At 46.4% G+C, this 141,275-nt stretch overlaps 4 protein-coding genes across 17 annotated transcripts; 3 read left to right on the top strand and 1 right to left on the bottom strand.

Moving 5' to 3' along the window:
• Positions 1–8,963: 8,963 nt before the first annotated feature.
• Positions 8,964–25,209, top strand: COIL (coilin). 2 transcript variants are annotated; one of them, XM_028093013.2, is made up of 7 exons: positions 8,964–9,214; positions 15,353–16,466; positions 16,590–16,676; positions 17,131–17,178; positions 19,720–19,789; positions 22,630–22,718; positions 24,239–25,209. In XM_028093013.2, exons 1-7 carry the CDS (start codon positions 8,970–8,972, stop codon positions 24,320–24,322), a joined length of 1,737 nt encoding a protein of 578 aa, XP_027948814.1. In that variant the 5' UTR covers positions 8,964–8,969; the 3' UTR covers positions 24,323–25,209. The 2 variants fall into 2 exon arrangements, with proteins under 2 accessions (XP_027948814.1, XP_027948815.1); XM_028093014.2 differs by lacking the exons at positions 19,720–19,789; positions 24,239–25,209 and having other exon boundaries at positions 22,630–22,709.
• A 19,520-nt stretch (positions 25,210–44,729) lies between these two features.
• TRIM25 (tripartite motif containing 25) lies at positions 44,730–99,576 on the top strand. 12 transcript variants are annotated; one of them, XR_003607505.2, is made up of 13 exons: positions 44,730–45,409; positions 49,270–49,365; positions 52,038–52,271; positions 55,192–55,363; positions 56,947–57,012; positions 59,273–59,299; positions 59,643–59,726; positions 59,808–59,906; positions 62,354–62,879; positions 77,025–77,102; positions 90,425–90,512; positions 93,403–93,452; positions 99,160–99,576. XR_003607505.2 is itself a non-coding variant. In XM_028092982.2 (12 exons), the coding sequence occupies exons 1-11, from the start codon at positions 44,807–44,809 to the stop codon at positions 80,058–80,060; spliced, it is 2,013 nt and encodes a 670-aa protein (XP_027948783.1). In that variant the 5' UTR covers positions 44,730–44,806; the 3' UTR covers positions 80,061–80,096; positions 83,605–83,675. The 12 variants fall into 12 exon arrangements, 8 of the variants coding, with proteins under 8 accessions (XP_027948783.1, XP_027948782.1, XP_087884459.1 ...); XR_003607506.2 differs by lacking the exon at positions 77,025–77,102 and having other exon boundaries at positions 99,160–99,572; XM_028092982.2 differs by lacking the exons at positions 90,425–90,512; positions 93,403–93,452; positions 99,160–99,576 and adding exons at positions 80,033–80,096; positions 83,605–83,675.
• DGKE (diacylglycerol kinase epsilon) lies at positions 78,509–103,758 on the bottom strand. Of its 2 annotated transcripts, XR_003607509.2 has the most exons (13): positions 103,642–103,725; positions 102,703–103,179; positions 95,155–95,314; positions 93,059–93,178; positions 91,129–91,272; positions 90,692–90,849; positions 90,300–90,351; positions 89,060–89,173; positions 87,528–87,599; positions 85,059–85,186; positions 84,716–84,827; positions 83,908–84,340; positions 78,509–80,274 (listed from the first exon to the last, which is right to left on the bottom strand). XR_003607509.2 is itself a non-coding variant. In XM_028092986.2 (12 exons), the coding sequence occupies exons 2-12, from the start codon at positions 103,155–103,157 to the stop codon at positions 84,137–84,139; spliced, it is 1,719 nt and encodes a 572-aa protein (XP_027948787.1). In that variant the 5' UTR covers positions 103,158–103,179; positions 103,642–103,758; the 3' UTR covers positions 78,509–84,136. The 2 variants fall into 2 exon arrangements, 1 of the variants encoding a protein (XP_027948787.1); XM_028092986.2 differs by having other exon boundaries at positions 78,509–84,340; positions 103,642–103,758.
• Positions 103,759–113,188: 9,430 nt separating this feature from the next.
• Positions 113,189–132,340, top strand: CUNH17orf67 (chromosome unknown C17orf67 homolog). The gene is made up of 3 exons (XM_028092989.1): positions 113,189–113,243; positions 114,412–114,512; positions 132,224–132,340. The coding sequence occupies exons 1-3, from the start codon at positions 113,189–113,191 to the stop codon at positions 132,338–132,340; spliced, it is 273 nt and encodes a 90-aa protein (XP_027948790.1).
• Positions 132,341–141,275: the final 8,935 nt, after the last annotated feature.

Genomic DNA, 141,275 nt, shown 5'->3' with positions numbered 1-141,275 from the left:
GGAGCCCTCTGTAGGGCTCTATCCCAGGACCCCAGGATCATGACCTGAGCTGAAGGCAGACGTTTAACAGACTATACCACCCAGGCGCCCCCACAACAAGTCATTTTAAAGAGGGAATTGTAGGTTTGGGTAGGAGAAGGGAGGAAATGAATGGTAGAGGGGTGTGTGTGTGTGTGTGTGTCTAACGGTCTTATTTTTTTCCTTGGGATATCCTGCACAACTCACCTCGTAGAACTAGGACACAAGATAATACAAGGACAGTGTGAGGGTCAGATTATTGCTGAATACTCTACTCAAAAAGTGCACGTGATAGAAAACGAAACAAAAACAAAGTCCATGCGACAATGACTCCTTTCCTGTTCCCCTCTGTATCCCTCTCCTCCGGACCCTTGTAAATGGACAGATGTTTTTATCGGCAACCTTATGAAATGACAGAGTCCTGCCGGTGAAGGGCAAGGGCACTGAGATTTGGGCCAGAGAAAAGAATTAGGCCAACAGGTTCTCTTAAGCTTGAGCTTGGGTTGGTCCTGGAATGTGTTAAATGCCAAAATGAGGGTACTGGGGATAAGCCTCTTCTAAAGGAATATTTGAGAAATATACATACAGGTTACCCCCTTAGTTAAACATTAATAACTATGTCACAAACATTGTCTAAAGTTTTTCCTATCTAAGTAAAGCAGCCAAGTTGGTCTGTGTCACCAGAGCTTCAAATACTCTTAACCATTCCACTATAGCTAGACTTTCAGGGTTTTGTGTTTTCATGGCAAAAATAACACTATAGTAAATATATTTTCCATAAGGTATTTTTGGGATTATTTCTCTAAGATAAAATAGAAGTGATCCTCTTGTATGAAAGTCTACAAATGTTATATAGCTTTATTTTATTTTTTAAAAGATTTATTTATTTTAGAGAGAGGGGGGAGAGAGAGAGAGAGAGAGCAAGCAGGGGGAGGGACAGCGGGAGAGGGGGAGGGAGAGAGAATCTCAAGTAGAATCCCCACTGAGCAGGGAACCCCACTCAGGGCTGGATCTCACGACCCTGAGATCATGACCTGAGCAGAAATCAAGAGCCAGACTCTCAACTGACTGAGCCACCCAGGCTTTATTTTATTTTTTTAAGATTTTATTTATTTATTCATGAGAGACAGAGAGAGAGAGAGAGAAGCAGAGGGAGAAGCAGGCTCCCAAGGAGCAGGGAGCCCGACGCGGGACTCGATCCCAGGACCCTGGGATCCTGACCTGAGCCGAAGGCAGACGCTTAACCATCTGAGCCACCCAGGCGCCCTGGGCGCTCCAACTTTAAATCATTGGATGGGCTTATTCAGTACGGGTGATGGAGATACAGGCAAGGGCCAGGGTACTGCCCGATAAAACAATGGTATGGGGCGCCTGGGTGGCTCATTTGGTTGGGTGTCTAACTTGACCTCTGTTCAGGTCTTGATAGCAAGAGTTTGAGTTCAAGCCCCACATTGGACTCCACGCTGGGGATAGAGCCTACTTAAAAACAAACAAACAAGAACAATGGTGTAAACATCAACTACAAACTATGGTTGCCCCTCAGGGATAAAGGGCAGACACTGACAGGGGAAGGGGAGAAGGTAATTTCCTGAAATAAGAGTAATGTTGTATATTTTGGTAGGTGTGTTATAAAAAAATAAAACACAACTGAGTAAATTTTATTTTTTTAAGTTTTATTTATTTAAGTAATTTCTACACCCCACAAGGAGCTTGAACTCATGACGCCGAGATCAAGAGTTGTACATTCCTCCAACTGAACCAGCTAGGTGCCCCTCAACTGAGTAAATTTTAAAGATCTTATTGGCCGTATTCAATGATTCATGAATCTGGCGGGATACCATCTAGCAGACAGAAAGGGGATCTAAGGAGCTGTACAAAATTTAAGGCTTTTTATAGGCAGAAACCTCTGATCAAGGAAGTTATTAACAAAAGAAGAAAATATATTGTTTGTTTCAGGCAAGATCCCCTTTCTTGGGGGCAGAGTGGGGAGGTGGCATTTATCATGCAGATTACTTAACTAGTGCTGATCAGGAGATTTCAGATTGACTACTAAAGGGCACATACCTGGGGTACCTGGCTGGCTCAGTAGAGCATGTGACTCTAGATCTCAGTGTCGTGGGTTTGAGACCCAAGTAGGGTGTTACTTAAAAATAAGATCTTAGGGGCACCTGAGTGGCTCAGTCAGTTAAGTGTCTGCCTTCGGCTCAGAGTTGTAAGTTCAAGCCCCACATCAGATGTAGAGGTTACTTAAAAATAAAATCTTTAAAAATAATAATTTAGTGGGCGCCTGGGTGGCTCAGATGGTTAAGCGTCTGCCTTCGGCTCAGGTCATGATCCCAGGGTCCTGGGATCGGGTCCCGCATCGGGCTCCCTGCTCCTTGGGAGCCTGCTTCTCCCTCTGTTTCTCTCTCTCTCTCTCTCTCTCTCTCTCTCTCCCCCCCACCTCTGTCGCTCATGAATAAATAAATAAAATCTTTAAAAAAATAATAATAATAATAATTTAGTTCAGTAAGGTCATGGGACACAAGATAAACATATATAAATAAATCATATTTCCATATATTAGAGAGCACATGGACATCAAAATTAAAAACACAATACCATTTACAATTGCTAGAAAGAAAGACAGGTGTAAATCTAACAAATGTATAGGGTTTCTATGCAGAAAACCACACAATGCTAATGATAGAAATCAAAGATCTATATAAATGGAGAGACATACTGTGATCATGGATGGGAAGATTCAACATAGTAAGCATGACAATTATTCTTGAATTGATATATAGGTTTAACACCATTCCTATAAAAAATCTCAACAAGACTTTTGTAGATATAGACAGAGACTATTCTAAAATTTATAAGGAAAGGCAAAGGCACTAGAATCACCAAAACAATTAGAATAAAGCATAAATAAAGTGGGTAGATTTGTCAACCCAATTTTAAGATTTATTGTGTATCTACCACTGTAGATCAAGACTGTGTGGTATTGGTAGAGCGCCTGGCTGGCTCAGTCAGAAGAGCATGAAACTCTTGATCTTAGGGTAATGAGTTTGAGCCCCACATTGGGCATAGAGATTATTAAAAAAAAATAAACTTTAAAAAAAAATTAAAAAGACTGTGTGGTAGGGGCACCTGCGTGGCTCAGCTGCCTAAGTGTCTGACTCTTGATTTCACCTCAGGTCATGATCTCAGGGTTGTGACATCTAGCCCCATGTAGAGGGCTCTGTGCTGGGCATGGAGCTTGCTTGGGATTCTCTCTTCCTCTCCCTCTGCCCCTCCCCGCTCTCTAGAAAGAAAGAAAGAAAGAAAGACGAAAAGAAAAGAAAGGAAGAAAGAGACTGTGCAATATCGGTAGAGGAATAGACACATAGATCAACAGAACTAAACAGAGAACACAGAAATAGGCCTGTCAACAGATTTTGGACAATGGTTCTTTTGGGGAGCAAGGATTCCTGCCCTCTCAAGTGGCTTTCTAGCTGGACTAAGAATCAAATTGATATAATACAGGAGAAAACCAAATGTAATAGCATACATATGGGGAATCCACATAGACATGGAAATTCAAAGACAAGCAAAATGAGGTCCATATGTCATCCTGAACTAAGGAGAAAGGGGTAAGGGTCAGGGACCTCAGAGAAAAGGATAAGAGCCATAAGAAGAGTAGATGTTTGGTAATCAGGTGTTTGCCCCGCCATACAGATGGGTCCCTCAGATAAAATTGATCTCTGCTACTAACCCTTATGAAGACATTGGATCACTTCATACATTGCAAGGGGGAATGCAAAATGGTACAGCTACTCTGGCAAACAGTTTGGCAATTTCTTAAAAAACTAAACATGCAAGGGGCGCCCAGGTGGCTCAGTCAGTTAGGTGTCTGCTTTGGGCTCACGTCGTGATCCTGGGGTCCTGGGATTGAGCCACACGTTGGTCTCCCTGCTCAGCAGGGAGTCTGCTTCTCCCTCTCCCTCTGCGCCCCCACCTTGTGCTCTCTCTCAAATAAATAAAATCTTAAAAAAACACTAAATTAAACTAAGCATGCAATTATCATATGACCCAGCAATTGCACTCCTGGGCATTTATCCCAGAGAAATAAAGTCTTATGTTTACATAAAAACCTGTCAATGAATGTTTATAGCAGCTTTATTTGTAATAGCTCCAAACTGGAAACAACCCAAATGGCGTTGAACACGACCAACGGGTCTTCGATGCAAATGGTTAAACAGTGGTTCACCCATGCCACGGGATACTGTTCAGCAATAATAAAGAACAAACTATGGATACACAAAACAACCTGAATGAATTTCCAGAGAGTTATGCTGAGGAGAAAAAAAGCCAATACCGAAAGGTTACATACTTTATGATTTCACTCATATAACATTCTTGAAATGACAAAATCACAGAAATGGAAAGCATCATGGTGGCTGTAACAGCAATAGTGAAGATCATTATGATAATGGAACTGTTCTGTGTTTTGACTGTATCAATGTCAATATCCTGGTTATCACTGGGGGAAATTGGGTGAAGGGTACATGGGATCTCTCTGTATTATTTTCTAAAACTGCATGTGCATCTATAATTATCTCATATTTAAAAACCTAATTTAGGGGTGCCTAGGTGGCTCTGGTCATAATCCCAGGGTCCTGGGACTGAGCCCTGCATAGGGCTCCCTGCTCAGCGGGGAATCTGCTTCGCCCTCTCCCTCTGCTGCTCCCCCTGCTTGTGCTCTAGCGCTGTCTCTGTCAAATAAATAAATAAAAGCTTTTTTTTTAAAGAAACCTTAATTTAAACATGCTTAATCTAATATTCATTCATTCGCTTATTTAAAGTAGGCTCCTCCTCAATGTGGGGCTCGAACTCATGACCCTCAGATCAAAACCTAAGCTGAGATCAAGAATCAGACGTTTAACTGACTGAGCACCCAGGTGCCCCTAAAAAAAAAACCAAAAAGCAAAAACAAAAAAACCCTTAATTTTAAAAAGGAAAGCAAATAGAAGCATAAAACATACACTGCTCTGCTCCTTCTCTTTTCATTATATCCTAGGCACATTTCCATGGCAGTATATTTGGAACTACCTCAATAGGGATTTAATCGCATAAATTTTGATACAGTGGAATTCTATACAACTGTTGGATGTACACTAATTGTATTCAATTAAATCTCTGTTGATGGGTATTTGCTTTGTTTCTTGTTAGTTACTTGCTTTTTCAACGTTTTAGGAAACATTGTACAGGAGTCTTTGCTCATAGTATTTATCTCTAGGATAAATGAATGCCTTAATATGCAATTGGTAGGTCAAAGGGTACATAAAAAAAGGGGTACATGAATTTATGGTTTAGACAAATGTTGTCAAACCGCCCTTTAGAAGGTTTTAACGGGTCATTTGACAAAAGAATAGGTCCTGTCTATAAATTTTTGCAGTCATGAACATTGCAAAATACATATAAACACACAGAATTGGGTACCTACCACCCAGTCTTTTTTTTTCTTTGAGAGAGAGAGAGAGAGAGAGAACGAGAGAGAGAGAGCATGAGAAGGGGGAGGGTCAGAGGGAGCAGCAGACTCCCATCCAGATTTACAATTTAGAATCAATCCTTTGTCATCACTCTAGGTCCCCATAGTAAAGGGAATGTAGCATTTCATGAATCTCCAGGAAGGAAACAAGAATAGGCAGGCAAGTACTTAAAAGCCACCTGCTGCTTAGGTAACTTTCTACTTTTTTTTTTTTTTTTAACTTTCTACTTTTGGAGTAGCAGTCTTCACACTGGGGATAAGTCAGTCCTGAAGAGTACCCAAACACTTTTAAGGAGAAAAGGGCATGCACAGTTTTAAGAAAATCAAGTTATACATCCTCTTTCACTTGAACTTCTTCCTAAAGCTGATTGCCTGAGAATGTGATTGCACTTTCTGTTCTCCCAAAAGAAACGTGTCTCTCTCTCTCTCCTGTCCCATCCATATAGCCTCACTGGCACCTACTATACTTGGTTATTTGTTTCTACCCAGTATTATTAAATTTATATTAACTTTAGGGGAAAATGTAGTGCATTCTACGGTAAATAATGCACATGACAGCAATCACTGATACATAAAATCTATTAATGCCCTGAACTTGAGAACAGCTTCATTCTATTGGGATTAACTCCTTTCTCTTAGATATTGGTATGCTCTTTCTTTCTTTCTTTCTTTTTAAAGATTTTATTTATTTATTCGACAGAGAGAGTGAGAGAGTACAAGCAGGGGGAACAGTAGAGGGAGAGGGAGAAGCAGGCTCCCCACTGAGCAAGGAGCCCAATGCGGGGCTTGATCCCAGGACCCTGAGATCATGACCTGAGCCGAAGGCAGACGCTTAACCATCTGAGCCACCCAGATGCCCCGGTATGCTCTTTCAATTCAAATGCGTGCTTATAAACATAATTGATTTCACCTATCAGATTAAATTGCTGATACATCTACAACAGTTCACAAATGTCCATCTCCCTCTCCGTGAACATGCAAGTCTTTGATTACGACTCCCATTTTTAGGGAATTGTTATTTTTACCCCAGTTTCATCTAATGTTAGCTCCAGAAACCAGGCACCTCTAAGTATAAGAGTAAGTATAATCATCATTTAAGTCTTAGTGGAGCCTTCCCAGATATTGAGAATGTAAATGACTCTAGTGACTTGGTAAACACTCCTTTGGGAAGTCAGGTGTTTGCTTTTAACTTTTCTTTGTTACATTTTCTTTTCTTTTTTTTTTAAGATTTTATTTATTTATTTGAGAGAGAGAGAATGAGAGATAGAGAGCACGAGAGGGAAGAGGGTCAGAGGGAGAAGCAGACTCCCTGTTGAGCAGGGAGCCTGATGTGGGACTCGATTCCGGGACTCCAGGATCATGACAGGAGCCGAAGGCAGTCGCTTAACCAACTGAGCCACCCAGGCACCCCCTTTGTTACATTTTAACAATATTTTGTTTTTAACATTATTGAACATAACTGAATTGTTGGCTGATGGAGTACTGAAAATAATTTTTAAAGGAAGATCTCTAGGTAACTTTAGCATGTAACTTGGCAGGAATTGGCTGACATTGCCAGCGACGTTAGTCCTTCTAGGCTTTTTTTTTAAGATTTTATTTATTTATTTGACAGAGAGAGACACAGCGAGAGAGGGCACACAACAAGCAGGCGGAGTGGGAGAGGGAGAAGCAGGTTTCCCGCAGAGCAGGGAGCCCAATGCGGGGATCGATCCCAGGACCCCGGGACCATGACCTGAGCCGAAGGCAGACGCTTAATGACTAAGCCACCCAGGCGCCCCAAGTCCTTCTAGTCTTATCTACTTACATAATGAACACGTTTTCTTAGGACTTTACATCTATAAAAACAAAAAATAGACCCAGAATCCATGTGGAGCCCTGCCTCATTTAGGAATATTCATCCAGAAAGACTTGGACTAATTAAAAAAAAAAAAAGCACACACCTCCATTTATTTCATTAATAGAATATGTTTCCATGTCCATTTTATTTTCCCTGTTTAATAATTACCAAAATGTGTGCTATTTTGATCTTAATAGTAATGATAATTCAATCAGAAGACCTACAGCATAAGGTTACAAGAAAATAAAATTTACAAAAACATTTTTTTCTCAATGTTTCCACTGACTACAAAGTATTAGCACTTACTAGTCCAGTGACCTTGGGTTAGTAGCTTCATCTCTCTGAACCTTTTTTTTTTTAAAGATTTTATTTATTTATTTGAGAGAGAGACACAGTGAGAGAGGGAACACAAGCAGGGGGAGTGGGAGAGGGAGAAGCAGACTCCTGTTGAGCAGGGAGCCCGCTGTGGGACTCGATCCCAGGACCCTGGGACCATGACCCGAGCCAAAGGCAGACGCTTAACGACTGAGCCACCCAGGCGCCCATCTCTGATCTTTTAAAAAATTCTTCAACATGGGAATACTAATAGTTTATAATTCATATCTTTCTCATGAAAACTAAAGGAATTAATATACTATGGTAGAGAATGGAAATTTAAACGATGTACAATTTATCATTTACTTAGCTAGGGGCTAATGAGAGGGCTTATTTTTATATTTTAAAATATGGATGGTGGTAGGTATTGTATTGCTCAGGTCTCTAAATTCCACGAGGCACATGTAAAGCTCTGATTAATGGTTTTATTTTTAGATTTTATTTATTTGACAGACAGAAACACAGAGAGAGAGGGAACACAAGCAGGGGGAGTGGAAGAGGGAGAAGCAGGCTTCCCGCGGATGCGGGGCTGGATCCCAGGGCCCTGGGATCATGACCTGCGCCGAAGGTAGATGCTAAACAACTGAGCCACCCAGCCGTCCCTAACGGTTTTATTTTATTTTTTTTTATTTGTTTGAGAGAAAGTGAGAGGGAGAGCATGAGGGGTGGTAGGGTCAGGGGGAGAAGCAGGCTCCCCGCTGAGCAGGGAGCCCCATGCGGGACTCGATTCCGGGACTCCAGGATCATGACCTGAGCCGAAAGCAGTCGCTTAACCGAGCCACCCAGGCGCCCCCTAACGGTTTTATTTTAAAACGTGGATATTTACAACACACTAGGAATTGTATCTTTTCCAACTCTTTACAATGAAAAATTTTGTCAATTAAATGTATCGAGAGTTACTGTTTTTTTAAAATTCTCTTCCGTCTAAAAGCAAATATCTTAGAAGACAACTACTGAGAAGTGCATGTTTATCCAGAGAGCTGCCTAAATTCGGACCCTGCGCAGAGCTCAGCGGGAAAGTAATTCACTTAGACTCTTCCCTAGCCCAGTGATGAACAGAATTGAATCCAATCAACCCCGCTCGGCGTTCTTGCGGGTCACGGAGCCTGTAGTAGCCACTTGGAGCCAATAGGGGGCATACGTTAAAAGGCCCCAGGGGGCGGGCCGCCGAGCACGCCTCTCGGTAGCCCAGTGGTGTCTCTCGGCTTCCGTTGAGCATCGGGCAAGATGGCGGCCTCCGAGACGGTTAGGCTACGGCTTCAATTTGATTACCCGCCGCCGGCTACCCCGCACTGCACGGCCTTCTGGCTTCTTGTCGACTTGAACAGATGCCGAGTGGTCACGGATCTCATTAGTCTCATCCGCCAGCGCTTCGGCTTCAGTTCTGGGGCCCTCCTGGGCCTCTACTTGGAGGGGGGGCTCTTGCCCCCAGCCGAGAGCGCGCGCTTGGTACGAGACAACGACTGCCTCAGGTGCGCGCTGCGGCGGGGTTGGCGGTGGCTGGGAGGGCGGCGGGCCGGGGACGCGCCTGCGCACGCCCGGGGCGCCGCGGCCCCTCGGGGGCCGCGCGTGGGGTGGGGGGTGTGGGGTGGGGAGTGGGGGCGGGCGTGGGGTGGGGCTGTCAGGCTGCGCGCTCGTGAACCCAGGAGATGCTGATTGGGCTAGGCAGGTTTCGGGCTCAGGGAGCCGCAGGGTGAGGAGCATCCTTCCCCGGAATGCTTCTGAGCCGGGTGATTGGTGGACCAAACTTGGAAAGACCCTGATCCTGTGCGTGGGCTGGGCGTGTGTTTCTTTCAGCCCTGATTAGGCGGGCGCTCAGCGGGACACTGTGAAGTGCGCTTGGTGCAGATGTGCCTGAGACCCGGCCTTCCCCTGGCGGCTCTCGGGGTCAGGTGCAGGGGACCCAGGCAAACAGGAACAGTCGCGTTTTCTTCAAAGCGTGTGGTTCGTCCTACCGTAGTGCTCCTGCGAGATCTTCTGAGACTTACGGTGTCATTCTTGTCATAACGTGGGTGTTTTGTGGTTCTTTTAAATAGGTATTTGGGACCCTTTGGGTTGTGAATTGGGAAATAAAATAGTTTTTTTTTTAAGATTTTTTTTTATTTATTTATTTGAGAGAGAGAGACTGAGAGAGAGCATGAGAGGGGAGAGGGTCAGAGGGAGAAGCAGACTCCCCACTGAGCGGGGAGCCCGATGTGGGACTCAATCCTGGGACTCTAGGATCATGACCTGAGCTGAAGGCAGTTGCTTAACCAACTGAGCCACCCAGGCGCCCTAAAATAGTTTTGAATATGCTTCTGGAAATTAAAAAAAGTGATACTGAGATGAGTATTAGGGAGCCGTTGTGGTATGACTTGCCCATGTGTGGTTGATTTGTCTCAATAAAATGGTAAGACATGATCATGTCGGTTTGGATTTTTTGACTAATTTATTTAGGGCTTTTATTTTATTTTATTTATTTTTAATATTTTATTTATTTGAGAGAGAGAATGAGATAGAGAGAGTACATGAGAGGGGGGAGGGTCAGAGGGAGAAGCAGACTCCCCGCTCAGCAGGGAGCCCGATGCGGGACTCGATCCCGGGACTCCAGGATCCTGACCTGAGCCGAAGGCCGTCGCTTAACCGACTGAGCCACCCAGGCGCCCTCAGGGCTTCTTTTAAAGCTCAGCTACAATGAAAAAATTCTGGAGTTATGAACCAGGCTACTTCTCTGCTTGCTCTTTGTTGAAAATTCTGTTCCTTAGAACATGTCAGATTTTGTAAGATTTCTTCAGAATATCCAGGAATTCAGTTTGGAACAATAACTACATCTTTGTGTGTGTGTCTCTCTCTTAAAATCAGGAATGCTGTGATTTGTTAAGAGTGTTTTAGCTGTTTCTAAAGACAATTTGAAATAGTCCAAATTTCAAAAAGAGTTCTTTTTCCTTTTTCTTCACTGTAATGGCTCTCCATTATTTCTGCAATTCAGGGACTACTTATTACAATTCAGTTGCAAGGACTGCCTACCCTCCTATTAAGTTTACTTTCTGAACTATTCCCTGCCTAATGAATTAATAACTTGCTGCTCACTAACTGCAGTTATACCTCAATTAATGAATTATCTGGGAATTATACTCTTTATAATGAAGTTAATGTCAAAAGCAACCCATGACAGCTGTCATAGGAAATAAATACAGCACAATGGCAGGCAGAATTTCTCCTAAACACTTCAAATGCACAATTGTGTGTGGTAAGAAATACCTTTGCAGCTGGCTTCGGTGGTAAATGGGGCAGACCTTAGGAAAAAACTGAATTTGGAAAAATTCTTGTATTTTTTTTTAAGATTTTATTTATTTATTTGACAGAGAGAGACACAGTGAGAGAGGGAACACGAGCAGGGGGAGCGGGAGAGGGAGAAGCAGGCTCCCCGCCGAGCAGGGAGCCCGATGCGGGGCTCGATCCCAGGACCCCGGGACCACGACCTGAGCCGAAGGCAGTCGCCTAACCAGCTGAGCCACCCAGGCGCCCCGCCATGTAGTATTCTTTTACATGACCGTGTCAGTTTCTTTAACCAGCCTCTTACTGATGGACCTTTTAGGTTGTTATCTTCGTGCATTTGGGCTGCTATGATAAAAATACCATAAACTGGTAGCTTATAAACAACAGGAATTTATTTCTCACAGTTCTAGGGGCAGGAAGTCCAAGATCAGGGTGCCAGCAGATTCAGTGTCTGGTGAGGCTTGCTTTCTGGTTCTTAGATGGCACCTTCTCACTGTGGAAGGGACTAGCTAGGGAGGGCTATAGGGTCTCTTTTATAGGAGCACTAATCTGGGTCGTGAGGGTTCCACCCTCATGACCTAAGCACCTTGCAAAGCCCCCACCTCCTAATTCCATCACCTTGGCGGTTAGGGTTTCAACATATGATTTTTACAGGGACACAAACATTTAGACCATGGCATCTTTGTTTTTGTTTTGTTTTAAGATTTTGTTTTTAAGTAATCTCTACATCCAGCGTGGGGCCCAAACACAACCCTGAGATCAAAAGTCACACACTCCACCGACTGAGCCAGCCAGCCTGCCCCCCCCCGCCCCCCATGATGGCTGTTTTGTTTTTCAGTGGTACATACTGCTGTAGTGAACATACTTGTATGGCCTTGTGTACTTGGGCAGTGGTTTAGCAGGATACATTCCTAGAAGAGGTACTTTTTGGTCAGATTTTAAAATTTGGTAAGTACTGTCAAATTGGCCTCCAGAAAAGTTGTACGGGTCTGTATTTATGCCAACAATATATGAGTTACTTTTGTTCAGTATCGTGTGAAAGGTAAGAGAGCAAAGTGATTAAGAGTTCAAGGTCTGGAGTCAGAACCCTAGGTTTGAATCATGACTCATTAGCCGTGTTCCCTTGGTCAAGTACCTTAACCTCTCTGAAGGTGATAATGCAGCAGCCAGGCAGGAGGGAGGCTGCAGGGAACTGAGGGGACCCAGAGAGGGTGCAGCTCTACCTTTTCACTCTCCGTCTTGAATTTCACCTGCATTTGGTGGGACAAATTCATTAAAAACCCGCCAGCTCCTGTCCTCACTGGACTAACGATTATTGTGTTGATAAAAGTTAGAGTTCACATTTGGGGAGTACTTGCTCTGAGTCTGGCACTGCTGTAAACATAGATGATAGCTCATCTGAGTGTTGTAATTATTATCACTGTCCCCAGTTTTACAAATGAGAAAGGTTGAGGTAATATCTAAAAATTCTACTTAAAGTGGGAGAAGAAGGATTTGAATCCAGTCTTTTTGGCCTTGGCAGGCAGTGGGTTTGGGGTCTCAGGCTGTGCAGCTGGGCATGGCTGTATTTCCGTATGACAGAATCCTAGAAGTGAAATTGCACATTTAAAGGGAGTGCCTTGCCTTTTGGGGTGCCTGGGTAGCTCAATCGGTTGAATGTCAGTCAGACTCTTGGTTTCTGCTTAGGTCGTGATTTTGTGGGTTGTGAGATTGAGCCCAGCACTGGGCTCCGCGCTCAGTGGGGAGTCTGCTTAAAGATTCTCTCCCTCTGCCTCTCCCCCCACTTGCTTGGGTGCGTGCTCTCTCTCTCTCAAATAAATCTTAAAAAAATAAAGGGAGTGCCTCGCATTTTGATAATACCACCCAGCTTGCCCTGCAGAGTTTGCCTGAACATTGAAGAGTCTGTTTTAAAAATTTCTTGGAATTAAATCTCTTTTATTGCTAATTACATAGGTAATTCTTTTTTTATTTTTTAAGATTTTATTTTTCTACTTGACACAGAGAGAGAGAGAGAGAGAGAGCAGGAACACAAGGAGGGGGAGTAGGGGAGGGAGAAGCAGGCTCCCCGCGGAGCAGGGAGCCCGACGCGGGGCTCGATCCCAGGACCCTGGGATCATGACCTGAGCCGAAGGCAGTCACTGAACGACTGAGCCGCCCAGGCGCCCCTTACATAGTTAATTCACTTCTCTTCATCCAAGGACAGCTACATTTGTTATCTGTGATACAAGTAGAGAAATGAAGGACGTTCCCAGGGAAAGTGTACACCCTGAAAGGAATGGTAACTCAGCAGACCCTAATGAACCATTTCTTATCCTCTGGATGGCAGTTTGTCTCTCATTCTTACTGTGTTCCAAACGGAAATGATTCTCCTCAGGAATAGCATATAGTGAGTGAGGCTGTAACAATCACAGGACCTTTAAGCCAATATCCACAGATCCGATGTCTTCAGAATAGGTGAGGTGATGCCAAGGGCTGCGTTTTGAAAGCGTGAAGGTATTGGGGGCTCGTGAATGGCAGCAGGTGCTGTGTTCCAGTGATTTAGTAAACCACAATGACTGAACTGAGAGTCTTGCAACCATTTTCAAAGTTTGATGGGAAATTTGGTCCTAACTGGTTGCCTCAGAATTGAAGCTTGAATCATAACATTGCTAGAAGTAAAACCAATTTATCAAAAATGTCAGGGGACAGTCCAATATACTACAAGTTCCTCAGTAGTTCTTAGATTCATAGGATGCCAGCCTACTTTTTGCCCATTTGAGAATTACTTCCTTGCTGCTAGATGCTGAGGTCCATCTTGGGAATAGAGAGTCATGTGTTTTTATAAATTAAATCCTTGATCTTGCAGACTTTTATTTCTCTCTTTATCCTGATGTCAGTAGCTTTGATTTTACTTTGATTTGTATGAGTCTGTGTGTTTGTGTATTCTGAAGAATAATTGTGGATGTTTTTTTCAGCTACCACATTGTGATAAATCACAGGATTACTATCCCATAAAAAATTGTTTTTAAATGCCTGTATCTTCTTATTCCCCAATTATACCCTTTTTTTTTTCAAATATGATTATCTAATCTTTCTATGGTCACTAAAAAAACTTGATGAAATATATAGCTGGATATAAATGTATTAAAAGTATAATGTCTGTTTTTAGCAGGCAGTTTTAAGCACCCTCTATGTATTTGACACTGGGGACAGTCCATCATTGGACTGCACATAACAGAATTAGCTGTTGCCAGTTCATGGAACAACAGAGTTTCTTTGCTATGATAATAATTTTGGATGGAGTGTGTTAGGGTTCTCCAGAGAAACAGAAACAATAGGCGATAATAGATATATAGAGAGATAGATATGAACTTGTTATAAGGAATTGGCTCATGAGATTATGGAGGCTGAGGGGTCCCAAGATCCACCGTTAGCAAGCTGGAGACCCAGGAGAACCGATGATATGGTTGCAGTCCAAGTCCAAAGGCTTGAGATCCAGGGGAGTTGATGGTGTTAAGTTCCAGTCTTAGTTTGAGTCTGAAGGCAGGGGAAGGCTGAGGTCCCAGCTCAGACAGTTGGGCAGAGAGAGGGAATTCCATACAGGCCTTCCGTGGATTGGGTGAGGCCCACTCACATTGGGGTGGGCATTCTGTTTGACTTAGTCTACCAATTCAAATGTTAATCTCATCTAGAAACACCTTCATAGACAAACCCAGAACAGTGTTTAACCAAATCTCTGGGCACTCATGGCCCAGTCAAGTTGACACATAAAATAAATGATCACAGAATTGAATTTTACAATGGCTTGTCACTGTCCCAGAGAACATAACTTGTTAGAGCATTTTTTCCTAAATTTCAACAGAATAAAAGTAAAATCTGATTTTAAGAAAAAGCAGCCCACATTTAAAAACAAAAATGGATACTCTGCATTATCACCATTTGGGATAGGCAGTCTAATAGAGTGGAAAGATCGTGAACTTTGAAGTTAGACAAACTGCAGTTTGAATCCCATTTCTGCTGCTTATCCACTGTGGATCTTGGGCGAGTTACATGTCTGAACTGTAATTCTGTGATCTGTTTTAACGTGAAGGATACCTACTTCATGGTGGCATTTAGATTAGAGAAAAGGTCTAGAAAATATTTGGGATGCAGTAGATACACAATACATAAAACTAGTCATTTGAAAGCTGACCATAAGTGATACCATATAGGCCATTTTGTCAAAAAGAGTCTTTTGTCCTTAAGTGATTTGACATTTTTTCATTGCCTGGCGGCAACGATAACACACAACCATCCCACTATATAACTGTGTCCTGGAGACGTGCTTATGAATTACTTACTCACTGCGGCTTTTTCTCTTGTTGTTTTGGTAGAGTTAAATTAGAAGAGAGAGCAGCTGCTGAGAACACCGTGACCATCAAGAATGGTGATGATAGTCATTTATTACCTAAAAAAGCAAAGAAGAGGGCATTTAAGTTGGAGGAGGGTGAAGAAACTGAACTAGATTACAAGAATTCAAAGAAGCATTGGAAGAAGCAAGAGAATAGTAATGATGAGAAGACCTTGGATCTAGAACCAAAAGCTGTCATAGATCTGAGTGTGAGGAAAAAAAGCAAGAGGAAAAACAAAGCCATGTGTAGTGTGGTGGATGGTGATGACGAAGAAACCAAGAGAAAATCACCAAAGAGAAAGGAGAAATGTGAATATAAAAAGCAGACAAAGAACTCCAGGTCTTCCAAAGCACAGACAGTGAAGGACTGGGCCGCCCCGAACTGTGGTCCTCCGAAAGGCTCACCTGCTAGAAACAGCCTGGTCAAAGCCAAAAGGAAAGGTGGCACGGCCATTAGCACAAAAGATAGTCCCATTTCCTCCTCAGAGTCCGAGTCCTACCATGAATCAACCAGCGATGGTCTCAGGCATGTCATCTTGGAGGTCAGAAATTCCTCAGAGAGAATATCAACTGAGTCATCAAAGGAGGGACCCTCTACCAAAAACACAGCTGCAAACAAAGTGGCCGCCAAAACTGGCTTTAACTCTACCGCCGTCAAGGGCAAGACAACCAGAACGTCGTCTTCTAGTTCAGACTCTAGCTCAGAGTCAGATGACCAGTGCACGGTGTCCAAGAGCACCCCGGAGCGCGCTGCCGGGTTCCTGAAGCCAGTAGGCCTCTTTGCAGGACGAGGCTGCCCAGGCCCGGGGCCCTGCTCACAGACTCCCAGTGCTGCCGCGTGGAAGCATTCTGAAGCCAACGGTGCCAGACCCACCCCTCCTGCCCCTCCTCCCAACGTGACTCTCCCCGCCAGTTTGGGAAGAGGTTGGGGGAGAGGAGAGGACCTTCTTTCTTGGAAGGGGGCTAGGGGCCGGGGGATGCGGGGTAGAGGCCGAGGCCGAGGGCAGGCCATTTCCTTTGTGTTAAATAGAAACGCCGAACATCAGAAGCACCAGCAATTAAATGAAATGGTCACAAACTCATCTACTATTATCCAGGCAAGTATGATTTCTCCTAAGCGTACCTCTTCCCCTTCTCCCACGGGGTGCGTCTGGAGTGGGTGTCACGGGTTCGCTTTTTTTCACCAGTAACAGAGTCCCATGACTGATGCTGTTTTTCAGAATCCAGTAGAGACACACAAGAAGGACTACAGTTTATTACCACTGTTAGCAGCTCCTCCTCAAGTTGGAGAAAAGATTGCTTTTAAGGTATATTTTAAAACCACAACAATTACAACAAAAAAGATTATCCTCCCTCCAAATAAACTTACTCGTGAGCAGCTCAGGATTATATATGTAGATGTATATAGACCCTTTCCAGATCATATCTCTCCTCTTCTTGTGCCTGGTACATAGTAGGTGCCTACTTGTGCCTAGCATCCAGTAGGTGCCTACTTATTATTTCATGAATGAATAAAAATGGCTTAGCCCAATGTCCAGAATATAGCAAGTACTCAAAAAAGGCTCTACATATCACCAAGCCCCCCCAACATCCTCCCCCAAACCAAAGAAACCTTTCCCACTGGAACCCCTGTTTTGCCATAGGTTCATGGTAGGGCCCCCAGAGTGGCGGGGTGGGCACCCCAACCCGGCACATTTTCTCAGGGGCGGAGGAGAGGAACCACAAAGTTTGTATATTTGTGGGCTCTTTATTCTTTTGTAGCTTTTGGAACTAACGTCTGATTATTCTCCTGATGTCTCTGACTATAAGGTAAGGCTTTTTATTTAAAACTAACTGTTAGTATTTTGAAGAAGCTAAAGTTGTATTTAGTACTGCTAATATGGATAATTTTGCTTTTTTGGAGTAAATGTTGTAAAGTGGAAAATGGGAACATTATCAAAATGTAAACTTTTTAATAATATCACTGTGGAGCCCCCCCAGTGTTGTTTTCCTTGCACTTGGGGATGAATGTAGGACAATGACGAGGTTTAATTTTTTTAAGTCATTTTTTTCTAACCAGCTTAGACATTTGCAAGCTTATTTGAATGCCACTCCCCCAGGATCGTAAACTTTGAAAGGAAATAATAAATAGCTCTCAGCCAGAAAATTTGATTATTTTCATCATAGGAATCTATTTTATATAATTGTGAATTACTGCAGATTCTTATGGTCTAACATGGCCCCTTTTGCATTATCCATTAACCACAGGTAATTCACAAATATCATCCTTGGAATTTATTCACTAAACATCTGTGTAGGACTTTACGTTGGTATGAGCTTTATCATAGTTCAGTAAAAGCTTAACTCCAGTGGGATTACAGAATCACATGTTTCTTTCCCTTTTTCACCCATTCAAAATTCTGTTAAAATGCATAATTTCTTATTTCGATGTAATGTATGGAATATAAGTCCATTTAGAAAGTAATAATTGATAATGTTAACAAATAATACAGAGAAAGTACAAGGAGATTTGATTTAATCTGAGTTGATACCTTGGAAGACTTTTTTTTTTTTTAAACCTTGGAAGACTTTTAAAATCCTGGTAAGAACCTTTCCTCAAAAGCAGACTAGAAGAAGAATCGGTTCATGAAGGGGTTTGGTAGGTCAGTTGGAGGTAATTGTTTTTTTATCACATTTTTCATCTTAGCCTCTTATTATAGGTGACATATAAGTTATCATCTAAAGCAGGATACTTGTGAATGAAGAAAAGGATTAATATTATATTAATAACTGTCCTGGAAGGAAATATAAATGGACCTGTCTTGGGCAAACTGGGATGTTTTGTCACCTTACGGTAGAAAAGGACTTTAATTCTGTGATATATGGGGAGATAGATAAATATAGAATTCATATGTCCTACAGCCTCTACAAATTATAAGTCTAGGTGATACTTATTTTTTAAAAAAATGCATATTAAGTCAAAGTTGGTCATCACAGTTATTAGCCTGGAACGCTATTTGCTTACTTTCCCGGTATTTTTAGAACTTTCTGGAAATTATTTTCAAAACCATTTGCAGAGTAAAAATCAGTCCCAATTTTTGCTTTGACCTCAAGTGCTGCTATCTAGCTTGATCACTGGCTTGATTCCTGAAGCTTGTCTTCAGAAGTCAAATCTGTCTTCAAAGAATGTAGTCTCCTCTGCTCGGACCCTGTCTCACGTGTACGCACCTACCTGCGGGATTTTAATCAATGGAGGAGACTGAGCGACTCCGCAGAAGTCAGTGCAATGAAGAAAGAATTTCTTTCTTTCTTTTTTTTTTTTTAGATTTTATTTATTTATTTGAGAGAGAGAGAATGAGAGATAGCACGAGAGGGAAGAGGGTCAGAGGGAGAAGCAGACTCCCTGCTGAGCAGGGAGCGCGATGTGGGACTCAATCCCGGGACTCCAGGATCATGACCTGAGCCGAAGGCAGTTGCTTAACCAACTGAGCCACCCAGGCGCCCTGAAGAAAGAATGTCTTACTTACATTTCCCGAGGGAGCAGGGAATGCATGTCATGCGGGCCCCTGGGGGAAAGCGTCCCTGGGGGACGTCATTTGGAGGCAGAAGCAGGAGTGAGGAGAAAGCCTGTGCCAGGGCCTTTATTGGGGTTTCCTTGGGATAAGGCAAGGCAGGATGGGGGAAATAGTTTAGGATTGGCTAGTTTGAAGAATTAGCAGGCTTTGGGCTACAGGGACTGTCCCTAGTTGCGTGGTACTTGCCTCTGGGATGATTTAGACCAGGGAAAATACTGGCTTGAGGTGTGGGAGTTTTATTTCTCCTACAGGTTGATTTATTTAAAAAAAAAAATTTTTTTTTTTTAAATTTTATTTATTTGACAGAGAGAGGCATCAAGAGAGGGGACACAAGCAGGGGGAACGGGAGAGGGAGAAGCAGGCTTCCTGCTGAGCAAGGAGCCCGATGTGGGGCTCGATCCTGGGGTCCTGGGATCATGACCCGAGCCAAAGGCAGATGCTCAACGACTAAGACACCTAGGTGCCCCTAAAAAAATTTTTTTAAGACTTTATTTATTTGAGAGAGAGAGAGCATAAGTGGGGGGTGAGGGGGGCAGAGAGAGAGAGAAGGAGAAGCAGACTCCCTGCTGAGCAGGGAGCCTGATGCAGGACCCTGGGATCATGACCTGAGCCGAAGGCAGACACTTAACCAACTGAGCCACCCAGGTGCCCCTAAAAAAAGTTTTAGTATTGAGATAAAATATATATAATGTAAAATTCACCATTTTAACTGTTTTAAAGTGTATAATTCGGTGGTTTTAGTATATTCTCAATGTTTCACATGTTGGTTTTTGACTTGGACTTTTATTTTTGAAAGGAAGGAAAAATACTAAGCCACAATCCAGAGACCCAGCAAGTAGATATAGAAATTCTTTCATCCTTACCTGGTGAGTCTTCTAGAAAAGAATTTGAAAATTTAGGCTCTTCATATCTACGTTGGTTTCTAAATAGCTTTTATACCCAGGAGCTGCTCTCTGCCTTGGCCTGTGTGACTAACTCTCTCCACTACCCCTGTCGGCACAGAGCAGCCCTGGGGACCCACGCTCCCTCTAGTGGAGGTGTGTGTCCACTAAGGGTTGTTGGAGTTGTTTCCAAAGCTGTTAGGCAAGTTGTTCTTTTTCCTGTAATTATGTAATTTCATAAAAATTACATAAACTGATGAGCACTGATTGCAAAAAGAATTATTTCTATGAAACCCAAACTGAATGCTGACCCAAGAGTGTAACTAAGAAATTTATTGAATTATGGATCTGCCAAAAGAGATTGGGAGGAATCTGGTAAAAATCTAGGAAGATTCTGAACTTAGACTGCCTTGCTAGTGTTTGCATTCTTTCATCCTTTAAAAAAAAAAACAACTCAGAACATGTAATTGTAGAAATTGCAGACATATATTAAGTATATGGTTTATAAAAGAAAGCTAACTCTAATCAGCAGGCTCCTAAGACCTACTCAGCTCTATTTTAAAAGAATTGGTTTCTTTTAAAAAACATACTTTTGTGTGTTAAGTCAAAATAAAATGTCTGAAGTATATGTACATGCATACTCTCACATATTATTTCAAATGTTTCCCTGCTTTATCCCTGATTCATCTCACCTGTTATTGGTTCTAAAATCTGGGAATAAGAGAGCTTTTACTGTATATGGCTTCACTTGGGTTGTGTTGTGGGGATCCCTGGCCAGAGAGCAGGGGAGATCCCTTTTATTAGCAGGCCCTAAGGCAATTAAAATGTTAAGTAAATGATTAGATATAACTTAAATTGGTTTTCCAGCTTTCTTCTGATTAGGTTTTATTTGAAGAAATCTCCCTTCCTAGGAATGGTAGACAGAGAAGTTTGTCCATGGTCAGATTCCATGGACACAGCCTGATCACTGCTTGTCAGGTGATTGGCAGTGAGAGCATCCAGTTAGAACTTTTCTTCTTTGGAGCATCTAGAAGTGGCTTTATCTGTTCACTAATAGAAATACAGGTAGTCCTCGCTTTGCATGGTTCTGATATATATATCTATAGAATCTTTAGTTACCATGGTTTGGTTAAATAACACCAGTTCCCAATGACATTAGGTATGCTGTTAGCTGTGAATAACTGCTAGCTCTTCAGTCCACAGACGACTATGTCAATAACAGGTGTGCATCGTGATCAGCGACCAGTCACGTCGTTTCCAAGTCTCCTGGTGACTGGTCGCCATGTGTCTGTTACTTCATCCCCAGACACACTGCAGCGTGTGTGGTTGTGCTGCCTCCTTGTCTCTCAAGGATAAACCCACATGGCATTTTACAAAAGTGGATGTTGAGGTAGGGAATTGGTCAACAAGGCTGAAAGTACAACAAAGAAACAGAAAGTGATGATTCCGGAGTTGACATCCAAGTGGAATTCAGGTGAAGTGGGGTCAGAAGAAACAGCTGACCGTGCGGGTGTTGGCACTGCAGTTCATGTGAACTTCTTGACATAAATGAGGAAGGATGGTGGTGACAGAGGGATGAAGAGGTCCCCAAAGTGACATCAGCAGAAACGTCACACAGTTGCAAAAAAGAAGCAGAGAAGCTCTAAGAGCTATTTCATGATGATGATAAGAGCTCAAAGGGTAAAATACTGAAAGCTGATGCACACTTAGAAAGGAGTCTGCTGCTTCTGCAAGGTGTGGAAAAGATTCTCACTCGGTGTTGTCGTTACGTGACAGGAAGGCAGGCAAGCGCTGTTCAGACCACCTTGATAATAGCATGTTCTTTTCTTTTTTTTAAGATTTTTATTTTTAGGGGTACCTGGGTGGCTCAGTTGTTAAGTGTCTGCCTTCGGCTCAGGTCATGATCCCAGGGTCCTGGGATCAAGCCCTGCATTGGGCTCCTGCTCAGCGGGAAGCCTGCTTCTTCCTCTCCCGCTCCCCCTGCTTGTGTTCCCTCTCTCGATGTCTTTCTCTCTCTGTCAAATAAAAAAAATAAAATCTTTAAAAAAAAACAAAATGATTTTTTTTATTTTTGTGTCATCTCTACACCTAAGGCGGAGCTCGAACTCATGATCCCAAGATCTAGAGTTGCATGCTCTACCGACTGAGCCAGCCAGGTACCTGGATAAGTTTCTTAACAAAGAAATAGAACACTAATTCTGTGTTTTTGGTGGTTTAGATTACAGTGTACTACGTAAGCATTAGTTTTGCTGCTTTTTATCTCTCAGTACAGTAGAGGTTTTAATGTTTCAACAATTTTTAAAATGTCATGAGACCATCATAATTTTCCCCGTTGATTATTCAGATCGTTCTGCATAATTTCAGCCTGCATGGTCATTTTTATGACCCCACACTACCATACAAAGCGAGGACTGCTGTATTACCAAGTAGTAAGTATGTTTCATTTCTGAGGACAGGGCAAGATAGACAAATTTTGCAGATTCAGATTACCTTTCCCAGCTGGAACATATCAATTATCTTTTGGATTATCTAATGGTTACACATAATCTTTTTTGAGAGTACTAATAACAGTGTATCAAGCTCATTTCTTTCTTCGATGAAAGAGAGATTGTCTCTGATAAATGGCCAAGAAGCTCTTGTCTGCTGTTACAGGGTTTCCTGAGGGTCTCCTGTCACTGAGCACTCCATGCTTTCATGTGTGTACCCGGCCTCCACATCAGTGGACAATTTGTGGTTGTTTTTCTATTGATATAATTCTCTGTAGAGAAACATTTTCACTACTGGGAAATTATTTATTGTCTCTCTTTCCTACCGTCTGGTTTCAGCCATGAAAGAACCTGGGAAGTTTGATTTGGTTTATCACAATGAAAATGGAACTGAGGTAGTGGAGTACGCTGTGACGCAGGAGAAGCGGGTAGGTGCGCTTCTCTTCTTGGGGTCGTTTGTCTGTTCGCTCGACTGGCTGCTGGTGGTCTGGAAGGGGACATGGAGGCTTCCTGAACTGCCTGTATTAAAGTCATAAAAGACCTCGGCCCTGGGATCTCTGGTCTGCCTACAGGGTGGCAGTTTCAGTGCCCAGTACCAGGTTAGGGTGCCGTCTTGGATCTCAAAGAGCCTACATGACGAGGTGCACAAATAACGAAGTTTTATTGAAGACTGTAGAGTTGCATAAAAACATAGTTATGTAAGGGCTTCAGTAGAGAAGCGTAGCGTATTTAAAAACCTTATTGATATATACATTGAGAAAAGTATGTATAGTATATAGCTTGAAGGAGTGTCATAAATGAACATACGCATGTCATCGGCACCTGGGTCAAGAAGCAGAACATTAACAGCCCCCCTGGAAATCTCCATCACGTCTCCTTGCAGTCATTACTATCTTCCAAATGTTACCGTGATTCTGACTTACAACGGCATAGATGGTTTTGAAGAATGACATAAAATGATGATTCTGTCTTTTGACTTCTGTTTAAATCCTTAAGTTGCCATTTTGGGAAATAACCTGGTTTAGGGCTTTTAGGCAGCCGGACTTCCAGAGTTGCTGGCACGGCTATGCTAGCATTAAACGAAATAGAATTTATATTCAAGAAAATGCTTCCTCTTAAGGTGTTTATCTTTGAAATGTTATGGATATTATTCTGTAACTTTCAGTATTGCAAACTAACATTTTAGAAATGTAAACTTGTAGAAACCCTAACCAGACTATGTTTTCCTTTGTCCTTAGGATAGATGACACTCTTAGGGATTTATTCCAAAAACACATTTTTAGGGTCTGTGCTAGGATCAACAGATTTGGCCAAGTCTCCTGAACTTCTTTATTTGCAGCGTATGCCTCTTCACTTTTTTGTTGAAATGTATTCTTGGAAACTACATTGGAAAATTAACCTTGGAATCCTTTCTCTGCCTTATTAAACGGGCTTGAAGCAGAGCTACCGTTCTCTCACACTAGATGGCCCTCATGATTCGTCCACATGGCCGAGTGTTAGCATTTGTTCGCTCTTGGTAAAACATGAACCGCCTCCGAGTTTTAGGCAGCACGGGATAGAGCTGTGCAACTGAGCATAAGGAGTCCACTGATAACCCTTAAAGGCCACCTCTGCCTGTGAAGAGTCTGTGGGCCGCTGAGCCACAGGGTCCTGTTGAGCAAATCCTATTGACCCTGGGTAACCAGCTGCCCCACAACCCAGCCCGGCCCATCCCTACCCTGCTGGAAATGAAGGAAAGGTGCAATGTGTTTAATGTAAAGTGTAGTTGCATTCTAGGTAAACAATTCTTTTACCTTAATTGAATTCAACTTACTGGGACTCAGATCATTCCAGGTCTTCAACCATTCTGCACAAATGGAAATTTACTTAACTGACGTTTTTAACTGACTGAAACCTGTATGATCTCCAAATGAAGCCTCTAAACCAAATATTTTGTGTTTTTCCTCAGATCACTGTTTTTTGGAGAGAGTTGATTGACCCAAGATTGATTGTTGAATCTCCGAGTACCATACCAAGTACAGAGCCTGCTTGAGGATGACCTCTCCACCTCATAGTTTATGAATGTCTTGTTCGTGAAAGTGACTATAACCTGAACTTAAAAAAAAAAAAAAGATTTGAAAGTTGTATGCATTTTTTGTTCACTTTACTGCATAGGAAAAAAATCTACCTCATCATTTAAAATAACGTGGGTGTTGCTTTTTGTAGATCTTTTTTTTTTTTTTTCTCTTCTTCCAGGCTTAATTTCAGGAACAAAATTTAAAACATGACATTCCCTGCAGGCATTGTTACATATCAGTATATTTGGTTTCTTCTTTTTTTTATTTTTTGACCGTCAAGTAGCCATCGTCAGTAGGAGTTTATAACACCAAGTACAAGAAAATGCTGCATATCTTGTCTTAGTAAGTTTTATTAAGTAATGTTTTAAAACATGAAAGCATGTTACTTGACCTAATTTTTTAACATTCGGGTTGTTCCATTAAATATGGAATATCTTATAAATTGCAAGTATTTTATAATTGTAACTGTCAAGGATTAAAAAGTAGCTGGGTTTGTTGGCAGGCAATGAGTTAAGGTATCCTTTCACATTTTTCTCAACTTTAAAATTGAGGATTTTCAGAGCCCTGTGTAGAGCAGTGAAAATAAGACCTTGTGTGTTTGCCTGGGATGAACTGGTGTACCACCTGGGTGAGGGGATCTCCTATGAGTTCAGACCAGGGAACGTGTTATCTTGCTACAAGATCCCAAGCACCTGGCTGAGTGTGCTGGAGTGAGGACTGAACAGAAACTTCGGTTTCTGTTATTATTCAACACAAAGCTAAAATGGCTAAATCTATACTGTGAAAATTGCTTCTTTTTAACAAAAGATCAGGTTCCTCCTTCAGCTTCGCAGATTTTTAAATAAAACCATATTGAACTAAACTTCCATGCTGAGTCATCATGTTTAGTTGAGTATTGCAAATTGCTGTCTTGTTTCACAATAACGCAAGAGATTGAAATGTTCTGGAGAGGAAAAATTTTGCTTTGACTGAAGAGTTTGGTGTTGCACAGTTTAGTCCAATGAGATTCATTAGATCTAGGAGCTGTTGGGCCGGTGATGCTACTTTTAACCTGCATGACATTGATGTGTATCAGATGTGGATTTATTGATTTTTTTCTTTTAAAGATTTTATTTATTTGACAGACAGACAGTGAGAGAAGGAACACAAGCAGGGGGAGTGGGGGAGGGAGAAGCAGACTCCCTGCTGAGCAGGGAGCCCAGTGCTGATGTGGGGCTTGATCCCAGAACCCTGGGATCATGACCTGAGCCGAAGGCGGACACTTAATGACTGAGCCACCCAGGTGCCTGGATTTATTGATTTGTAATGAGAAGTATTACTCCAGAAAGTGTGAGATCAATGTGAATGTTGGGATCTTGGCACTGGGGTTCTTGCATAGCACACTTTCTTTCCAGGGTCTGAAAAACAAATTAAGGTAACTAGTAAGCGCCAACAGGCATATGAATAAATGCTCAACATCATCATCAGGGAAATGCAAATCAAAACCACAATGAGATATCACCTCACACCTGTTAGAATGAATATTATCAAAAAGACAAGAAATAATGAGTGTTGGTGAGGATGTGGAGAAAAGGGAATCCACTGTGCAGCCACTTAGGAAAACAGTATGCCCTATGTTCATTGCAGCATTATTTACAGTAGGCAAGATATGGAAACAAGTGTCCATCGATGGATGAACAGATAAAGAAAATGTGGTATATATATATATGTATGTACTTGTTATTCAACCATAAAAAGGAATGAAATCTTGCCGTTTGTGGCAACATGGATGGACCTTGAGGGTACTGTGTTAAGTGAAATAAGTCAGAGAAAGACAGATATTGTATGATCTCATATATGCAGTCTAAACAATCCCCCCCCAAAAAAAGGAACTCAAATACAGAGGACAGATTGGTGGTTGCCAGTGGTAGGGGGTGGGGGTGGGCAAAACGAGCAATGGGGGTAAAAGGTACAAGCTTCCAGTTATAAAATAAGTCATGGGCATGTAACGTATAGCATGGTGACCGTATTTGAAAGTTGCTAGGAGAGTAGATCTTAAATTCTCATCACAAAAAGTTTTCCGTAACTATGTATGGTGGTAGATGTTACCTGGATTTATTGTGGTTATCGTTTTGCATGAGTGTGTACAAATGAGTGTATACAAATACCGAGTCATATTGTGCACCTGGAACTAACGTTATATGTCAGTTTTACTTCAGTTAAAAAACAATTAGTAAACATTGACTAGATCAAAGGGAAGTGTTGACCTCAGGGTGTGTTTTCTTCAGGTTGTAATCAATTCATGAGTCCCCTTTTTCCTCTGTAGTGGTGTTTTTCAGACTACAGATAGCCTACTAGAAGGGTCATGATGTCAAATTGGGGGTCATGACCTCTTTGAAAGATGCACTAGGATAGAAAAATACTACATTCAGTAAATTTCAGTTTTCTTTATAAAACAGATTGAACCACTGGGTGGCTCAGTTTCGTAGCTAGCTGCCTGCAGCTCAGGTCATGACCCCAGGGTCCTGGGATCAAGGCCCCTGGGGTTCCCTGCTCAGTGGGGAATCTGCTTCTCCCTCTCCCTCTGCCTCTCCCCCGGTTCATGTGCACACGTGCGCTCTCTCTCAAATAAATAAAATCTTAAACCCCAGAATTTACATATAGCTGTGTGTGTACTGGACCACCACGTAAAATGTAGCTGTATTTATTCCTTTTTTTTTTTAAAGATTATTTGAGAGAGAGTGAATGAGAGAGAGCACAAGTAGGGGGAGCACCAGAGGGAGAGGGAGAAGCAGACTCCCCGTTGAGCACGGAGCCCAATGTGGGACTCGATCCCAGGACCCTGGGATCATGACCTGAGCCGAAGGCAGACACTTAACCAACTGAGCCATCCAGGCGCCCCTTGCTTGGAATCAGATCATTGTCCGATGTGGAAACTCTAAACCATACAGTTTATTCCAGGAGTGAGAGAGAAGAAGAGATGAGGAAAGATGCTGGGCAAAAAGCACCTGGCAGAGACTAAGTCTTTCTTTCTTTCTTTTTTTTTTTTTAAAGATTTTATTTATTTGAGAGAGAGAGAGAATGAGAGATAGAGAGCACGAGAGGGAAGAGGGTCAGAGGGAGAAGCAGACTCCCTGCTGAGCAGGGAGCCCGATGCGGGACTCGATCCCGGGACTCCAGGATCATGACCTGAGCCGAAGGCAGTCGCTTAACCAGCTGAGCCACCCAGGCGCCCCGAGACTAAGTCTTTCCCTCACTTGTCCCGGGCTGGTGGTCCTGTGCTAGATGAGGAAATAGCAAGTACTCAGTGGCCAGCCCTGAATATTACAGGATTAGTCTGTGGATTTCAAGTAGTGACGCATCTAACTCCTGTCAACGTAAGATTGAGTAACTTGCCAAAGACCACACAGTTAGAGAAGAAAGCGTCTAGTGTAATTTCAGAGCAGTACTTTTCCCTGAGGTTTTTCAGTGGCTGTCCCTAAAACTCTTGTGTCCTGGACTGACCGTAAGCAGTAGGGTGCTCTCCACACCCTTCCCCCAGGGCCTGTGTCATTGGGAACAGGAAACTTCTGGCTCATGACCTTTCTGCCCCACAACTCAGTTTGGTCTATCTTCAGGTTGTCTGCTCACCATTAAGTTCTTTTTTGTTTTTTGTTTTGTTTTGTTTTTAGAGATTATTTATTTATTTGAGAGAGAGAGACACAGCAAGAGCAGGAACACAAGCAGGGGGAGTGGGAGAGGGAGAAGCAGTCCTCCCGCGGAGCAGGGAGCCCGATGCGGGGCCCGATCCCAGGACCCTGGGATCATGACCTGAGCCGAAGGCAGATGCTTAACGACGGAGCCACCCAGGCACCCCAGTTTTTTTGTTTTTTAATTGTCTGTTTTTTATTATTTTTGTTTCGATTTAAAAAATTATTTTAAAAGAGCTTGATTGAGTTATAAACTGATAACCTAAAAACTGCACATATTAAATGTGTTCCATTTGATGAATCGGAACATATGCATACATTCATGAAACCATCACCACAATTAAGCTAATAAACAGCACCTTCAAAAGTTTCCTTGCGCCTTGTTTTGGTTTTTTGTATGTATGTTAACAACTCTTAACATGAGACCTACCGTCCTAAATTTTTATATAAGTGGAATCATGTAGTATTTGTCCCTTATGCCTGGCTTATTTCACTTAGTATAGCACCCTTCGGTTCATCCGTGTTGTTGCACATGGCAGGATTGCCATTTTTTAGGCTGATAACACTCGCGCTTGTAGGTACCACACTTTTTATCCATTCATGCGTGGATGGATGTTTAGGTTTCTACATCTTAGCTGTTGTAAATAATGTTGCCATGACCATGGTCACGGTTAAATTCTAAACTGCTTTAGCTCTTAGACATTCAACTCTGTATAAAAAGCTGTGACCCTTACTCAACCAGTCCAATATCCCACCGGATCTTTTTTCCCTTCTTGTGACAGCTGCAGGTTCTCCAACTCTGTCCACGTCCCTGATATGACTGATGTCCTCTTTGTTGTCTTCCCTGGGGGCACTGTGTTGTTAACTTATTACCTGCTGACTTTATTTTAGCTACTTCCAAACCTGGATTCGTTGGAGCATTCATTCCCAAACTTTTTAACTGTTCTGAAGGGATGACATCACAAAAACTCGTCCCAGGTGAGAGAACTATGTACTCTCCAAATGTGGGTACTATTTGGTTCTAACTTTTAACTTCCTTATTTACACCTAAAAGAGCTGTTCCAAACTTTCTCCTTCAACCCAAACCCCCCTTCCCCCATGTCAAGTAGACAGCTCTTGCCACTCACCAAGATGAGGGGGCCCGGCAGGAATCCCCTCCCTTCACAGTAATGACTGTACTGGTTGGTTTTTCTTCCTGGGGCTCTGTTGCCAGCACTGGCTCGCAAGGCCTACTGTATCAGTCTAGATCCGATTAGGAGAAAGAAGCCACACAGGAATTCAGACAGGAAAAGTTTAGTTATCAAGAATTACTAACTCTAGAAGATAGCAGGAGGGGAAGAATGAAGGGGAGTAAATCGGAGGGGGAGACGAACCAGGAGAGACGATGGACTCTGAAAAACAAACTGAGGGTTCTAGAGGGGAGGGGGGGTGGGGGGATGGGTTAGCCTGGTGATGGGTATTGAAGAGGGCACGTTCTGCATGGAGCACTGGGTGTTATGCACAAACAATGAATCATGGAACACTACATCAAAAACTAATGATGGAATGTATGGTGATTAACATAAAAATTAAAAAAAAAATTACTAACTAACAGGGACTGGAGTAACCAGGGACCGGCTATAGTAGGAAATGAAGAGGGCGCTAACGGAATAGCAAACGTGAGAAGCAGCTACTCCTGGAGCTGAGACAGAGCCCCCCAGGGAAAAATCCCCAAAACCCCCGCCCCTGGGGCTCTCGTGCTGAGGCCCCCTTGGGAGGTCACGGCCATCCCTCACTGAAGGGCAGAGAAGTCTCTGTGCTGCTGTACTGGCAGAACTTGCTGGAAATCTGCCCTCTCCCACACATTTAATTATGTAGCATTTTAAAGTTACATTTATTAATATTGCCAAATATCTGATCTCGTCAAACCAGTCTCTGAGTATTGGGAAACTGTCAGCTCACTATAGCAGATACGTTTCCAAAATGTATCTGAAAATCCAAATTTTTCTAATTTTTGCCTGAAAGCTCACATTTTTTCACTGGCAACTAACATAGTCAGTTGCTCTTGAAGTGAGAGACTGACTTCGTTCGTTGTCAAGAAGGTGTCTGCCAGACCCATGTCCGAGCGACCACAGGTTGTCTGTCCGTCGGTATTTCAAGTAATGATGGTGTGCCACAGAAGGTGTGGGCCGTCGGGCTCACCACGCAGCACGCCTCTCCGTGGGAAAACCACCGTTCTCTGGTTCGCAGCAGCAAATGTGCCTTCACAGGTCACGATTTCCTAACAGTAATCGTCCCTTCTCTATCAGGGACGTTGCTTCTCTTCCCTATGGCCCGTGTGAGGCCCCGCGGTACGACAGGCTCCCTGCGCGCCGACGCGCTGCAGTTCCCTGCTTTTGCACCATCACCACAGACCTAACGCGCCGACAAGACAACCCCTTCGTGGTTTGGGCCTCACCGGCCCCTGAAAGACGACGCTGAGAGACCTGCTGGCCTCGTGGAAGGAGACGGGTTTTGAAGTCAGGGTTGGGGGCCCCATGTGAGCCCCGAGTCAGAGCGCGTGTCTTCATGACCACAGTGGGCCTGCCCTACCCTTGGCTTACAATGAAAAGTCAAAATAATGTTGGCAAAATGTGACACTATTCAGGAAGGGTTCGTCTACTCTTAAGCCTCTAATCAGACTCAAGAGAGGCTAATTAATAACATTCATTACCACCATTAACATTCAGAAAGAAAAGTCACAACTGAGTATTAGCATGTGATCACCTTGACGGTGGACTCATTTCACTGCAAAAGTGATGTCGATTCAGTCAAAAGGATCTGCTAAACGTGCCTAAAAATCCCGCATGCCGCTGGAAAAATGTTCTTGCATCAACAAGAATGTAGTTACTGTTAGCACCCGGCTGCTCGAACAATCCAGGTGTACCCATGGGAGCCTGACAGCTCTGACAAAGGACTCAAGAGCAACCAAAGCTCTGGCCAAAGTTGTGAGGCCAAACCTTGGGTGCCTACTTGGGGCACTGGAGGTCATATGATGTTGAAGCCAGAAGCCACCTTCAGAATAATGAAGCCCAATCCCCACCCCCACCGCCCTCCTTTTTTTTTTTTTTTTTTTAAGAGATTTATTTATTTATTTTAGGGGAGGAGGGGCAAAGGGAGAGGGAGAATCTTAGGCAAGTTCCACGCTGGGCTGGGCATGGAGCCTGACGCGGGGCTCGATCTCACGACCCTGAGATCATGACCTGAGGCGCAGTCAAGAGTCAGTTGGGTCGCTTAACGGACTGAACCCCCCAGGCGTCCTCTGAATCCCCTTTTAAGCTGACACCAGAGCCAGAGGAAGTGACCCAGCAGAGGCAGTACGGGGTTAGAACATGGGCTCTAACGCGTGCTGGGCCAGTTACAAATTCTGTCTCTCACTCTGCCTCCGAGCAGCCCGGTATCCTCCGTCGGCCTCAGCTTCCTCAGCACCGTGCCCACCGTGCGAGTGTGGCCGGGCCCGCAGGAGAGAACAGCGCCCTGGAGGCATTTAGTGCAGGGCTAGGCGCACAGTAGGTGCTTGTTGAGACATTAGTTGTCATTTGTGTTCATGTTCCCGTTACCGCGCTTGGCCAAGGTCCGGCTCTGAATTTTGGGCAGAATCTCAAAATTTTTTTGAATTTATCTTAATTTTTAAATTTTATTTTCATCTGTTAGAAACAACTCGCGCCATAGTTCATACTCCAGCTGCCATGTTTAGATGTTCCTTAATTACATCTTTATTTTATGTTATGTTTTAAGGATTTTATTTATTTCAGAGAGAGAGCGAGCGCGCGTGCCGGCCCGTCTGCTGCTGTGCTGAGTCTGCCAAAGCCTGGTTGAGCCGTAAGGGAAGGTATGGGTGGGTTGGGGACCTTGCTGCTCCCGTGGGTCTGCAGATTAGCAGCCTCTGCCTCCCGGGAGCTGATTAGGAAAACAGGGTCCCAGCCCCACCAGACCTGCTGGGTCGGAGGCTGGATTGGCAGAATCCCACGTGACGCATGCACAGGAAGTTCTGGGACGTGCCGAGTTAGGGGAGGACACAGTTGGGACGTTGGCTCTGTTCCCTGCTCATCAGACTCATGCAAGTTACCCTTGCTTGACTAAACCTGGTCTCCGTGAGGTTTTTCTTGGGGGGCTGACCTGGCAAACCTGAGATTCTCTTTCATTGTAGAGGGGAAAAGGGAGTGACACAGCTGCTCCAACAAAGAGCTGGCTCAGGGCTCTCAGAAGGATAAGGGTTTTATTTTTTTATTATTTAAAATTTTTTTAGAAAGTATTTATTTGAGAGAGAGAGCAGGGGGAGGAGCAGAAGGAGAGAGAAAAGCGGACCCCCGCTGAGCACAGAGCTTGATGCGGGGCTCGATCTCACCACCCTGAGAGCATTTGACCCTGAGTCAAAGCCAGGAGTCAGATGCTTAACCAACTGAGCCACCAGGTGCCTCTAAAGGTTTTATTTTAATCAGGACGGACTTTCATTTGATTGCTGTAAGTAGTGCTTCCAGACACTTTTCGTATCAGAGCACACGTAGAAAACATTTGCAGGCACCTTGGGATAAGCAAATAATGCTCTTAGTGGCCAGAGGCAACCGACCACCCAGCTTCTTGCTGCACCAGAGCCGTAGGGATCAAAGTCTTGGAACACAGGTAAAGGGAGCCATTTGAGCACACCAGTGTTGCAGGACACAGCAGCTAGTTCAGGGTAGGAGCAGGGAATGGATCCTACATGCCCTGAGCAGTCCTGAGCAGCCCCAGCACCATGTTGGACTGGTCACCATCCTAGCCCCGGAGGAGCACCGCCCCCGACTGAGACCCACAGATGGGGATGAGATGCTCAGCACAAGGAAGCTTGGGAGAATGGAAATGGTAACAACAGCTACATGTCAGCTATCTTTCTAAGCAGTATACATGTATTAACTCCTTTACCTAACAAGCTGATGAGTTCGGTACTCGTTCCATTTCCCTTTTACAGATGAGGAAACTGAGGCACAGAGGTGCAGTCCTTGCCCATGGTCTCATGGCTAGCAAACAAAGGAGGTCTAAATCCAGGTTGTCTGCTCCAGAGTCTGTCCTCTTGCTGTACCACCTGCCCACCAGTAGAAGATCCCAGGGAAGAAAGAGATGGAGTGGGGTGCCGGGGGGGCTCAGTCGTTAAGCATCTGCCTTCAGCTCAGGTCATGGTCCCAGAGTCCTGGGATCGAGCCCCACATCCGGCTCCCTGCTCAGCGGGAAGCCTGTTTCTCACTCTCCCACTCCCCCTGCTTGTGTTCCCTCTCTCGCTGTGTCTCTCTCTGTCAAATAAATAAATAAAATCTTAAAAAAAAAAAAAAAGAAAGAGAGAGACAGATTACGAAGTGAAAAGGACACCCAGATCTGGCAGCATCCCATCAGCGGCTGAGGCTTCATCCGGAACCCGGGCTGCTGGGTCCCCATCATCCGGTTAGGAACAAACAAGAGGAAACAGATATCAAATTCCACATTAGGAATTGAGCAAAAGGTTTGGAGCTGAATCCCTGAAGAATATGTTCTTGCAAACACTGTTAAAGGGAAAAAGTGAAGCACAAATGAGTTCAAGAATGTGCTTTCGGCCCCCTGACAGATAATTAGAATCAGCTGCTCTGTCTGTGCATCATGAATAAGGGGCTTGGTTTTTTTTTTTTAACTTCTTTATAATAATGACCAATGCAATACTTTAAAAGTTTTGTTTTCCTTCAATATAAATTCAAATGTATGTTGTTTCATGTCTGATCACATTAAGATTTTTTTTTTAAGATTTATTTATTTATTTGACAGCGAGAGCAGGAACACAAGCCGGGGGAGAGGGAGAGGGAAAGGCAGGCTTCCCGCGGAGCAGGGAGCCCAATGCGGGGCTGGATCCCAGGACCCTGGGATCATGACCTGAGCCGAAGACAGACACTTAACGACTGAGCCACCCAGGCGCCCCCACATTAAGATTTTTAACAACAGTATATAGAATATCCTCCCCACCCCACCCCCACCCCTGTCCCATTTTTATAAAACAAGTGCTGTCTTGGCATGCCTGGGTGGCTCAGTCCATTAAGCATCTGCCTTTGGTTCAGGTCATGAACCCAGGGTCCTGGAATTGAACCCCACATTGGGCTCCCTGCTCAGTGGGGAGTCTGCTTCTCTCTCCCCCTCTGCTTGCTGCTCCCCCTGCTTGTGCTCTCTCTCTGTCAAATAAATAAATAAAATCTAAAACAACAACAACAACAAGTGCTGTCTTACAAAAACCCTTGGAATTTCAAACGCTTATTCCATTAATGCTGCCAGTTTGCCAACCTTCTTTGGACCTCCTTTTGGGACAATCTTGAGAACACTTGTCAAATAATCACAGCAATAACAGTAATAAAAATATAGCTAATAGATAATTTGAATTCTCACCTTTTAAGCATAGACTTAATTTCTGGAAACAGCCAAGTTTGGTGACTCCTAATCCATTTTTTAAAATAGACTTTATTTCTGGAGCAGTTTTCATAGCAAAATGGAGCAGAAAGTACAGAGTTCCTATACATCCCTTAACGGTCCCCCATTATCAACATCGCATACCACAGGGGCACATTTGTTACAACTGATGAACCTACACTAACACATCATTATCACCCAAAGTCCAAAATTTCCATTAGGGTTCACTCTTGGTATTACACACTCTATGGGTTTTGCTAAATATGTAATAACATGTATCCACCATTATAGTGTTAAACAGAATAATTTCAATGCCCTAAGAATCTTCTCTGTGTGCCTATTCATTCATTCCTATCCCTTAACCCCTGGCAACCACTGATCTTTTTACCGTCTCCATATTTTTGCCTTATCCAGAATATCATATAGTTGGAATCATACATGTAGCCTTTTCAGATTGGCTTCTTTCACTTAATAATATGAAGTTTCTTCCATGTCTGTTTGTGGCTTGATGGCTCATTTATTTTTAGCACTGAATAATATTTCATTGTCCAGAAGTTCCACAGTTTATGTGCCCATTCAGCTACTAAAGGACATCTTGGTTGTTTCCAAGATTTGGCAATTATAAATAAAACTGCTATAAATATCTATGTGCAGAGGTAAGTTTTCGACTGCTTTGGGTAAATACCAAAGGGAATCATTGCTGGATCGTACAATAAGAATATATTTAGTTTTGTAAGACTCTGCCAAACCGTCTTCCAACGTGGTTGTACCATGTGCATTCCTTCTGACAATAAGCGAGAGTTCCTGTTGCTCCACATCCTCACCAGCATTTGGTGTTCTCAGTGTTCCAGATTTTGGCCATTCGAATTGGTATATAGTGGTATCTCTTTGTTGTTTTAATTTGTAATTCCCCGAGGACATATAAAGTAGAGCATCTGTTCATAAACTTATTTGCCATCTATTATCTTCATTGGCAAGGTATCCGTTCAGATCTTTTGCCCATTTTCCATTTGAGTCGTTTCTTTTTCTTGTTAAGTTTTAAGAGTTCTTTGTATATTTTGAATAAGTCTTTTGTCAATGATGTATTTTGCAAATATTTTGTCCCACCCTGTGGCTTGTCTTCTTATTCCCTTGACCTGAATCCATTTTTAAGATTGGAGACAGAGTTGGGAGCAGTTGGTTGAATGTCTGCCTCTTGATTTTGGCTCGGGTCATGATCTCAGGGTCGTGGGATCAAGCCCCGTGTCAGGCTCTGCACTCAGCATGGAGTCTGCTTGGGATGCTCCTCTCTCCCTCCGCCCCTCCCTCCCCCAACTCGCACTCTCTCTCTCTTTCTCAAAAAAAAAAGATTGGCAACAGAAAAAAATGAAGAAATGAAGAAAAAAAAACAAGAAATAGGAGACAGGGAGGTGCTAGATTATCCAAATAATGGACTAAGCCCAAGTTTAGGGCACCAGGAAAAGGAGCATCAAAAACATGAGAACTAAAATATTTTGAAAGAATTTGATGTCAGATAACATCCACCTTTGGCTATAACAGAGTCATTAGTATAAGAACTGCCCTCCAATCAAAGAACTACAAAACTGAACAAAATATGTTATGCAATATTTTTCAAGCATTGGGCAAAAAGTAGCATAGGACTTTGATCCTGCAGAGAAGGGAAACGTGAAGTAAGCCTCACAATTACCCCAGACTTCTACCGTGGTACAGGAGGTTGATCACAGGTGGAAAGTTGTCTTGCTGAGCTGAGGGGGCAGAGATTGGGTGAGTGGGATACTGAAAAATTAAAAATTAGGCAGGTTACTGAAGAAAAGGAAGTCGTGTGTGTGGGTGGGTGCGGAGGAGGGTTCCAGAGGACCCTTCATCCAAGAAAAACAAACAAATTAAAAAATCAATAGAACAGATTCCAAAATAACCCAAATGTTGGAACAGACAAGGATGTTCAAGTAGCTTATTATGAATATTTTTAAGGACTGAAAGGAAAATAATGGTCAAAATGAGTGGATAGATGGGAAATCTCAGCAAAGCAACTGAAACCATAAAAAAAGAACCCAAGTGGAAATTCAAGAATGGAAAAGCAAAATATCTGAAATTAAAATTTAACTGTGGGATATTAACAGCAAGTTGGAGACTTCAGAGGAAAGACTGAATAAACCTGAAATCAGATCAGTAGGAATTATCTTATTTGAAGAATAGAAAGAAAAAAGATGAACAAAGCCTCAGCAACATATGGGATAATACAGAGGCGCCTGGGTGGCTCAGTCGTTAAGCGTCTGCCTTCGGCTCGGGTCATGATCCCAGGGTCCTGGGATCAAGGCCCACATTGGGTTCCTTGTTCAGCAGGAAGCCTGCTTCTCCCTCTCCCAACTCCCCCTGCTTGAGTTCCCTCTCTCGCTCTTGCTGTGTCTCTCTCTGTCAAATAAATAAATAAATAAAATCTTAAAAAAAAAAAACCTATGAGATAATATCAAGTAAGCTGACATATATTTAACTGGAGAGACATAATGGGGCCAAAAACATTGAAGAAATAAAGTCCAAAAAACTGCCCCCAAATGGAGAAAACCTTCAAGTTACAAATCCAAGAATCCTAGCAAACTCCAAGCAGGATTAAAAAAAAAAAAAAAAAAAAAGACACCAAGGGATATTCTAGTTAAAATGCTGAAAATTACAAAGAGATAATCTCAAAACTCACCAGAGGAGGTAACATACCTGCAGAGAAACACCAGTACAAATGACAGTGGACATCTCATCAGAAAAATGGAATCCGGAAGACAATAGAATGACATTTAAAAAAAAAAAGATTGATTTATTTTTGAGAGAGAGAGTGCAAGCCAGGGGAGAGGCAGAGGGAGAGAGAGAATCCTCCAGCAGACTCCCCCCTGAGTCTGGAGCCCAGTGTGGGGCCCGATGGATCCCAGGACCCTGAGATCATGACCTGAGCCGAGATCAATAGTCAGCTGCTTAAGCGACTGAACCACCCAGGCACCCCCAGAATGACATCTTTTTTCTTTTATAAATTTTTTTCTCAGATAAAAAGCAGATTTATAAACCCACACAATCCTCTCCAGATTCACTGAATAATATTTCAGCAGGAAAAAGTGGTTTTTGGGAAGTTGACCGAACAGACGCCCACTTGTTCTGCAGACTTCTGCTCATGAGAGCAACTTCCTTCTTTTCCATTTTTTCCCCCATGCTCAGTGTGGATTTCAGGAAAAGTAGTTCACAGTCTATATGTGAGGGCAGGGTGTTCCATAAATACCTCAAGACAGACCGAGCGCTACTGGGTGGCTGCAGTCAGCACACGGAGCTCAGGAGCCTAGGGGGCCGGGGCCCAGGGCCCTTTCCTTCAGGGACATGATCCTTGGGAGGGAATGACATCTTTATAAAGAGTTGAAAGGAAAGAAAGTCAACTTAGAATTAAATATCCTGCGAAATTATCCATTAGGAATTAAGATGAAATAAAGGCATTTTCAGATAAACAAAAGCTGCAAGAATTCTTTGCCAGATGGCCTGCACTACGGGATACACTGAAGTAAACTGCTATCCGTAAGAAGGAAGGACAGGTACTGAGAATGGCAAATACGGGGGGAATATAGCCTCTTTTTACATGTAACCATATTTCTTCTTCTTTAATTTTTTAATATTTTTTGGAAGTTAACTGACTGTTTAAAGTAAATGTAATTGTGGGGCGCCTGGGTGGCTCAGATGGTTAAGCGTCTGCCTTCGGCTCAGGTCATGATCCCAGGGTCCTGGGATCGAGCCCCGCATCGGGCTCCTGGCTCAGCGGGGAGCCTGCTTCTCCCTCTGCCTCTCTCCCTGCTCATGCTTTTTCTCTCTCTGTATCTCTGTGTCTCAAATGAATACATAAAATCTTTAAAAAAAAAATAAAAATAAAGTAAATGTAATTGTAATAATAGAATACTGTTAAAAGAGAAACTGAGACACATTACATTTTTGAAGAGTTTATTTGAACATTGATTTGTATCAGGCAGGGCCCTACCTGAAGAGATTAGGTGTGCTCTACTGGCAGGAGCTGGGAGAAGGCTCTGTGATTTAATTATAGCTTAAGCAGTTGCCTTATTTGGGAATGCCTAGCTCACTGTTCTTAAGTTTTGCTTTCTTAACCTCAAAGCACTTATAGGAATGGACTCTGGCTTAGGTTTTGGCTTGCAAATGTTGGCTGTTAAAACATCAGAGCCATCCCAGTCTAATGACTTCCTTGTTTAATGACTTTTACAATAGTTGTGGGGTTTATTATGTAAGTATATATGACATATATGGCAACAATAGCAAAAGGACAACAATAGCCAAAGGGGTGGTAAATGAAATTTTAATGTAATAAGATTCTCATATTTTACATGAATTATTAATGCAATATTAATTCTAAATAGACTGTGATAAGCTAAAGATACATATTGTAACCCGTAGAAAACTACTAGAAACATAATAAAAAGTATAGGTGAAAGGTCACTAAGAAGAAACAAAAATGGACTGTATAGTGTATATATATCTAAGATTTTATTTGTTTATTTGAGAGAGAGAGCAGAAGCGGGGAGGGAAGGGCAGAGGGAGAGGGAGAAGCAGACTCCCCACTGAGCAAGGAGCCTCATGGGGGGCTCGATCCCAGGACCCCGAGATCATGACCTGAGCGGAAGGCAGATGCTTAACTGATTGAACCACCCAGACACCCCTGAAATGTATAGTATATTAGATTAATGCGAAGAAAGACTGGAAAAGAGGAACAAAACCCAAAGAGATAACTAAAAAACAAGTAGCAATTTGGCAACTTAAAAATCAATATGTACATTAATGACAAATGGACTAAATAACTAAAAGGCTGGGATTATCAGGGTGGACGAAAAAGCAAAACCCGACTATATTCAGTCTACAAGAGACACATTTTAAACATAAAGACACAGAGAAGTTGAAAGAAACAAGACAGAAAGATATACCATGCAAAGAGTAAAGTAATAAAGCTGGTGTGACTCCTGCTATCAGACAGAATAGATCGTAAGAGAAAGATTACGTTGAGAGATAAAGGGGGGGGGCTTTTCTTTTTCTTTTTTAAATATTTTATTTTTAAGTAATCTCTACACCTAACATGGGGCTTGGACCCACACCCCCAAGATCAAGCGTCGCATGCTTCACTGACTGAGCCAGCCTCCTTAAGTTTGATTAATTTGCTAGAGCAGCTCACAGAACTCAGGGAAATTACTTGCTTACGTCTACTGGTTTATAAAAGGATACGATAAAGAATAAGAATCAATAGCCAGATGAAGAGATACATAGGGCATGATCCCAAACAAAGGAGCTTCTGTCCCCTTGGAGCTTGGGGTCTGGCTCAGTGATACGTGAAAGTGTTCTGGTTCCCCGAGCATGGAGGCTCTCTGGAAAGGACCAAAATGCTGTTCTCTTGGATTTTTATGGGGGCTTCATTACACAGTCATGAGTGACTAGGTCATTGGCCATTGGCTGATTCAACCTCCAGGCTTCTCTCCCCTCTGGAGGTGGGGACAGGGAGGACTAAAATTTCGAACCCTCTAATCATTTGGTCCTCTTGGCAACCATCCCCCATCTTGGGTGGGATCCAAAAGTCCCCTTCATTAATAACAAGCCACCCATTTCCCCCATATGACTCTGAGGTGTTTTCAGGAACTGTGGGTAAAGGCCAAATATACCTGAGGAATATATTTTGGTCATTCGAATGGCCAAACAGATATTTCTTATAAATCATTGTATTGTGAGGGACCTCTGAAAATTCTGCTTCCATAGAAGAAAACGAACAAAAATTGTCAGGATCAACTTTTTCAGAACTCTGGAAATCAGTGAAGAGCTTGCAACAATTCAGGGAATGCTTATTTAAGAAAAGTGGCTTACTCCCGGTGAGGACAGCAAGCTTTGGGTGTTTTAACTTGCTCTACTCCCATTACCCCCACCCCCAGCTCCATGGTAGTTTTATTTTATTTTATTTTATTTTAAATTTTTTATTGTTACATTAATCACCATACATTCCACCATTAGTTTTTGATGTAGTGTTCCATGATTCATTGTTTGTGCATAACACCCAGTGCTCCACGCAGAACGTGCCCTCTTTAATACCCATCACCAGGCTAACCCATGCCCCCACCCTCCATGGTAGTTTTCAAAAAACCAACGGGCTGCAGGGGCGCCTGGGTGACTCAGTCGTTAAGCGTCTGCCTTTGGCTCGGGTCATGGTCCCAGGGTCCTGGGATTGAGTCCAGGATCGGGCTCCTTGCTCAGCGGGAAACCTGCTTCTCCCTCTCCCACTCCCTCTGCTTGTGTTCCCTCTCTCGCTGTGTCTCTCTCTGTCAAATAAATAAATAAAATCTTAAAAAAAAAAAAGCCAACGGGCTGCAAACAAGTCTGAGCCCTTGGAAAATACTGGAAAACTTATTGGTTCTAGGGATTTAAGGAAATCTCCGTCCAGTCATTAGGTGATCACTAAGCCAACTGAACAGAGACTCAGTATATAGATTTTATGGAATTAATTCAGTCACTAAACAAAAACAGCAACAAACATCTATAACAACAAATCCTGGGCAGGGGGGATTCCAGTGTCCACAGTGCCACACTGCATTATTTTAAATGTCCAGTTTTGAAAAAAAAAATCACAATATAAAGAAAAAGAATGGCCCGTATAAGAAAAGAAAGATCAATAGATATTGTCTCTGAGGAAGTGCAGATGTTGGACTTACTAGACAAAAACTTTAAATCAGCTATTTTAAATATATTCAAAGAACATTAGGAAAACATATCTAAAGAAATACAGAAAAGTATGAAAATGATGTCTCTTTCAATAGAGATATAGTAAGGAGATAGAAAAAAATTTATTTTTTATTTTTTTAAAGATTTATTTGTTTATTTGAGAGAGAGAGAGCGGTGGGGAGGGGCAGAGGGAGAGGGAGAGATGGTCTTAAGCACACTCTGCACTGACTTGGAGCCCGATGTGGGGCTCATTCTCATGACCCTGAGATCACGACCTGAGCCAAAACCATGAATTGGATACTTAACCCAGCTGTAACAGGTGATTCCCCCCACGTTTTTTTTTTTTTTTTTAAAGAACCAAATGGAAATTCTGGAGTTGAAAAGTAAAAGAAATGAAATGACAAATTCACCGGAGGAGTTCAATAGCAGATTTGAGCAGGCAAAAGAAAGAATTTGTGAATCTGGATATACAGATCAAGTGAGGTGATCCAGTCTGCAAAACAGAAAGGGGGAAAAAAAAATCAAGGAAAATGAACAGAGCCTCAGAGACCTGTGGGACACCACCAAGCATAACAACATACACAGAATGGGAGTTTCTGGAGGAGAGGGGAGAGAGGGAGGGCAGAAAGAATATTTGAAGAAATAACAAAGGAATAAAAATAGTGCACTAGAAAACATTTAGCACAAAGGAAGGCAGTAATGGAGAAACAGAAGAACAAAAAAGATATAAGACATAAAAATAAATAGCAAATGGCAGATATTAATCCTACCTTATCATTAATTTAATGTAAATGATTTAAATACTCCAGTGAAAAGTCAGAGGTTGGCAGGATGCATTAAAAAAAACAGCATCTGACTATATGCTGTCTACAAAAGCCATACTTTAGATTCAGACCCAAACAGGTTGAAAGTACAAAGACAGAAGAAGAGATACCATGCAAACAGGAACCCACAATAAGAACACATTCGGGAAATAAAACAAGTTTCAGGGGCGCCTGGGTGGTTCAGTCGGTTAAGCGTCTGCCTTCGGCTCAGGTCATGATCCCAGCGTCCTGGGATGGAGCCCTACATCGGGCTCCCTGCTCAGGCAGGAGCCTGCTTCTCCCTCTCCCTCTGCCTGCCTGCCTACTTGTGATCTCTCTCGCTTTCTGTGTCAAATAAATAAATAAAATCTTCAAAAAACAAAAACAAGTTTCATTAAATTCTAAAAGAGTGAAACAAGTCAAAGCCTATTCTCTAACCACAATGGGACGAATTTAGCATAGTCCTGATGTAGGCAGGCCTGGTCTGAGGACCCACAGGGGGGCCACACAGGACCAGTCAGGAGGGCCCTTGGCTTCAGGCAGGATAGGAATCAAATGTGAGCCAGGAGGAAGTGAACACAGGGTTTGCTGAGTAGTGATAGGGTCTAGCAGATGGAATGTCTGGGAGACTCGGAAAAGTGAGTCTCCCCATCCCTCGGGGCTAGGAAAGGGGTCCATGGTTTGTGTTCCTCCAGGAATCCAGGGTAGGGATCAATCACAGGGAGTGTCAGCCGAACAACAGGTGTTCTTCCATAAATCACGGAACGTAGGGGTGTCGATGCCAGTGTGGGGGGAGGTTTGTTGGAAGCTAATGTCCTGGAACATGTTTGGGATCCCCTTCTTCTTAGATGTTATCAGGTGTTCTGGGGCCAGGACAAGACTCAGAGAGCAATTCACTTCCTTGCTTCCCCCTTGGAGTGGGAAAGGAGCTTCTTTGGGTTTACCTAGATGCAAGGTGAACTATAGAGCGTGAGTAAATGGGGCCTTTCTTGAGCTTCCCTGTCTCAGTAGGTCTTAGTAAATATCTACTGCATGGAATTTGATAAACATAAACTATGTTCCCCTGAGTCCTCTTCATTCACTAGCCCGTCTAGACTCTCAGAAAATTCTAGATATTCTGGCTGAGTCACCAGGCCACATCACCCAGAAGAGCTAAGTCATAGGGTGTTTCATAGTTTAATTCCTGGAAACAGCTCCATCCCTCCCCTTGGGAGGCAACATCTTCTGGTAGGAAATGTTTGGCTTCTAGAATGGGATAGGCTGCATGCTGGTATCTGTTGTTGTAAGCAAGTTATTTCATTTCCCTAAGCCTTGGTTTTCTCATCTGTAGCATGAGATAATGATACCTACCTTAGAGATTTAGTGTGAGGATTAAATGAGATACTATGCACAAATCTGATTTCCTAACCCCTCCTTGCCTTCTGCCTTCCTCCTCCCCAAGCAAACAATAACAACAAGGCACTACAAAAGAGAACAAATGGGGTTAAGGGTCTTGGAGGAATAGAAATAGGAAAACCAGGAATTAGAATTTTAAGCAAAGCAATCCTGAGTTAGAATCTCAGTTCTGTTTGGTATGAAATATGTGACCCTATTCTCTGGGCCCCACCTTGGGTGGAGAAATTACCTAAAAAAAAAAAAATGGTGAGGGGAGTGTGCCTGGCTGGCTCAGTCCTTGAGCAGCAGACTGTTGGTCCTGAGTTTGAGCTCCATCTTGGGCGGGGAGATTACTTAAAAAAACAAAATATGTGATCCTCATCTGTAAAATGGACGTAATAAGTTCTGTCTATCCTTGTTTGTAAGGATAATAAGAGATAAGGTATGTGACTTGTCTTGCACATAGTAGGTGCCCCATAAACGGTAGCTTTTACTTTTAGCGGTTTCAGATATTTATTTTTCATATTATTTTTATTTTTGCTGCTCATCCCGTCCAATGCAAACTCCAGCTAACTCTTCCCAAAACCCTACCTCTCTTTTCTGTCCCCCATCCCCTCTCTTGAATACTTCTCCCCCTCCTGTACACCCACTTTTCCGGCACCCAGGCCAGGGGCACAGAGCTGAACGAACGAAAGGAAATCTAAATAAACGATTTTGAGAAAAACATTTGTTTCAAAATTATTGTGTGCGTGTGAGTGAGAGAAAAACCTTTGTTAAAACTGGGATATCTGCAAACCCCAGGAAAGTAGAACTGGTAATCCAAAAACAAAACAAAACCGCATGTTCTATTGGTTGGTATGGAAAGAAACGGCCAGCTTTTTGAGTGTGGGCCCAGGGGCTCTGGCCTTCAAGGACCATACCCCGATGTGCCAGAGCCCAGCCGGGGGAGGGCGGGGGGAGGAAGGAAGGGTCTAAAAAGGGGGCGGGGAGGGGCAGCCGGTCTTAAAGGCCAGCGCGGATCGACAGCCGCGCGGGTCTAGGTGAGTTCTCCGCAGCAAGGCACTACCTGCGGGCGCGCCGGGGCAGAGGCGCCATCCGGTCCGGGGTTCTCCACCTGCCGCGCAGGTTTCCTCCTCCGCCGTGGGGTGGGGTGGGGTGGGGTGGGGTGGGGGGGGGTGGGGGGGAGCGGGGAGCAGAAACCGCTGCGGCTCGTGGGCACCGACTGAGACCCCGAGCCCGGCGCCAGCGCCCACCCGGCGGGGCCGAGCCGCTCCGCGCGCGCCACGACCCCCGGCGCCCCGCGACCCCCAGGCGGCCCGGCCGGGCCCGCCCCGCCCCCACGTAACTTCCTGAAGGGCCGCGGGGCCCGCCCCTCCCGCTGCTCAGTTTCGTTTCCTCGCGGGCCTCCGGCAGTCGTTTCCCGGCCGCGGCCGCCGTTCCATCGCGTACCTTCCCGTCCCGCAGGAGCGCCATGGCGGAGCTGGTCCCCCTGGCCGAGGAGCTGTCGTGCTCCATCTGCCTGGAGCCCTTCAAGGTGCCGGTCACCACCCCGTGCGGCCACAACTTCTGCGGCCCGTGCCTGGACGAGACGTGGGCCGTTCAGGATCCGCCGTATCTGTGCCCGCAGTGCCGCGCCGTCTACCACGCGCGGCCGCAGCTGCGCAAGAACACGGTGCTGTGCGCGGTGGTGGAGCAGTTCCTGCAGGCCGAGCAGGCCCGGGCGGCGTCCCCGCCCCCCGACGGCTGGAAGCCGCCCGCCCGCGCCGCCGCGCCCAGCCGGGCGGTCCCGGTGGCCTGCGACCACTGCCTGAAGGAGCCCGCCGTCAAGACGTGCCTGGTGTGCATGGCCTCCTTCTGCCAGGAGCACCTGCAGCCGCACCTCGACAGCCCCGCCTTCCGGGACCACCAGTTGCAGTCCCCCGTCCGGGACCTGATGCGCCGCAAGTGCCCCCAGCACAACCGGCTGCGGGACTTCTTCTGCCCCCAGCATGACGAGTGCATCTGCCACATCTGCCTGGTGGAGCACAAGTCCTGCTCGCCTGCGTCCCTGAGCCAGGCCAGTGCCGACCTGGAGGTAGGCGGTGGCGGGCGAGGGCACGGGCACCGGGAGGCAGCCTGGGCTGGGGGGTGCGGGAGGGAGCCGCTGTGGGCATCGTGGCCCACCGTGGATCACCTGGGGTAGGAGGGTGGGCCTTGCTGGGCCTGAGAACCAGGGCAGGGGCGTCCCCGATGTCCGAATAGAAAGGGGCAAGGAGAACACCTAGCCCTTCTCTCTCATCCGTGGTCCACCCTCTTCCGCCACTGAAGACAGGTGAAGTTGCCTGCCTTAAGCCTCGTACTTGTCTGATGGTGTTTAGTCGAGGGTTTCCAGCGTCAGGAGCCCTGGAGGCTACCTCTGTTCCCTCATTAAATCTTGGCAGCATCCAAGAGGTGGATATAATTAGGTCCATTTTACAGTTGAGGAAATGGAGGTCAGAGAAGTTAATTTAGCCTGAGCTAACCCAGTAGGTGGCAAAACAGGCACTGGGACCCCGGCTGGTTTGACTCTACAGTTTGCTGCTTTTCCCCATGACCAGCCTGATATCCGAGTTCATGGAGCATGGGACATTCCAGGAGGCTTGAGGTCATGTGAACAAAAATTTTTGGTGAGCCAGAGAGTTCTAGTGACCAGGGAGGATTGTTATGAGCGGAAGGGTAGGCAGAGTGCCAGATATCTCTGGATACTGCTGGAAGGCAGAACCAAACTCTTGCGCCATAGTGACCTCCACCCTGGCTGTGCAACTTCGAGCACAGCATTTGGCCCCGGGGCCTGAGTCTTCATCAGTAAACCGAGGAGGTGGGACCAGGTGGCTCCCTAAGGGGCCTTCCAGGCCTATGATGATGTTAGCAGTTTGGGGGAAATCATAACTTCCCTCGCGGACTCAAGGCAGAGGCTGAGAAGGTGTAACGGGACCACCTTTTTTATATCAGCCTGAGCTCCAGAGCATGGCCTGATTGCCTTTAATTCTCGAGGCCCTGTCGTGGAGAACAAGGACTGTTCTGTTGTCGGAGGAGATAGGAGGCCTGGCCGAGGTTTGCGGCGCCACCAGGACCCGGGTGCAGTCCGTGCTCCTGAGCAGCCATAGCCCTTCCCGGGCCCCGTCTGCTTCTCCATCTGAGCTGGGTCCCTCAGGACTTCTTCCCTGAGTCTCAGAAGCCAGACCTCAAGGCAGTGTCTGAGAGTTGACCCCTGAGGCACAGCCATGTCAGGCGTGGCCACCTGCGTCTCCACCTGCCCCCCTAAAGAACCCGCCAAGCCTTTCGAGTCAGGAAATGGCCCCGTGTCAGCTGTGGTTTAGGCCAAGTCACTGCAATTCTCCAAGCCTCAGCTTCCTCATCTGTAAAATGGGATTCATAGCATTCCCTCCTGATCTGCAAGGGTGGTCAGGAGGCTCCGGGGCGATGAGCTTGGATGAGGTGGGAAGTGCTTCATTAGGCAGATCCCTGCGGCAGATGGCTGGTTGGCTCTGACCTCGGGCTGGATGTTGAGACCTAGGTTTGAATGCTCTGACTCTGCTTCCTTGCTGGGTGAGTGCTAAGCACTGCAGGTGTAATTTCTGAGCGGCTGGGGGTAGGAGAGAGCTTGCTGGGGCGGAGGTGTCAGGCTGCCCATATCTTCTTTGCCTCGGGGTGCTGGGGCCTGTCCCTGAGGACTGGGGCGGCTGGCTCCTGTCAAAAGGCTCTTCTAGAAGTTCTTATCCATGGAGGCAGAAGGCAAGTAGGGGCCGGAGGGTTCTTCTCAGCCTGGCCTGGAGCTGGAGTCTGCACCCAGCGTACTTGTTTGTTGTACATGCTGGGCTTTGTAATCCTTGTAACAGGCCTGACCTTGCTACCTCCCTGGTCCCCACCATTGTCCTGGCTTGCCAAGTCCTTCGATCAGCCGCCCTTTCTAGCCCTGCTGCTGCTCCCTACTGGGACAGAGCCAGCCGTATCTGGGCAGTGCCCCGGCCTTGGGCGGCTGGCTTGTCTTGGCCAGTGGTGCGGGGTGGACTCGGGACTCCGGTGCCTCCCACGTCCTCATGGAGGACTCAAGTCCCCAATCTGTGAACAGATCCTCAGAACTTCAAAAAGTTCTCTACCCTCAGTGAGGGGATTGTTGCCCCTCTTGAAGTCCCTGGGCCACTTTCCTTTGTCTGGAGCCACATAGGCCCCTCTCTCTGCCATCAGGGGGCTGTCATGTATACATTTCATTAATGGTGGATAAAACTTTCCAAAACACAGAGTTTTGGGGTGCACTGCTGAGCGCAGCTGTTGGAGGTGGAACCCAGTGCCCGGGTGTTCTGGGTTCTCTTCCAGCTCCGAGGCCTGTGAGTCCGGACCTGCCCTGGCCTGGCCTTCTGCCTTTGGCGCACAGTTTATCTTGGCCACTTTTAAGAGGCCAGGTCGAAGGGCACTGTCACAGAGGTTGAATATGAAACATCACCAGTAACTTGGGGTTTCAGGGTCAAGCTAGTGTGACCTTGATCTCTGCTTCCGTTCCCTTATATGTGACTGTCACTGGGTTGTTCAAATTCAGATTCAAGGTCAAGTTTAGACCTGAATATCTCTAGTGGAGTGGGAGAGGCAGGGAAGTGGAGGGGGCAGGCTGGAGGGTGTTGAGCCAGCTCGTTAGGGGAAGTAAATGTTTTTTTCCTAGACGTTTCCTGTGTACTCAATGCTTTAATTATAACACCGGGACCTTGTAACACCAGTTAACAGTGATGTGACTGTTCTTCGATGTCCTTATTTATAAAGGACAGGTAACTCCCACCTTATAGTGTTGTTCTTCGCTTTAAATAAGTTAACACCTGTGAAGCGTGGCTTGCAGTTCATATATAAGAAACACTAGCTGCTATTATTCTGGTGCTGAGGTTTTTTTTTCTCTACCCATTTCTATGCCCCAGCATTTCACCTGAGCAGGGAGGGAGGACACTCCCATTATTGATTCTGAAAATGTATAGAAATGCTAAGAGGCCTCGGATGGTATTATCTTCCTTCGTGCGTAATTGGCCTTGGTTCCTGGAGGTGGCTAGGGACTTATCAATTCTGAGTCACTTTAATTCAGTTTCAGGGATTGAGCTGATGGGGGGCTGGGCTACCGCCTGTTCATCCTTATTTTTAGCGTGTAGCCTGTGGAGGTCCCCACCCATGGGGCCAAACAAAGGAGCCTTGGACTCTTGTACCCCTGCTTCCCCGAGGTTGACAGTGACACTTCCAGCTGTCTTCCGGAATTGGCAGATGGTTCTGGGAGGGGAACCCCAGAGGCCAGGCTTATCTTTCTGGATTGCCTTCTCCCAGATCTTGGCTGTCATCCTTCCCTGCTTCGTTAGCTCTCCATTGTCGTGAAGCAGATTTTTCTTCCCAGCAGTTTGCTTTCGCGGTTGTTTGCAGGGGGAGGGCTGACTCGAATGACCTCATCTGCCAATCACTGAAGCAACCCCTCCAGCTCGTTCTCGGCCACCTTGCTGGCCTCCTTGACTCTATTTCATCGTCTGCAAAATGGGGGCTAATGAAGAAGCTCCTAATCATACAAGCTGACCTTTGGTTTGTCCTTACTAAAATCCAGGCACTGTGCTGAGTTCTCACGTTGTTTCAGTTAATTCTGCTACTGGCCCTGGGAGGTGAAAACATCTGTATCTCTTTCTTGGCCGAGGACACAGGTAACAGATGCTCAGACAGCTGGGAACGGGCTGGTGCCCTAGTCGGTGTGTCTCCAAATCCTGTGCTCGTAACTTCTTTCTTGTACTGTTGCTCTAGAAGTTTGAAGGGAGGCAATAAATAGGCGAATGCTTCAAAAAGCTACAGGCAGGCAAGACTCAGGGTGGCAGAAGCACCTGTGGGGTAGATTCCAGGGGCAGTCCCTGGTGTTGGGGGCTGGACTGAGGTGATATCTCATGCTGGTTGTTTTCTCTGCAGACCAAGCTGAAGCATAAGCTGACTGTCATCTACAGCCAGATCAACGGTGCCTCGAGGGCGCTTGAGGACGTGCGATCCAGGCAGCAGGATGTGCGGGTGAGTGACAGGGCTCTCCACTGCCATCCTCGGCCCCGGGCTCCGGTTGGCTTCACGCACCGTGTCAGGAATAGACATCCACCTTGCAAGACATCCAGAAAGCTATGTCCCCAGGAAAGATCCTTCGTAGACGTAAACTGAAGACTATCCATAAGCCCTGACCTTGGTGTGGGGAGGACAGGGGCAATCATTAAAAATTAGGGCTATAAAGTAGTAATAGAGGGGCGGCTGGCTGGCTTAGTTGGTAGAGCATGTGACTCTTGATCTTGGGGTTGTGAGTTCGAGCCCCACATTGGGCGTAGAGCTTACTTAAGAAAAAAAAAGTACTGATATAAAAAGTGGTTATGATTTAAATGGGAAAAAAAAAACAGGAAGCAAAAGTGTATACCCACTAGAGTTCATCTATTTATAAAAAGCGAGTGCGTTAGTTTTCTAGGGCGATCGTAACCAGTTACCACCAACTCAGCTTACTAAGGACACAAGTGTGTTCGCTCACAGTTCTGGAGGCCAGAAGTTCAGAATTAAAGACAGGGCCATACTTCCTGGTTCTAGGGAAGAATCCTTCCTTGCCTCTTCCAGCTTCCGGTGGCTCAGGAGTTCCTAGGCTTGTGGCTAGTGTCACTCCAACCCTGGCCTCCGTCTTCACAGCCTCTCTGTCTTTTCTTCTGTCCTTAATAAGGACATTTGTCATTGGATTAGGGCCCACGTGGGTAATCCAGGTTAACTTCATCTCAAGATTCCTACCTTAATTACATCTGCAAAGACTTTTTTTTTAAGATTTTTTTTTTTAAAGATTTTATTTATTTGAGAGAGAGAGAGAATGAGAGATAGAAAGCACGAGAGGGAAGAGGGTCAGAGGGAGAAGCAGACTCCCTGCTGAGCAGGGAGCCCGATGCGGGACTCGATCCCGGGACTCCAGGATCATGACCTGAGCCGAAGGCAGTCGCTTAACTGACTGAGGCACCCAGGTGCCCTTTTTTTAAGATTTTTATTTATTTATTTGACAGAGAGAGACACAGCGAGAGAGGGAACACAAGCAGGGGGAGTGGGAGAGGGAGAAGCAGGCTTCCCACGGGGCAGGGAGCCCGATGTGGGGCTCGATCCCAAGGACCCTGGGATCATGACCTGAGCTGAAGGCAGACGCTTAATGACTGAGCCACCCAGGCGCCCCATCTGCAAAGACTTTTGCTAAGTAACGCAACCTTCGCAGGTTCTGGAATCTGGATGTATCTTTGGGCGGGGGGAAGGCATCATTCAACCCATTACAGGAAGTGTAGGAAAAAAGACTGGGAGTATAGTAACAGGATAGTAGTACAAGCATTGGAATGGTAGAATTAGAGATTTTTGGGGGGTCTAGTTTTTATAAGTTTTATAAGGTTTTTGATATTATAAATAAAAGAATATATATATATTTTAAGTTTATTTATTTAGGTAATCTCTGTACCCCACGTGGGCCTCGAACTCATGACCCCAAGATCAAGAGTTGCATGCTCTTCTGACTGAGCCAGCTGGGCGCCCCTAAAGGAATATATTGAAAGAAGATTTGAGTTTTAAATATCCTGCTCCAGAGCTGCAGCGTCTGGGTTTATTGTGGTGCCTGTGGTGTAATTAGATGAGTTCTGAGTTAGAATACCAGCTCTGTTACATAATAGCCTCTGATACTTGCCTCCTGTGGGCAGATCCCTGAGCCTTGGTTTTCCCAGCTGCACAATGGAGTCACAACTTTTTCCTGACAGTGGCTGTGCGGCTTAGATGAGGGCATGTACGGGAAAGTACATGTACTGGTTGGAGGGGGCGGGCTAAACTGCTAATAGAGATTACCCCCCACCTCCCCACCCCCTGCCCTGCCAAATTCAGAGGCTTAAATAGAATAGAAGTTTCTTTTGCTCCCTTTGGCAGTTCAGTGCCAGATGTGAGCCACCGAGACTAGTGGGGTGTCTCTGCTCCACGTGATCATTCAGGATTCAGAGACTTACCACCTGACTACTGCAGGGGGTTTCTCACCTCTGGTTGAAGCTGGGTCGCCATGACGTCTTTGTTCTAGCCTGCAGAAGAGGGGACAGGGGAGATGAGTGTTCTGCTCATGCTGCCCCAGGAGCAGCTTAGTCCCGTGGCCAAGTCTACCTGCAGGGGAGGCTGGGGATGTAGCCGTGGTGGGGCAGCCATGTGCCCTGGGAAACTCAAGGGGTGTTCTCTTACCGAGAGGAAGCCATTCTCTTTGTTCCTAAGCTTTATATAAAGAGCACCACTCCCTATGTCTTCTTCTGCACATTGTTTTTTCCCCTTGTGGAAATTTGTGCGTTGCCCCAGTTCATTAATTTTCATTACTATTTAATTTTCTATCCTATGAATAATTTGCAAATTTGTATCTTATTGATAGACATTTGGTTGTTCCCGGGGGTTCTGCTAATTCAAACAGTGCTGCTTAGGAGCATTCTTGTGTCTATCTCTGGGGCAGGTGTCTGAGTGTTTTTCTAGAGGATGTTCCCTGGGTTGGGTAGGAGCACCTTGAGATTCACTAGACTTTGCCAAATTACCATCCAAAGCAGTTGTGCCCATTTTTCCCGCCGCGGAGTACAGAGTCTGGTGCTCCACATCTCACCGACACTTGGTACCACAGCCTTAACTTTCTTGCCTGTCTGACGGATGCCCCTGTGTCTTGGCCCCGTTAGGAGGCTACAAATCGGAAGATGGAGCAGCTTAGACAGGAATACATGGAAATCAAGGTGCTCATTGATGCCGCAGAGGCCACCTCCACTCGAAAGATAAAGGAAGAGGAGAAGAGGGTCAATGCCAAGTTCGACAACATTTACCAGATCCTTCTCAAGAAGAAGAGTGAGATCCAGGCTCTGAAGGAGGAAATTGAACTTGCCCTGACCAAGGGGGATGAGTTTGAGTTTCTGGAGGTAGGTCTCGACGAAGACATGGTTGAATGTGCTGTCTGCCCGTGTGCTATTGACGACACGTGCAGTGAGGCCACCAGGAGACAGGGCTGTACGAGGTCCCCGGGAGCTGCCCTGAGACACTCACTGTTGTCCGTTTCCTGTGCCCTGGGACAACTGGCCACAAACCTAATGGTTTGGAAGAGCATTTATTTGCTATCTCACACTTTCCGTGGCTCAGGGGTCGGGGCATGGCTTAGGGGCTTGCCGGCTGAGGATTGGCTGGGCTGCATTCCTTTCGGAGCTGCGGGTTGTCTTCCGAGCTCATGTGGTTGGTGACGGACTTCAGTTCCCGTGGTGCAGGCCCTAGGGCCCCCTTTCTCGCTGGCTGTCAGCTGAGGTCTGCTCTCGGTTCCCAGAAGCTGCTGCAGTTCCTTGGCATGTGGCCCTCTCTTGGCTTGCCAGGTACTTCTTCAAAGCCAGTGGAGAATTTCTCCCTCCAGGAAAGCCTGATCCCTTTTTTTTTTTCCTGCTTAGATTACTTAGATTATTGGTTTCTCTCTCTCCTTTTTTAAAAATTTTAATTAAGTAGGCACCATGCCCAACATGGGGCTTGAACTCATGACCCTGATAGCAAGAGTCACATGCTCTACCAACTGAGCCAGCCAGGCACCCCTCTTTTTTTTTTTTTTTAACATTTTAATTCCAGTATCTAGTTAACATACATTGTTATATTAGTTTCCCCATGTACACCAGATTCAACAATTCTGTACCTTACTCAGTGTTCATCATGGTAAGTGTGGTCTTAATCCCCATCACCTAGTTCCCCCACCCCACCACGCCCCTCCCCTGTGGTAACCACCAGTTTGTTCTCTAGAGTCTGCTTGGCTCTCTTTCTCTCTTTTTCCCCTTTGCTCATTTGTTTTGTTTGTTAAATTGCCACAAATGAGTGAAATCATGTGGTATTTGTGTTTCTCTGACTGACTTATTTCACTTAGCATTATACTCTCCAGATCCATCTATGTTGCAAATGGCAAGATTTCATTCTTTCTTACAAGCCTGGTTCCTTTTAATGGCTCCTATCTGGTTAAGTCAGGCCCACCAGGATACTCACCTTCCTGATGAACTCAAAACCAACAGATTTGGGATCTTCATTACATCTGCAATATACCTTCAGTTTTTCCATATAAGGCAACTGAATCACAGGAGTGCTATCCTAGCATATTCACTGTCCTGCCCATACTCAGGGGGAGGAGATTATACAGGGTGCGTACCCCTGGGCCAGGTGGGCATCTTGGGGGCCATCTTAGAATGTTGCCTGCTGCAAATGCCTCCACCCCCTTCCCTCCATCCCTCCTCCCCATGGACCCTGGAAGTGTCTTTCTGAAGGCCCTGGGTGACCAGGCCCTGTCTTTGCCAGCACCCTCCTCTCTTGCCACCCACACCCTGCCCGTGCCCCATGGTGTAACCACAGCAGAGCACTCACCATTCCCCAGACACCCTGGGCGTTGGATGGGAACACCGTGGCTGACCTGCTCTGCCTAGTAAATCTTGTCCTTTCTCCGGGCTCACTCCAGCTTCCCCCCATCTTCCTCGGATCCCGTTTTTCTGCCATTACAGGTCACACCGCCTCTGCTGTGGCACTCAGCGGCGCGGTGTTACATGTGCTTGTTGTGTGTGTGTTCAGGCTGCCCGCTCCCTTATTACCGCCCCCTTCTCCTGGCATGCAGCCGGCATTCCCGTGAGCCCCATCGATGGGGCGACGACACCTCAGAGGACCAGATTCCTTGTGTAGGTCCTGGGGAGAGTACAGGAGTCACTGGGAACCTTTTATCTCAAAGTGTGGGACCCTCTGTCAGCTTCTTCCTTTTCACTGGATGTGCCCTGGCTGAACCCTTTGCCCCTTGAGGCATCCCTGTCCGGTTTTAGAACGTGTGTTCAGAGCTGGTCCTGGAGGGCCGGAGATGGTCCTGGGTCTCCTGTGCTTGGCCAGTCACAGGGGGAGGAGTGGAAGAGCATTATCCACGGGGGTCAGGAGATTTGTGTCCCAACTTTGTCCTTGCCACTGATTGGCAGAGTTCCTGGCAGGATGCTTGTTGTTTCCTTTTTCTTTTCTTTCTTTCTTTTTTTTAAAGATTTTATTTATTTATTTGACAGAGAGAGACACAGCGAGAGAGGGAACACAAGCAGGGGGAGTGGGAGAGGGAGAAGCAGGCTTCCCACCGGGCAGGGAGCCCGATGCGGGGCTCGATCCCAGGACCCTGGGACCATGACCTGAGCCGAAGGCAGACACTTAACGACTGAGCCACCTAGGTGCCCCTTTTTTCTTTTCTTTCTTTCTTTCCTTTCCCTTCCCTTTCCCTTTCCTTTCCCTTTCCCTTCCCTTCCCCTTTCCCTTCCCTTTCCTTTCCCTTCCCTTTCCTTTTCCTTTCTCTTTCCTTTCCCTTTCCCTTTCCCTTCCCTTCCCTTTCCCTTTCCCTTTCCCTTCCCTGTCCTTTCCTTTTCCTTTCCCTTTCCCTCTCCTTTTCCTTTCCTTTCCTTTCCCTTCCCTTCCTTTCCCTTTCCTTTCCTTTCCCTTCCCTTCCTTTCCCTTTCCTTTCCTTTCCCCTTCCCTTTCCCTTTCCTTTCCTTTCCTTTCCCTTTCCTTTCCTTTCCCTTCCCTTCCCTTCCCTTCCCTTTCCTTTCCTTTCCCTTTCCCTTTGCCTTTCCTCATGTGTTATTTCTTGACTTCAGATTCTCCCTTGGTAGGTGAGTGGCCTCTGAGGGCCCTTCCAGATCCAGAGAGCTGTGACCGAAAGTGGCACGTTAGCCCCCTGCAGTCTCTGGCCTGTGATCGGACTGAGCATCCGTGGGCACAGGGAAGCTCCTCCTGGGGTTCATGAGGCCTGAGCCGGGGCCCTGGCTTCCCTGGAGCTGCCTGAACTAACACCCTGGCTTGTTTCAGAAAGGGATAAAACTGCAAGGTGTCTCCACAAAGCCAGTCTACGTCCCCAAGGTGGAGCTGAATCAGGAGCTGATAAAGGGTGTCTGTCAGGGCACCTCAGACCTCAAAGACGAGCTGAAGCGGTATATTAGGCAGTCCCAGGACAAGAAGCCTGAGGAACCCACTGGCTCAGGTAACCATTAGCAAACCGCGAGCTCCCCTACTGGGACCCCTGAAATGGGAGGGGTCCCCTCGGTGTTTGGGGGCGGGGGGAAGGGTCTTGACCCGGAACACGGGGGCTTGAGTTGCAGGGGCCCTGACATACCTGCCCTCCGTCTGGGAGGCCATGGGGGAACCTCCTGAGTTGTAGCCATACTTCCGAAAACATCTCTGGGCACCTTGGTGTTAACGACAAGACTTTCTGGACAGTCTGTTCTTGTGTGTCACCTCGAGGCTGGCTCAGGTGGCTTCTGAATAGACTCTGGGTTATCAGTGTATTTGGTGGGGAATGGCTAGTTTTGGGGTCAGAGAAACCTGGCATTCCTCTCTGACACTCTCTTTCCTTCCCTCCTGTATCCAATCCACGACCAGATTTTACTTCTTAAATTTCTCCTGACTCAGTCCATGCCCCCACCGCCAGCCGTCACCTGCCTGCTTTCTGTTGCCCCCCCCCGTGGCAGCTTTCTAGCTAGTCCTTCTGCATCTACTCTTGCTGCATCCAGAGAGAACTTTTCAGGGTGTGAATCTGATCTCCTGGGAACGTCTCCCCTCACCTTGTTCAGAGAATTTCCATTGCTTTTAGATTTCAGACCATGCTCTTGACACTGTTCTACAAGCCCCTGCCTGGTCAGGCCTTGTCCATTTCACCAGCCCTGAAGCGCCCCCTCCTCCCACACATCTTTCTGCATGCAGCTCCTCACATATGCTAAGCTTCCTGCCACAGGGCCTTTGTATGTGCCGTTCCCACTGACCAGAAGGCTCAGAGACTCCACCATCCTTACCAGTTCACTCCTCTCACCCTTCAGAGATCAGTTGAAACATTGTATTTCTCAGCAAACCTCCCCTGTCACCACCACTCCCACTCCTCAGACTAGGTCCCAGGATCCTTATCACCCCTTGGGAGCCTTTGCCTATCTGTCATTTTGTTCTTCCCCCACTAGATTGCAGTCTCTGTGAGGGCAGGGGCTCAGTGTGTTTTTCATCCAACACTCTCTCCCCTGTGCCTAGCCCAGAGCCTGGCACATAGTGAATCTTACGGTGTAACCCCGGGGGTGGGGCTTGAGTCTCAGCTGGGCCAGCTGAGTGTCCGTGTAGAAGCCTCTGAAACAGCCGTGGCATGCTCTGTGTGGAGGGTACAGCTGTTGACGAATTGGCCACACATACTAGTTTTCCTGCTACATCAGTGATTGCTGGTCTGGGAAAGGGTGATGGAAAAACCGGAGGGTGAGGAACGAGGCCTCTTGGCCTCATCGCCACAAGCAAAGGGCTCGACCCTTTTCTGTTGACACCGGAAGAACGGGAACCTCAGAGAGGCTTTAGAGGTCATGGAGCGGGGCGCTGGTGGAGAAAAAATTGACCCCAGCTACATTTTAAGAGAAAAGAGGGACACACCAAACTCGTCTTTTTGTCTCGTTTCTAACTCTTATAAAGGTTTGGGTAGGGAAAGTCAGTGGAAATCACCTTTGTAGACCCTCTCTCCGCCTGCCCCTGGCAAAGCTGGCCCCTGGGGTTGCTTTGGAAGAGCTGCATAAAGTAATCCTTTCTTCTTTGGCACAGGGAACTCTGGAGAGCATGGCCCAGCATCTACGCCCAAACCCATACACTTTTCGAAAAAGCTCCTGAGTAAGTAACCCCGCTGCTGTTCCTGGGGCTCCCGCCAGCCCGTCCCAAATGGCTGTGGTTGGGGAGGGGAGGCAAGTGCCTCTACAGACGAGTCTGGCCACAGTCCCGCTGAGTGGAGGCTGGAGGGGCTGCCGCAGAGGCTCCCTTGGGGTGCTTGGCAGGACCTGCCCGTCAGCACTGGCTGTGCAGCCGGCCTGGGCCAGCAAGGTTACCAACACCCGCCTGTCTTGAGAAATACTTGCTGACACCCCGTTTTGGCACTTGGGTGGAGCGCCCCCTGGAGGAGCGGCTCAGAGCTGTTCCGTCTTGAGCCACCCTGTGCGGAGCACTTCCCCACCTCCTTCCCCTGACGGTCCTTCTCTTACCACCACCCCGCCCCCAGCCACTGAAGACAGTGTTTTCCTAATTGCCTTCACCCGTGAAATTTTAATACCACGCATATGCAGTATGTCTCTTTATAGATTATGCTTTCATACATGTAAAGAGTAAGATTTTTTTCACCCTCTTCCACCAAGAATCCATTTTTGCCCCTTGAGCGGGGCATACCACCCACACGGTGAGAAGGCATATGCTCTCGAGGTGGGGGTCAGGGAGACGAATGGTCCTCAGTTTCCTCATCTGTCAAACTTGGACCATAACGACGGGTGACCTCACGGGATTCTTATGAGTGAGGTTTCCACGGGACACTGATCATTGTGAAGCTCCTTAAAGCCCATAAATATGCCCCTGACCGGTGGCTGTTACCACTTCCCTGAAAAGTCAGCGTGCCCCGAGGAGTGCTGCCCCTGGGGGATGCGGGAACTCTGGGTCCATGCCATTGTTGTTTGGTTTTAGAGTTTAGGCTGTCTTTGGCAGACAGATGTGTGGTATCGGTCTCCAAACGGAGTAGAGAGCCAGGAGCCGGGTGCCTGGTGTGGATGGAGCAGGGAGCCCCCAGCTCAGCCGGCAGATGTGGCAGGGCCCCTGGTGTGACCAGGGAAGGGAAAAATCAGTGAACAAGCGCTGTGCACCTGTGTCCTTCTCCGATCACACTCCCCCGAGAGCTCTCTCGCCGCCGGCCCAGATCACAAGCGCCTCTCTTAGCCCGAGTGAGCTGTGGGTGGTGGCTGAGGTGGCGCAACAGGCAGGGAAGGAGTGGACCAGTCACAGTGCAGATGAGCCTCAGAACGGCTGTGAGGACCAGGGACCGTGCCCTAGGCCGGCGACACAGCCGGGGGTCCTCCCAAGAGGAGGCTGGTCCTGTGGGAGTGGGCGGGCGAAGAGGAGATGGGGCCAGAGTGAAGACAGCGTCTGGGCATAGGACTCGGAAGTGGGAGGAAGGGGGAGCAAGGGGGTCATGTGGGGCTGAGTGGGGGCTGATGGGGAAGTGGAGGGTGACAGGAGAGCAGGGTTTGTCTGCGGGCAGGGTTAGGATTCACAACACCCCTCTTCACTCCGGTGGTGGAGGGAACCTGAAATCTTCTAGCTCACGTAGACTTGAGTGTGTTTCAGACTCGCCAGGGGTTATACACTGCTGGGCCCCGGACTGTCAGAGTCAGCAGGGTCTTGGGTGGGATCCAAGAGTTTGCATTTCCTACAGACTCCCTGGCAATGCTGATGCTGCTGGTTGGAGACTCTGCTTTAGGTAAACTCAGTTTTCATAGGCACACACTCCAGATAGTTTTTAAAGACTGTTGTGATATTCGGCAAGCACAGTTCTTTGCTGACTCCCTTTTTGTTTTTTGTGTTTTTTCTTTTATAGAGATATAATTTACCTATAGTAAAACGTACAGATCTTAAATGTGCAGTTAGGTTAATTTTGACAAGCGTGTATGTGTGTGTTAGCAAATCAAATTAAAGAATTACCCCAGAAAATTCTTTCATGCTCCTCATTATCAGTCCCAACCCCCAAAACCACTGATGCAGTTTTCTGTCACCATAGATTCATTTGCTTGTTTCCAGGGAAAACGTCCTCGCTTTATCTGTATGGGTCACATTCATTCAAATTATTATTATGGTGGTTTTTAAAAAAGATTTTATTTATTTATTTGAGAGAGAGAGAGTGGGAGAGTGCAAGAGCATGAGCAGGGGGAGGGGCAGAGGGAGCCAGAGAAGCAGACTCCCCACTGAGCAGGGAGCCCAGTCCCAGGACCCTGAGATCATGGCCTGAGCTGAAGGTAGACGCTTAACCAAGGCACCCAGGCACCCCTGTTATGGTGTTTTGAAAGTGTCATTGTGCTGTGCTTCAAAATATCTTAATTCTGAAAATTTTCTTTTTCAGAAGAAGAAAAGAGACCCAAGAAACCTTGTAAGTTATGCATTTGTGCCTCCTTTTGTTTCTTGAGATTGCCCAAGTGTGGAACTAAATGCTGGCAGCGAAGCCTGACCTCTCTGGTCGGGGTTCTGTGATGGGACCCGAGTTCTGTGATGATGTTCTATCGTGGCAGGTGGGCCTGAGGTTGGGGGTGAGCACGAGTGCGCGTGAGTAAGACGAATAATGAGTGTAGCCCTGTCGGGACTCAGCTGTATCGCTCCGGCTGTCCAGGGGTGTGTTTGCAGAAGTAGCGCTTGAAGATCAGTGTGGAAGGGACGACAGGCCATCTGGTCACTGTGTCACGGGTCCAGTTCATGTTTCTCCTCCTCATTGCCAGCCCCTGCCTCTGCCTCAACCACCAAGATGCCCACCTTCGGAGCCCCGGAGCAGTTACAGGATCTAAAGCAGCCCGGCCCGGAGAGTGAGTTAGTGTGGGCAGGGGGCAGTGTGGGGTGTCCACTCTGAGTTTGTTCTGAAAACGGCTCCCTGTGTCCTCCCCCAGGTGTAGGCAAAGCCACCACCACGCAGCTGAATGCGGCGGCCCTCAAGGCCAAGGTGCTGGAGACCTTCTTAGCCAAGTCCAGGCCCGAGCTCCTGGAGTGTGAGTAGCATCGGCTCTGGGGAGTGGCCCTGTGGCTCTCAGGCTCTCTCCTGTGCAGCTCTGCTCACGTCTTCGCCCTCGCCTCTGTCTGGGGGTCCAGCTGGGTTCCTCCTTCCCCTTGTGTGCCACTGGCCTGTCCTCCACTTGGCCGCAGCCTTCCTCGCTCCCCTTCCGCCCCCCCGCCCCTCCCCCGCCAGCACCGAAGCCACGGGTGGTGATTTGCACCCCCAGCCCTGCATGAGCCCAGCTCACCCCTTTCTCTGGACCCGCACCTGCTGCCCACTGCTGTGCCTCGGGCATTGCTGGGGGCCCACTGCCGGCACCCCGGCTCCAGTCTTCCCCTCGGCTCCCCTGCCATTCCAGAACCTTCCCACTTGCCATAACCAGTCTTCTCCCTGTCCCACCCACCCTCCTCCACTTCACAGAGAAGAGGGGCCCCTCGTCCTCTTGTTACTGCCATATCTCATGCATCGCCACCTGCCCCCTCCTGCCCCCTCCCCGGCTGCCCCCCTCCGCAGTCAGTCCACCTCCTCCTGCTCTGCCTGCACTCCCGCACCTGGTCACCCTCACCGGCTCGCCTGGGGCCTGCCTCTCTGCAGATGTGTCAGTTCCCCTCATCCCAAAAGGAAAAGCAAAGCGAACAGAGGAACACAAAAGCGGCGAATGCAGCCAGCCTCCCTCTCGCCTGAATACTGGTGAAAAATACAAATTTCTGGGTCCCGGGCCAGTGCTACAAGATCAGGCTGCAGGGGACCAGCACAGAAAGCGGGGTGGTAATCTCGTTTCCTCCGTGATCTTTGGAGGGAAGTTGGAAAAATACGGCTGCATTGCTGTGGCCGAGGGTCAGAAGCCCCAGGGAGCTTGACTCTGTCTCGCTGCTGCCGGAGCTGCAAGTCTCTGTGTTGCTGAAAGCCCCCGGGGCCCCCGAGTCAGGCCTCTGTCCCTGCCCTCCGGCAGGCCAGCTCTGGCTGGGGGTAGCGGCAGCCCCCGTGCAGCTGAATGTCAAGGATGCCTTTCAGCCTTCAGTTGGCTGGACCCCTCGGGGGTTATTCGTCCTTCTAGAAGGGAACACTCCCTGCGTCTGCAGAGTCACTCTGCTGCCCTGGGCGCCACCTGCACCTCTGGTCGCTCCTTCATAGGTACCTTTGCAGTCGGCCTGGGCTGTCTGCAGCGGGGGCCAGCTTTCTCAGGGCTTGTGTCCCCAGAGCTTCCTGCGGTCCGCCCCCCAGCCCCCCGCAAGACCCAGGCTTGGCGCTGGGGCCAGAGCTAACTGCCGCAGAGCTGCTGGTGACGCACTGAGCCACGTGTTTCTGGAGCCACGTGAGCAAAGAAACGGAGTTTTAGCAACGCAGGACCTTGGAGAACATTTTCCCTCCTCTGTTCATCTTGCCCCCTTGCTGGGGTGGGGGGAACCTCAGGCCTCTGTGAAAAGCATCCTGCCCTGAGCTACCTAGCAAGGGAGTGGCAGGCGGTGGCAAAAACCCGGGTCTCGTGGTTTCCAAGGTCCCAAGCTAGGGATTTCCCCTCTGCTGGGCTGCCCTGGGACCTCTCCCCCACGGTCCAGGGTCTCCTGGGAGGGGAGGGGCAGAGATGAATGTGTCCCAGGAAGAAGGTTGAGCATGGGGACAACATGCAGCTGAGCTTAGTCTTCAGATCTCCTGGAACTGGTTGGAGGAAGTGTGGCAGGAAGGGTAGGGAGGCCATGTGAGTGTCCCAACCAGGAATATTCAGATGATTGCTGTGTTTGGCTCCCTGCTGCCCACCGAGTAAAGTCTAGACCCTTTAGCTCTCTGCCCTGTGGCCCCAACCTGTCTCCCTTCTCCTGCTAGGACCTCTCTCCCAGCTGCCCGGCCTTTTCTGGTCCCAGTACATGCTCACCATCCTTATGACTCCAGGCTTTGCTCTTGCTGTCCCCTCTGCCCAGAATAGCCTCACCCCACTCTGCTTGCTTTTGTTTAATTTTTCTCAGCTTCCTGTTGCTCAGCTCAAATTCCAGCCCACTTGCGAAATGTTCCCCTGTTCTCCCCCCACCCTTCAAGTAGAGCCACTTGTCCCTAGAGCAGCGCACCCACCTGTTTGGCAGAGTTAGGCCTCACGGTGTTGTCACTGATGGGCTTGCCTTGCCATGAGGCTGGGTACCATGTCTGGTCAGAGTTGGGTGTCTTGCCCAGAATCAGGTGCTTGGTAAATGGCTTTGGGTGAATGAATAGACAGATGGGTGACAGATGGACAGTTGGCTGGATTGATAGATAGATGGACACATGTCAGGCTGGCTGGATAGAATGGATGGATGGATGTGTGTATGGATGATGGATGGGTGGATGGGTGGGTAGATGGATGGATGGATGGGTGGCTAAAATAAATAAGTACTACCAGGTGGGGAAAGGTTTAAACGTGAGAGCACTTTGGGCACCTTGTAATTGATCCCTTGGGTAATGCTTTCTTAGATGCCATTAAATTCAGCCTGGACTACAACACTGCCCACAATAAGGTGGCTCTGTCGGAGAACTACACAGTCGCCTCTGTGGCCGACTCATCCCTGAACTACCAGCCCCATCCCAAGAGGTTCGTGTACTGCTCTCAGGTTCTGGGCCTGCACTGCTACAAGAAAGGGATCCACTACTGGGAGGTGGAGCTGCAGAAGAGCCACTTCTGTGGGGTGGGCATCTGCTACGGCAGCATGCCACGCCAGGGCCCCGAGAGCCGGCTCGGCCGCAACAGTGCCTCGTGGTGCGTGGAGTGGTTCAACACCAAGATCTCTGCATGGCACAACAACGTGGAGAAGACGCTGCCCTTCACCAAGGCCACGCGGGTCGGTGTGCTTCTCAACTGTGACCATGGCTTCGTCATCTTCTTTGCTGTCACCGACAAGGTCCACCTGATGTATAAGTTCAAGGTGGACTTCACGGAAGCCGTATACCCGGCCTTCTGGGTGTTCTCTGCCGGTGCCATGCTCTCCATCTGCTCCTACAAGTAGGCAGGCCCCGGACGCGGGCCTTTGCGGGCCCCAGACTGTGGGGGACGGAGCTGCAGGGGGACCTCTGAGGGACCAGGGGTTGAAAGTGTGGGAGGGGATCTGGTGGGAGGCTGGGGCCGGGGGATGGGGTAAGAGGAGAGATCTGGCCAGGGGAGGGGATGGGGGTGATTGCGTGGTGGGCCAGGAAGCATTGCCACCTCCTGGTGCCCATCAGGGCAGGGTGACCTCCTCCCCCTTGTTCTGGTAGGTCTCTGGCTGCTGGCAGTGGGACTGGGCTTTGGGGGGTAAAATCGTTAGCGCCCTTTCCTCTTGGAACCTGTAGCCACTGTGCGCTCCTCAGGCGACGTGGTGTGAGCCCCTTTGCTCTCTGGATCAGCCTTCGGATCTTAGCATTTTGATTCTTCCCTATAGGGCTATTCAACTCAATGGATTGTTTAAAAATTCCAAAGTAATTGAATTTCAATTATTCACCCCCCTTCCACTCCACCTGCCCACATGTATGTGGGCATTCGGGTGTATGCTCAGACCCTGGTTGTTTTCTGTCCTTAAGAGAAACTACCCATGGCAGGTCTCCACCCAGATCAGAGTTGCTGGAAGGAGTGTGTCCTCTCCCTCCACTGGCAAATAGCCCTGCTCCCCTTCCTCTCCTTGGACCTCACACCCCGTCGATGGCTTTCAAATGTTCAGTGCAATAGGAGACTTTTCAGGCTAAGGTTTTGAATCAGCCTTTGTGGAATTTGTGATTCAAGGTCAAGGTGACCCAGGTCCCACAGATGCAAACCCCTCCCATTTCCCACTCTTGGCTGACATTCTTTGGCTGTACCCACAGAGCCTTGGGGAGGCCTCCTTCCCATAGCTTAGGCTTTGGGGCAAGGAACTCCACGGGTCAAGAGCGAACCTGCTCTGGGTTGACAGAGCGTGGTGGTTTTGCTCTTGTAGAGTGTCGTCTTGCCTTCTTACTGATAACTGGGCTCCATGGTAGCCTCTCCTCCCCAGGACTGTGAGATCCTGGACTGGCTGGTGGAGATCCCACGGTGGCCAGCACAGTTGAGTGGACAGCTAGGCTTGCTATCCGTAGCCTGTAATCACACGGACAGGTCGTGTGGGGCAGCCTCACGACCACGCTAGCTCACCTGCTGGGGTGACTACCTGTGGCCCAAAGCATCTTCTGGCAGGTCCTAGGAAACGTCAGCATTCTTGTTTACCCCTGGCCACAGGCTGCGCACCTGGGGCTGGCCCTCACGGGAGTCAGATGCCCGCCACTGGCTCTAGCCCCTTCTCTTTGCCTCCTTGGAGCTAATTCCAGATGGGGGGGTTAACCAGGCTAGGGGAGCCAGAGACCTTAAGGGCCAGGGAGAGAACACGCTACAGGACTCAAGCACAAGGGGCTAACTTTCCTGCAGTGCTTCTGTGCAGTGAAAATAACCCCAGTCCATGAAGGGGAAGGAAGGAATGGATTGCCAGAATTTCCCAAGCTCCTTATATCCTGATGTTGTTAGGATATAAATTCCCAATCCAAAAGTGGGAGGAATTTAGCCTCCTGTTGGTGAAACGAATCCTGCTCTGGACTTTCCTAAGACGGGGAGCTCAGATCAGGCTCTTCGCGGTATAAAAAAGAGGTCACCATTGGGGACGTGGGGACTCCAGACCTCTTCTATGAATATTTGAGAATGTAACACATCTCTGGCCTTGCACTGGAATTCCGGGGCGCTCCAGTTGAGCCCCGAGCCCTGGAAATTCCTGATGGGTGTGTTGATCTGTGTCGTCCCCCGGCAAGGACTTCCACTTCCTTGGAAGGGAGATCATCTTTGTAGGGAAGAGATCCCTGCAGTAGCCGAGATGTGTTTTTTTTTTTAAGTGTTCTTCCTTTGATCCTGGGAAGAAGAGTTCTTTGGTGATTCTTCTCTGCTGTTGGCCCAGGTCAAAAGCATCTTCATTGATCCTCTGAAACAAAAGCCTTGCCTGAAGCCCATTTGGCTTGGGAGACAGCTGGGCTGAGGAGGAGAACGCTGGCGGGGAATCCGTGGGTCCTGCTGTGGCTCTCTTCTGTGGACCTCAGAGCAACAGAGCGCACTTCCCCCGCGTGTTGTCCCGGCCTCGGGATGGGGCGGATACTTCCCTCTGTGTGAGAGAGGCAAGTGGGTAGCCCACGCTGAGCTCTGTGCAAGGGGCTCTGGAGATGGAAACCCTTGCTGTCTTGAGCCATCCTGTGTGCGTATGGGATGGTGGGACGTAAGTTCCCTCGCCACTGCCGAGCGCACAGTCCTCAAAGTTGGGGCAACTTTGTATTCATCTGATTTCTTGTTTTGCAAAATCAGTCAGGTGAGGAGGTATTGGATTCCTCTGCTCACTACTCTTGCCATCTAGGAGGAGATGCCTCCTAGATGCTCCCTGGTGCCCTGGGGAAGAGTCAGAAATCCCCAGAAACACAAACAGAAAACTACGACCCCAGATGCAGGTGTCAGGGACTGACTCAGTCACTCTGGCATGAGCAGGTCAGGGTCAGGTGTTTGTATTATTCAAGACCGGTCAGTGCTCTGGTTTAATTACTCTGAAATGGATCTGCGACCTGTAACTAATATTGGGACATCATTTCTTTATCCTGCCTCCCCCCCCACTATTGACTTTAGTTAATTCAGAGTATTTGAGCTATTATTTCATGAGCTGATTTTTTTAAGGAGTCGACTCTTCAGGAGACAATTAGGGCTGTAGGCACCGATCTTTTGAAACCGACAAGAACTACTAGGGCTAAGGCTGGTTGACCTACCTTAGAATCTGTGAATGTAACAAAGTGGTATCTGGTACTTTTTCTTGCAGCCCAGACATTGTATGCATTGTCTACACACACTGAAAAGTATAGCACTTCCTGAGTTCTGGGATTTCTCGTGAATTTTGTTTTTGTTTTGTTTTTGTGAATTCTTGAGCCCGAGGGAAGTCCTGTGTCATAGACTGGATGTTTCTGTTGCTTCAACAATCATATGTTGAAACCTAACCCTCGGTGCGATGGTAGGGTTGGGGGGATTAGGTCATAAAAGCAGAGCCCTCATGAATGAGGTTAGTGCCCCTATAAAGAGACTCCCGTAGAGCTCCCTCACCCCTTCAGCCATGTGGGGACATAGCAGGAAGACAGCTCTGAACCAGGAGGCCGTTCCTCACCAGACTTTGAATCAACCAGCCCTGGATCTTGGCTGGATCTTCCAGCCTTCAGAACTGTGAGAAATAAATGTTTGTGAGTTAAGCCACCCAGTTTCTGGTACTTTTGTTACAGCATCTCAGACTAAGACACCACAGGAGCTGCACAGCTGAATAAAGGAAGTGCTTCTGTGCACTGGAATTCCGGGCGCTCCAGTTGAGCCCCGAGCCCTGGAAATTCATTTGAAATGGAGTTGGGAGGCACCTGGATGGCTCAGTTGGTTAAGCGTCCAACACTTGGTTTCAGCTCAGGTCATGATCTCAGGGTTGTGGGATTGAGCCCCGCCTCGGGTCCCATGCTCAGCACAGAGTCTGCTTGTCCCTCTCCCTCTGCTCCTTCCCCTGCTTGGGCTCCTTCTCTCTTTCTCTCATAAATCTTTTTTAAAAAAATGGAGTCGGGAGGCTGGAAGGGGGAGCTCTCATGCTGTACCACTCCTTGCAGCCCTTTGCAGACCCAGTGGGAAGAGAATACCTTGCATTGGCAACAGCCCTGCATACTCCCCTCTCGTATGGGTCCAAGAAGAGTGGCTGACCATTCAATCTGTCACACTTCACTACCGCAGCAGGAGGAAGAGAGATTTTCTCCTCCCCCGGCAACAGCCCAGCCAATGAGAGACCATTACAACTCAGCTGGTGAAAAGCCATTACACTTGGAACTCCCAGTTGACGCCAACGGACTTTTGTTTATAACAGCCCTCCCAAACCCCACCCCACCACCTTTGCACTATCAAAGAATGTTCCTCCCTTCTGCTCTCAGGACTTGTGTGTAGTTTTGCCATGACTTGCGTGTCCCAAATTGCAATTCTCTGCTATTCCTGAATAAATCTATTTTTGCTGGTAATATAACTTTCATTTTCAAGGTTAGCATTACCTTCTGGATTTGCCAGTCAGAAGTGTCGGTGGCCTGGGGACCCCCGAAGTGTGGCTGCTGTCTGACGCAAGGGCAGTCCTGTTGGGACAGTGTCCCCCAGCCTGTCGAATCCAAACTCCAGGCTGTTAGCAGAATTGTGTCACCGTGCACCATGTGCTGTCAGCACAGAGGTGGTGGGACTGTTTCTTTTTAAGATTTTATTTTTTGACAGAGCACACCTAGGCAGAGCGGCAGGCAAAGGGAGAGAGAGAGAGGCAGGCTGCCCGCTGAGCAGGGAGCCCGGTGCGGAGCTCGATCCCAGGACCCTGGCAGGCAGACACTTACCCGACTGAGCCACCCAAGTGCCCCATCTTTTTGGTTCTTTATAAGGAATTCCATCTCTCTGTTTACAGTGCCCATCGTCCCCGTATGCCATCTACTTTATCTCTCGAAGCCCTTAGCTAATTAATTATAGTTGTTTTAAATTCCCAGCCTGATAATTCCAACATCCCTGCCATGTCTGCTCTATCTCTTCAGATTGTGTTGTTTGCCTTTTGGCATGCTTTGTAACTTTTTCTGGCTAGCCACACTCGGCGTGCTAGGTGAAGGTGAAAGGAATTGCTGTAGATAGGCCTTTGGTGTGGGGGGGGGAGCCATGTTCCGTAGCCCTGTGATGAGATCTCAGCCTTGGGTGAGGCCCCGCCTCTGGGCTGTGAGCCTCACAAGTATTTCTCGGTTTTATTCTGCTCCCCCCAAGTAGAACAGGATGGCTAGAGGGGTCTGGAATGGGCTGTTTCTCTGCCCCCAGATCTGCTAGGCTCTGATAAAACCCCAGCAGGGTAGGCTGTGGTTAAATAGTTTCTCCTGAGGACAGGCCTTGTTAAGAAGAGCAGAGTGACTTGCTGCATTTCAAAATGGTCCCTCTTCCCCTACCTCCTGGAAGCTCAAGAGGATTTTTCTCCAGTATTTGCTGTGGGAACCTGAGTGAGCTCTTGGAGGTAAATCTTCACAATGTGGTGGGAGTCCCCCTATGACTGGGCCCCTTGGAGTTTTTAACCTTCAGAGTCATCTACCCGAGCCTCCAGCAGTTCATCAGTTACACTCCAGGTGTTTCTACTCCAGCAGTGGTTCCATTGGTGAGTCTCTGCCTTCAGAAGTCATGATTCCTTGTTTGTCGTCTGTGTCTCCAATCTTGGGGACAGCAGTTGGCCCTGCGTACTCCCCTCTCGTATGGGTCCAAGAAGAGTGGCTGATCATTCAATCTGTCAGCTTTGTACTTACTGTTAGGAGGGAATTGCACCTTCCAAGGTTCCTATGTGTGGACCTCCATGCTTTCATTTTTATTCAGTTCAAAATACTTTTAGTTTCCCTTATTTCTTCTTTGACCCATCAGTTATTTAGAAGTGTGTTTTTTAAGTTTTTACGTATTTGGGGGTTTTCCAGATATCTTTCCGCTATTGGCTTTTAATTTAATTCCACTGTGGTCTGAAATATACTTTGCATTGTTTGAATTGTTTGAAATTTAGCAAGTTTTGATTTATGACTCAGAATATGATCTAACTTGGAAAATGTTCATGTGCACTTGAAAAGATTGTGTATACTGCTGTTGCTGGGTGGAGTGTTCTATAAATGTCACTCGGTCAAGTTGGTTGATAGTGTTCAAGTCCTTTATTTATATCCTTACTGATTCATGTTTACTTGTTGTATCAGTTATTGGGAGAAGGGTGTTATAATCTTTGACTAAAACCGTGGGTGTATTTACTTTCTTTTTTATCAGTCTTTGTTTTATGAAATTCGAAGCTCTCTTATTAAGCACCTAACTATTTAGGATTTTTATGTCCTTTCGTTGAGGTGACCCTTTTATCCTTATGAAGCAACGCTTTATGTCCCTGCTAAAATTCTTTGCTCTGGAAACCACTTGTCTGATATTAATAAAGACACTCTAGCTTTCTTTTGATTAATGTTAGCATGGCATATCTTTTTTCCATCCTTTTGCTTTTAACCTATGTCATTATATTTGAAGTGTATTTCCTATAAGACAGCATGTATTTGGTTCTTGCTTCTTTTTGCAATCTGACAATCTCTGTTTTTAACTGGTGTGTTTAGACCATATACACCGAATGTAACTAAGCATGTAGAATGGGAAATAATGCTGTGGTCATCTTTGGAAAAAAAAACACAAAGCTGCCATAATGCTCTCCTTTTTTTTTTTTTCTCCTTGAACACTTACATCCTGGTTTCAGGTTGGCTGGCATCTATGTTAATTTATTTTTTGTTCTGTGCAATTACTGTTATTCTACTCTTGAGGGTAGGGAAAAATGTTCATATGAAAAAACTACTCAGCTTGCAATTTTACATTCATCTTTTCTATGTAAAAGATTTACACACACACACAACAGCATTTGAACCTCACTGCCAATATCCATTAATAATATTGGATTATTTCCCTGATGCTCCTGGAACTACCAAATACAATAACTCTTGAAGTGACACAAAGAGTAGCGTCACCTGTTGGTTGCACAGAAACTAAATTCTTTGTTTAAATTTGTTTTATTTTTAAGTAATCTCTACACCCAACATGGGGCTCAAACTCACAACCCTGAGATCGGGAATCACATGCTTCACCAACTGAGCCAGCCAGGGGTGCTCCCAGAAACTAAGTTCTTAAAATGCCAAACCAAATCAATGCTTCGTTAGCAGAAACTGCTCCTTTTAAAAAAGAAAAGGCTCCGAAATGCATTCCCACTTTATAAAACACTCATTTAGAAAGGAATGACACCTCTTGATGCAACACCTAAAGAAAAGGCTGAATGCAGTCTGTGCTCTGCTGCTGTTTTTGAAAGTTATTTTTTAAAAATACAAATCGAAATTTGCTCATGATATAAGAAGTGCCAAATATCTTTAGTCAGAAATAGAATTCTATGAAATGTAAACAAAAAAGCTTCTGCATTTATTTCCCTCTTGTGGGGTGGCTGTGCAATTTTGTCCTATTGTACGGGTAGACCTCTGTTCTATTCCCAGGAGTCCTGCCTGTGAGGTGGGGTGGTTTCTGTTTTGCTTCTGCATTCCTTGATGACTCATAATGAGACATTACTCTTGATGTCTAACAGTTGGGTATTCCTTTAGCACATTCGAACAGTGACACGTAAGTGACCTTTCATTTGTCACGTCTCTGGAAGGTGGCCAATAACCAGAAACTCAGTACAACAGTATTAGGTGCTGTTGGACACTTAGGAAACAGCAGGCTTTGCCATGGGAAAAAGGAGAGAATACTAGAAGTGATGATCCCCCCCCCCCCCCCCAGCTTAACGGTGAGGCAGAGACTAGAAGAAAGATGCTGGAGTTGTATCCCACAGTGGTCTCTTCTCTGTTGTATTTTTGATCGGTCTCTTTCCATGAGGTAGTTCCTCTCCCCTGCGCTGCCAAGTAGGCCCTGTGTTCCTTAACAAAGCAACAATAGTGAAAGCGCCACCAACTTGCCAAATCTGGCGGAGCCCAAGGGCGTGCCTCCCTGGGTCATAGGTCATCTTCTGTTGCTCTATTTAGGACACTCGTCCCGCCCCTGCCCCAGCAGATATGCCTCTGTGGGTCATTAGAGTGGCTCTTTGCGTGGAACTCTGACTCCAGATCCCTCCCTACAATACTACTGTTACCGCACTGGCCTCATGGAGGGGTGGCTTATTCATTCAGTGAATACTTTTGGGAATTCTTACTATATGCCAGGTACTGTTCTCATGCTGGGGATACAGCAGTGGAAAAAAAAAAACCCAAATCCCTGCCTTCCTGGAGTCTACGTTCTAGTAGAGGGAATAGACAACACAGATAAATGTTAGTTAGGGAAAAATGCGATAAAATAAAGCAAGGTTAGGACATAGTGTGATAGATTTATGTGTGTATGTGGTGGGCCAGATAAGATGTTCAGGGAAGACCCCTCTGATGGGGCGACATCTGATCAACATCCAGAATGAAGTGACATAGAGGGTCAGACCACGTGAAGCCAAGCTTGGGGAGAAGAGCAAAGGCCCTGTGGCAGGAATGTGTCTGTCGTCTGGAGGACATTGTGGCAGAGTTTTGGATTTTATATCAAGTGTAAGGTAATGTGAGGAAGGCCATGCTCCCCTTTAGTCCTCCTCTCTCATTTCCCTCCAGAAAGCTCCCTGAGAGCATTATTTAACAGAGAGAGACGCAGCGAGAAAGGGAGCACAAGCAGGGGGAGCGGGAGAGGGAGAAGCAGGCTTCCCGCGGAGCAGGGAGCCCGGTGCGGGGCTCGATCCCAGGACCCGGGATCATGACCTGAGCTGAAGGCAGACGCTTAACGACTGAGCCACCCAGACGCCCCAAGAGAGCAGGAGTTCTTGTCTCTCTTGTTCTCGGCTATTTCGTAAACAGCAGCAAAGCGCCTGGGACATAGTAGATGCACAAGAAATGTTCATCAACTCTGTGAATGAACATCTCGAATACAAGCTCCAACGTGCATAAAAGACTGTTCTATGTTTGGGGCCAGACAGAGGAATTTATAACAGAGCAAAAAAGTAATATTTAACACCTGATGCTAAACACGACTATTTCCAGAGTCCTAGGAAAAAAGCAAAAGCAAAAGTTAAGTCCTCCACAGGCATCCTCTTGAAGCATTCTGGAGTTTAGCCTATCCTTTCTCTTCTGGGTCCATCTGATTTTACTGGGAGGAGAGAGCCCTTTCTTCAACCTTGCACAGAGAAAACCTCCATACCCCTCGTCAACCCCTCAAAGGGACTGATTTTGCCCTGGGATTTAGTTGTCTCTCTTTCTCCCTTTCTTCGTAGGACACGACATCCTTAGGGGCAAATTCCCTAGCACCTAGGTATTTAGTCTGGATGATTCTCAGATATTAGAGGCATTTCAGTCACCTGAAGGACTTGTTAAAACAGATCCCTGGGCTCTATCCCCAGAGTTTTGGGTTTAGTAGGTCTTGGGACTTTGCATTTCTAGCAAGTTCTCAGGTGTTGCTGATACTGCAGATCTGGGGACCGCACTTTGAGAATCAGTAGTCTAGAAGAACATCTCAGGGGGCATCAATAAATACATCCATCTGGGCCTTTGTGTGTCCAGTTTGGGCCCCTCTGAAGTCCACTAAGATGAGAGGAAGAACTTTCACTCTGCAGCATTCTACATGGTAGAGCCTTCCCTCGTATATGGGTATTTCTCATCTCCTTGGCTTGCATCATACTTCACTTCCCCTTTTCTTTGGTTATTTGTCATTTCATCCTCTGTTGATTCTACTTGTCCACGCCCCCTTAAAGTTGAGAGTCCAGGGTCCCTGCTATTCTTAGCTTAGCATTCTGCCCTCCAGGAACCCACCCACTATCATCATCACCACCATCATCCCATGATCATCACCATCATGATCATCATCATCATCACCAACATTGATTCCTACCTATTATGTTCCTGGTAACGTACCAGACTCTACGTACATATTAGTGAGGACGCTGCTTTTGATGCCGATGAACAGAAAACCCAACTTAAAAAAATTGGGAGATTTTTCATCTCACACACCAAGTAGTCCCAAGGTAGGGCAGTTCCAGCATTGACTGACTCAGTGCATCAATACTGTCATCAATGGGTCTTCTCTTCCTTCCACACTGCCATTCCTGGCCTATTGGCTTTGTCTGCAGGTTTGCTCACCTCCTGGTCAGAGAATGACTGCAGTGGTTGTAGGCATTTCCATGGGGTCACGACACTGCAGACCATAACACGTCTTACCTTATTACGTCTTCCAAGCAACCCTGAGAAGCGGGTTCTATTCTCCTTTTTTTTTTTTTTTTTTTTTTGTAGGTGAGGAACACGGGCTCAAGAGATCACATTAGAACCCTGGAAGCGTTATGCTATGTGAAGTGAGCCAGACGCAAAAGGACAAAAGTGTCTGATGCTACCTATATGAGGTACGCAGAACAGGCACATGCATGAGGCTGGAGGGCAGCAGAGTGGCTCGCAGGGGCTGGAAGAAGCAGGGAAGAGGGAGTTAGTGTTTCGTGGGTGGGGGTTTCAGTTAGGGAAGATGAAAAAGCTCTGGTGATGGTCGCACAACAATGGGAATGTACTTAGACCACTGCGTTGCACGCTTAAAAATGGTTGAGGACGCCTGGGTGGCTCAGTCGGTAAAGGGTCTGCCTTCGGCTCAGGTCATGATCCCAGGGTACTGGGATCGAGCCCTGCATTGGGCTCCCTGCTCAGCGGGGAGTCTGCTTCTCTCTCTCCCTCTGCTTCTCCCCCTGCTTGTGCTCTCTCTCTGTGTCTCACAAATAAATAAATAAAATCTTAAAAGAAATGGTTAAAACAATACATTTTATGTTATGTGTATTCTACCAACAGAGAGAGAGATTCCCAAAATGGCCACAGCCCTCTTTCCATTCCCGCCTGCTCTTCCAGAACCTTCCCACACCCTCACTAAGAGGCAGAGCCTATTTCTCATTTTGTTGAGACTTGGCAGTTTTGTCACCACCTTGGTGATAGACAGTGATAGGAGTGACCCTGCGTGACTTCTCAGGCGAGCTCACAAAAGGAGCTAGGGCTCCTGCCTGGCTCTGCCCCTCAGAACGCTCTCCTGGGGACTTGGGCACCACGTGCAAGGGACCCCCAGCCCCGGCCGGTGTCCCTCCTCCCCCCGGGCTGTGTGACCAGCGAGCTCTGGCCGGCTCCGCCGTGGCGGACCTGGCGGAGAAACAGACCCATGTGGGAAGCCGCTGATTCGGGAGCAAAATCCATAGCTTGACAGCCACAGTGCCTGGAACCCATGGCAATGAAGTGACAGAGGCCAAACCCTGGACCTGGAGCCGAAGCGCACTCAGTCGTACCCCCTCTGCTCCGCCAGTGACCACACACCTACACGCCAGCTCCGCGCCGGCCTTGACCCGTCCTATGTGCCTGTCCTACGGTAACTTCACAGTCTGCAGAGAGAGTGTCTAGAACCACGCTCATCTTCTGTTGCTCGAAACCAGCGCCCCTCACGTGGAGGAAGCGCCCTGCTGTGGTACTGTGTTGACCTTGGACTAACCGACTAAGGCTGAGGCTTGAACCGCTCCCTTGCTGCGTCTTGGCAGAGGCTGCCTTGTGATCCTCGCAGACACAAGGGGAGGGGAGGTCTGCAAGAAGCTGGCGCAAGGCCATCTTCTGTTGGCCTTCTTTCTCCTGGGAAGCTGTCATGAGAAGATGTCTCCTTTCTGTGAGGTCCTGGTGAGGCATGGGTGTCAGAGTTTCAAGCCACTTCCCTGCGGGGGCGGGGCGGGTGTACTCGCTCCCCAGCAGGGGGCTGCTTCGCTCGCCCTGCAGTCACCTGGCCCCTTTGGTTTTGCTGGCGTGCCTTTCAGTGTCTGAGGCACACATCACAGGGAGCTTGCACCTTTGGGTTCTTTTTGGTGTCTTTAAGTAATACACTCTTTCAATCTAAAAGTGGCTCCTTGTAACTTCACTGGTTGAATCAATCAGGCCTTGGCCTTTTAGGCGAGCTTGAAATCCTGCACTTCCCCATTCTTATCATTTATGTAGTCACAATCAATATTGAACAAATTCATTCTTCCATGGCTGGAAATCTTGAGGCAACTTAACCCTTTCCTCGAGGTATCCTCCATCCAGACCTGTCATTCTTCCTCTGTAAATGTTCTCATTTCTGCCTCTACTCCCATCTCTTGTCTCCCCCTGAATTCAAACCCTCGTCTGCTCACTCCTACGTTGTAGTAAAATTCCTGAACTAGGCTTCCTGTTTCTAAACCTTCTCCTTGTAACTCATCTTCCATGGCACTGCCCGGGTAATGTCAAGATGCCATTTTGCATGTGGCACCCCAAGGTTTACAGGCTTAAAGTCGATATGCTTTAGCTTCTTGTTCAAGGCTCTCCAGTTTTTGCTGTATCTCCAAATTCATCTTCCATGAATCCTCCTCACTAACCTTTTCTTCTCACCAACTTGGCCAACACAATGTTCTTTGAATACGCCAGATGGCGTCTCCTGTAGTTCAGGCTAAGTGCCACTTTCTTCCTTCCTGAAGCCTTTCTCCACCACTGGCTCTTGTGAACCCGTGTGTCACTGAGTTCTCTGTAGTACTGCATGGTTTTGTGGATGAGTCCGAAAAGAAAATGACTAGAGGGGCGCCTGGGTGGCTCAGTCGTTAAGCGTCTGCCTTTGGCTCAGGTCATGATCCCAGGGTCCTGGGATCGAGCCCCACATCAGGTTCCCTGCTCCGTGGGAAGCCTGCTTCTCCCTCTGCTTCTCCCCCTGCTTGTGCTCTCTCTCTGTTAAATAAATAAATAAAATCTTAAAAAAAGAAAATGAAAATGACTAAAGACGGTGGGGGATAACCAGACAGAGCAAATTCATTGCCATTTGGTACTAAATGTCTGAGATGCACCGGCTGGACTGGTGTTCTTGGCCCAGAAGTTCTTAAGTGGAGTCTAAGGAGGCCCCTGAAGTTGATTTTGAAATTCTGCTATATGTGTATAGCAACACTGTAACACTGTGTGTGTGTGTGTGTGTGTGTGTGTGTGTGTGTGTGTGTGTCCGTAACTATAACCAGCTTCTTACAGAAGTCTGCTTCTGACCCAGTAAAGGCTGAGAACGCCTGACGGAGACAGAACCTGGCATAACTTAGAGACAAAGCAACAACAAGCCCCATTAGATTTTGGAATCACAATACTCCAGCTCCGTGAGACACTGGCATGTCACTAATCTTTCTGAATCACAGTGTACTCGTTTGGAAAACGAATGGTATCTCCTCTCCCTACTCGGTTGGGTTTTTGTGAGGAATAAATAAAATATGTGAAATTGCTTCATAAATGGTCAAATGCTCTGTAAACATAAGTGATTATACCACTTAATTCCAAACCATATGGTTCTGTTTATAGGTTCCAGTTTACACAATTTCTTACCTATCTTGAGATAACAAGTTCTTATCAGTCTTTTTTATTTGAAATATAGTTGACAAGTCCTTATTGGTCCTCTCTCCCCCTCCCTCCTGTGATCTGAGTGTTTCTTCCGTTCAGAGTCCATTGTCATTACCTGAATCATGGTCACAAGCTTTGGTAGGACACTAAAGGTTACTGCTCCTATCATCACATTAAACCAACCCTCCTGCAGTATTTCAGTCAGAGCTTATTTATAAGGAAACTCACTGCAACTGGCTCCCCTCCTCTACGGAAGGAAGTAAGGATTTAAAGCAGGGCTTCTCAAAACTCACTGTGGTGGACCAGGCAGGTGTTTTTGGTTGTTGTTCTTGTTTTTTAAAATTTCTAATACATCATGTATTGGTATTTTTAGAAAACAGAAAAATGACATGAAAAGACATATAAAATACAAGCCACATTTTATTATCATTAGATTCAATAACCAACTGTCAAAATAAGCCATAAAAATGTCTTTTTAATGTTTATTTTTTTAAAAAGATTTTTATTTATTTGACAGAGACACAGCGAGAGAGGGAACACAAGCGGGGGGGGGGGCTGGAGAGGGAGAAGCAGGCTTCCCACTGAGCGGGGAACCTGATGCGGGGCTCGATCCCAGGACGCTGGGATCATGACCTGAGCTGAAGGCAGACGCTTAACCGACTGAGCCACCCAGGCACTCCAAGCCATAAAAATTTCTAAACGCTTACTCAGTTTCTGCACTAACTTCCTGATGGATTGGAAGCAAACAATCTGTGGGCTATACTTTGAGTCATATGGCTTTAGAGGGTACAAGAAAACAAAGCCCCTCTGAGAATCTGGTTACTGGTCAACTGATGGGCTCCCTAGGTCCGATCAGCCACAAGGGGAAATGATTACATGGTCCTTTGGCAGAGTCTTTGGTTGGGGGCACTTCCCAGAGAATGGGGTGTGAGATACACGCAGGTATGCTGTTTGCCTGGGCTGCCCTAGAAACTTCATGTTTGTAGACTATGCTGGAAATTGGAGGTTGAGAGTAATGTCCCGCAGAGTAAGTGTTCTAGAACACATAGAACAGAATCTTCACAAAATATGTGCACATGCTCATTAATTTGAATGCAGAGATGAACAAGATAAGCTCCCTACTCTCAAGAGCTCAGAGTATACCCAGCTTTCTCACAGACTAATTAATGCTGTTTCTATTTCCTAGTTCCAAAACCCTACTGAAAAAATTGTTATGGCCGTGTAATGCTTTCAGCTCATCAAAATCTCTGAACTCCCTCCACAGGTAATTCATCTTTAAAATGTATGTGGATCAGTTTCCTTGTGTGGGGAGTCCCTATGAGGGTTTATCATAAACCCTAGCATTCCCAGTGCCCAGCACCATGACACGTCTGCCCACACCTCACACTGCATTCTCTACGGTACACTGGTGGTGGTGAGGGGCGTTGAGGGTGAGAAAGCAGCGGGGGTGAGGACCGGGCGTCATCAAGCTCTGCATTACCAGTCTGTAATATGGACTCGATAAGGTCTACTCGGGCACTGCCGATTATAACGAGATGAAAGTAAGTAAAAACATCTAGCAGAGCACCCAAATGGCCAATAAATGTGTTAAAATGTAAGAAGTCAAAACACGGACTTGTCTGGGGTTCTTAATAGTCTTCCTTGTGAACTTCAGTGGGTGATTCATGTTTAAACTGACTGATCAAGAGAAGGTACACTAGGCTTGGCAGTGTCTGTTTAAAATAAAAAGTAGGGGGCACCTGGGTGGTTCAGATGGTTAGGCCTCTGCCTCCGGCTCAGGTCATGATCTCCAGGTCCTGGGATTGAGTCCCACATGGGCTCTCTGCTCAGTAGGGAGTCTGCTTCTCCCTCTTCCTCTGCCTCTCTCCCTGCTCCTTGCTCTGTCTCAAATGAATTAAAAAAAAAAATCCTTAAAAAAAAATAAAAAGTAGGCAAGTGAACAGTGAATTTTTTTTTTTAAAGATTTTATTTATTTGACAGAGAGAGACACAGCGAGAGAGGGAACACAAGCAGGGGGAGTGGGAGAGGGAGAAACAGGCTTCCCGTGGAGCAGGGAGCCCGATGTGGGGCTCGATCCCAGGACCCTGGGATCATGACCTAAGCCGAAGGCAGACGCTTAACCACTGAGCCACCCAGGCGCCCCCCCAATACTTTTTTGTTTTTAGAAGATTTTATGTATTTATTTCAGAGAGAGAGAGACAGCATAAGCCTGAGTGGGGGGGGGTGGATGGGTCGGTGGGTGGGTGGCAGAGAGAAGCAGGCTCCCCACTGAGCAGAGAGCCTGATGCAGGGCTCGAGCCCAGGACCCTGGGATCATGACCTGAGCTGAAGGCAGATGCTCAACGACTGAGCCACCCAGGTGCCCCGAATTTTTATTTCAAAAAATTTGTAAAAATGGACTTTTGGGTGAAGACAAGAATGAATGTGCATTCAAGTTTGTATACTCTGCTCCAGGCTACCAAAACCATGTGGTAGGAATCTTCTATTCTGCTTTCTGCCCACAAGCACCTGACCCAGAGCTTGCCAGTTAGTCCTGCCGTAGACCAAGGACCATCATCTGTGAAACTAACTCAAAGCTGTTATTTTATCTCACTGTTGTGTCAAAAAACAACACAGGATCAGACTTTTTGGAGTGCTGCACTTTAAATTTTATTAAAAAACAAGCAAACGTTTCCAACATATCAAATGCTTTAATTCTCATTTGTCTGTCTATAGGCATCAACCACGACAATACAGAGCAAACACAACAAAGTGAGTAACACAGGGTACTTAAGCAGTAGGTACATGGCACTGTGGCCAGGGGTGGGGGAGAAAGTGCAAAGGCCAGCTGGTGTGCGTGGCTGGAGCCATCCCAAGTGTTGACACTGTGGGCTCAGAAAGCCAGTTCAGCCAGCTCACCTGCGGGTGATTAGGGCCAAGGATCCAGGCTGCTCTAAACGTGTAGAAAATAGAATTACAAATCACAGTGCCCATTGTCTGTGGGGCTCCTTCAAACAGATCAAATTCCAGAGAAAGACTGCTGCCAGAGCCCAGAACCAGAGGAAGGAGATCAGGTGTTCTGATGAGCCACTGTCCTCGACTACAGCATGGCGCCCTTCTGGCAGGAATGTTCTCACATGTGGCACAGTCTGCGTACGTGATGGATGCCCTGTTGCCTGGACAGTGTGAGGGGAACAAGGGCAGCAACCTAACTTCCCAGCTCTCCTTTCTAACTTCCCACATTGGTCACCAAAAAGCACCACACAGTGGAAATTTCCTACGGTTTATCTTGCTCAGGGCGTTCTGGGTGGACACTTCCCTTTAGTGGTGAGGCAGCCCAGGAAGTGAGCTGCAGAGATGGAGGAAGTGTCTAGCATCAGCAATACACTCATATCTACAGCTTCTAGGTGACTCGCTTTCTTCTGACGTTTCTGCAGGTGACTAGGTTCAATCATTTAAGTTTTGTGAACTTCTGTATGAGAGAGGGACATTTTCGGATTCTTTCTCCAGATCCTTGGAATGTACCTTTTTGATACCTGCAAACCTCATGCACTGACTATAGTCAGGGCTGTGGGGGTGGGTAAACATGTGTGTATTTACAGAACTAAAATTAACTAAATACTTAGACCATTTCTACACTAAAATTAGAAACGGGAGGAACGGAGGTTAAGCCAGTGCTTTACTATTCAACAAAATGCCTTTAAAACTTGAGAAATAGCCCAATAGTCATATTCCAAGCAGCAACCGAGACCACCACAGTATTTTTCACCAGAAAACATGAGGTTTCTGAATATGTACAAATCAGCAGAAAATGAAACAGGTGATAAAAGTCATTAGAATAGTGGCTTCCAAACCCTTAAAAAAATAGTGGAATCCTTTTTTTTTTTCAAAAAGAGGAAGAATTTTATCTACCGAAATCTTATCTGAAGCAGCATCCAGCAGGGGGCTGCACCCAGTGAAGTGAGAAAGCAGGAGCCCCTGGGGGTCCACTCCACTGGCCCCCAGCACTGCTTGTTCTCTGAGACTCCATACATCATATCCAAAACCTGTTTCCACAGAAGGATCTGAGGCTACCAATTTTTATGTAATTGAGTCTAGACGGATACATGAATTTGGAGAGGATAGAATTCCTCTAGAAGAATGATTTGGGGGGAAGAACACAGTGGCCTGAAGGAAAAACAACTTTAAGAACATCCAATTCAATTTTTCTACAAGGTATCCATCCAGCAGAAGCCCTGGGTGAACACGAGGTATGGACCAGTCGCTTGAAAAATGTCAGGTGTGTATCATGAGCACCCGAGGTGCCTGTGAATAACACTGGAGATGGCTCTGTCCCATCTCCGGAGACACTGATTCCTCAAGTCAGGGGCTGGGCTTCAGCATCAGAGGCTGTCAGCGCCGAGGGATTTGTGATGCTGCAGGCAACGTGATCACACTTTGAGAAACAGGAGACAGGCCTTAAAGGGAAATTTGAGAAAGGCAGGGGCATATTTTAAAAGCAAAACCAAAACCACTGCTTCCGTCTTGTCGCTGAGAACATACCTTCATTCAGCCTGGGACAGAGTAAGAACACTCTTTTTTTTTACATTCCTAGGTATTTTTTAAAATAAATCTACTTACATTCCATTGTCCCAAATTAGGTAGAATTAAAAAAACCTCCGAATATGAAGTGCTGGTTCTTGCTTCAATATTATCATTTCAAGGAAAAACCACACAAAACTATCCCCTATTCTATTGACCTTTTTGGCCAAACAAGTAAAGATTATGTATTCGGATCCACATGAATCTGTAAATTAATAAACCTTTAAAGTATTCTAGTTAGTGCAAATTTAAAATTCCATAATACACAGTAAATACAATTTTGCTTTATATTATAAATGCAAACTATTTTTCTTTTGACATGCTGGTAGTATGTCAAATGACTTTACAATTTTTTTTTTAAGATTTTATTTATTTATTTAATTGCGAGAGAGAGAGAGAGAGAGAGAGAGAGAGAGAGAGAGAGAGAGAGAGAGGCAGCGTGAGAGGGAACACAAGCAGGGGGAGTGGGAGAGGGAGAAGCAGGCTTCCCGCAGAGCAGGGAGCCCGATGCGAGGCTCGATCCCAGGACCCCGGGACCATGACCCGAGCCGAAGGCAGATGCTTAACGACCGAGCCACCCAGGTGCCCCGACTCTACAATTTCTGAGTCACAGAATATTTTACAACTTTAAGTAGGCAAACATATTTCAAAAAGCAAATACTACATGTTTTGACACACCCTACAATAATAAAAATAAATAATTCTGACTATAAAATTTTTATAAACATTAGCTACGTTAAGGGTTCACAGCTAATTGTTGCAGAAAACCTAAAACTCATTTAAGATCACGTAATCTATCAGACAACCTGTATCTTAAAACACAAGTCAGTTTGATTTCTACTGAACATAACAGAGCACTGAAATTATCACCATCTACTTATGGGATCCATACGAGCTGCCAGGTACTCCGTGTTTAAGCCGCTAAGCTGAAGGAATTGGGAATGCACCAGGACAGCAAAGGATGAGAGAAATCTAAAGACAGACATGGAGATATGCTTTACTTCATGTATTCCTTCCTGAGAATGTAGAATTTGTTATTGTGTTTAAGTCAAGATGATTTAAAATGGAACAGGAAAATATTATGGCAAATTATTTTTTGCGAAGTACAGAATCCCTGGTGACGTTGACGTCTGCTACTCTAATGTGTAACCTGCAAACAGGAGCCTTGTAAACTGACCTTATTTAAAACAAGACCTATGCCTACCCATTTATTTGAAATGCTGGGTACATGTGCCTAAAAAGTAAATGGACTTTGCTAAAATGGTGTTTTATGATATGGTATTCAGAAATAACTTTCCCAAATGAAAATGAAGTCTGAATGACTAAAGCAAGAGAAAAATCTTCATGAAGAGTCAGTAGGTGAAAAAAAACCTCACTGGATTATGAAAATTGAAAAAACAATTTGTTTAAATACACAAGAGTGTTATATATAGATCTGTTCTAAATCCAATGTAACATTATGGTTAGAGTATGGTTTTAACCAAAAAGATAGTTATTTTGATTATTTTAATTCTGATATCCCAAACTATCTACTTTGATTCTACAACTAGCACTATGGAATTATATTATAGATAAATTACGGCCTAAAGTAAAGTGAATTTAACAGTATATTTATAAAATGTGACATCTGTAACAATGTTGATCATGAGTTAAGGAATAAAATTCATTATTCTCAAAACATGATCAGTCCATAAAAGAAAAATCTATAAAACTCTCCCCTCAACCTTGACGAAGCTGTATGAAAAAGGTGAAAACAGATTTGCTCACAAAATCTTTCAATACTAGAATTTAGCATTTCCTGTTGAGATCAGGAAGAGGTTAATTTAAGCAGAAAAAAAGTATTTTATATATATAATGCACTGACTACTGTATCACTACTAAGTTTTTCCTTCAAGGTATGGCCTCAGTCTGAGGGTGAATGAAATTTAAGTTTATGGCAATTCATGGATGACAGATCCGTAACAGATCCTTAAAGGAAGCTAATGGTGTTTTGGGGGATACATTCTAGTCTTTCAGAGATTAAAGTCATGAAAGACCACCAAGCCCACAGAATGGGCCATTTGTTAGGAAAACAGCAGGCTGGAGGCCCAATGGGTCGGCCTCACTGGCCTGAGGGTGCAGGCTGGTTCACACCAGAAGAGCGCCCTCTAGGGGGGAACCATGAGACTAGCCCTTCAGTAAGTTCTTGGCAAATGAGGGGTCAGATAAAAGAATGAAATGAAACTTTCAGTTACGCAAAAGTTGTTTGCCAGTGCTTTCATTCCCCTCTTTTTAAAAAAAAAATTGAGTAATATTTCTGAAGAATGAGAATATCTGGATAACATATATGTCAGGAGAATTAAATTATGGGTGTTAATTAGTCAACAGGCTATACTTCTGATTGTGACTAGCTGAATTTATGTGATAAATTTTTTTTAAAGATTTTATTTATTTATTTGACAGAGAGACATAGTGAGAGGGGGAAACACAAGCGGGGGAGCGGGAGAGGGAGAAGCAGGCCTCCTGCTGAGCAGGGAGCCCGATGCAGGGCTCGATCCCAGGACCCTGGAATCATGACCTGAGCTGAAAGCAAACACTTAACGACTGAGCCACCCAGGCGCCCCTGATATTTTTGTGATAAATTTATGTGATAAATTTAACTTATTAAATAAAGCCATATATTGTAAACACTAAACACAAGTATACCACAATGAAGAAAATAAATAAATAAAAAAATATCTCTCTCATTTTAAAATAAATATGATAAACATTTTAGCACAGGATTCTGTCTGCTTCCCCAAGAGGATTTTTGTTAAGTACTCTGGATATAAAGGACTACTATACTTCAAAATACTACAAGACCACTGAACTTTTAGAAGTTACCAATCATTATTGAACTTTTTTTGAGCAATTACTATGACTAATAAATTTTCTGTAGTACTTTTTTGAATTGTGTATACTGTCTTTTACTCAGGAGAAACTGGTCAACTGTCCAGTTCAGAAACCCTAACTTTCAATCCAAAGTGCTCTGAATGTTATTCTTTACCAGTTCACCTATGTGGTGGTCTTCTGGCTACACGGGGTTATAAACGAGATGCTGAATTCCAGCTCAATGTGGTCATTAACAGGGTTAAGCAAGCAACATCTGGGGGTCTGAAAATGCTCTCAAGATAAAAATTATAACAGAAAATTTAAGTATTGTCTTTCTTTAACACTTCTCCTTGTAGGTTTCCTAGAAATAGATCCTTACGGATCCACTCAGGGCTGGGCTGCAGGAAGTCTTCGGAGATAAGCTGCAGGAGGAGGGCCTGCATTACCCGTCCTGGTTTGACACGAATCATCTCCTTTCAAAAAAGCAGGTTCATTTTTAAAATGTTATGGTGTGTCACCACGTTAAGAATTAAGATGGCAATGATTTTTCCACCTACATCTTGCTGGACGTGTAATGTGTCCATCAACAATAAGGAATGAGGGCGCGTGGCTCAGAGTGAGTCCCACTCTCAAACAAAAAGCCCCGAGAAATACCTCACCTTTGAGTAATTAACGTTCCGTGACTTTTTAGTTAGTTCAATACGACTGGGGTGTTTTGCTGAAAAAGGAACAGGCGTCTGTAAACAACTGGAAAGTTGGCCGTTTCTGGAATGCTATTTACATAAACGTATACCCATTACACTACTGGTGAAATTAAGACTAAACAGTTGGTAGGGAATTTCTAACTTTCGGACGACCATGTATGTCCGCGTGTGTGAGGGTTCTCCTCTAAACTTGCATTTCCTCATCCGTCAACTCGGTTTCCTTCCTGTCCTCTTGATCGGAAGTACTGGAGATGTCCTCATCCGTCTGTTCTCCAGAGAAATACAACATCAGGGCGTGCGTCTTGTGAGTTATGGTCACGGTGCAGGGCCCCTGGGCCCACGGCTCCCCATCTACCTGCATTGGCATCATGGAGCACTTCAAAATCAACTGGTATTAGGGAACAAAGAACGAGAAGAAAGTCACTCCCCTAAAGTTCAGAAAGGTCTTCCTTAGTACTATCATCCACAGTCCCTTAACCCCTCTTAGGGACAAGTCTAAGCATTTCGTTCTCGGAGAACTAATCTGAATATACCTTTACTCATCAGTTGTTTAAGGGATTCTTTTCCATGGAAAGCTTTGTTTCTCCCACACCTCCGGTTTCCTCCCCAACACACCCAAGCCTTGGCGGAGGCTGAGCAACAGTACGGTTGTAAAGCACCGTGCGAGGCAAGCTGTAGTGGGCAGATCTGGATCAGTGGCTTAGAAACGGACTCGGACAAGTAGTCTCCGCACGTATGAAGCACAGAGCGACACCCCACCTACCCGCACTGTGTGTGCCTGTCCTATTCGAAAGGGGTTTGCCAGTTTCACTTGGATCTGAGCACAGTGGAAAGAGCCGTACACGCCAACGACCTCCAGCAAACCGTCATCATGCCTATGGGTGGACAGAAGAAACACGGACTACGTGAGGCAATGGAGGAAAATCAGCCCCGTGAGGACAACTATGTTCTCACGGAGATGGACAACCAACTGGTTAAATACTCCTATTAATGAGGTAGGCAAACCAGAAAACCCTTTAGAGAAAATACGAAGAGCCTACAGAGAACACGGGACGAGCTGCTTTAAAGGAAACACGGCACCCCAAAGTGGCCACCCGTGCACGCACCTGGCGAGAGGGTACGTCTCGTCTCCCATCCCTTCCCACAGTCTGCAGCCGCCGCCCCAGTAGCCGATGTTCAGAACTATGATGCCTTCCAGGTTGGGCAGTTCGACTCGCTCGCCGTCCAGCTCTAGCTTTAAAGAAATCCGAGCAGTTCATTACCATGGGGCACAGCCGCTCAGGATTCACGTCCATTTCCATCCACGCAGGTCAGAGGCGCGCGGGTAAGAGACTACGGCCTACTCACCGCCCCGCCCCCCCGCCCACGGACTCTGCCTTCATCTTCGGTACTTATTAGAATACATTAATTACAGCATTCTTTTTTAACAAGGTAAAATGGCACCATTTTTGTTAGGTCTCAGTATCTTTTTCCAGCCTTATCTAACTTGCTGTCCCGGTAGCGTCCGACACTCTTCCAGAACTACTGCCTTCCTTGGTTTCTGGGAGCCGACTCTCCTTCCCTGGGAACTTGTCCTCGGTCACTACCGAGAGCCCCGCCCCCTGCCTCACGCTAGCTGGGTCCTAGGCTCCTTGCTCTCGTCAGGCTGCAGACTCTGGAGGAAAAGCTCAGCCACTGCCATGTCGTTAACTGCCATAACTGCCGCCTCAGAGCTGACAGCTCCAGCCTGCCGGTCCGGGAGAGGACCCGGGCCAGATCTGCGTGACCCACTGCCCATCGAACACCTCCAACTGACCGCGGCCCGAGACTCCTATGCGCGGCACTGAGCTAATGTGGAGTGGAGCATCTCCTCTGTGGCCCTTACCACCGACTTCTCAGGGAAGGTAAAGGTGAAGTAGGCAGAGATGACCCCCAGGTGCCTAAGCCAGAAAGCTGGGGGTCATCTCTGCCTTCTTTGCCTTTACCCTCCCCTTCTAAGTCCTACCATGCCCACCACCCCCAGTCCAGCACACCCTCAGCTCTCCCCTAACGTGTTCCTATGGGCTCTGTCTGCCCTCATCTCTCTCAGAGCGGTGCGACGGGCGCTTACAAAATGCAAACGTGCCATCCCCCGATGACAGCCCTTCAGGGCTTGACTCATGCTTGGGATGAAATCCAAGTTCTTTAAAGGGCCAGTACGGCCCCTCTGAGATTTGGCCTCAGCTCTTTCGCCACTTTCCCTCCCGCAAGCCGTCCTCCAGCTTGACCTCACGCAAATATACCACGTTCTCTCTTACTTCTGGATGTCTGCACGTGCTCTTAGCTGAGAACAGCTTCCTTCTTTGGGGATCGGGCAGCAAAGCAAGATTTACTGAGCGACAGTAAAGTTTATTGAATGATAGAGTAAAAAGCTCTCAAAGAGGGGACCCGAGAGGGTTGCCCAGCCTTGAACAATTTTCACCTCCTTTCGCACTTCTTCCAGAGAGACTTGTTTCAGTCACTTTCCCTAGACGGTTGCTCTTACTTATTCTCATCAGACCGAAGGCCTTCCTTATCATGTCACCCCTCATACTGCCATGTGGCTTAGATGTCTTCCTTCTCTCTACACCGTACACTCAGGGAGAGCCGGGGATGTATCGAGTACCTAAGACAGTGCCTGGCCTTTGGTAGGTGGCTTCACAAATAGTATTTGTATAAGTAAAATAACAGACACACACAAAAATAAAGCGTTACCATGTCTGCTTCACTCTACCAATGCTATTAGAGCCCAGGACAAAGGAAATATGATAAAGCTGAAGGGAAGTGTTTTTATGGCAAACACTGCCGTTCGTCCCGTGCCTCAGCTGCAGAGTCTGTGAGCTCAGTGTTAGCCTGACGGCCACGGCCCTCCCTGGCCTATGTGTATCAGGCTCCTCACATCCCCTGCCCCTTGTTTTCTCTTTTCCCAAGCCGTCTGCCGGAACCTTCCCCTCTGACTTACTTTACTAGTTCTAGGTTTCTCTGTATTAATGTCTTTGTCGGTGTGGTCACCCATTACAGATTCTTTCTGGAAGTGAGCAAGGAATATATACAAGACTTTGCCATATCGGATACTGTAGCAATAAGCACTCGTTAATATCCTACTTTTACTGCTCATACATCTTTACTCTGCTTTAGTATATAAGAAAGATAGACACCTCAGCCATAATATAAATTACACTCTGCGTTTAAACTTCCTCTAGAGTCCCTGATGAGTCAGGCACTGTGTGAGACTGCTTAGCATGGGCCATCAAATACAAATGGAAGCTGTTCAGCATCAGTTAAACAGACGAGGTGGATAAACCTGGGTTTGAATCCTGGTTATATGTGTATTTGGGGACTGTGTGGATTTGGGCAAATTACTTAATTCCACAGTTTCCTCCTCTGCATAATGGGAATATAATAGTACCTGCTTTACAGGGCTATGGTGACAATTTAGGGGAATAATGTGTATAAAGCACTTAATAAAGTGCCTGGCACACAATAAATACTTCGTGTATGTTAGCATAATATGTTAACAGAAAATTCAGCATTTTTGTTAAAAAAGTTTATAATCACCTAAAACTTTAAAAGCTTACCTCAACTTTTTTATTCAAATCTTTACATTCTTGCACTAGACAGTCTTTGGTTCCATAGAATAAGTAAACAGCCTATGAGAAATGGATAGAAAAGGGGATATTAAAGCAACCTAACAAGCTCTGTAAGCAAGACAAGGACACTATGGCAGTTTCCTGACACAACCGTCAAGCCGTGTTTCCTTAGAGTGGACCCAATTCTCATGCGAAGAATGGGCACCACTACCTTTGAGCTGAGTTAGCCCATTTTTCACAGGGAATGTGAGATAGGTGTGGTTCGTGACTAAATGGTGTTTTCTCCCCGTTTATCCAAAAAGCTGCATTTTATAAAGAAATACTATATTAAAATTACAAAATTCTACCTTTTCCTAATATTTCAGATTACTTAAAGGAATACAGATCAATCTAGTGAACATTTTATAATCACTTTTGAATATAGAAAGGTTGATGAAAGCACTGAGATGTGAATTACTAATCATACAAACAGCAACACTTACTGCCTTAGTAACTATATGAGTAAGAGGAGACTGTTAATTTGAAATATCTGTGAAACAAAACCAGGAGGAAAACTGTTTTGCATTTAATTTTCACATCCTGTTGCTCAATCACAAAATGCCATTAAAAAAAAAATTTCAGGGGCGCCTGGGTGGTTCAGACGTTTAAGCGTCTGCCTTTGGCTCAGGTCATGATCTCCAGGTCCTGCGATCGAGCTGCACGTTCGGCTCCCAGCTCAGTGGGAAGCCGGCTTCTCCCTCTCCCTCTGACTCTCCTCCTGCTTGTGCTCTCTCTCTCTCAAATGGATAAATAAAATCTTTGAAAAAAATATAAAATCAAACTTCCACCAAAGGAAATCATTTGTACTAGAAATGAGAGTGATGATCATAGTTAAAAAGGCCGTGGTAAACAAACTGCTCCTTCTCTTACTTCATTTGCATTTTGGAGTTTTTTGAACCTAAAGGAATCTCTTTTTCCACTATGATTTCATAAAAACTTTCTCCTGCCTAAAATTTCTTTGCAGTTTTAGTTGCCATTTAAATAAGATAAGCAATCGGGTGCCTGGGTGGCTCAGTTGTTGAGCGTCTTCTGCCTTCGGCTCGGGTCATGATCCCAGGGTCCTGGGATTGAGCCCCGCATCAGGCTCCCTGCTTGGCGGGAGGCCTCCTTCTCCCTCTCCCACTCACCCTGCTTGTGTTCCTTCTCTCTCTGTGTCTCTCTCTGTCAAATAAATAAAATCTTTAAAAATAAATAAATAAATAAGTAAATGAGATAAGCGATCATGTATCTTTCCATCTAGTTGCTACCTAAACAAAATGTGCTTTTGTAAAACATTCTCTGAATTAAAAAGTGTGAGTTGTATTTTGATAAAATATATTTAAGGATCTAATTTGACAGTCTTACACAAAAACAGAGCAGGTAAATGCTTCCATAAGTAAGTTCTAGTTGAATCTACTTGAAAGGATGCTAGATAGAATTAAACTATTGATTTTTACTGTACCTTCGGTGATAAGCAGGCAATGTTATTTTATCCAACACACCTTATTAAGAATTCTGCTAGAAAACAGAGATGGCGCCTTCTCACGGTGAGCATGAAAATGGAGAGCCATGAGAGCATCAGGTCCAACGGAAAAATAGTTGTTCATTGTGAATTCCTGTGGGAGGGGGTACGAGGAAGTGACAGATTAAGAGGAAGTGAGAGATTATGCTTAGTCTCAGCCTGTGACATATGTTAAGTATGTAAATCTTAGTCTTTATGTTCTTTGTGAAAATTTTATACCTTCTGCATTTACTTTTCACTCAGAGCTGATACTATCCAGTGGTTTCCAGAACTAAAGCTTCAGTTGAAAGGCCAGTCACAATCCATATGAATTTCCCTTTGCTGTTCTGGTTAATATGCTATGCCTCAGATCTTACCATCCAGCCCGGCTCTGCTTTGCATCCAGGCTCTCCACGCCTGTGTTCCCATTACATGTGCTTTTTACTGTCACGGCAACTTGCAGGGTCCCCACTTCATCTATTTCCCACCCCGCAAGGACCCGTCTCCATCTCCAGCTCTGTCTTGCTCCTGAGCACTAAGCCTGCATCTCCAACTCCTGTCCAGTGTGCCACAGCCTCGAGGTTGAGGGGCCCCAAATCTAACTCCTTTTCCTCTTACTCAAACCTGAAACTCTTTTTATCTTCAGTTAATATCATTTCCATACATCCAGCCGTTAACAACCAGAAATGTGGTATAATATCTTCTCTCCTCCCCTAATACCGATTAGCTGCCAGGTCTCGCTTAAATCCGCCTCTAGAACGTCTTCCAATTTCCTGCTGAGAGGCCCCTTGTTCTGCCCTCGTGCAAGTTTCCAGGCTATTTTCACTCCGTCCCCAGAGGATCTGCTAGAAAATACAGAGCTGCTATCTCCGCAGTAGTTGCTACCCAGCATCTGCATTCCCCAGGATCTACTTCCTCTGCCTGGAGAGTCTTTTGTTCCTTTTTCTATTGGTCTAAATTGTGTTTACCTTGTAAGGACAACCTCACAAGTCACTTCCCCTGAAACCTCTCCTGCCTGATCTGCCGGGGAGGCACTGAGTGCCCTTGCTGTTTTTGCCCCCACGGCCCTCTTTTGAGTCCGACGTGGGGGGCTGAGCATGTGGGTTTCTCTTCTGCTCCGTGAGTGGCCCCCGGCGGCAGGGAGCACCATGGCTCTGTACCCCAGCACCATGCCACCCCCATACAGGGGCCACTGCCTCACGGCTGCGGAACCCGTTGCCGCGGAGGCCCTAGACACATACCTTGGGCTTTCTTAAGTTGTAGTACCCTTTATTTGTTACTTGAACCTTCCACCTAAAAAACAGAAATTAAAAAAAAAAGGTAATTATTACCAAATTAACCACCTGTTAACTATAATTATTACCAGTCAACTCTGGATGCCTGGAAATGAGGTTCTTCTATGAAAACAGCATTTGAAGAAATGAGCACATCAAAGCAACGACACAAATTCTGAGGTAAGTCCTCAGCCTCACATGACTCCAGTCCTTCCATGACAACACAATAGGCAGCAACAAAAGAAATGCCCAGCACCTGTACGTTTCAATTACACGGGAGCTACATAAGTCTTCATTTTTAAACCAAACGATATTCCCGAAGCTCCAGAAGTCCACCTTTTGGGGGAAGTACCACTCACCTGTCCAGTTTAATCGCATCCGCTTCCATCACGTTTCTTAAGACCTGCGCGACCGGGACCTCCCCGGCATACCCCGTGCCCCAGCCCAGGGTGTTGGACAGATCGTTGCCTGTTCCCAGAGGCAAGACCGCGACCTGGGGAATGTACTTCTCTTGTCCCTAGAAAACGGGAGGTACAGGTTAGATTTTTCTCTTCAGACCACTCGTAGGCTCACAGTATTTGGTAAAACTCACAGACCAAAGCGAGAAAGACACAACGTAACGACTGTCTGTTGTTTTGCTGAAGGTCATAGGAAGTGCTTAGTCATGAAATTCAAAATTGGCAATGTCTTCTAACATTCCTCTGCATAATACAAAACAGGACCTGAAGAGCGCCTCGCGGCCTCGGAGCAGCTGAGCTCCTGCTGTGAAAGGCACACAGGTCTTACAGATTGATACCTTAATCTTCATTTCATCCACCGCATCCAGGACCCAGCCCACAGTGCCGTCCCCCCCACAGACAAGCACGCGGGCTGAGTGACAGGGAAGAAGAGTGCAAAGCTGCAGGGCTTTGATGGGGGGGGTTTTAGTTACATCAAAAACCTAGAAATGAAAGAAAAGGAAAAATTATTTTTATCCAACGCCATCCTCCATTTGTGAGGGTGCTGTCCCTCCCGATGAGCATGGATATGGTTGAAGGAGAGTCCTGGCTATGGTGTGTTTAACAGCATGCCAGACTCTTGAGGTTCCTTGCAGCACATCCCGACACTGACCCTACTTAACAATGAGTGAGCCTCATTCCGTTGACCAGGAAGTGGAGGCGCAGGGAAGTTGAATAACTTGCCCGTGATTCCCCAGTAATTACATGCTGACATACAAATTCGATCCTATGGCGTGTCCATGATACAACACTGCCTCCTTCCTGTTCACAAGAAACCAGAATGTGCTAAGTTTATCTTTAACCAGTACTTCATACTTTATACTGGATTCTTCACATCCATGACTAGTGCAAGTCAGAGCATGTTTCTGGAAAACAGTTTTGCAATATGCATAAAATAACATAAAGATGCAAGGATGCTTGATATCTATAATTTTGTAAATGATCTAAGAAAATATTTCAAAAACCAAAAATGCGTGTTTATAAAAGTATTCAGTGCGGCGTTATTTACAGTTCTATAATCTTAGAGACAAACTCAACCTCCAACAGCAGGAGACTGGATGAACATGATATATCCATTCAATTAATTATCTTCCTCATTACATGTCTAATTATGAAGACTATATCACACCATGGACAAATATTAAGTAATTAAAACAATACAAATTTTAGATCTAGATTATTGTTACCATAATGTTAATATGGAGATGCACAGACAATTCATGGAAAGAACATGGACAAACGAAAACAACAGATGTATTCATGTGGGGAAACTGCAGGTGATTTTTTTTCCTTTTTATCATTTTTATAGTTTCCTTAAGTTGTACAATGTTGAAGGGGAAAAATACGAATTGGAAGGAAAAAAAAGTTACTGCATTTCTGATCGCTGCATGGGTTATTAACGTTTTTCAAAGTAGAAGCTACTACCATGTAAACTCAATGGTGTGATCCTTTAATTCTTATTTTTTAAATTGAGGTATAAGGCGCATGTAACAAAATGCTCATTTAAAGTGAACAATTAAATGATTTTTAGTACGTTTACTGAGTTGTAAAACCACCACCACCATCCAGGTTAGAACATTATCATTGCTCTGAGAAGACCCCTCAGGGTCTGGGTGCAGTCACTCCCCATCTATAGCCCTGGCCTCGGGTGGCCGCTCGTCTCCTGTCTCTGTGCACCTGCCTTTTCTGGACAAGCCCAGTAAGTGGAGCCACCCTCTCCAGGCCCTTGCACCTGGCCTCCTTCACTTAGCATGTTTCTGAAGCTCACCGTTGGTAACATGTATGCATCAGTACTTCGTCCCTGCTTCTCATGGAGTTACATTCCCTTGTGTGGGAACAAATTTATCAATTTGCCGGCTGATGGACAGCTGGGTTGTCTCCACTTTTCGGCTATTATGGATTTCACTGCTATGAATGTTTGCGGGACACATGCTTTCATTTCCCTTGGGTCGGTTGCTAGAAATGGGATTGGTAGGTGGTATGGTGAATTTATGTTTAATTTTTCAAGAAACTGCTGCACTGTTTTCTAAAGTGGCTACACCATTTTATATCCTCACCACGAAAGCACCTCTTTCTCCATGTATTTGAATGGCTTGATACTTTTAAAAATTCTTTCTATAATCAAGTGGCGACTGTTTTAAAGCATTAACCACTATTACAACGATGGAAAATGAAAAGCTAAACATGACAAGAAACACAGAAGATTAACTAAATTTTCTCTTTAGTTACCTGGACTGGGTTTAGGAGAATCCTAAATTCTCCCAGCAGCCCTTCTCCCATGTTCGTTCCACTACGAGAGTTGGCCAGGATTATTAACGGGGTCCATTGCCTTCCAAGCTTAGAGGCTAGCTAAAAAAATTAATGCGAGTGAAAAGGGTTTAATATCTCAAAGATGGCGAGCAATAAAATTTTCATTTCCTGGTAACAAAAGTGCTGTAAATTTGCTGGGAAAAGAACTATCTCAGTACAATGAATACAGTATATAAATCAAAGAATTCTAGGAATGGAAAGTGAACTCAGATGAATAATTTAACTCACACTTATTGTACTAATTCTCTTCTCCATTATTCTAGATAAGTCACCTGGTGATGCCTGGATACTCATGTAGGAAGGAACTAACAAGGTAGCCCATTCAACTACTAACTCAAATTGTTAGCAAGTTTTGACTTAAACAGAGTTAAAAATCTGTCTTTCAATAACTTTCATCATTCTAATTTTGCTTCCTAAAGCTACAAGAAATAATTTTATTTGTTCTTCCACTGAACTTGTGCTCAAACACCTGAAGCATTAGATCTTTTATCAGTCTTGTCTCCTAGGTGATCCATTTTAGGTTCTTTCAACTGTTCACAGAATGGACACAGATTTTCTCTGCTCTTACCTTGACTGTCCTTCTCTGGATGTATTCTATTTTAGTTTGCAAGCTTTTTTTTTAATTAAAAAAAATTAAAAACGGGGTACTCAGAATCAGATTCAAGAATCCAGATTTGCGCAAAGGCCAAAGTCAAATGAAATTCATGTTCCTCTAACCTTTCCATTTCTTTCTTCTCCCCTTCTCCTTGTGGATGTAAACATGAATGGAGATATTCCACAGTCTTATGTAGTGATTCTCATCCCTTAGGATCTCAGATTGAATTTAGATATATTAGGGGATTCTATGTTTAAAAAATATGTATCATAACATTAAAAATTCTTTTAAGATTTTTATTTATTTATTTTAGAGAGAGAGTGAGCATGCGTGAGCTGGGGCAGGGCAGAGGGAGAGGGACAAGCAGACTCCATGCTGAGTGAGGAGCCTGGACTCGATCTCAGGACTGTGAGATCACGACATAAGCCAAAACCAAGACTCAGACACTGAACTGATTGAGTCACTCAGATGCCCCAATGTTTTTAAATTTTAAAATGCCTTTTTCTTTGGCAGGAATACCGATAAAGATGACATTTAAGATATAAAATCGTAATTGGAAAAGACACATAATTTAATTTCGAAATAAAATAGTTTAATTGGGGCACCTGGGTGGTTCAGTCGGTTAAGCGTCTGCCTTCAGCTCAGGTCATGATCCCAGGATCCCTGTTCAGTGGGGAGTCTCCTTCCTCCTCTCCCTTTGCCTCTGCCCCTCCACTTGCTCGTGTGTTCTCTCTCTCTCAAATAAATAAATAAAATCTTTAAAAAAAAATAGTTCAATTATTTTGGCATATTCAAGTAGGAAATAAATGCAAATTTTTATAGTTATCCCTTAAGAACTACATACAGAGAGACACATATCTATCAGTTTCCATACACATACACACTGCAAAGTGTCACTGACAGCTTTAATGTTCAAATTATTTGTAAGGAGCACCGAATGTGCAAGGTAAACTTATCTCTAGGCACCCTACATAAAGTTCTAAGTAGAAAAATTCTGTTAGAACAATGCATGAGGAAAATCCATGTTTTCTTTTCATGGATAGTAATAATGAATTTCAAAGCTGGCTGTTTATGAGTCATCTGAGGATCTTAAAGGAATACAGATTCCTGGGACCTGCCGTAGGCCCACTAAATCAAAGCTGGTGAGGGAGATGCACTCAGGAATCTGCATTCTCAAAAAGCTCCCCAGGTGACTCAGATGCAGGCAGTGACTGAGAAACCAGTAAGAGAACATTTCCAATTTCCCTCTAGACATGAAAGGACTCTAGAGCCAAACTCTGAGGCACCTCCCTGAATACGGGGCAGGGCTCTCTGGCCCGCTATTACGATTCTTCCCTCCGCACTCTGTACCTGTCGCATGCTCGGGACTTCAGCGGCTTTATGAAAATCAATTACATAAGGAAAAATGAACTCTGATTACCACCGCATAATCCGTTTTTTTGTCTTTACGCATCTGATTAATAGAAGTCAAATAACTTGGGGGGATGATGAGGTTTCTGAATTCTCCAAAATCACATTTTTCATTCTTCAAGCTATTTTTCATGCACTCATCATGTACTGTTTTCTGACACCAAATGCACCTGAGGGAAGGAAGAAACAAAGACAATTAATTTTAAACCATAATTTTAATGATGGGTAAACCGATTATTCTGTCAAAAAAATTAATAGTAATCTCATCACTATTAGACAAAAAAATCGAGCAAATAAAAGATTTACAACTCTCTACTTAGTGAAAATGGGCAATCAAGTTTGAACATACTTGGCAGTGTAATCTAATAGTGGTTTTTAAAGTGTGGTCTGGGGCCCCCCAAAATCCTTTCAGGACAACTCTGAGGTCAAAATCACTTTAATAATAAGGGGCACCGGGGTGGTTCAGTCAGTTAAGTGTCCTTCTTTTTTTAAGATTTTATTTGTCAGAGAAAGCGAGAGTGCGTGCATAAGCAAGGGGGTGCGATAGAGGCAGAGGGAGAAGCAGATCCCCGACTCTCCGCCGAGCAGGGAACCCAATGGGGAGCTTAATCCCAGGATCCTGGGATCATGACCTGAGCCAAAGGCAGATGCTTAACTGACCGAGCCACCCAAGTGTCCCAAGGTGTCGGACGCTTGATCTTAGCTCGGGTTTTGACCTTGGGGGTCATGAGTTCAAGTCCCACATTGGGCTCCACGCTGGACGTGGAGCCTACTAAAAAAAGACAAAAACCCTTTAATAATAATACCAAGCAGTTATTCTATCTTCCTTCTCTCAAGAGTGTACAGACCCAATGCAGAAGCAGACAGGAGAATCTAGGTGGCCTCTAAATTAAAAAAGTGTCCCAAAAAAGTAAAACAGTGTCGCTCTTCTCACTAAATTTTCATTAAAATATTTTGTTATATTACTTAAAAAATGAGTATTTAAATAGTTTCTCAATTTTAATGTGTAACATGGTAAATGCCAGTAGACATAATCCACATAAACAAAAGTGGGTCTAGAACCGTGGTTCTGAATCTTAATTAAATGCCCCCTGGCCTGGGTCTTTGAAGTGTTTCCTCAGTCTAGTTTGTCCAGTTTGAAAACCTCTTAACTTATGACCATCTGTGAACACTCTAGTAAATGTAGCACAATAGTCAATTTCTTGTTGGCAGTTAATACAAAACTAGCCTATACGTTTGCATTTGAAATACAGACAAAAGACATTTACATTCTGATTTGCCTCTCAGAATGCGTGTGTGTGGAACAAGCAGAGAATAGCGCTGGAAAGGTCCTAGGTTTCCATTTTTAATCTGCTAAGAATTTAATCCACTTACAGACAAGGCAGAGCTGACCATACAGACAAAAGCAGACCCACAGAAAATAATGGTTATAATTAAATGAATTAAAAAAAAAAAGAGGATAAAAGTCTTTCGCCCAAGGTCAACCCTTCCGGACTTCTATTTTAAGGTTGTTTTTTTCCGATGGATGTTCAGATTTGCCAAGTGATTACTGATATTTACTCAAGAGTCCTATTTACTTCTGAAAGAAGTGTTATCTGCAGGATCTGTTAGAAAACTGTAAAACCACTTGCATATGTTTTGTTAGTACTCGCTTTCAAACTAAGCCTGAGAAACCACAACAGACTGCTTACGGCAGGCCAAGTCCACCAACCCCACCTACTGCGTGCGCTAGTCACTTTCAAATAGGGTACTGTTACTGAGAATAACGTGAAAGGGTCCTCCTGAATTATTGCTGTCCTCTGGGAAGAAAAGTGGGGCTGAGGGATGAGAAGAATGTTCCCCTTTTACTCTATATTCTTCCGTACTGCTGTACTGCTTGAGTTTCTAAAAACTAGGGTATATTCATGAACTCCCTTTATAAACTTTTAAAATTATATTTTAAATAATATCAGTGTATCAGAAAGACAGAAAATAAAAATCATCCAGAGACAGTTCCTCGTAACTTTTTGATGTACTTCTCAGTTTTACTGTGCATATATGCTTGTTTTTCAGGAGGGATATGATGTATGTATATACATCCGGACAGTACTTTTCTTTCCAAGTTCTCATGAATGTTGTTCTATGCCATTAAATATTTTATTTTTTTAAAGTTTTTATTTATCTATTTTGACAGAGAGAGAGAGAGACAGCAAGAGAGGGAACACAAGCGGGGGAGTGGGAGAGGGAGAAGCAGGCTTCCCACGGAGCAGGGAGCCCGATGTGGGGCTCGATCCCAGGACCCTGGGATCATGACCCAAGCAGAAGGCAGGCGCTTAATGACTGAGCCACCCAGGCGCCCCATCTTTTACTAGCTTTTAATAATTTCATGCACTTTTTATTGATGTAGGATATCAGCCTCTTTTCTGTCACATTTACTACAAACTTGTTTCATGTACATCAGTTTATTTTTTGATAGATCTCTATTTCCCTTTGTGATTTATTTAAATGCTTTTATGCTCTGAAGTCCTTCACCATTTCCAAACTAGACACTCGCTTATCTCCCCGCCCCCCCCAATTCAGTTTTCATATCTCTGTCTTTAATTCAGTGCTTCTTCTGGGGCTACAGGTTCCACTGAGAATCTCATGAAAGTATCCGGATTTCTTGGAATCTTAGCCATCTGTGAACTAAGAGCCCCTGCTTTAATCCATCTGGGGTTTATTTTGGTATATAGTGTGATATGAAGATCTTGCTTCCCCCCCGCCCCCAAGGAGTACCTGTCCTAGCACAATTCATAAAATAATCTTTTCTATCCCTACTGATTTGGGACACCTTTATCATTTACTACATTCTCATCAATTTCACAAAAGATTCTTTTACCTAAAATGATGGCTATCATCAGCCTTTGCTCTGTAAAGGTAGAGCCAAAATGCATGCTAGCTATCCAACATTATACTTTTCCTTACAAATACCATATTCGAAATCGGGACTGGTCTCTTTATGTATTTTGTAATTAGTGTTTAAATTGATCTAGATTTCAAACCTGATGGGAAAATAAGACATTGCTAACAATGTCTTGATATTTTAGTTTCAGCAATCATATCATTGACTAATTGCTTCTTTTTACTTTGAAAATTTTAACATACACAGAAGTCAAAAGTATAGCAAAATGACTGTAAGCCAACCCTTCACTTTGATTCTTAATATTTTTTTCCCACAGTTGCTTTATCTCTTTCGATGTGAACTCCTATATTCCTGAATCATTTGAAAGTATTACAGACATTATGAGATTTTACCTTTCAATACTTCAACATGTATTTCCAAAATATACAGTCTTTTTAAAATGTTTTGCATTAGGATTTTTTTCCTACAGTAAACATAGATAAGCCCACCACCTACATTTCAGCATTAATATCTTACTGTAATTGCTTTGTTACATTTCTATCCATCCATTAATCCACCTAATTTTTGGTGCATTTCAAGTAAACTGTAGATCAGGATACCTCCTAAATGCCTCACCAAGCATCATATTACTACCTAGAGCCCATCATTTTTCTTTTGACGTAAAATTTACATGTGATGAAATGTACAAATTAGTACATTGGCTGAGTTTTGACAAATGAACATTTTCATGTAACTAAAACCTTTACCAAGACATAGAACATCACCCTATGTGCCATTCTTGTGCAGGAGTATGACTGCTTTATTTTTTTAAAAAGAAGCTTTACAGGGGCGCCTGGGTGGCTCAGTCGGTTAAGCGTCCGCCTTCGGCTCAGGTCATGATTCCAGGGTCCTGGGATGGAGCCCCGTGTCAGCTCCCTGCTCAGCGGGGAGCCTGCTTCTCCCTCTCTGCCCTGCTTGTGTGCTCTCTCTCGCTATCTCTGTCACTCTCTCTGTCTCTCTCAAATAAATAAATAAATCTTAAAAAAAAATTAAAAAAGAAAAAAAGAAGCTTTACAAGGGGAAAAAAGAAACTACTGGCAACACTGCTTATTATTTTCTGTAAAGCTACCTGTTGATGATGGCTCTCTTCTTTAGTTTGCTGGAAGAGGCGGCAGAACTACACGTCACGTTGAGATGTTCGTGTATGATATTCCCATGACAACAGGGGTTGGCCAACTACGAGTATGTCTGCCACCTGATTTTGTGAATAAAGTTTTACTGAAGCACAGCTATCCCCTTTCATTTATGTACTGTCTCGGGCTGGTTTTGTACTATGATGGACAGTGCGTTAAGTAAGGGTCCACAAAGCCTAAAACACTAAGTTTTGGCTCTTTATAGAAAGTTTGCCCACCTCTGCTCTAGAAGATGATCTGGTATCTTTCACTGTTTCAGATAATGAATGAAATGAATAAATACATACCAAGAGAACACAGAAACATAAAGTTTAAGATCAAAGCCGAGGGGTGCCTGGGTGGCTCCGTCATTAAGGGTCTGCCTTTGGCTCAGGTCGTGATCCCAGGGTCCTGGGATCGAGCCCCACATCGGGCTCCCTGCTCAGCGGGAAGCCTGCTTCTCCCTCTCCCACTCCCCCTGCTTGTGTTCCCTCTCTCACTGTCTCTCTGTCAAATAAATAAATAAAATCTTAAAAAAAAAAAAGATCAAAGTGGAGACTAAAGTGGCCAATGTAATTACCTCCTCAAAGTCAGAAGCTTTGTTTCATTAATCAGTGTATGTGTGTGTGTGTGGTGGGGAGGGATAGGATGTAATGAAGAAAAGGTCTTATCAATAAAAAGGCACCTTAAGTTTTCTTAACAAGAGACGGAATACTATGAGGAAGAAAGGTTTATTTAAAAACTGTAACAAATACTTATAACAAAATTCCCTATTTTAGTCAGAAGAGAGGTGGGAAGAAGAAAAGACCAGGAAAGGGGCCTAAGATACTAGGTGCAGGAACACATTCTAGTGACTGGGGGTAGATGTGGGGACACACACACAAGAGAAAAAATTTACAGGGAAAGTAGAATCTGGCACAATGCCTGGCACAAAACAGATGCTTGCTATGTGAAAATTAAATAATGACTAAATGAGTATAAATTAAAGGGCCTGTGTCAGTTATTCTGCAGAGCTTAAGTGGGCTGCAGGCTTTAAAATCAGTTATTTCCTGAGTCTTTATAGTTCCCTTAAGTCTCGTACTTAGATTGTGATACAGACACGGAAGGAGCCCTTGCCAGGGCTAGATAAAATCCAGAGAGGGACAGTCGGCTTGTGTTTAAAGGTTCTAAACAGATATTTATTTTGTTTATTTTTCAGAAATATCTAATTCCTACAGAAGGTCACAGCAGACAGTAATCCTGCATAACATTATTGGCTAAAATAAATCAGAATACTACAAAACATTCAGGACACTTCTATCCTGGGATAGTAAACACTTCCTAAATTATACAGAGATAATTTCTACCATGGTTGAGGGGTTCTAGCATGCTGGGAAAAGACTGCTCAGTAACTGGTAAGAACAAGGTCGTGAGGAAAAAATCATCATGTTCACTGTGCACAAAGGGAAGGATACCTCGTTAAGGACAGAGGCTGATGTTGTAAAAGGTACATAAATACAGCAGTGGTTCTACAACTTTAGAATTACCTGCAGAGCCTGCTAGAGCAAAGATTGCTGGTCTCCAGGCCAAATTTCTGATTCGGTGGGTCTGGGGTGAAAGTAGGGTTGCCAGGAAAATAGAGGATGCTTGGTTAAATTTCAATTTCAGATAAACAGTTTTTTTGGTATAAGTCTACCCCAAATATTGCAAATGTTTTATTTTGTTTGCTAAATCTGGCAACACCAGAATGTGCATTTCTAACAAGTTTCCAAATGATGCTAATGCTGCTGGTCCGGGGAACCTACTTTGAGAACCACTGAAATATAGGCTGTTATGTCATCATCGAGAAGGAAAGATTGGTACCTGGGGGTGAGTAGAAGATCAGGTAAGGGTTCCTGGAGGAAAGGGCATGAGATGAGTCTCTAAGATGCCTAGAAACTAGCTAGGGGAGGAAAGCCTTGAGAAAGAGAAGGGCAGAACAAAAAAGCCTGATATTTTAAGGAAGGCACAGCCAGCTCAGCATTGCTGGTGCATCAAGTTTAATGCAGGCGGTAGTAGGTAAACCTGGAAGGGTAAGCGGGGTCCGGAGAGCACGTAAGACCCTGGGTATCATGGTGAGCACTGGAAGTTTACACTGAAAGACCATCAGGGTAAGTGATGGGAGCAACTGAAGGGGTTTACTAGGATTATTCGTTAAGGAGTATGTGAAGCACAGTTAAGGTATTTATGGAAGCCATTTTTATCTAATTCTGCAGACACAAAGAAGGGAAGGGAGTAAGATGCAAGTCATGTCATCTTTCCAACTAATCCTAGGTTTTGAAAACTAAAGCTTACCTATAGAGAGAATTATGAAATTTACTTAAAGATGCTGGTAACCTAGCTCTCACTGATGCCAAAAGAACAATATCTAAATTTGAAAGATACCAAATAAAAATTAATGGTTATAAAACTCAGTAGTTGTTTAAAATGTTTTTGAAAACTTTTCTTAAGTCTAAAGCTGATGTGTAAAATTGTTAAAAATAAGATTTAAAAATAGGTGTTGACCTAAGAGTGCTCATGCTAAGTTAAAAAAAAAAGGGGGATTTTGAAGTAAAATAAAAAATAAAGACAACAATTAAAAAGTAACTTGACATCCAGTGTCAGCTTTCGAATTTAGTTCCTAAACACTCTTAGGGCCCTTTCCACTTGTCAGAAATTAAACTCATGACAATGAAGATGTCCAGACCTAAGGCTGAGCCAAGGCTAGGAGTGCCTAACCCTAATCTGGGGGTTAGACATCCCAGACACAGGTCTATTTTACCACCAAGTAAAATTCTTTCAACTGTAAAATGAGAGCAGATGATCTGCGGAAGCAGCCTTCCTTCTTACCAACCTCTAAGAACAACAAAGGGTGTCTTCCCTATTTTCAGACAGTATTTAAGAACATTAATGTGTTGTCCCGTGTGTGTATTCAGAAGCCGCTAAAATATTCTTGGCTTAACCAAAGACTCTTGTCTGAGATGCTACATGTCCTGGAAGGCCATTTGGCAAAAGTGGAGTGCCTCTAAGTGCTATCTTTCACGACAGCAGCGATATCTAGATTTGAAAAAGATGCTTCTGATGCGCCATGGAATGACACTCATTTTCATTCATTTCCCCATTCATAATACCCCAAGGAGAAGGATCAGTTTGGTGAGTCTAGGGAAAAGCTAATTTGTCCATACTTGGATTCTCCTTACTTAAAATGGAGATAATCAATAGGAACAAAAGCTAAAATACAACACACCGTGGCTATGAAGTCTGCAGCACTCAGAGACCTCCGGATCCAAGTTAAGTGCCAAGTTTCATTACCCAAAAGGGCAGGCTGGCTGAGGAGTGGGGACTGGATGTATCATCTGGGCAAATGACTACTGCAAAGCTGCCCTGCCTGTCCAATTCCAGGGACGTTTATGAGCTTGTTTCCTCGAAGTGGACAGTTTAGGCCATTTGCAGAGATCAAGGTAGGCCTCTCCGCCCACTGCATGAAATCCTGACTCCGACGCCGCATTCTGGGGCACAAAGTCCTTACCTGTAATCGCAGAGCTTGGGCTGGCTGCCGCACTGCTGCTTGCAGACCACACAGTAGCTGCACAGGGGCACGTTGCCCCGGATCCAGTGGTGGGGCATGGCGTCCAGGGCCCTGCTGTCACTCTTGAGCATGATCTCCTTGCACGGGAAGCGCTTGTCGGCCTTCTTGAGGCAGCCCTCGTCCACGCGCAGCCCGCAGCAGTCGCAGAAGGCGCCCAGCAGAATGTGCTGCGCACACACGCAGCAGTAGGTGGGCTGGCTGAACAGGTCCGTGTCGCGCCAACCGTGCTTGCTCTTGCGGAAGATGTCCCTGCGGTGCAGTTGCCGGCGCGACCGCTGGAGGCTGCACCAGAAGGTGATGAACACGGGCAGCAGCACCGAGCACAGCGTCCAGAGGACCAGGTGCCCGTCGGCAAACAGGCCCTCGTAGGGCGCCGGCCGCTTCTCCCCTTCCATCTTGTCCAAGGCCGATTTCTCACTGAGAGACAAACAGGCGGGGTCCACCCGGGGCTCGCGGTCCCCGCCCGCCCCCCGCCTTTCAGGGGACCCCGAGGGCGCCGTCCGCCCAGGGGGCCCCGCTGTCTCCAAGGAGGCACAAGCGCCGCGTCTTCCCGGCGGCCCGACCCCGAAGCCTCCCGCCCAGCCGCGCCGAGGGGGCGGCGCCCAGCGCGCTCACGCTCCTCCCCGCGTCGGGCACCAGAGAAACGGACAGGCTGCCCTCGGCGGGGAGGCGGCCGCGGTGCTGGGCGCCCGGACCTCTGGGCACTGTGGCGCACGTGGGCCGCGCGGCGCCGGCAGCGCCCGTGACCGTTAGCTCGGGGCCCGCACTCCGCTCCCGGGCGCAGCCGCTCGGGTCGAGCGCGGCCTCTCGCAGGCCTCCACCCGCTCACCCCTCTCCCGAGGCCTCGCGACCGGCCCCCGCCCGCCCCTCGGGCCCTACCTCGCGTGGGCGGGGGCGCGGCCCCGGGACCCAGGGCTTGGGGCTGCCCTCGCGCCGCCGCCCGCACGAGCCCGCCTCCGGAGCCGGTCCAGGCGCCGACGCCGGCGAAGGGCCCCGCGAGCCGTACGCACGCCGAGCCGGGCGGCGCGGCCGCGGGCGGGGGCGGGGGCGGGGGCGGGGGCGGGGCCTGCGGCGCGAGCCCCGGGGCGGGGCGGAGGTGTGAGGAGGGACGCGGAGGCCGACGGGCCTGGGGGGGCGGGCCTTGGGTAAGGGTGGGGCCAGAGGAAGGGGCTGGGCCGCGGGCGTGGCTTAGGGAGTACGGTGGGCGGAGGAACAGTAAGGTGGGGGCGGTAGAGAGGATGCGAGGTTGAGCCGCGCCGGTGTGTAGCCGTAGGAAGTTCTAGTATGAGAGATTTACAGTAAGCTTATCTATGACCTTCACCTTCCCCCACCTCCCTCAGTGGCCGAGGTGGGAGCTGGCACGTTTTGAATGATGGAAGGGAGAAAACTGGCAGTTTTGAGTGTTACATACTAAAAGAATGGGACAATCCAGGTCAAAAATTGATAGATGTCACCTGAGTGCTTGCCAGTTTATTAAACACACGCTGGCTTACTGTGGTCCACGCACTGTGCCAGGAGTCCCAGCACTCGCAGAGTGCCGGGCTTGTTGTAACAAGCCCGATAAGAAGCATTTATTTAGACCTATTAATAATGGCTTACTGCATCCCAGCTTCCATCTCTGCACTTGCTAGAAACCAGGCTGAGTTTATCATACCCATTTTCCAGATGAGGAAAACCAAGGGATAGACCGGTAGAGAAACATGCTTGATGCCCCAAAGCCAATGTTGGGACTGAGATCCTTTTAAGTTGGTCATCCAAGTTAGCTTCAATCCAAATCAAACCATCAGAGTGTCTCTTATTTCAAAGAACCTTGCCCCTGGGGATCTTGTTAAAAGGCAGATTCTACTTCCCTTTCTTGGGGAAGAGGCCTAAGGGTATGCATTTCTGACACACGGTCCAGCGATGCTGATGTTGAGGGTTCCCGGGACACATTTGAGTAGTCAGCAAAAATATTTAGCCATCTGGATTGTGAAGATTGGGGGCTGGCTGTGGTGAAGGTGGGACCAGTGTAAGGCATCGTGAGGCTTGGAGAAGATTGATCCTGGCCATACACATCTGTGGCTCCTAGCTGAGGCAGAGCCCTTAATTTAGTTTCGATTGAAAACATAACAAAGAATACACTTTTAAAAATTGAGGGATTAAAAAAAATTCCCATTATAGAACATTTGGAAAATGTAGAAAAGAAAAAGGAAGAAGAATCATCCATCTCTCACTCCAAAGACAACCTGTGTTTGCACATCTTGGCACATTTTTTCATTAATTTCTATGGAAACTGTGGTTTACTTTTTTCCATATGAATTTTGATTATATGGTAGATATATTCTCTGTCTGGCTATTTTTTCATTTACACAATAACTTTTAACATTTTTATGAATTTGTATTTAATAGTTGCATAATATTCCATCCTATGAAGACAGTTCACAGTTGCAACCTTACCTCTGTTTTTGGCTCTTTGTCTCTAATATTTTGCTGTGATATATAATTCCTCTGTTTAGGTTTATCTCCTCAGATTCTCACATTTAGGTAAAGAATCTGAAAGGTTTAAGGCTTAAGGAAGCTTCTTTTTTAAACAATTATAGTCTTTCTTTCCTAAGTGAAAATCATCTGGGAAATTTATCTGTGTGAGGGCAGATTAATAGAGATTACCACATCTGAAGAAGACACTTTTTTTTAAAGATTTTCTTTATTTATGTATTTGAGAGAGAGAGAGAGCCTGTGTGCCCATCAGTGGGGGAGGAGAGGCAGAGGGGGTGGGAGTGGAAAGAATCTCAAACAGACTCCCTGCTGATCGCAGAGCCCAACATGGGGCTCCGCCTCAGGACCCCGAGATCATGACCTGGGCCTAAACCAAGAGTTGGTTGTTTAACCGACTGAGCCACCCAGGCGCCCCAATAGCCCATTTCTTTTTAGTGGTGAATACTATTCCATTGTCTGGAATATTATTTATCACAGTTTATTGACGATCCATTTACATATCGAAGGACATCTTGTTTGTTTCCAAGATTTGGCCATTATGAATAAAGCAACTATAGACATCTGTGTGCAGGTTTTTGTATGGACATGTTTTCAACTCACCTGGAGAAATGTCCTCTCTTTAAAAATATTTTTTTTCTCTTGCTTTTTTTTTTTAAACCCTCTCCCATCCCCCTTTCTCTCTCCCATTCTCTCTCTCTCAATTTTGCTCTATTTTTCTAAAATATTTCCATAGCTCTGTCTTTGGACCTTTTTATTGATTTTTTAATTTCTAAGAACTTTTGTTGATTTGATTTTGGAATATTCCTTTTTTTTTTTTTTTTTTTTACAGCATCCTGTTCACATTTCATGGGAGCAGAAATGTTCTCTTGCCTCTCAGAGGATGGTGTTGGATAGTTTTTCCCTCCTGTCCTTGCATGGTTTCTGATTTCTGCACGGTGCTTTTCCCTTTGGTTTCCTTTGTCTTCATCTTCCATGTGAGTTGCTTTCACAGATGTCTCATGAACCTCCGGGTGATTCTAACGCAGCTTAAGTTTAGAGAACCACCGCCAGAGTGTCTCTTCATCTCTCTGAAGCTGATGGTCCCAACTGAGATCCCACAGAGAAAAACACAAGCTTCAGTATCTTTTCCCCAGAAGAATTCAGCTTTTCTCTCCCAGCTGAAGCCCTTTTCTTGAATGAAGTATAATATGACAGCAGCCTTAGAAGTGGTTTCACAAATTATTCGGTCCATGCTCCTCTCCCCTAGTGTGTTTATTTGTACCACTGTACGTTCTTACACTTTGCCAGTGCCCCTGTCGTTCCTGTTTAGGTTGGAGGGCAGCCTGGCACTGGCCATCGGGAATCTGACGCTGACCTTGGCTGTCCTTACTTGTTGGGCAGATGTAAGTTGGGGCCAATGTCCTGGACCCAGAGCAGAAATTATAGCCCACTTGTGGCAGCATGCAACAGGCCAGCAAGGCTCCTGTCCAAGGCCAAACCATCTTACAATTGTATTACTGCTCCAAACAGGAAGATGTGTGTTTATGTAGAAATACCAAGGATATGAAAAGGGAAGCCAAGGGCACGGGGTGTGGAGACAGAGCTGGGATATCAACTCCTACTGAAAAGGGGCCATATTTTCTTTTCTAATAAAGATGGATTTTTATTTCAACAATATATAGAATTATGTATCCTAATATGTGTTTGATTAATCTCTGTATCATTTGGTCATTGAAAACAGTTTTATAGACCTTCTATCACATGTCTTAGAATGGGATGGGTATGCAAATATAAACAAAGGTGGTTTCACAAAGAGAGGAGGAATAATAATAATCATGCTCCTAATAACAATAATAACGGGTTTCCAACGATTAGATCCTTCCTGTATCTGTCAAGTACTTTACATATACTTTCTCTCTCTCTTTTTTAAAGATTTTATTTATTTATTTGACAGAGACACAGCGAGAGAGGGAACAAGCAGGGGGAGAGGCAGAGGGAGAAGCAGGCCTCCTGCCGAGCAGGGAGCCCGATGCGGGGCTCGATCCCAGGACCCTGGGACCATGACCTGAGCCGAAGGCAGACGCTTAACCGACTGAGCCACCCAGGTGCCCAACTTTCTCTTTTTTTATTAATTTATTTTTAAAATTAACTTTTCTATTTATTATTATTTTTAATTTTCTTTTTTTAAGTTCTCAATGACTTGCCTTGAGAGGCAAGTCATATTATAATAATTATTTTTTTCTTATAAATGAGAACACAGTAATTTGGAGAGTCAAGAAATCTGACCAATTACAGCTTCACTATAACCCAGGTACTAAGTTTCGGAGCCAGGATTCATTGATGACTCTGTGCGCCACAATCTTGGCCGTGATTCCACATGGCCTACACAGTAGATATTCATTCACTCTTGAGTGAAGCTTCTGTCAGGACCCTATAATTCACTTAGACCCAAGAGCACCCAGGTTTGGACACACTACCCATCTCATAAGAACCCCCTGTATTGGTTAGTTGTCAGAGTGAGGCTGTGTAACACACCACTCCTAGACTCTGCAGCTTAAGATAACAGCATGTAATCTTCAGGATCTGCAGGTTATGAGTGGCTGTGCTTCACGCCGTGGTGGCTGGAGGCCCGGTGAGCTGAGTGGGGTTGAGTGGGTCCACTGCTAGGTGGGCTGAGCTCCTTGCTCAGATTCCTCTCCATTTGAGTTAATTCTGAGATTCAGCTTGAAGTGGGGGCGGGGGGCAGCTGTCTGGGGAAGCTCTTTTTGGAGCAATGACAGAAATGCAAGAGGGTGCACCTAGGTGCACAAACACACGGCATGTGCCCTTGTTTGTGCTGTGTCTGACACCACTCCATTGTCTGAAGCAAGTCCCTTGGTTGAGCCCAAGGTCGGAGGGCAGGACTGCAAAGTCATATGGCAAAGAGCACACATACATGATGGTGGTGGTGACGAGCCGATGGGGACGATCACCCACCGCACCTGCCCACACCTGACACCTGTGGGCACAACATGCCTGCAAAGGAACATGTATAGGGTCCATGTGCAGCTTATGGAGGGACTATTATAAAAATTATAAGAGAATTATTTGTATACTGTAAAAATACAGAGTTTATAGTCTAGTGGGGAAGGTAGATAGTAAAAAAAATGAAAACAACTACAAAAAGGAATATTAGAAGTTATTTAATTGACTCTGGGCCTAAAGATAGTGGACACATTATAATTCTCTTGGGACAGATTCAGCATCTTTCTATAATTTTTTTTTGTTTCTATTTTTGTTTTTAAAGATGTTTCCCTTGTCTCTGAAGTTTCTTTGGCTGAGAGAATTAGAAATCACTGTCTTGGGGCACCTGGGTGCCTCAGTCGGTTGGGCATCTGACTCTTGGTTTTGGCTTGGGTCCTGATCTCATGGCTCGTAGGATTGAACCCCTTGTCGGGCTCAGTGCTCAGTGGGAGTCTGCTTGGATATTCTTTCCCTCTGCCCCTTCCCCTGCTCACACACACTCTCAAATAAATAAATAAATCTTAAAATAAAGAAATCGCTATCTTATCCTTTTTTTTAAAAAGATTTTATTTATTTATTTGAGAGACAGAGAGAGCATGAGGGGGAGGGGAAGAAGGAGAGGGAGAAGCAGACTCCCTGCTGAGCAGGGAGCCCGACCCCAGGACCCTGGGATCATGACAGGAGCTGAAGGCAGATGCTTAACTGGCTGAGCCACCCAGGTGCCCCCACTGTCTTATCCTTTTAAGAAAGTATCTGGTGTCATCGGTCCTTAAACATCAGTGTAATTTGAGAATTCCTTTTATTTATTTTTTATTTTTTAAATATTTTATTTTTAAGCAATCTCTACGCCCAGCGTGGAGCTCAAACTCACAACCCTGAGAACAAGAGTTGCATGCTCTGCTGACTAAGCCAGCTAGGCACCCCAAGAATTCCTTTTACAAAGAGTTGGGAAACCCACACAAATGGAAATATCAGTTATGTTAGGATGCTGAGAACATGGGTGGTAGTATTCTTTCTGTTGGGAATTGGTAATGCAGCTTTCCTAGGCCTCAGCATCTAATGAAGACCTTGAGATTGATTAAAATCCTAGGAAAACAGTCCGAGGCACAGCAGTGCCATCTCTCCATCTCCAGTGGATTCCCTGGTACTCCTGGCAACTTCTGGAATAGTTAACCGTGGTGGCCTTGAGTACCCCCCCCCGCCCCGCCACCCCGCCACCCCGCCACCCCGCCACCCGGACCTTGTTTGTCCCCGGTTCTGTTCTCTAGGCTGCCACCTTGTGGAGTTTTTGGGAATTGCATCTTCAACTGGGAGCCCTGCAGTTTCGCCTAATTGATCTTTCCCTGAGAATCAGGGGTAAGGGGTAGAAAAGAATTCTCCTCACCCGAGTGACACTCATTACAAAGTGACCTTGTTCTTTCAGTTTTCCTATAGTTACCCCTTTAGGACAATATTGACAGAGGGACATTTGAATGGCCCAGCCAGGGGCGCCTGGGTGGCTCAGTTGGTTAAGTGACTGCCTTCGGCTGAGGTCAAGATCCTGGAGTCCCGGGATCGAGTCCCGCCTCGGACTCCCTGCTCAGTGGGGAGTCTGCTTCTTCCTCTGATCCTCCCCCCTCTCATGCTCTCTTTCTCTCTTTCAAATAAAGAAATAAAATCTTTTAAAAAATGGCCCAGCCATCACACCTGAAGAGCCCTCTGCCCCTTCCCCTGAGACCTTGAACCAGCATCCCACGGTGGGATACAGACACCTGACTGTCTCTAATAGCATCTCTCCAGTCCACCAGACGTTCCTTTTCTCTCTCTCTCTCTTTTTTTTATTACAAAGGTAATACATGGTTCCTTAGAGCTTATGGTCCAGCGGAAGAGACAGATTTTAAATAGTAAACAAAACCAGTATTTACACATTATGGTGAGTGCTATGAAAGGAGTGGAATGGTGGGGGGGTGGGGCAGGGAACCTTTATTAGGTTGGTAAAGGCAGGCTTGCCTGAGCAAGAGAGCTTTCAAATCAAAACCTGAAGGATGAGAAGGACCCGGCCATTAAAAGAGCGAGGAGGAGGGCGCCTGGGTGGCTCAGTTGGTTAAGCAACTGCCTTCGGCTCAGGTCATGATCCTGGAGTCCCAGGATCGAGTCCCGCATCGGGCTCCCTGCTCAGCAGGGAGTCTGCTTCTCCCTCTGACCCTCCCCCCTCTCATGTGCTCTCTCTCTCTCATTCTCGCTCTCTCAAATAAATAAATAAAATCTTTAAAAAAAAAAAGAGCGAGGAGGAGCATATGTGAAGGTGCTGAGGTGGGAAAGAGTTTGTTAAATTGAAAATAACGGAGTGTGGCTAGATTGCAGTGAGCTAGAGGGGAGTGGTCGGAATGGGGCTGGAAAGGGCAGCAGGTAACAGGGTCCTGTGGTGCATGGGAAGGATTCTGATTTTATTCTGAGTCCAGTGAAGATAAGAAAGGATTTTTTTTTAAAGATTTTATTTATTTATTTATTTGAGAGAGAAAGAGCATGAGTAATGGGGGGGGTCGAGGGAGAGGGAGAAGCAGGCTCCCCGCTGAGCAGGGAGCCCCATAATGATGACATGGGGCTCGATCCCAGGACCCTGGGATCACAACCTGAGCCAAAGGCAGACGCTTAACTGACGGTGCCACCCAGGCGCCCCAAGAAAGGATTCTTAATCAGGGAAGTAATGAGGTCCATTTTCTGTTTTAAGTAAGTCATCATTGCTGCATGTAGAATGGATCGAAGTGAACAGGAAAGGAAGTTGGGAGACCAGTTGGGAGCCTGGTGGCGGAAGCTGGGTGAGGAGTAATAGGAGCCTAGATCAGGTGGTGGGCACAGAGACAGAAGGATCTAGACCCATGCTGTCCAATATGGTAGCCACCAGCCACATGTGGCTACTGAGCACTTGAAATACATGAGCGTAAAAACACATACCAGATTTTGAAGGCTTGGTACAAAACAACAAAATATCTCATTAATAATTTGCTTAGCTTCCTTACATATTGACATAATAATATTGTGGACATTTCATGATACATAAAATAGAATATAAAAAACTTTCACCCCAGGGCGCCTGGGTGGCTCAGTCGTTAAGCGTCTGCCTTCGGCTCAGATCATGGTCCCAGGGTCCTGGGATCCAGCCCTGCATCGGGCTCCCTGCTCCGCGGGAAGCCTGCTTCTCCCTCTCCCAGTCCCCCTGCTTGTGTTCCCTCTCACGCTCTGTCTCTCTCTGTCAAGTAAATAAATAAAATCTTAAAAAAATTTTTTTTCACCTGTTTCTTACTTAAAAAAATGTGGCTACTAGAAAAATTTGAATTATGTATGTGGCTTGTATCTGTAGCTCGCATTATGTTTTTTTTTGAACACTGCTGATATGGACAAAAATTACTGAATTTAAAAAATACTTTTCTAGCAAATTTACATTGGACACATTAGAAATTTCTAACTAGGTATAAATTTTCTTTTTCTGGTCCACTGAAGGTATTTTTTTGATATAACAAAACAATACAGTTAGTGTTCAATTCCAACCACAAAGAGCAAAAGCAATGAAAAATTTGACAATGCACATAAAAAACCCCAAGATGTTTAATATGACAAATATCTGTTCCTAAAATAATGTTCCTAAAATTCCTCAGTTATTGAAAACTATATAAAAATAGAAGGATGGTTAACAGTGACAGAGAGCATAAAACCAAAGATCTAACTCTGAGCAACTTTGCTGACAATGCATGATTTCCCCCCTTGTTTACAATTTGTTCAAGCTGCCTTTATACCAACAGAGTAGGCAGAACATTTAGGTTCAATATCAGTTACACAACATTAGCATTAATTCGGACAACTACAGAGGGGGCATTGTTTTCCTTTGACCTGGCCAAGTGACCACAGAAACAGGGGATCATTTCTCTGAATTGAGGATTTCATCTCCATAAATGCCACATGCCTTCTAGATATATTTTAAGAACATATTTGATCATTTCTTTATGTAATATTTATAGATGATTTGAACTCAAAAGGATGTCAGCTTACTGAGATTTTATTGTCTTTACAAAAATAACCGTAAGTCTGGAGTGGGGACTGCTTACCCCCCTTACTGAGAGCCTGTTGCGGGAGGCCCTTTTGGGCATAATGGGAAGAGCAGTGGCCTTTAAAGACTGAAGAGTTTGGCTCAACTTCAGCATCCATAATGTGTGAACTTGATCATGGTTCTGTCTCTCCAAACCTCACGTCCTTACCTGTAAAAGGGAGATGGTGCTAGCTGCCACTTTTCCCTCATCTTTAATCACACCCACAAGATAGGGAGGAAACCGAGTTTCCACTTTTCCCTCATCTTTAATCACACCCACAAGATAGGGAGGAAACCGAGTTTCAGGAAGGGTAAGGATTTACTGAAGGTTACATTGCTAGAAAGAGGTGAAGCCAGGACACAAACCCTGGTCTTTCTGGCTCCACAGTCAGCTGAAAAAAAATTTCCCCCTTTGCTGTGCCCTTTGCCAATTTCCCCGCCTACCTTTGAAACTCCCAGGAAGGTCAAATCAAATTGGTGAACTGGCTTTGGAGAAATGCCATACAATGGGCAAATGTAAGAGGTGATTAATGAAAGAGATGTAAACAGTAGGAGCATACTCTGAAGCTACAGACACTCACAAACTGCTGTATGATGTAGCTGTGTCTGTTTAAATGAAGCGAATATCAACGTTGCTTTTTCAAATTCGTGCCCTCAAAGTCACATCACAGAGGGGTAATTTTCTTGCTCGAATGAAAATTGACAGGGATTCAGAGGAAAATAGTTTAGTGGTCATACTAAAAACTCAGAGTCAGATGCACTTAGCATCATACCGTAAGCGTAGTTAGTCACAGCGTAAACAAGCCTGGGGCCGGAAGTGGCTTCCTTCAAGTAGGCTGGCTCATTCCTGGGGGTGGGGGGGGCGGCATTCATTCTGCAAGAGGCTGAGACAGGAACCAAGGCGGGATGGAGAAGCTTTTTGTGATTGTCCTCTCCCTTACCTTACTGACTTGCTTCACAGGTGAGCATCCACTCTGAAAAAGGCCTATTTCTCTGCTGACATGATAAACTGGAATAAGTCTATTTTATATTTAAAAAATTTTTTCATGTCAAAGAATATGTAATATATGATAATTCAATGCTTCCCCTGCCAAGAGCAGACTCCCAGAATTGCTATCATTAGAGATAGATTATTTTTTAAAATCTTTAAACGTGCTTGAATATTAATTCTCAGAAATGCTGATAAATCTTTAACTATACCATCTTTTATTTTATTGTTTTTAGAGATTTTATTTATTTATTTACTTACTTATTTGAGAGAGAGCCAGAGAGAGCCAGAGAGAGAGCACGAGCAGAGGGGACGGGCAGAGGCAGAAGCAGGCTCCCCACTAAGCAGGGAGCCTGATGCGGGGCTCGATCCCAGGACCCTGGGATCATGACCTGAGCCAAAGGCAGACGCCTGACCGACTGAGCCACCCAGGCGCCCCAACTGTACCATATTTTAGAGTTCATATGAGATCGTCAAGACTTCACAGACTTTTATGTGATGATATCATTTGGAGTTCATGTTTGATTATTAAAACAATATAATTTTATTATCATAGTATCTTCTTCGAGAGATCATGTGTGATTATCAAGTTTAACACAATCTTGTTCTTATGGAGAATCTTCCAATAACAAGTTTTAGTTGATTTAGTGTTTTGGGGATTTAAAGAAAAAAACCATCAAAGCAAACCTAAGGGACAAGAAACATATTGACCAGGGAACTGAGGAAAACATGTTTTAAAAAAACTTATCCAGGGGCATCTGGCTGGCTTAGTTGGTAGAGCGTGGGACTCTTGGTCTCGGAGTCATGAGTTTGAGCCCCACGTTGGGTAGAGAGATGACTTAAAAAAGAAGGAAAAAGAAAAACCCCATATTCATTAAATTAGCTCCCACTTTTTAAGAAATGCACCATTGCAATAGGTAAGTCTAAGTTGTGCAGCTTTTGTTCTGGGTTTCCCATGTCAGGAGCAATTCAGAATTCTTCCCGGAGCCCTCTGGAATGCCATGTCCTTTGGGACAGGTCCCTGTGAAAGAACTTTTGTGTTTGACCGAAATTGAACTTGCAAACCCTTGGTCTTGGCCTGTGAGCTGGAGCGTGCGCAGGTGTGCCGAGAATCCCTCAGGCCCCTTCCTGGCTTTTTCAGGGTCCTCCCCGATTCTGACAGAAAAGCAGGCCAAGCAGCTCCTCAGGTCCCGACGCCAGGACAGGCCCAGCAAACCCGGCTTCCCTGACGAGCCCATGCGGGTGAGTGCAGGCGTCCCGTTACTTGCAGGGAAGGGGCCATCATTTCCCCGCTCATGCATTCTGAAATCAAGCCAGGTGCTGGTGCCAGCCCAGCCTCCACTGCTCCATGGAGGTTCTGTAGGGTCTCAAGGGGAAGGGCAGCTCAACCTTTTCCTCACGCCTTTTCTCCTATGGAGGGGCCAGTCCCGCTCGCCGGCTCTGCACACAGTATTTACGATGCACACAGTGGGGCTGTTGGCCAGAGTCCCAGGATCTCCGTTGGGCTGCGGGATGTCGCCCCTGAACGGGATGCTGGGGAGCTGTGTGTTGTAGCCGGTGCCGACTGCATCTTCCCCTCTTCTCCTGGGTGTCCAGCAAGCCGGACCAGCATCCTCAGCCAACGGAGCTCTGTCTGGACAGGCAGACCCTCTGCCCTGCTGCCTGTGGGGTTCTGCCTTCACCTCACGCCTCTGATTTTGGTCTTTAGCCTCAGGCCTGACCTGTGGGTTTATGGTGTCCATCTGCCTCGTCTTTCTGAACCAGGACACCGTCCGTCCCTTCACTTTGTGACTTGTGTGGGTGCTATCAGACCCTGCTGGCCCTGGCCTGGCTTGTCTCCCCATCCTGGGGCAGAAGTACCGACATCCCTGGTATTTTTACCAGGATGAGCTCATTTAAAAGTCTCTTATCCAGATGCAGTATTAAACAGAAAAAAAAAAAAATGCAGTGTTGCACAGTGCAGGAGAGTGCTGGCCCTGGGTCAGACTGTGTAGGTGAGGCTCCCCCTTTTCTACCCATGTGAACTTGGGTGCCTCTCCTCATGTTCCTGTACCTCTGGACTCTTGTCTATAAGACTGGGTAAAAATGAATATTACTTACATTCCTATATTGTTATTATTCTAAATAATAACATAAAATAACTACTTTATAAGGATAAAGTAAAGGAATTCCTAGTAAGGCACTCATAACCCTACTCAACAAACAGTAACTACTCCTTTGAGTATTAAGTACCAGGCACCAGGCAAGTTGCAGAGACTGTTGCCTGGAATTCTGCTCAGAGTTGGTAGCAGACACAGAGAAGTCAGTGAATGGCTGTTATACAAAGTGGCTTAGAAATGAGTCAGGGACTTCAGGCTGTCAAGAGTGAATATGGCTCGACTCCCCCCTCCCTCCCTCCCTCCCTTCCTCCCTCCCTTCCTTCCTCCCTCCCTCCCTCCCTCCCTCCCTCCCTCCCTCCCTTCCTTCCTGCCTTCCTTCCTCCCTCCCTTCCTCCCTCCCTCCCTTCCTCCCTCCCTCCCTCCCTCCCTCCCTTCCTTCCTTCCTCCCTCCCTCCCTCCCCCCTCCCTTCCTTCCTCCCTCCCTTCCTTCCTTCCTCCCTCCCTCCCTCCCCCCTCCCTTCCTTCCTCCCTCCCTCCCTCCCTCCCTCCCTCCCTCCCTTCCTTCCTTCCTTCCTCCCTCCCTTCCTCCCTCCCTCCCTTCCTCCCTCCCTCCCTCCCTCCCTGCCTCCCTTCCTCCCTCCCTCCCTCCCTCCCTTCCTCCCTCCCTTCCTTCCTCCCTCCCTCCCTCCCTCCCTCCCTCCCTTCCTTCCTTCCTGCCTTCCTCCCTCCCTCCCTTCCTCCCTTCCTCCCTCCCTCCCTCCCTTCCTGCCTTCCTTCCTCCCTTCCTCCCTCCCTCCCTCCCTTCCTGCCTTCCTTCCTCCCTCCCTCCCTCCCTTCCTTCCTTCCTGCCTTCCTCCCTCCCTCCCTTCCTCCCTCCCTCCCTCCCTCCCTCCCTTCCTGCCTTCTCCTTCCTCCCTCCCTCCCTCCCTCCCTCCCTTCCTTCCTCCCTCCCTCCCTCCCTCCCTCCCTCCCTTCCTCCCTCCCTCCCTTCCTCCCTCCCTTCCTCCCTCCCTCCCTCCCTCCCTCCCTTCCTTCCTTCCTTCCTGCCTCCTCCCTCCCTCCCTTCCCTCCCTCCCTCCCTTCCTCCCCCTCCCTCCCTTCCTGCCTTCCTTCCTCCCTCCCTCCCTCCCTCCCTTCCTTCCTCCCTCCCTCCCTCCCTCCCTCCCTCCTTCCTTCCTGCCTTCCTCCCTCCCTCCCTTCCTCCCTCCCTCCCTTCCTCCCTCCCTCCCTCCTTCCTTCCTTCCTCCCTCCCTCCCTCCCTCCCTTCCTTCCTCCCTCCCTCCCTCCTCCCTCCCTCCCTTCCTCCCTCCCTCCCTCCCTTCCTTCCTCCCTCCCTCCCTCCCTCCCTTCCTCCCTCCCTCCCTCCCTCCCTCCCTCCCTCCCTTCCTTCCTTCCTCCCTCCCTCCCTCCCTCCCTTCCTTCCTTCCCTCCCTCCCTCCCTCCCTCCCTTCCTTCCTCCCTCCCTCCCTTCCTCCCTCCCTCCCTCCCTCCCTCCCTCCCTCCCTTCCTTCCTCCCTCCCTCCCTCCCTCCCTCCCTTCCTCCCTCCCTCCCTCCCTCCCTCCCTCCCTTCCTCCCTCCCTCCCTCCCTCCCTTCCTCCCTGCCTTCCTGCCTTCCTCCCTCCCTCCCTCCCTCCCTCCCTCCCTCCCTTCCTCCCTGCCTTCCTGCCTTCCTGCCTTCCTCCCTCCCTTCCTTCCTTCCTCCCTTCCTGCCTTCCTCCCTCCCTCCCTTCCTCCCTCCCTCCCTTCCTCCCTCCCTCCCTCCCTCCCTTCCTTCCTGCCTTCCTCCCTCCCTCCCTTCCTCCCTCCTCCCTCCCTTCCTCCCTCCTCCCTCCCTCCCTCCCTCCCTCCCTCCCTCCCTCCCTTCCTTCCTTCCTGCCTTCCTCCCTCCCTCCCTTCCTCCCTCCCTCCCTTCCTCCCTCCCTCCCTCCCTCCCTTCCCTTCCTCCCTCCCTCCCTTCCTCCCTCCCTCCCTTCCTTCCTTCCTCCCTCCCTCCCTCCCTTCCTCCCTCCCTCCCTTCCTCCCTCCCTCCCTCCCTTCCTTCCTTCCTGCCTTCCTCCCTCCCTCCCTCCCTCCCTTCCTTCCTTCCTGCCTTCCTCCCTCCCTCCCTCCCTCCCTCCCTCCCTTCCTCCCTTCCTCCCTCCCTCCCTCCCTCCCTCCCTCCCTCCCTCCCTTCCTTCCTTCCTCCCTCCCTCCCTCCCTCCCTTCCTCCCTCCCTCCCTTCCTCCCTCCCTCCCTCCCTTCCTTCCTTCCTGCCTTCCTCCCTCCCTCCCTCCCTCCCTTCCTCCCTTCCTGCCTTCCTCCCTCCCTCCCTCCCTCCCTCCCTTCCTCCCTTCCTCCCTTCCTCCCTCCCTCCCTCCCTCCCTCCCTCCCTCCCTTCCTCCCTGCCTCCCTGCCTTCCTGCCTTCCTGCCTCCCTCCCTCCCTCCCTTCCTCCCTCCCTCCCTCCCTCCCTTCCTCCCTCCCTCCCTCCCTTCCTTCCTTCCTTCCTGCCTTCCTGCTTTCCTTCCTTCCTTCCTCCCTCCCTTCCTTCCTTCCTCCCTCCCTCCCTCCCTTCCTTCCTTCCTGCCTTCCTCCCTCCCTCCCTCCCTCCCTTCCTCCCTTCCTGCCTTCCTCCCTCCCTCCCTCCCTCCCTCCCTCCCTCCCTTCCTCCCTTCCTCCCTCCCTCCCTCCCTCCCTCCCTCCCTCCCTCCCTCCCTCCCTTCCTCCCTTCCTCCCTGCCTTCCTGCCTTCCTGCCTCCCTCCCTCCCTCCCTTCCTCCCTCCCTCCCTCCCTCCCTTCCTTCCTTCCTTCCTTCCTGCCTTCCTGCCTTCCTGCCTTCCTCCCTCCCTCCCTCCCTCCCTTCCTCCTCCCTCCCTCCCTTCCTTCCTTCCTTCCTGCCTTCCTGCTTTCCTTCCTTCCTTCCTCCCTCCCTTCCTTCCTTCCTCCCTCCCTCCCTCCCTTCCTTCCTTCCTTCTTCCTTCCTTCCAGTCAGATGTGACTTGGATTATCTAAGTGCAGGGTAGAGGGGGACTGGGAGGGGCCAGGTGCAAGATCAGGAAGGGCTGGAGTACCTTGGACTTTATCTTGTGTTCAGTGGAAGACAATGGAAGTTTTCAAATGGGGAAGTGCAGACTGGAGCGTTAGACAGATGGTTTGAGAAGTGGTTAGAAGAGAAGAGGCCCCGGATTGAAGTGTGGGGATGCCAACGCTCAGAGGTGAGCCGAAGAGGAGGAACTCGAAGGGGCTGAGAAGGAATGTGGGGAGATATTGGAGAAACCGAGAGAGGGTGAGGAGCAGGATGCCTGGCTCTAGGGTCCCTGGGGGCTCTAACTGGTCCCTTGTGCTTTTGGCATGATGTCTGGAGGGCCCATTCCAGAGGTTCTTCCTCAGGGGCCCTAGGAGGCTGGGAGAAGCCAAGAAGCTGCTCCCCTCCAGGTGCCCAGGAGACAGGCTTTAATCAGCAATGGAGTTGGCCCCTGGGCATTTTCTCTGCTGGCACCTGCCCCTGGCTTTTCTGAGCTCTGGCTGGGGAAGAGCAGTCTTCACAGGGGCTGAAGGCATCGTAGGCATCGGGCAACAGGTGAGTTTGGACTGTTGCAGCAGGTGGGGTTGAACCATTGCAGATCAGCTCCCTGCCTCCCGCGCTCCGCCCCCAGCCCCCTGCCCCGTGTCAGCCTCCACACCATTCTAGACTTGTGTCCCCAACCGTGGCTTGGAGAGGTCTTTCCCTGCCCAGAACTTCCAAGAGCCCCTTCTCTGACCATTTCCTTCCTCCTGGCGTCTGGTCGCCACTGGCCTTCACCTGTGACAACCTTGTGATTTTACTGAGTGTCTGGCTTCTTTGGTTTTGTTCTGTTTTTGATCATCTTTTATAGGCTGATCACCAATGACTTAACTGCCTTGAACCTACCTTATCTAGATTCTTTGTGATTCTCTCTTTCCTCAGAACTCCCCGCTCACCCCACCAACCATTTTCCATCCATCCTGCGTCCAGCCCAGCCCTGCATGTCCCTCACCGAGACACTGACCCTATGTCCAGAACCCTCTGCCACTCAGCCAAATTTGGACAAGTGCTCAAATGACCTACAGTTGAAATGGGAAATAAAGATGCAATAAACTGTTTGGTGGCTAGCCTACCTCAGTAGTTCTCATCCAGGGGTGATTTTCCTCCCCCATCCCCAGGGACATCTGGCAGTGTTTGGAGACATTTTGGTTGTCACAACCACGGGGATGGGAGGGGGGGGTTTCCTATTGGCATCTAATGGGTTAAGGCCAGGAATGCTCCTAGACATCCTCCAAAGCACAGGGCAGCTCCTGTAACAAAGAATGATCTTGCCTAAAATGTCCACATTGCTCAGGGTGAGGAACCCTGGCTACGCAATGCCGAACAACCTCTTTCTCTTCTATTCTGTGTGTCTCTTGCACTACCATTCACTATTCTATTCTATTCTATTCTATTTATTATATTATATCACCCGCATGCAGAACCAGCTGAATCAACAAGCAATTTCTGGTATTACATTTTTCCAGGAATGTGTTTCTTAATCTTGGCTGTATGCTGGAACCAACCTGGGAAGTTAAAATTATCTGATGCCCAGGTCCCACTCCCAGGGGGGTGGCCTGGGGTACTGGGTGGGTGTCACAGCTCCCCAGGTGGTATCGCCGTGTAGCCGAAGCTGAGAACCCCTGTGCCAGGCCTTCTGGGAGAGACCTGCCATGTGTCATACCAGCTCCCGTAGTCCAGTCAGGACCACAAAAGCCAAGAGCATGAAACATTTAGGAAACAGTTAAAGGTTGAACTGAGTGGTACGGAGAGTAAATGCGCCAGTCTGGATTCAGCTCAGACAGCGAGAATGAGAGGGTCACGTGGTGCATGCAGAGAGCGCTCCTTGCTGACCCAGATGTGCCCTTCATTATACTTTCCATTGACTGGGCCATACCAAGTGCCAGGTACCGGGTTCGGAAAACGAACTAGACATCCTTCCTTTGTTCCAGGTGCCTGTGTCCATTGTGTGGAGACGTGTAGAGTCAGAGCGATCCACCTGGCTTTGAGTTCTCTAATGAGGTTGAGGGGAGAGGGTCTCTAGCTCTAACTGGAAGGAGGGAGGAGGTTAGAAAGGCTTCCCAGAGGAGGTGTCCATCTGACTGAGGCTTGAAGGATGAAGAGTTTTCAGGCCATGCAAGGGATGGAGGTGACATGGGCAGGATAGTCCCCCCAATGTGATTTCAGTCCAGATTCTGCCACTAACTGGTCATGGACTTTGGGCTTTGGGCGTAGGATGAGTCAATTCCCTTTCTCTGGAGCTCAGTTCTCTCCAACAAGTGCAGAGAATTTGCCGAGAATCTGGCTACGAGATCTGGTTTAGGTCTTGTATTTTAGGGTTCCGAATAGAACTTCGGGGGACGACCCAGGTTTCCTGGTAGCCAGGCTGCAGCTTGAGGAAAAGCCCCGGGCAGCAGGCGAGGAGCCAGAAGGGTTTACTTAGAGGCCCCTGGAGGGCTTCTCTAAAGCTCCAGAGCCTCCTCCCCTCGTGCCGGCCCTGCTGCTGCTGTATCCAGCATCCTAGATTTATATTTGACCTCTTCCCCCACATCGGGTCTCGTTGTTGACTTTTCCTTCTTATGGATTCGCTGACAGCAAAATGAATACCAATCACCTGTCAGGTACAAGAAGCATTTGCTCATTTTAGGTGAGTGCCTGACATCATGATGATCCTGGTCCTACATCACTGTTGCATGTGAGCATTGGACACAGTGACCCCACATTTGTCTGGTCATGAGGAGGCCACAAGGGGGGACCTCTGGTCGCAGGGGAGGTCAGGGTGGTATATGGAACTGCCACACAGGCTTACAACCTACAGCATGGGGCCCAGGGGTTTAAGTCCCTTTGATCTGTGGGGAAACACATTTCCCTATTCTTGACCTTTTGCCAAGATCACCTGCTACCCTCCTTGTTTCTCTGTGCAAACCATCTGCTAGGGAAAAGGGCAGGGTGGGCGCACCGTCCTATAGATGCACCGTCCTGTGTATCTGGTGTATGCATATCATGCGCGGCGTTGTGTATGTGAGGGTGTGTGTGTGGGAGTGTGTGTAGGGTTCGTGTATGACTGTGTGTGTCTGTGTACGTGTGAGGGTATGTGCATGTATGTTTTGGAAAAGACCTTGCAGAATAATTTTGGTCTGGATTCCAATTCTCTCTCCTCCACTTTTGACCTTGACTTGCGTCCCTGGAATATAGGAAAGGACAGGCGATGGCAACGGGAGGTCCTGTGGGGCCAGGTTGGAAGGCCACAGCTGTCAGCAGAGGTGACTTCCGTTCTCAGCAGGAGCCCCCTGGGGATTTTAAGCGGGGGAGTGATGAGTCTGGAGCCAGTCGACTGGAGCCATGCAGAGGTCCGGGACAAGCCTCTTCAACTCTTGTCTTTCAGCCACTGCTACACATGGGTAATGAGCGATGACATTTTTGGACAGGTTATCGCTCCTCTTTGCCATGGGACCCAGGAGACAGACAGGTGGACGGGGACAAATGAAAAGAGGGAGTGATCTCTGAGGAATGAGTGCGCCCTTGGGAGCTGAGCCTTGAGACTAGTGCTCCCCCCTGAGTTGAAATCACTGAGAGGTGAATGGTTGGGTTATTTTATCTCACTTCTCCCTTCTGAGGGGCTTGCAGAAGAAAACGAGTTCCGAGAGAGGAGAGGCCAGTGATGCGGGTGAACGAATGAAGCTTTGGGGACGTATTAAGAATTCCAAATGCAAACAAGTATGAAGATTTGCAGCAGTCCCCTGTTCATGAGTATTTTTCTAAACAATGCTATGATCTTTTTTTTAAAAAAACATTTTATTTATTTTTGCGTGCCCACGAGAGAGAGAGAGAGAGAGAGAGTACGAGTCAGGGGGGAGGGTCAGGGGGAGAAGCGGACTCCCCACCAAGTGGGGATCCTGATGTGGGACTTGATCCCAGGACCCTAGGATCGTGACCTGAGCCGAAAGCAGACGCTTAGCTGACGGAGCCACCCAGGCGCCCCTCCAACGTTTATGATCTTGAAGCATGGCTCAAGTATTGGCAGATGCTGGCTTCTGCGGACATACAGGCTTTTCGGAAACACGTTCAGACCAGCCGTGCCAGCGCATCCAAGGGGCTGGACTGTTTTGACCCCATGAATTCTGCTGATTCACTGCAAGGACGGTTCTTTCCTGCCCCTGTGGTGGGAAGGACACATGCTCTTGGAAAGGTGCGGCCTTGTGTCCGGGGAGGGCTGGTTTCTGTCCCAGAGGAGTGGAAGCATTGTGCTAGGATCCTTGACAGAAGAAGGTAGAACCCCAGTGGGGATGGGGATGGACACCAAGAGGAGAGATGGTTCTGGGGAAGAAAACAGGAGGGATGTTGACTGTATGGGGGCAGCCGGGCAGGAAGCGGTAGGGGATATGAAGAGGGGTTGAAGAGAGAGAGAAGCGGGTGGGGAGGTGGGGCCTCAGGAGAAAAGTCCTCACTGAGAAATTCCTTGTGATAGCAATAGTGGACAATCTTATTGCTATAGCCGCTGTTTTGTGCTCTGCGCTGTCACTACCCTCTGCAACCCCCAGACCTCAGGAGAAGTCGGTGAACCCGGCAACGTTGTGTTAGTGGCTCTTGTGGGGAATGGCGGGTGGTGGGCAGTGTGTCGGGTGGTTGACAAAAAAGGATGGTAATCACTCAAATCTGGAAGCCACAGTGGTGGCAAAACAGGCCATGAGACTGATTCGGGAGAAACATGGCCCCCGAATCTTCAGGGATTTGGGGGAGTGGTTCTAGACCTCACAGGAATGTGATGGACACTCCCGGAAGGCTGGGATTTGCTGGGGGTGGGGGGACAGCCCATCTGGATTAGGTGTCAGCCCGAATCACTTTGGGATCAACATCAGGACCCCAAGGACAGTTCGCAAAGACATAGTGTTAGAAGAGCTTTGGCATCACGAAGCCTCAAGATCCCCAGGGAGGGAAAAAAATCTGACTGGGAAGAAATCAATGCATGGGAAGAAGAGCCGGGTTTATGTTTAGAGGGAAGAAAGTGGAAAAAAATATTCTGAGATTTCCCTGAATATTTCCTCAGCCATGATTATGCATGTATGTTGATTTTCGGGGTTTGGGTCTAAACTCAAAATGTGGTCCCCAGTCCTGGCTGGTGGGCTTCTTGGAGCCTCAGGCTCCTCCTCGCACCTCTTGCAGGCCAAGTCTGCACCTCCGCCAGGCCCCACAGGCCACAGGCACACTTCGGTCTGCGAGAACTAAGTTCAGTCCTGCAGAGCTACCTGTGAGGCGGGCTCTTAACCTCTGTTCCCGACGTCCTAGGGCTCAGGAGCCAGCCCATGTTTGTTTTGTATGACACAACTGATCTCTCCCCCTTCCTTCTGGGCACTCTGCTCATTTGGATTCCAGTCTCCCGGGACACCTTGCCCCTGACTTCTCTTCCTGCTTGGCAGTTTCTGCTCCTCCATCTGCTTTGCAGGATCCTTAGTCCTTTAAATGTCAGAGAGTCCCAGGGTCTGCCTTCCTACCTCATCCAATCCTGGGTGCTAGAGGCCTGTCAGCCCCCTCCCTGCCCCCAGCTTGGCCTCCCCGCACCGGCCTCCTCATTGTGCTCTGAATACATCAGGCTTATCTATCGCTTCACTGCTGAAGTAAGGCTGTGTGGTAAGTGGGGTTGGGTTTGTTCTGCAACTTGCTTTTTTTTCTTTTTCATTCAACCATATGTCTTATTCTGGCTCATTTTTACCTGAAGCATAGTCTAAATGTATCATGCTATGGCCTGAATGTTTGTGTCCCCCCCCCCAATTCATAAGTCGACCTCCTAACCCCCAGTGTGATTGGGCTCCAGAGGGTTCCCTAGTGCTCTCTGCCAAGTGAAGTGACAGCGAGAAGTCCGTGACCCGAAAGGGGGCTCTCACCTGACCACACTGGGCCCTTAACCTCGGACTTCCAGCCTCCAAAGTGTGAGAAACAAATTGGTCTTGTTGATAAGCGACCCAGTCTGTGGTGTTTTGTTAGAGAAGCCCAAATGGGCTAAGGCATATTTCAACTTAACCTACTTAGCCCTTCCCAGAACAATGGACATTTTTAGTTATTTCCAGTGTGTGATGAAGATCCTTGCACACACACGTTTGGCCGAGTTCAATGATAACATATGGAATTGCTGAGTCAGAGGGTTTATGCACTTTTGACTGAATTAAATCTGGCCAAATTGCCTGATCAACTGTACCAACCCCCAGCTTGAGCACGTGTGAGAATACTCGGGTCCCTACACTCTTGCTAGGACTTTCAAAATGGAAAGAAATAAAGTTTTAAAAGATAACTTCACGTATCTACTCTTCTCTCTGTACATACGTATGGAGACACGTTGCCAAACAATAGTGACAGTATTCTCTTGGTGATAAGATTTGGGGCAAATCTGGTGATGGGTATTAAGAGGGCACGTTCTGTGTGGAGCACTGGGTGTTATGCACAAACAATAAATCATGGAACACTACATCAAAAACTAATGATGTAATGTATGGGGATTAACATAACAATAAAAAAATAAAAAAAAGATTTGGTGCAAACTTTTTACTTTCATCTTTATGTCCTTTTTGCTACTCCTCAGTGTATTCACTTCCTATGGCCGCCGTAACAAAGTGCCCCAAATGGGGTAACTTCTGACGGTAGACATTGATGCCCCTCTCGTTGGTTCTCTAATCCAGATCTAGAGACCAGAAATTAAAAAAAAAAATGTTGGCAGGCTTGGTTCCTTCTGGGGGCCTCTGAGGGAGAATCTGTTCTGGTTTTCTCTCCTAGCTTCTGATGGTTGCTTTAGTCTTTAGTGTTTTTTGGCAGGGCTCTCTGTCCATCATCACATGTCCTCTTAAGTGCTCTGTGTCCCTGCATCCAAATTGCACTCACTGCACAAGGACACCGGTCCCTGGATTTAGGGCCCACCTTAACCCAGTATGACCTCATCTTAGCTTGATTACATCTGCAAAGAGCCTATTTCCAAAGAAGGTCACATGTGCAGGTTCTGGGTGAACATAAATTTTTTGGGGGGGAGAAATCCATTCAATCCAGTACACTCAGTTTTCTAGTTTTAAGACATGTTATGTATACATCTCCCAAAAACAACACAGGAGGGCGCCTGGGTGGCTCAGTGGGTTAAGCGACTGCCTTTGGCTCAGGTCATGATCCCGGAGTCCTGGGATCAAGTCCCACATCAGGCTCCCGGCTCAGCGGGGACCCTGCTTCTCCCTCTGACTCTCTCCCCTCTCATGCTGTTTCTCTCTCTCTCTCTCTCTCTCTCTCAAATAAATAAATAAATAAAATCTTAAAAAACAAAACAAAACAAAAAAAACCCCCCAAAACCACAGGAGAATAGTAAGAGGTGGCCGCAGGTGGGTGGGTCTGAAGCCCAGACTTGCAGGGATCTGTATGGACACCTTGGTGCCATTCATTGGCATTAGAAACCAATGAGGAGAAGCAGGTGTCTGCAATAACGCTGTTTGAATTCGAAGCTCTCTGATAGCACTTGCCTTCTTCTGCTCTTGTCCACCTGGTTAACTCTTATTCATAGAGATTCTCTGTAAATGATGCCTTTTTCAGGAGGGCTCCCTGATGCCCCTGGCCTCCCCACCATGAATTAGTGCCTCGCTCAGGCATTACACAAGATAGCTATTTCTTTCTTTTTCTTTTTCTTTTTTTTTAAGATTTTTATTTATTTATTTGACAGAGAGAGAGCACAAGCAGGGGGAGGTGCAGAGGGGGAGGGAGAAGCAGGCTCCCCACCGAGCAGGGAGCCTGATTCAGGATTCGATCCCAGGACCTCAGGATCACGACTTGAGCTAAAGGCAGACGCTTAACCAACTGAGCCAGCCAGGTGCCCCAAGATAGCTATTTCTGACTTTTTATTTTTTTAAATTTGTCTCTCCTACTAGCCTGTTCTAAACTGCTGGAGCAGATGGACTTTTTGTTGGACTTCTGGGTCCCCAGCACCAAGCACAGTATTTGACATTTATTAGACACTCATTATACTTATTTTCATTGCTTTTTTTTTTTTTTTTGCTTCTCTGCAGGGGAGAAATTTTGTAGGACATAACTCTACCCTATAACCGGGAGGTTGTTTCAAAGAAATCTTTTCTATGGCCTCACTTAAATTCATTAATTTTCTCCTAATCATCCCAGAATTTAGGGAAAGAATTATCTGCCAATGACTGGGGTGAGCCATGGAAATTCTTTAGAAGGATGACATCGGAGCTAAAATTATGTCTTTTGTGTGTGTTCGTAAGTGCTCATGTGCCCTGGGAATATGATTTCCATTTTGGCCTGTATTCCTTTAAGGACTGTTCTTATTGGGCAAGTATAAATCATATTAGCTTTATTGTAAGTAGTCTTCCTAAAATATGCTTTCATGTTTAGCCCTCTGACAACTATGTGTACTACCCTTTTGTCCCCCATCATCTCAAAGGTCAGTTTGGAGTGACCGTGATGTAAATTGCACACATCACTGATCTGCCTTCTTTTAGTGCTAAGCCTTCTGGGGTCCCCATGTAGCTAAGTTCCCAGCCACCTTCCTGCCTAGAGGATTCCTTTGCTTGCACTAATGAGCAAAATAATTCATCCACATGTTGATGGACTTTTAATTTCATGCAAATGTCAGAGGAAGGATTTTGCCCTCTTGGAAAAATTTCCTGCCTTGATAGATTAACTGTCCACTCTATAATTCTCCACTTAGATCAGGGTCTAGCGGGTATTTAATTTCATTATCACACCAACGCCATCACAAAGGATCACTTCCAATTTCCTCTCTAATTACTGAGAGATTATTTACTTAAATCATTACAGCTGGGATGGGACATGGAATGCAGATATTGGTTTTTGTTTTGCTTTAATTTTTTTCCCTTAAAAGAAAGGAATCTGAAAAAGAAAATTAAAACTTATTTTCCATCTATCCCTTCTTTCTCGATCCAGGAACATTTGAGTTTATCATTAATGCTGGGTCATTTCTAACTCAGCCAATGCAATTGTTGAATTTGTGGTTTTCAGCAGATTTGCAGTTGGGCTTTTCATCTTTGACTAATGATTGCTCCTAGGCCTTTGTGGTATATCCATTTTCCTAACATTTTAAATAAATAGGGAAATGTCATGGAAACCAGTGCTCGTTTCTCTTTCTCTCTATATGTGTGTCTGTTTTGGTTGTTTTTCTTCAACGCTGATTTCAGCTGCTATTTAGGAGTGTGAAATACATATTACTCTTTGATGCTTTTATGTACGTTTGGCCTGGGCCATTATAATGAGCAAATTGACACAGATGTCGAGGAAATTCCAAGGGGGATTTAGAAGGATTACGGAAAAAGAACAGTCATGTCCTCTATTCATGCTTTTGTATGTTTGTACATTTCTCCAGTGATTTTTATTGAGGTCCTACTCTGTGCCAAGCGCTAAGCCATATTCTAGGTATTGCTTGGTCACTGCCATTGAAAAGCCAGTTGGAAATTTGGCTGAGTGGGACAGGGATTAAATGGGTAAGGATGTAAACGAACATATAATTATAAGAGGCATGCAAATGCGGGGCGCCTGGGTGGCTCAGCTGGTTAAATGTCTGCCTTTGGCTCGGGTTGTGATTTCAGGGTCCTGGGATCGAGTCCTGCATCAGGCTCCCTGCTCAGTGGGGAGTCTGCTTCTCCTTCTCCCTCTGCCCCTCCTGCTCATGCTTTCTCTCTCACTTGCACGCTCTCTCTCTCAAATGAATAAATAAAATCTTTTTTTTAAAAAAGAGGCATAATGGCGACATTTGTTAATATCCCCACTGATCTCATCCCAAAAGTCTGTAAGTATTGGGAAGCTGTCAGGCTCATGGGAATAAATACAAGTTTCCTAAAATTCTAATTTCCCTTTAAAAGCTTGAAGTTTCTCGTTCAGTAAATAGTATTGTCTGTTGTTTTCCTTGAAGTGACAGGCTCACTTCATTCATTCTCGAAAAGATGCCTGCCACACATAGCTAGTTCAGTCCTTGACACCAACAATCACTCAAGGACTCTTCTTAAAGAAAACTGCTGTACCTGGTCATGCAGCAGAGGTGCTGCCAGCAGGCTTCCCACGGGCTCACTTTCTTCTGCTTCATGGGGGTGTTTTTCAGCGTAATGGGCATTTTTGGAATGTTCTATATTTATTTATGTATTTTCACTGTGAGTGTGTGATGGTGAAAGATACAAGGACGGGAGGCCTGGGTGGCTCAGTCGGTTAAGCGTCTGCCTTTGACTCAGGTCATGATCCCAGGGGCCTGGCATCGAGTCCCACATCCCATCAGGGTCCATGATCCGCGGGGAGCCCGCTTCTCCCTCTCCCTCTGCTGCTCCTCTTGCTCATGCTCTCTTGTGCTCTCTCTCTCTCTCAAATGAAGAAATAAAATCTTTTTTTAAAAAAAAAGATACCAGGACAGTGATAGTGGTCGTCACTGCCTTGACTCTCGTTAAGGCATCAGTTTTATCCACCAGTGCACATAATGAAAAGGCAAATAATGTCTTAGGATGATTCTGAAAAGAGTTTTGACCTCGTGGAGCCCTGAGGGGAGCATAGGCCCCACTTTGAGGACCGCTGCTTTCGTCTTTCGTTCCACAAGCATTTATGACAGTTTCTTGTGGACCAGTTCCTGGGAGAGAGGCTCCACCCTCAAACTCAAGACACAGTCAGATCTTTCTTATCTAATAGTAATCCCAAGGAATTGAGCGGAGCTTAAGGAAGAGACTTCTTGCAAAGGTGAGGCAGGAATCAGGCCAACTAGCAAGAGATGATAAAAGATCTGGGGTTATCAGCCCCTGGGCATGAAGGGGAAAGGCAGGCTCCCAGAATAGGAGAGGACAGCCACCTAGGAGCTGTGGCCTTCAGGAGAGGATGCAGCCAGCCGATCCTTTGGGACTCCTCTGGAGACCTCCCTCTCCCCTATCTCTAATCCCCTGCTGGTGCCTCGACATCAGACCCATCTGGAAGCCCCAGGTCAAGGGAGTCTGGGCTGCACTTCTAGGCCAGCTTCTCATTGCACAGGACCATGCAAAGGAGGAGAGGAATGGATTTAGACGGGTAGATGGAAACTACAGGTGTGGCACAGACTTGTATCATTTCATTTAATCCTGATAACCCAGTGGAATAAGAGTCAGGGCCATCCCCGTCTTGCAGACGGACACAGGGAAGCCGGAGAGGTGAAGCGATATTGGCAGGGTCTGGGTTTGAACAGACCCCAACGCCCAACCTGGGCTCACACCCGGACCTCTAAGCCTCTCTACCGTGTGCAGTCTGGCACACAGGCAGGCAAGAAGCTGGCCACGTGGGCTTCCTTCAGTGAGCTGCTTGCCTGGCACAGTAGAATAAGGAAGGCTGTGTGCTGGAAAGTCTTTGTTCTTTATTTACAAGACCCCACACTGCTTTCCTGTCTCTCCGCCCCACCCCACACGCCCAGTTCTTCTTCTTCTGCCCAAAGACTCTCAGATGGGCCAGGACAGGGCAGGATTCAGCCCCAAACTCACAAACGGGTCCTGTGAGCCGCTGGGCAGTCATCGTTCCACAGTGGGGTCCCGCAAGGGCCTCTCACCATCCACTCCTTCCCTGGCTGCCCCAGGGTCTCCCTGCCCAGGACAAGGAGTGCTTTTGACAAGTCAGATGAAAACAACAATGGTAAACAAAACAGATTCAAACTGCATGGGTCCTGCTTTCGGGAAAGGAAGAAAAATTCAGGAAAATTGGACACTTTAGAATTTATTCCTTTGCACCGTCATTACAAAAAAAAGTTTTTTTTCCAAGCTATGTTTAATGCAGGATGCAGACTTCCTAGAGGGTTTCGTAGAAACTGAAAAGCTTAAAGTTCTAAACTGGACTCCTCTCTTAAAGCTTTATCAACACCAGAGGAAGGAGTTCAGGATTTAGGATTTTTATGATACTTATACACACCAAAATCACTTACTCTTGTACAGATATTACTGAATATGATTACTCTCTCCCAAAGTGAGATGCCACATCTCTGATTATTAGCCTGCTGTTTTGGATTACCCGCATGTGTTTATATCGGTCTGTTTTATACTTTGCGATGGTTCACATCCCATAATTACAGCACCCAGCCCTCATTCAGGGCAATGTCAACAGCATACCTTCAAGTTAAAAATCATTCCCACCTCCACCCACTCTCTTTTGGGGAGAATATACCTGCTGGGTACAGTGACGTACCCAGCAGACCAACCCCGAGGGCAGAGTGGGTTGTCACCTGCTCTTCTTTCCAGGTGGGCAGTGCTGGTGAAGGCAGCTGTGATGCCTTTTGGGCAGCATTTGGTCACTGTCAAGGTGGAGCGGAGATGTTGGGGGCAGGTGTGGCGTGGGGTGGAGGGATGGGGGCGCTAAGGGAGGGGTGGAGGGGTGAGGAGACTGAGGACCCAACCTACAGACATGGCAGCAATGGAAGGGGGTGCATCTGGGACACTCAGGAGTTGACTCACAGTCCTCCTGCTCACTGTCATGTTGAGTTTGGGGGTGAGGGAGACCGTGACAGGCTGGGTTCTGGCTTGCATTCCTGAGTAGATGGTTTCTGGGGTGGGCAGCACCACGTAGTGAGCTGCTTTCCATGGTGAACCCGTCACTCTGTAGGGCAGGCTCCTACATGGAAAGGGAATCCTACAGTACGCGGTTCTTTGTGATTGGCTTCTTCCACGAAGCAGAATGTTTCCAAGGTTCATTCACGTTGGAGCATGTGTCAGTGCTTTATTCCTTTTTATGGCCAAATAATATTCCATCGTATGCATCTACCACATTGTATCTATCCATTCATCAGCTGATGGATATTCAGGTTCTTTCCACCTTCTGACCACGCTGACGGATCCTGTCCGGAACATCGGTGCTCACGGTCTGTGTGGGCTCACGTTTGCGTTTCTCTTGAGTGTGTACCTAGGAGCACAACAGCCAGGTCACACGGGCACTCTATGTTTAACATTTCGAGGAACTTCTAGGCTGTATTTGGCCCCCCTCTCCCTAGTAACATTTTGTTGGTTTGAAAGTCTCTTTTGTTTGATAATAATAGAGCAACTTCAGCTTTCTTAGAGTTATCCCTTGCCTTTTAAAAGAGATGATTTTAATCACGAATGCATGCAGCTGTAAATAATATTTTATTTAGCGACTCATGTTTTCAGATGACATCGGCAGCTGGAATTCATTTGTATTCACTGCAGTGTAATATCCCGAGGCGCGCTCCTACCACGATTTATGTATCCATCCTCTTGTGCGTGGATATTTGGCATGGTGCTAGTGTTTTGTTACTGCAAGTGTTTGGCTGCTGTGAACGTTCTTGCACAGCTCCTGATAAACGTTTCTCTGGTTCTCGAAATGACCAGCCGCATCAGCACGGGCTGGGAGCTTGCCCAAAAGGTAAATTCCGGAGCCCCACCCCAGATCCACTTGAAACAGAAACTCTGGGGGTGGGGCCCAGCCATCTGGGTTTTGACAAACCCTCCAGGTGATTCTGAGGCCTGATCACATTTGAGGGCCACTGCTCAGGGTATAATTGACAAGCGGGATTTCTGGACTGCCTGCAACCAACTGTTTTTCAAAGTGGTGGTTCCATGTTCCCCCATGAACTGTGTGTGTGAGTTCCCATAGATGCACACTCTCTCAGCACTTAAGGTTGTGAGATTTCTTTATTCTGCCCATTGCTCGGGTCTGTCTGACTGAGTTTCCCTGCAGAGAGGCGTGGGCATGGCGGGCTCCCGTCTGGTCCTGCCTCCCAGCCTCCCTCTGCCTGGCCGTGCTCTGTCTCAGAAGCACGGCCGTGTCATGCTCGAAGGCAGCTCAGCTGTCACTGTGGATAAAAGCCTCTCTGCTGGGCGGGTTTGTTTGGACAGGAATACATGCACCATCTGCTTCGCCTGGAGCACTGCGCCGAGGAGCAGTTCCTGGAGCACTGGCTGAACCCTCACTGCAAGCCCCACTGTGACAGGAACGTGGTCCATCCCGTGTGAGGGGCTCCGGGCCAGCCTCTGGTATGTGCCTTTGCCCACCCCGGGCCTTCTGGTTTAGGGAGATGGCGGTGGACAGCATGTGCGTGGGCACAGAGGTTTTCAAGGCCATGGCTTAGGGGAGCCAGCTAACCAGCCGGCTGAGGGCTAGGGAACAGCAAGAGCCATGCAGGGGAGAGAGGTGGCAGCCGGGTCGAGGGGGGTGCTGGGGACACACAGGGAGCCTGACCCCTACACCAAGAGATCCCAAAGAGGGGCGGGATGTGACCCTGTTGCTGTCCAGAAAAGGTCACTCTGGACCACGAAGCTGGAGACGTGTGGCTTGTGGAGACTCGGGTTTTTACAGGTGGAGTTGGCAACCGTGGCCTTGACCGGTGACATCCATCATAATCATCACCACTGTCACCGGGACCAGCAACTTCTTTCCTGCCTTCCCCTAACCTTCCGACCCGGGGGCCTGCCTGGCCCACCCATTCCGCCCCCCTCTTGCTCTGGCTTTGCTCTTTCGGGGCCCCTGAACTGGACTGTCAGCGTTCCCAGTGCGCCTGCGCACCCTGCCTGCTCCCACGCCAGGCGCCTTCCCTCGCTGACTCCTCTTTTCCAGATCCTATTAGATGAAGTAGCAATTGCCTTCAGAGGGTAAGCCTAGTGGATGTCGGTCCTCCTCTGTCATTTTTATGGACGAAGCAGGACGGGATATAATTGGGTCGTTTATCACCTGTGGTTAAGAAGAATCTTACATCTGCGTTGTTGTTGATTTTGTGCTACTGTGAGTCGACAGAGGAACACTCCCCTCTAGGCTGGTGCTCTTTAGAATTTCCAGAGTGCTCCCTCTCACACAAATTCTCCTGTTTGATCCTCTTAATACCCGGTGCCATTTGAGGGCCTATGTTTAACCCCATGTGATGGAGGAGCTCAGTGTTAAGCTACTAACTCATGCCAGGCACTGGTCCAGATGTCAGTCTTCCGCCAACGCCAAATCCCACACCCTTCCTGTGGACGGCACTGCCCGGTCCTGTGTGTGTGTGCGTGGGTGGGTGGGTGGGTGGAGGGAGGTTCTACTTTTGAAAGGTGGGGATTGGACTGACATCTCTCCATAAAGGGAGACACTTAGTGCCATTGTGTGGCCAGGCGAGAGGGGTGATTTCTCGGTCGAGCGAGCCCCATGCACGGCGACACCCTCCAGGGGCTGACCGACCGAGGCCTCTGCCTCTGGGTGGGATCGGCCCTGCTGGTGAGCCCGGGGTGGGGACCACTGGCTCCTGCAAAACATGGATCCCACCGAGGCCTCATGGCAGGCAGCTCCCACTTACATGGAAACAGGGAGGAGGGGTGCACACCAACTTGGAATGTGGACTCAGAGAGCATTCTGATCGTGAAAACCGATCACAGGAAAAAATGCCCAATTTCTGTCTGTGTCCTCATCGGCAAAATGAGGACAGTAAGGGCTTCTCCCTCACAGGGTCGTTCGGAGCATTAAAAAAGTCAGTGGTTGGAACACAGTGCTGCCTGGTGCATGGTGGGGGGTAGTGCTAGGAGCTGACAGCTTTCAGCTGTCTCCCCTCCCCTTCTTCCTCCTTCCCCTTCTCCCCTCCCCATTCTATCAACTTGACCATCCCATGATGGTGTTCTTTTCTTGTTCTTTTCCAGCAGGCCGTCTGATAAGCAAAGAACTGGCTACTGTCAAAATGGGATAAGGCTCCCTTTTGCATGCGTTTTTCAGCCGTGGAAATGGATGTGTTCAGACCTCGTGAGCTCCAGGTGTGGCCAAGTCTGCCTTGGGGATTGATGGCAAATATACATGTGCTGCTTCATTTTACTAACCTGCATCACTCATTAAAGCCAATAGTTTAAAGTATAACTCCCCCTCCCTGCACGGCCTTCCTACAGGTTTGATGAGGGTGCAGGCAGGGAAGCTCAGCTGGGGAGGATGCAGGGCCCCTCGGGCTCAGCTGTCCGGCAGGCTGCGGGTCCTCAGGACTCTGGCAAGTCTTGCAAGGCCTGCACTGGGGGCTGTGGAGGTATCTGGTCATCTCTTTCCCCCCCTCTCCTTGTCTGCTCTAATAAACGGTGGTGGTAAATCTGCTTTCTGCGGTGTCTCCTTTCTTTTCCCTCCAAGAAGAAAAACAGATTTCCCTTCCTGTTTATCTTTGTGAATCAATCCAGTATCAGAAAGCTTAGGGTTCTTTGAATAAATAGATGGGCGAAAATACAAACACCCAGCAATTTTTCACAAGGGCCATCTTTTTCGGTAAAGAGGTGACTTGCCCGCGGCCTGCTCTGGAAATAGAGCATCACTGAATACCAGGGGCACACCCTGGTCTTCTGGCCAAGGATACATTTTTTTTTTTTTGATGGAAAGTGGGTTGTAGCTTCTCTCTCCGTCATGTGCCCACACCTCCCAGAATCAGAGATTGCACTATCAAAGACCAACAACAGCAGAAATTGGGAGGGCAAGGGATAGTGGGCTGAATCGTCCTAGGGAGAATCGGGCATCCTCAAAAAGAGGTAAGGAGAGATGCCCATGTACCCTGGGCTATGGGGGGTAGGGGGCACGCCTGTCCCCTGTCCCAAGGGAGCCTGGGCGGGCTTGTCTAGGGAGCTGTCATAGAGCGTCTCAGGGGGCGAAACCCTGCACTAGGATTTTTACACACGAGGATTTTCGTTGAATCATCACACCTACTCTATGCAGTAGATGTGGTTATTATTCCCACTTTATAGGTGAGAAAACTGAGGTTTACAGAATTTTGATAGTGTATTTGTTTTCGGTCTTGGCTGTAACCAATTACCAGAAACTTCGTGGCTTAAAACAACGTGAATTTATCACCTTACATTCCAAGGTCAGAAGTCTCACTCCGCAGGGCTGCATTGCTCTCCGGAGGCTCTAAGTGTGAATCTGTTTCCTCACCTTTCCCAGCTTCTCGAGGCTGCCTGCATGTCTCATCTCCCTCCTCCATTGTCCAAGCCAGCAGTGACAAGTTGCGTCTTTCTCACACAATGTCATTCTGTCTCTCCTGCTTCTCTCTTCCACTGTTAAGGACCCTCGTGATGACATTGGGCCCTTTCAGAGAAACCAGGACAACCTCCCTATCTTCAAGACAGTTGATTAGCAACTTTAATTACATCTGTGACCTTACATCCCCGTTGTCATGTAATTACCTTACATATCTATAGGGTCCAGGGATTAGGATGTGCGTATCTTGTGGGGGTGGGGAGGTGGGTGGGCATTATTCTGCCTCCCACAGGCAGTGTGTTCAAGTTTACACCACTGGCAGGTGGGGCAGCTGGGATTTGAAGCTAGGAAGCCCCTTATTGCCCTGGGCCTCCCAAACACTCTGTACCTTTGCCCTAAACGTGAAATCCTTCTGCCTTGGATTAAGTGGTTTTCTCAACTGAGCTCCTTGAGGGCTCAGGATGTGTCTTTATTGGGACACCATTGCACCCCTCACCTCATAGGGGGGCGGCTGTTGAGCGTCAGACCCATTTCATGGACTCTGACATTGAACACAAGGACCCTGACATTGAACACATGGACTCTGACATTGAACACATGGACCCTGACATTGAACACATGGACTCTGACATTGAACACATGGACCCTGACATTGAACACATGGACTCTGACATTGAACACATGGACCCTGACATTGAACACATGGACTCTGACATTGAACACATGGACTCTGCTGTTGACTTGCCCAGGGTATGTGGTACAGCGGCAAACAGAACACTCCTGCTCAGTGCCCCATGCTACCTGCTTCTCAGGGTGCTAAGAAGTAGAAGCTGAGTATGTGTGTGTGTGTGGCACAGAATGCAAGGGGCTAAGACTAATAGGTCAGAAAACGGAGAAGGACTGAAACAGAATTAAAAATACAGCAGACCTACAGGGAACCAAAGTCTTATGTCCTAGCAGAGGCGAGATCTCCTTGAGCTTCTAGGAACCCCGGACATGGTTCATTTCTCAGGGGTAAAAACTCCCCTTATGAACAGAGCAGATTCTTCATCTGTCATATAGAGCCTGGCTTTCAACCTCCTCCCCTTGATATATGGATGTGCTTACCCAGAAAACACTCCCCGGAGCCCATGGACACAGGGGCTAGAGTGCTGTGGTTGACCGTGAACTTGCTGCAACCTCACCTTCCCCCTGCTCACAACAGCATTTCAGATGGCAGGTGAGTGAGAACAACGGCATGACGGGACGAACTTGACAGCGGCAGACATCAGTGGTTCAGAATACAGACCTGGAGCCAGAGCGCCTGCATTTCATTCCTGGCTCCACCACTGACTAGCTGTGTGCCCTTGGGCAAGTGGATTGACCTCTCTGGGCCTTAGCTCCCTTATCTGTAAAATGGGAATAATAATAGTACTTCTCTCAAAATGTTATTGTGCTAATTCTTGTATTGAGTAAACTCATAAAAGTAGCATTACTGCTTAAAAAGATTAAAGGATTATTGGGCATTACTTCATTAACCAAAAGATAAAGTCTCTCTCTGTTTCTCTCTCCCTTTATTTATTTATTTTTAACTTTTTATTTGGGGAAAAGGTAGAGACTGTTTGGGGGGCCCAGAGTAGAGAAGGGCCGCCTGTCCACTTAGAGTTGCTCTGTTTACATTACTAAATCTTCTTATCTGTAAACATGGTCTATCTCTCCATTTATTTAGGTGATTTTAAATGTCCATTATTCAAATTTTATTATTTTCTTTGCAAAGACTGTGCATATCTTTTGTCAGCTTTGTCTCTAGATACCATGCAGGACTTTCAAAATTATAACCAGAATTTTCTTATAATTACATTTTCTAGTTGGTTATTCTGGTGCATATAGGAATAAAACTGACTTTTATACATTGATTCTATCCAACCACCTCTCTGATATCTTTAACCAGTTCTTACAGTTTTGAGAGAATTACTATATACGACCTTTGCTTCTCTTCGAAGTTGAGAACAAATTGAGAAGTAGATGTAGGAGTCCGTTAGAATAGGACTGATCACCTTTATTACCAATAAGGTTCTTTGGAAAATATGGATTAGATCTGTAGCTACACTAGGCTCTTTAATATTCCATTCCATGATTAAATGTACCCAGTCACAGACAGGGCTAGAAAACTGCAAGCATTTCCTGTGGGCCCCGCCCTGATAAAAATTCTGGAATAGAGAAGCAGAGAATGAGTACTTCCCAGTACTAAAGTACTATTATTATTCCCATTTTACAGATAAGGGAGCTAAGTTGGGCTTGTTCCCCAAGACAGTGGAGAGGAAGGTACTGAGCTATGCAGGTCTAGCTCCTCCAAACGCAACAAATGACTCTTTGGGGTGGGAATGGGAGAGCAAAGAGAGGCCAACAGCGCAATTCCAATACAGTCACCACCATGAAGAAACAAGAAGTAAATGTCCCTCACATATTAGAGATTTCATTGCATTCTCTATATAAAAAAAATCATTGTCCATGACAATACTGTTTCTTCTTGTACAATCCTTATATCTTTTGTTAGTTTTTCCTGTCTTATTGCTATAACTAGGACTTCTAGAACAGTGTTGAACAGATGTCATTATACTGTGTCTTTTTTCCTCATTCCTGTCTTTAAAGGGAATATATATGATTGCTGTGCCCTTTTGGTAGAAAGATATTATCAGGTTTTTTTTTTTTTTTTTTTTTTTTACTTTGAAAGTGGTCTGCTTTATTTTGCCAAAAGCATAATTGTGGATGAAAGTTCAACTGGAGAGAGGGCCATGGACAAAAGTGATTTAGTGTTATTGCTTAAGGAGGCAAACCACCCATTAAGACCTGGATACAGAATAAAGTACCATCTAATTACCAGCACAAATAAAGATAACATTCACTTAAAAGTAAAGATGGGTAGAATTTGTGAAAATACAAAAGTATACCGAATACAATTTAAAATACACACAAATTGGGGAAAATTTGTGGCGCCCCTCAGGGAAGGTTTCTTAGAGGGGGGTGCTGTCAATGATTGCAAAGGAAATAGCTGGATAAAAAAAGATGGAGTGGGGGACACCTGGGTGGCTCGGTTGGTTGAGCGTCTGCCTTTGGCTCAGGTCATGATCCCAGCACCCTGGGATCGAGCCCCGCATCGGGCTCCCTGCTCCGCGGGGAGCCTGCTTCTCCCTCGGCCTGCTACTCCCCCTCCTTGTGTTCCTGCTCTCTGACAAATAGATAAAATCTTAAAAGAAAAAAAGAATAGATGGAGTGGGGATGAGAGGTAGGGCAAGGTGGGGGGTGCAGGTGGGGAGTGTTGTTGCAGGCAGAGGCAACAGCAAGTGTTAAGGTCCTGAGGTAGGGAAGGAGCTGGTTTGTTTGAGGAACTTCCACAAAGCCAGGATGGCTTCACCTCTGAAGAGAGAGGGAGAGTGTTGGCTCCAAGGAAGTAGCCATAAATCTCATACAGCCCAGTTAACCTTCTCCTCAAACCTATAAACTCATCTGTCTGATAGAAAACAAGTCTCTGCTTCAAAGATTTTTCAACCGATTAAAATGGACTACTCATTTTTTTGTGTGGCTCAGGTTTTAGGTGGTTCAAATCTCTCTCTCTTGTAATTAAATGTGGACCCTGCCTTTCCTCTACCCAGGTCGCGTTAAGATTTTTCTTCTTTTGTGGTTTAATGGTAGCAGGGAGCAGTTCTTAGAGTGTGGCCCCCATGGCCCAGCAGGGAATTGTCAGACACACAAATTTTCAGGCCCCACTTAGACTTTCTGAATCAGAAACTTAGGAGCTGAGGTCCAGCAAGTGATCTGGGTTTTCGTGAGCCCTCCAGGTGATTCTGATGTACTCAAGAGTTTGCGAACCATTGGATTAGAGCTTCCCAGAGCTTCCTGAAGCTTCCCAATGTTGTGGAAAGAAGCTGAGACCGAGGGCTGGCAGGCCTGGAATCTGGTCCACTTTACTCATTTCTCCAACAAATATGCTTTGAGTGCCTTGCACTATTTTAGGTCCTGCAGACCCAGAGATGAACAAGACAGAGAAAGATAATTCTTAAAAAAAAAAAAATTACGGAAGGACGCCTGGGTGGCTCAGTCGGTAAAGTGGCTGCCTTTGGCCCAGGTCATGATCCCAGGGTCCTGGGATCGAGTCCCACATCGTGCTCCTTGCTCAGCAGGGAACCTGCTTCTTCCTCTCTCTCCCTCTGCTTGTGCTCTCTCTGTCAAATAAATAAAAAATCTTTAAAAAAATTATGGAATTCATATAACAGAAAATTCACCATCTTAACCAATTTAAAGCATACAATTTAGTGGTAGTTAGTACATTCACCATATCGTGCAATCATCCTCACTGTCTAGTTCCAGAACATTTTATGACCCCAAAATACAACCCTGTTCCCACGAAGCAGTCACTTTTTTTTTTTTTTTTTGCTTATGCATGGGTCGTTTCTACTTTTTGGCTATTATGAATGATGTTGCCATGAACATTTGTTTAAGTTCATTTTTTAAAAATTTTTTATTGTTATGTTAATCACCATACATTACATCATTAGTTCTTGATGTAGTGCTCCATGATTCATTGTTTGTGCATAACACCCAGTGCTCCACACAGAATGTGCCCTCTTTAATACCCATCACCAGGCTAACCCATCCCCCTACCCTCCTCCCCTCTAGAAACCTCAGTTTGTTTTTCAAAGTCCATCGTCTCTCATGGTTCATCTCCCCCTCCGACTTACTCCCCTTCATTCTTCCCCTCCTGCTATCTTCTTCTTTTTTTTTTTCTTAACATATATTGCATTATTTGTTTCAGAAGTACAGATCTGTGATTCAACAGTCTTGCACAATTCACAGCGCTCACCATAGCACATACCCTCCCCAATGTCCATCACCCAGCCACCCCATCCCTCCCACCCCCCCACCACTCCAGCAACCCTCAGTTTGTTTCCTGAGGTTAAAAATTCCTCATATCAGTGAGGTCATATGATACATGTCTTTCTCTGATTGACTTATTTCACTCAGCATAACACCCTCCAGTTCCATCCATGTCATTGCAAATGGCAAGATCTCATTCCTTTTGATGGCTGCATAATATTCCATTGTGTATATATACCACCTCTTCTTTAGCCATTCATCTGTCGATGGACATCTTGACTCTTTCCACAGTTTGGCTATTGTGGACATTGCTGCTATAAACATTGGGGGGCACGTACCCCTTCGGATCCCTACATTTGTATGTTTGGGGTAAATACCCAGTAGTGCAATTGCTGGATGGTATGGTAGCTCTATTTTCAACTGTTTGAGGAACCTCCATACTGTTTTCCAGAGGGGTTGCACCAGCTTGCATTCCCACCAACAGTGTAAGAGGGTTCCCCTTTCTCCGCATCCCCGCCAACATCTGTCGTTTCCTGACTTGTTAATTCTAGCCATTCTGACGGGTGTGAGGTGGCATCTCATTGAGGTTTTGATTTGGATTTCCCTGATGCCGAGCGATGTTGAGCACTTTTTCGTGTGTCTGTTGGCCATTTGGATGTCTTCTTTGGAAAGATGTCTGTTCATGTCTTCTGCCCATTTCTTGATTGGATTATTTGTTCTTTGGGTGTTGAGTTTGATAAGTTCTTTATAGATTTTGGATACTAGCCCTTTATCTGATAGGTCATTTGCAAATATTTTCTCCCATTCTGTCAGTTGTCTTTTGGTTTTGTGGACTGTTTCTTTTGCTGTGCAATAGCTTTTTATCTTGATGAAATCCCAATAGTTCATTTTTGCCCTTGCTTCCCTTGCCTTTGGTGATGTTTCTAGGAAGAAGTTGCTGCGGCTGAGGTCGAAGAGGTTGCTACCTGTGTTCTTCTTTAGGATTTGGATGGACTCTTGTCTCACGTTTAGGTCTTTCAACCATTTGGAGTCTATTTTTGTGTGTGGTGTAAGGAAATGGTCCAGTTTCATTCTTCTGCATGTGGCTGTCCAATTGTCCCAACACCATTTGTTGAAGAGACTGTCTTTTTT

The sequence above is a fragment of the Eumetopias jubatus genome, unplaced genomic scaffold, assembly GCF_037043125.1.
Source record: "Eumetopias jubatus isolate StellerSeaLion01/CBP00866 unplaced genomic scaffold, mEumJub1_p1.0 scaffold_10, whole genome shotgun sequence".
Taxonomy (NCBI): Eukaryota; Metazoa; Chordata; class Mammalia; order Carnivora; family Otariidae; genus Eumetopias; species Eumetopias jubatus.
Note: the sequence above shows the minus strand (reverse complement) of the source record. Positions and strands in the feature narration are given on the sequence as shown.

What these genes read in the sequence shown, in the direction of transcription:
- COIL (XM_028093013.2), top strand. Translation starts at nt 8,970, where the DNA reads ATGGCGGCCTCCGAGACGGTTAGGCTACGGCTTCAATTTGATTACCCG. An exon ending in CGAGACAACGACTGCCTCAG is followed by an intron (nt 9,215 to 15,352) that starts GTGCGCGCTGCG and finishes TTGTTTTGGTAG; the next exon opens with AGTTAAATTAGAAGAGAGAG. An exon ending in CTGTGACGCAGGAGAAGCGG is followed by an intron (nt 22,719 to 24,238) that starts GTAGGTGCGCTT and finishes GTTTTTCCTCAG; the next exon opens with ATCACTGTTTTTTGGAGAGA.
- TRIM25 (XM_088028333.1), top strand. Translation starts at nt 44,807, where the DNA reads ATGGCGGAGCTGGTCCCCCTGGCCGAGGAGCTGTCGTGCTCCATCTGC. An exon ending in AGGCCAGTGCCGACCTGGAG is followed by an intron (nt 45,410 to 49,269) that starts GTAGGCGGTGGC and finishes TTTTCTCTGCAG; the next exon opens with ACCAAGCTGAAGCATAAGCT. An exon ending in CTTTTCGAAAAAGCTCCTGA is followed by an intron (nt 57,013 to 59,272) that starts GTAAGTAACCCC and finishes TTTCTTTTTCAG; the next exon opens with AAGAAGAAAAGAGACCCAAG.
- DGKE (XM_028092986.2), bottom strand. Translation starts at nt 103,157, where the DNA reads ATGGAAGGGGAGAAGCGGCCGGCGCCCTACGAGGGCCTGTTTGCCGAC. An exon ending in TTCTCCTAAACCCAGTCCAG is followed by an intron (nt 91,273 to 93,058) that starts GTAACTAAAGAG and finishes TTTCATTTCTAG; the next exon opens with GTTTTTGATGTAACTAAAAC. An exon ending in GACAGGCACACACAGTGCGG is followed by an intron (nt 84,341 to 84,715) that starts GTAGGTGGGGTG and finishes CCCTAATACCAG; the next exon opens with TTGATTTTGAAGTGCTCCAT.
- CUNH17orf67 (XM_028092989.1), top strand. Translation starts at nt 113,189, where the DNA reads ATGGAGAAGCTTTTTGTGATTGTCCTCTCCCTTACCTTACTGACTTGC. An exon ending in CTTACTGACTTGCTTCACAG is followed by an intron (nt 113,244 to 114,411) that starts GTGAGCATCCAC and finishes TGGCTTTTTCAG; the next exon opens with GGTCCTCCCCGATTCTGACA. An exon ending in TCCCTGACGAGCCCATGCGG is followed by an intron (nt 114,513 to 132,223) that starts GTGAGTGCAGGC and finishes TTGTTTGGACAG; the next exon opens with GAATACATGCACCATCTGCT.